Source organism: Varanus komodoensis, unplaced genomic scaffold (assembly GCF_004798865.1).
Source record: "Varanus komodoensis strain SLA01 unplaced genomic scaffold, ASM479886v1 scaffold11, whole genome shotgun sequence".
NCBI classification, from domain to species: domain Eukaryota; kingdom Metazoa; phylum Chordata; class Lepidosauria; order Squamata; family Varanidae; genus Varanus; species Varanus komodoensis.
Window position 1 is genome coordinate 4,494,800 of NW_025335317.1, and position 143,783 is coordinate 4,638,582.

At 46.7% G+C, this 143,783-nt stretch overlaps 2 protein-coding genes across 5 annotated transcripts; one reads left to right on the forward strand and one right to left on the reverse strand.

Moving 5' to 3' along the window:
- Positions 1 to 578: 578 nt before the first annotated feature.
- Positions 579 to 41,048, reverse strand: POLR3A (RNA polymerase III subunit A). The gene is made up of 31 exons (XM_044420280.1): positions 40,901 to 41,048; positions 39,055 to 39,190; positions 37,694 to 37,831; positions 36,116 to 36,287; positions 35,038 to 35,192; positions 33,427 to 33,666; positions 33,006 to 33,168; positions 32,718 to 32,854; positions 32,356 to 32,459; positions 31,137 to 31,278; positions 29,575 to 29,715; positions 29,093 to 29,162; positions 28,380 to 28,507; positions 27,694 to 27,832; positions 25,335 to 25,499; positions 24,462 to 24,634; positions 23,837 to 23,948; positions 23,170 to 23,288; positions 21,962 to 22,099; positions 20,717 to 20,887; positions 20,235 to 20,348; positions 16,515 to 16,601; positions 15,162 to 15,244; positions 10,302 to 10,472; positions 9,335 to 9,428; positions 9,125 to 9,217; positions 8,126 to 8,290; positions 5,567 to 5,731; positions 4,984 to 5,115; positions 3,698 to 3,830; positions 579 to 2,884 (listed from the first exon to the last, which is right to left on the reverse strand). The coding sequence occupies exons 1-31, from the start codon at positions 40,942 to 40,944 to the stop codon at positions 2,736 to 2,738; spliced, it is 4,173 nt and encodes a 1,390-aa protein (XP_044276215.1). The 5' UTR covers positions 40,945 to 41,048; the 3' UTR covers positions 579 to 2,735.
- A 1,390-nt stretch (positions 41,049 to 42,438) lies between these two features.
- Positions 42,439 to 48,316, forward strand: RPS24 (ribosomal protein S24). 4 transcript variants are annotated; one of them, XM_044420284.1, is made up of 7 exons: positions 42,439 to 42,478; positions 42,926 to 42,991; positions 44,443 to 44,652; positions 45,935 to 46,045; positions 46,960 to 46,977; positions 47,914 to 47,937; positions 48,233 to 48,316. In XM_044420284.1, exons 1-5 carry the CDS (start codon positions 42,476 to 42,478, stop codon positions 46,963 to 46,965), a joined length of 396 nt encoding a protein of 131 aa, XP_044276219.1. In that variant the 5' UTR covers positions 42,439 to 42,475; the 3' UTR covers positions 46,966 to 46,977; positions 47,914 to 47,937; positions 48,233 to 48,316. The 4 variants fall into 4 exon arrangements, with proteins under 4 accessions (XP_044276219.1, XP_044276220.1, XP_044276218.1 ...); XM_044420285.1 differs by lacking the exon at positions 46,960 to 46,977; XM_044420283.1 differs by lacking the exons at positions 46,960 to 46,977; positions 47,914 to 47,937.
- The last annotated feature ends 95,467 nt before the right edge of the window (positions 48,317 to 143,783 follow it).

Consider the following 143,783-nt stretch of genomic DNA (forward strand, 5'->3'; position numbering starts at 1 on the left):
GAAATTCAGTTTTCCTTTCCTGAACATTCCCTGCCCCCAACACACACACACATACTTAGACCGTGCTCTCTAAAGGCAGGAAGAAGAGCTGGGGAGCCAGCTCTCGGCTGTGATGTCTTTGAGCAGTGTATACTTTTAAGAGGTTCCACATGAGAAGATGTATCTATGTACTAAAAGCAAAAGAAAAATCTAGCTACGGAAATGCAGCAGGACCATCCACAGGATTACCAGTGCTTTGCATCAATGAGTGCCACAGTGGCACATGTTTGACTGACTTATATCCTGCCTTTTTCCTACAAAGGGCTCAAGGCAGCTTACATCATTCTCCTCCTCCATCTTATCCTCACAACAACAACCCGGTGAGGTAGGTTGGGCTGAGAGTCTGTGACTGGCCCAAAGTCACCCAGTTGGCTCCATGGCTGAGCGGGGACTCGAACCCAGGTCGTCTTAGTCCCAGTCCCATGCTCTTAACCACTGCACCTCACTGGCTCTCATATTCCAAATGGCTGTGCTGTATGGCAGGGATCTCTAGAAGTTTTAATCTGCAATTTGTGTCAGTAAAAGAACTCTAATATGCATCCTGGAAAAAACCCCTTTATTCACATATATAGTATAAAAAAGCATTTTTCCATGCAGCGCAATACCTCTTAACTTTTGGAATGGAAGTAATAAATACCCTTGTTCCTAGATTCAGGGATGACCTTGTAAAAACAGAGCCACAAAGGTGAGAGAAGCTGGTGCTGGGGCACACAAACCCACTACGCCATGAAAGAGGCCCATCCAAACAAAATCAAAAGTTTGGAAGCAGACTTCGGCAAACTGACTGGCCGTTGCCCCCCCCCCCCCCCGATAGTGTCCCAAAAACAGATCAGCGCCAACAGATGTACAAAATAGCCCATTTCTTCCCACAAATTCATGTCTTTGAGTATTCTAACTTCCAAAGTGTTCATACAGTTTGTGTGTCAACCAATTTAACCACTTTCCTTTGCAAGCTTCAGGTTTGCCTGGGAAGGCAACTGTGGTGCTTTTTGGAACTCCCACTACCTGTGGGAGATATTTGGTAGTGCTCTCTTAGCTCAGCACTGTCCTCTGGTCCAAGTTCTATTCCTGACAGTTTACTATAGCCTAGTTTGAGCTAGTTTGAGCCTTTACCTCCTATTCAAAAAGGCATCCAGAACAAGTCCTTATACTTTAGCAATGGGAGGAAAACTAAGAAACACAAAGAGAACAATTGTGAGAAAGTGAAATGATCTTCCCTACGTAAGCAGTGTGGTTTTGGAACCAACTTCTATATGCACAAACCAATATAAAGAAGAGCTAATTTAAATGAAAAGATGAGGGGAAAGCACTGTCGTTATACCCACACATTGTCTTGTGCATTGCGCTACTTGCTATAAAGGTAGCCAAGGGTTCCAAGTATGTTCATTCATATAAATACTTTCCTCAGTCAAGGATTTTAAAATTCAATTGAACAGGTGGTACATATTATGGAAACGATTTTTGTAGATTTCTTATTCACACGATACAGCTGTGTTTGGGCACAATCCAATGCAGAAGCAAAGTGTAACTGAACCAGCTGGGAGAGGCTGGGCGAGGGCCCAGTTCTATTGCTTGAACATGGTCCTGCTTGTCAGGGTGAGCTCAGGATCTGCTCACTATTAACGCAGATCAAACCTGCGTGAATTAGGCTGTACTATCTGAATGCCAGGACCCTTCCTGATGAGCTCATGTTCTGAATCCCCTTTCCAAATAAATAAAATCAGCACTGCCCAAGATCCTCTAGGGCAGAGGTGGGCTGCATGCAGTCGCTGCTGCGGATCCCGTTGCCCTTCCACTGTGGCAAAAAATTAATCAGTGGTCTCCCACTACAAAGCACTAAACAGATCAAATTCAGTGTGTTCTCCTGACCTAGTCGCTTTTCCATGGCACTTTGCCACTGAATTCCGGTGGCAAGTGACTGAATCCTTTTGCTTCTGCAGGGCAGTGGGAATGTGCAGTGGCGGTTTGACTGATGATGCAGACATAGTCCCGGCCTCCCCAGATTCCCTGCTCCTGTGCGAATGGCGGCTGCCGATGGATCCTCGCTGCGATGAACGGCAATCTTTACGTGCTTCCCAGGGCTAAGCAAAGCTCTCCTGTTAACTGACAATCGCCACGAGCCAATCAGGATTTCCAGTCCACTTAAAAATATTAATCACCGTGACAGAATCTGTATTGAACAAAATTATATGAAATACCACCACGGTTCTGCGGTCAGTGTGGTTTCGGAAAGCTGAGCAGCAAACGCGGAGACACATTTAACGCACAAACATGACGTGTGGCGTAAAGCCGCTGAAGGGCATCCTCTTCTCTGTCCTACACAGACCAGAGCAGGAATTACTGTGGATGTGCTGACAGATGTTTGTCACAGCTGCCAGAGGCAAAAGGAAAACGTTCCTATTACTGGAGCTGCAGCTTACGTCACAAATCCAAGAAACAGCAGTAAGCCCATGCCCTTTCAGAGGGACTGAAAGTCTCACAATCCGTATCACCGCTTTTCATCCTTGATTTTTGAAACAAATTCCACCAACTGAACTTCACTGTGGATTGACTGCATTCAGAGGGAAACACCTGCATCAGGGGTGGATCAGCTGCATGCATCACGCTTTCGTGTGTTCCCCACTTCTTAACCCTCTTTAGAGAGGCATAGGACAAACATACTCAATTTCTGCTAGCTGGCCAGGGTGGTGCCGCTGCTATGCAGTAAGGGGGACATGAAATTCGGGGTTGTCAAAAATTAAGGGCCTTCTTGGCGGGTTTGCTTCCTTGTCCGCTTTATGCAACAGCTTGAACAGTCCAGTTCCGATGTTCATTGGGATGCCCATGATGATGCACTCAGAAACACCTAGGGAAGATCAAGGGGAAGTTTATATTAAATGTTCATTTTGCCCACACTGTCTTGGCTGTAGACCTGTGTGTCATGGTCTTCAACATGCAGAGGCGCGGCGCCTGAAAAGACGACTTGTACGGACTGAAAAAACTGACCTAAAGCAATCATCATCTGCAAATCTACGTCATGAGCATTGGGGGAAATGGATTCTCTGTGGAGCAGCCACAATCACAGGACACTCTTCTTGCAGAGATTCCACAAAATCCAGTGGAAAAGTGCTGTCAAACGTGCTTCATGTCAGCATGAAGCCGCCTGGGTTAGGCTGCAAGTAACCCCAGTCCAGTCCATGTGTCCTCTGGAAGGCAGAGGCTCTCCAAAGCCTGTGGGGGAGGTTTTCCCCCAGCCAGGATTCCAGAAATTTTTTGGACTGGGGATACAATGGACTTAACCTAGTGGCCCACTTCCATGTAGACTACGCATTTCACCTCTCAGCTGAAGTCGTCTCCTGAGACAGGAGGCAATTAAGCGGAAGTACATTATAAAACCTTCACAATTTCATTATAAGAACACTACTATACAATTACAGAGCAGGCATAAAACCAATCAGCACCTAGCTTTCTTGCAAAAGAAAAGCCAAACTTGGACTGTACCATACCCAAGGGAATTTGGGATAGCAGTAAACAAAGACCCTGCTCCATTTTTCTTGAACTATCCTGGAATTTTAAATGATTTTGCTTATGTTATGCACGCTTGCAATTCATTTAAAGAGCTGTGTGTAGAGGCAGGCATCCCTCTCAGTTCAGCTACAAGCTAACCCAGGATACTTACCACACACCGAGTCCTTCTGCCCAAAGTATGCAGCGTCAAAGAGATGGTCCGCCGTCTTTTCGAACGAAGCAAGCATTAATACACTCTCCTTCATTTTCGCCAGGCCAAACCTCGTAATCCCCAAAACTTCACCCTGGTTTCCAAGCCGGGCAGACAATGAGGAAACAAAAGTCAGCAACGGTTCACACTGGCCAAAAGAAGGGATGGGGTGATCAGCAAGACATACGGGGCAGCATCCTGCTGTGTCCCAGTGCTAGCACCACAAATGCTGCACAGAACACATGGTCAGTTGCAGCCAAAAGGACATGCCGGAGCAGAGCACTTCCACCATCTGGAAAGGCATGTGACTAAGAGATGTGCAGGTTTGAAGCTGGCATCCCCTTCTTGTTCCCTTGGCCACAGCCAGCAAGCGGCACCCAGTTTCCTTTTCCAAGGCTAGGGACGAAATGGGCACAAGGAAGCGTGGTGGCATCTTGCTTTGGCTGGCAGGGATGAAGCCCTCCCTGTTCACCCGGGTGAGGAACAGGGGGCCCTGCAGAGCAGCAGCTGCTGCCAGAATACCAGCTCATAATCTCCTGTCTTTTGCAGGAAAGGCAGGAAGAAGCAGGGTGGGTACAATACTGGAGGGCCATTTTCCCGTCCCTGATTGTAGGTGTCAGGAAAGAGAAGAACCGAGAAGGAAAAAAGGGAGAAGGAAGCTGGCTGATGGATTGCTCCCAGGAAAGGGCTGAAACAACTGGGAGGGTCCTCTCCTAGAAAGCGCATCCTGTGTCCTTTTTCGCCCCACCTTGCCCTGGAAGTGGAACTAACATCTGCACTTACACTCTGCTGCATGAAGAGCTGTCCATACCGGGTGCTTTCATGCGCATGGGGGCTTCTGCCATGGGGGTGGGTGCTGTACGTGAACGGCACGTGCCGCTCAGCAGATTGTGGGAACCTCCAGAAGCAAACGGGGCCTCAGCTGACCATATAGGTGAGTTCTGGATACAGCCCGCCAGCAGCTAATTCTGAATTGGAGCTAATTCTGCTGTGTGGCACCCAGGGAGGGGTTCCAACCTTGCCTGCTCAACTCAAGCCTTACTGCAGGCTTCAGAGAAAGCAGAGCCACCGTCACTGGGCTCCCACTTCCAGGCTCTCTGCTACATGCCTGCCTGTGAAATGGAGGATGTTCACAGGGGCCCTGTTGAAATATTTCCACACAATTTCTTCAGCCACAGTTACTTGACAGGGAAGATGAGAGAGAGTGTGGTGACAACCAAGACAGTGAGGAAAGAGACAAAACAGACCTTGTAGGTCATCAGGTCGGACAGCAACATGACATGTCTCCGGTCAATGCTCATGCCGTGGTTCACCATTGTGTACTGAATTTCATTGATAATGGTAGTTCGAGCAGCCTCAATGCCCAAAGTCTTCTCAACCTGAAAGAGAAGGTTTTGGGGGCTTCACGAAGGGGCAAAACATTGATTTGGCTTGCACATGCCACTGTGGTTTCTTGAAGCAACTCCTTTCCCTGCGTCCCAGCCTTCATCAAACCTCTCCACTTAAAAATGGGGCTTGGCTTCTACTTGAAACGCTCTCATTCCCATTAGAAGCAAGTTTCATGTTTCTTCTTGATTCTGATGATTATCGTCCTGACCAGTGTTTGAAAAGCACTTCCTGTAAGTTCACTGATTCACTCTATCGTCTTACGTTAATCCTTAGAACAACTCTGTGAGGTAGGCATTGCAATCCACCTCCTGCAGAGGGGACAGTTCAGGCTGAAAGAGGGCAGCTTGCGTTAGGCCTCCTAGCAGGCTTGTGGATGAACCGAGGAGCTCCACACGCTCAGGCCTGTCTCTCGCTCAGCATCACACGCCACCCTCCCGATACCTCGTAAGTGTTGTTAGATGTGGTCCTTGTTCCTTTGACTCCATGTGTGGCTATGACAGCTCGCAGGTTGTCGCCCTCCACCAGCAGCTTGTACTTCTCCTTCCCGCTCTGTTCATCGATATGAATTACAGCGCGAGCCACTTCTGGGATCCCTTGCACAACCACCTTTGTGGTAGAAAGAAAAGAAAGATGTGTGCACAAAGAACAGAAACTATGGCACGCCTTACCTAAGTCAGAGCAACAGGATCATCTGTAATGTACGAAAATCCATCGTCTTTGCCCTTTTCACTTTCTCCTATAAGCTTGGGAGTCCCACACACACCACTAAGAATTTTTTCATGAGACCTCTGTGAAGGCAGTTTAGCCAGAAAGCTCAAGGAAAAGAAGCCCATAATGCTAGGATCACTCCCGGAAGGATTAAAACGCGATTCCTAACCAGGACAGGACCTGTGGCACTCCAGATCAGGTACAATGTGCCATGCTCCCCGCTGGCTTGCTCAGAGCCTCTTATAAATACGGCTGCACTTGAAGATGATTTGGAGGCTGCAATTAGCTCAGAATTCAGAGGCTAGAATTCTGACCGATGAGCTAGGTGAAGCGATAGTACATTCCCGGCTGCCTATTCACTTCCAAACTTAAAGCCCTAGATGGCTTGGGACCCAAACATCCCAGGGAGGAGCTCCTCCCATCCCATCCAGCCCACACATGGGAACTGAAGACCACCTTCAGCTATTATTAGCTGGTGCCACGTAATGCACATGTACAGAGGAGAAAATGGCTCCGCGGCTGTGCCACCGCTCTAGGAAACACTCCCTAAGAAAGTTGGACTGGCGCCAGCATGGCCACCTTTTCGGCACTGGTTCAAGATGTTATCTGCTCAGGCATTTAACATTCGTTAAGCTCAGGCTCTTGCCTTTGCTCAGCTTGGTAGCTTTATGGTTTTGTTAACTTTCAATCCCATTGTTATTCAAAGGCTGAGGCATTGTAATTATATCTTATATTAGTGGATGCCACCAGGGAATTTTAAAAATAAATACTAGATAATTCATTTTCACCCTGGTATGCAGTTTGGACAGCTGAGGTATATACAGGGGAACCAATCAGCCGCACAATCACGGACTGTGTTTAAGTCAAGATAGCAACCTGTACTTCAAATTAACACGCCACTAGTTTCATCAAACGGCCGCCACCTCCTCCTCTTTGTCCTGCTCCTCATTTTGCTACTGCCCCCCAGCCAAAGCATTCAACTTTCATCACCTGTGTGCAAACCCAGGTGAGGACCCTGGTGTTCACCCTCCAAGGCCCAACAGGCTTGGGACCTCTATAGGTCAGGGAGTGCTCCCTCCCATGCATCCTGCCTGTGCATTAGGACTTCACATGGACTTCGACTACCATTTCCCATCTCCCCCACCCCCCAGAACCCCTGCTTCCTCTGCTCACCCTTTCCATCCTGCGGCATACTCCTTCCCTCTACCCACCCCTTTGCTCAAGCTTCTCCCTGTTGCTTGGCTCCTTTGTGACATCATCACGGATCAGCCAGGTGGGCCACAGGCTTTGCTGCTGCCACAAAGCTGCTGTGGGTTGGATCCAGGTTCAATCAAGCATGAGACCCAATGAAATCAATGGTATTTTAAGTTCTGATGAATGTAGGTCCCATTCAATGGAATCCAAGAAGGTACTTATGCCATTACTGATTCTCTTGCACCCCACCAATTTCCGTCCACAAGGGACACCCAACACTTGAGAAACAGGCATTTAGGTACCCAGAAAAGAGAGTTTCTGGTAGCTACCCAGAAGAGGGCAAAACACACTCATTTCTGAAGTACGACAGGTCAGCAAAGCTTGCGCAGGGAAGGCCTGCTGACCAGTCCTCACAAAGAAGCAGGCATTTCCATTCAGTTCAAGGCTTCCTCTGGAAAGCACAGAATCTTTGCAGCACGAGGTCCCCCTTGTTTAAGATTATTAACTGGGTTCAAGATAATTAGCAGGGGCATAAATGCCCCAATAGATTCTGCCCACAGACTTCAACTGTCTACTTATGAATTTAACAAAGTCTGCAACCAGCCCATTATAATTAAGAGTGCCCCCCACCACCCCTACACACACACAAAATCTAAAACAAAACTTAAGCAAATTTGAGTGTTCCTCTTCAGGAGAAATACCCAAGAAATTAAGGGTCCCCTAAAAGGAATTTCAGCAAGGGCAGCAACTACCTAAAGCATCCACCTAACCAGCACAGCTCTAGTTCTGTGAGCTCATGTATAAAATATTTCAAGTTAGCAGCTATAGGATAATACCCTCTTCTATAAATATACATGCATTTTATTAGGTACAAAATTCCCAACTTTTTTTTAGCTACCAGGGGTTCTTCAGGTGAAGAAACAACCCAAACCAGTCAGAGAAGGAGGAAGGATAAGAAATGGCATGGCAGAATTTTAATTTAAAAGTTGTTCTTTTAGGAATATGCCTATACCTGTGAATACAACAAATGCTTTGCTTTGCTGCAAGAGCTCAAGCAGTTCCATTTGATGCCAACAGCACATATTTACAAAGCCTCACCTTTGGGAGTTCTTCTTTCAGGGACTGCAAGACATAGTACATGGAGCTCTTGCTGTTTTCTCGGGGAGTAACACAAACAACAGCTTCACCATGGACAGCAATGTCCCCCGGCTTCACTCTCAGCTTGGAGACACAAATAGAATACCGCACGGTCTCTGCGTTAACCTGTGGCCGAAAATATCACTTTGTTATTTGCATAATCCTTCTGATGCTAGGTCCAGTTCTGCAGGCAGGCAATTTCTATTCTACAAGGTACCCAAAATACTAGTTTGGCAAAATGCCTGCAGTGGATTATTTGACAGCCATCGGAGCACGTTATTCTATTCATAGGAGGGATGCTTGCGACTATCGGGGAGCCCCAGAAATAGTCCTGTCTGAAAATGTGACCACTGGGGCGACTAGGCACTTGAACCTCCTGCTCACAGAGACTAAGGGGGACTCAGATATTATTACAAGATGGTCCAAGTGACTCATGCACCGTTCTTACACATCCAGCTTACTAGCAGAAGAAATAAATAGTTCACTTCATCCCTCTGCTTACTCGTGCCTCAATTTCCCACCACCATCATCTGCAGATTAAATTCCATGTTGGAAGAAAGTAAAAATGCATGTTGCTTTGCAGCTGCTCACTTCTTCTATTGTGCAGTTTGGCTAGACTGAGAGAACGAGGTAGAGAGCCGAGCCGAGCCGAGCCGAGTCCGTCTCTGCCTCAAGACCACAGCGGCCGCAGCAGCCATGGGAGGGGTGGGGTTTCCAAGGAAATCAAACTGACCCGTCTTTGCATTTGAGAGAATCTTAGTCTTACATGGCCTAAAGAGAGACCACGGCAAACCACTCTAGCAGTTGCTTACTCACAGGAACATCAGGATTTTGTTGCGCTCATAATGTTTGCATGGCAGCTCTAAGTCAAAAATCTATGAGCTAAACTAGAGAATAATCACATGGTGAATTCAGCGTAGATGTGATCACACCCTGTCTGGAAAAAGTGGGCACACTCACCTCCAGCCTTAGCAGTCTAATCCGCTCTAAGGACAGCTTGACAAGAATAAAGCAGTCATCAGGAAGGAAAACTTCTTCAATGTACTCTGAAATCTGTAGGTCACAAAGCGCAGACAGAGAAATGAGTGCACAGGAAGGGATAATGCCTCCGCCTCGGCACAGAGCTGGACCTGCGGAGTGGATATTAAGCTGCAGGAAGGAGCAGAGTACCTCTCCGAGGAGCGTCTTCTCTATTCTTCCTTTGACCAACCGGGCGAAGTCCGAATCATCATCAACGTCAAGGTGGGCCGTGATGATTGGTGTGCTACACATAAACGGCAAAGGCACAGTTGTGAAATGTGTGCCGGGTCAGTATCTTTATGTACACCCAAAAAAAGTGCCCTTAGTACTCTCTGTGGTCCATATCGCAGCTCGGAACAAAGCATGGTAGAAGAGAACAACACATGCCGCCTACATGCTTTACATCTAAAAGAATATACGCTGCGTAACTATAATTCGGTCCCTGGGGTTAAGCTGCGGGCCACTGGAAATGGCCACTTTTCAGTAAGAAGCATCTGAAAGTTTTAAGTGTTACTCTCGGTCTATCTTGAAACCAGTAAGACATAGTGCAGCCCCTGGAGCTGCTGGGCAGCAAAACACTAGCATTGATTTTATGGCTCATTCCTTTAGTCATACAGCATAAAGCAAATTTACCTACAATGTTTTACGAGGCAATTTTATACATGCCGACTCAGAGGTCCCACTGAGTACACTAGGGGTACACTGCAGGGCAGACTTAACCTTTTGGATATTTATTTGTACTCCCATTTATGTGTTATTCATATCTCTTCCCTGCCCACCACAAAGGCTCTTCCAATCAGGTTAACAGTAAATAAAACTAAAGATTAGTCTTCCAAGTTGGAAACCTTGATCTGGTCGATCATTTTCCCTTGATTTCACCAGCCAACTTTGGGTTTATACATTTTAGCAGAATCAGCAAATCAACCCCCTTTTCTCTTCTCTTGCCACTTTAGGCACAAGCAGTAAATGGTTCTCGGTGACTCTGGCACAGTTATCTTGACACTGCTATCTGACTTTTAAAAGATAAAGCCTCCGTCTCTCAGAGAGAGTCCTGACAATCATCCCAACCCAATTTCCCCTTCTGCGACTAACTTGGCAATAAGTCTGGATAGAGGACCTGATTGACTTGGAGGCATTGATGATCTCTTTGATTCTTGGCACTCCGAGCGTGATGTTCATCGAGGCGACACCAGCAAAATGGAAGGTCTTCAGAGTCATCTGTGTGCCAGGCTCGCCGATGCTCTGCGCACAGAGCGCTCCCACTGCAGAGCCGGGCTCCATCTGTGCCCTAGGATGCAAAGCGAAGGAGGTGTTCACTGCTTCTGCATCTGCAATCCCACTTGGGTAGCTCACGGCTGAGCTGCCACAGAACACACAACTCCAAGGACCGAGACTCGCATTACTGGACAAAAAGCAAAAGGACTCAGTGCAGCACGGGGGAACTCTTAGTCTGCGGCGAAAACAGAAACTGCTCATCGAAGAGTGTAGTCAAGGCTGTGGCTATTTGGAATGAAAATCAAATGTGTGCACCAAGAGCTGCTGAATTCTGAGGACTGTGGACATTAATTGTGCACTGAAGTATATGCATAATTTTCTTCTTGTTCTGCATGATCCATTATGGTCGTTATTGGGATTTGGGTCCTGGTGAGGGCCCAAAAGCTCCACCTGCTGACTGCTGGAAATTTGTGAACTTATTCTGAGAATTCACCAAGCGTTGGCAACACACTTTCAAGGATAAGGGCCAGGAGCTTCAAGCCAAGCCAAGCTGAAAGAGACAGGAAATAAAACCCTGATTTTCCACTGGTGCTCTTGCAGAATCATCCACCCGCATGTGCATCTGCCTGAAGCAATCTCCTCATCAGCTTCAGTGGCTGGTGGCTCACAGGACAGTCCAGAGATATTTCCCAGGGAAGGGTATTCAAGCAGAGAGGCTCAGTTACAGATTTATTCTCCAGGATGACAACTTTTCAGTAAAGGTAACTGATAAGGTACATGGCTTATCGAGACTGCGACAGGGAACACTGCCAACTGACATGCCTGGGTATCCTTGTCTGAATGAAGGTATACTGAATCCATTGCTTGTGCAGACAGCTGGAGTCATTACCAGTATATCCTATCTTTTTTATTCAATACAGAGACTCCAGAAGACTAACCAATGGAGTATAAAATACAGGCGGGTCAAAAAGGACTGCTGACCCCCTGCCCTCTCCTGCAACAGAACTTGTTCCTTCTGCTCAGCTTGCAAAGGAAAGGCTGCTGAACCGGTTGTCTGCCAGAAAACACACATTGGTGAAAAGGTCTTTGATGCCCTTTCCCGCTCCCGCAAACCGCAGAAGGTGGAGCAAGCTTCGGGACACGTGGATCCCCATTCTCCCCTTCTGCTGCCCATGAACATCCATGTGTGCTGGGAGGCCAGGGCTCTGCTGAATCTACAGGAACCCCCTGCACATGGATTCTCTACTTGCAGCGCTTTAAAGCCTCCTCTGAGCTTTTCATATATCTGATCTACTGTGCGAACTGCCACGGCTAATGCAGAATACTGCACACCGGGGGTCCTCAAACTTTTTCACCGGGGGGCCAGCTGAAAGCTGCCGGTGCTGGGCGCGGCCTGGAAGGGTGGTGCCGGTGGTGCACATGGGCCGGGGCAGGGGTGGTGTGGGGCATGCGGGCATGTGCACTGAGGTGGGGCACAGGGCGAGGGGAGGCAAGGCAGGGGTGGGCACACACCGCGAGGCAGGCACACGAGACAGCGGCTTGCTCGCTTGGAGATGGTTTTCTCCGAGCGAGCAAACCGCTGCCTCCCTGTGCGTGGGGCGAGGTGAGCGGCAGCAGGTCCACATGGGCATGGCGGGCCGGATAAAGGGGCATGGCGGGCTGGATCCGGCCCCCCGGGCTGTAGTCTGAGGACCCATGCTGCACACAGTAGTAAAAAACCTCCTTTGTTATTGATGGCATCTACAATGAAAATAATTACAAAATGGGGATATAGGAAGAGATGGTCTATCAGGGTCTCCTTTGGAATTGCTCTATTCTGAAATGCTTTTGAAGGCTGCCTAGACAGAGTGGAATGATTTCAGTCCGTAAGAAAAATAAATCAGCCTTTTGATAACTACAGTACAGAGGACGTGCGTGCCAGGCGTACCCAGGATATAAACGGCGTGACACCCAAAGAGATGCCTTTCATAATAATATTAATGGGTTAATTTGGCAGAGGATGTTCAGCTGGGGTTCTTGCCAAAGGCGCCGGACCAGCCTCCGTGCAAATGCCCAAATAAGCACAGCATTCAGCAAGAGTGTCCTTTTCTTACACGAACAGCCAAGGAGGCCAGTATCAAAAAAAAAAGAAAAAAAAATCAACTTGTCCTCGCGTAGCACGTGGGGTAAAGTGGGACTCCAAGATGCGCAGAGTCATGTCAGCAATATGCTTTGCAAGAGACCTTACGCAAGAAGAAAACAGCAGAGCAGAGGACAGCTGTCACCCTGAGTTACATCCCAGCGAAATAATCCTACGGCATGCCATGGAACTTTTCTACAGACAAGCAACGCCACGCAGCAGCAGCCTCAGAACTAGCACTGTCCCCTTCCAGCACTTCTCTTAAAAACAGCCCCAGCGTTCCAAAATCCAGGGTCAGAATCAGGATAAGTGCTGTTTGGCAACCAGGGTAGCTTATTTCCCCCAACGCCAAAGTGGAACGCTTCAAATGAAAAAACCTCCCCCCCCCCCCCCCAAATCCATGATCCCCAGAAAAAGGGCCTTCCTCCTTATGTTTGGGTCTGATTTTACAGATAAGTATTTACACACCCCAAATTCAGAGTTTTTAAATGCCTCCACCAGCCTTGAGAGAGGATGCGGACGCTAAAATGAACACTGGAATGTTTCTACAGGTAGACCCTGAAAAGAAGCAAACAGTTCTCACTGGGGAGCAAACCCAAGATGAACAACTTTGACCTTTAATGTAATTGCAAATACTGGAGGTGGTTAACTAAGCCATTTTTATTATGCATATGTCCTTCTCCAAGAAGCTCAAACAGATCAATCTAAGTAGGCATTTCCCCAGAGGTCTCTCTTCAAGACATCAACCAGATCCAAGCTGCTTAGCTTCAACAAAGACGGTTGTATCATGAAGCTCAAAACATGCCCCTTTTCCACAGCTGTTTCTACACTGCTTCACTCTATGGTGTGAGTGCTGCTCTTTTTTTTTGCTGCTATTTTTACCCTGTCATGGGCTAAAAGTTGGGATAAAAATTTAAGAAAACCATAGACAAAGTCAGTTTCACCCTTTAGCAAGTGAAAGCAACATAATTACTATTAGAAAATATGAGTCCAATGCATTATACTGATATGTAATAGCAAAAATATATATGCTGCAGAAAAACATTACTTATATAAATTGCACATATAAACATAATCCCAATTCTGAGCTGAATCTGAAGTGACAAGATTTCCGAATTATCTCTTGTTTCGTTATTTCATCAGCAGCACCTAAAGAAGCCTTCTCATGGAAAGCAGCTGAAAATAGTGCCCTGGACACTTTCAAAGACTTGGTATCATTCAGAATATCTAAATCAGGTATAAAAATTTAAAATATTTATTTCATTCATATGCCACCCAAGGCTTGGTCAGCAAAAGGACATGGCGGATATGAATCCGTTGATTCCCCTGATCACTTGGCAACTTTCAGCATCACATACCATGAAATCCTTCACGGACAACTGAGCTCACACTCGGAGAGGGAGGGATCACGCGTCACTTCTGTTTGGATGGCCAACTCCGACAGATGATGCTTGGGCATCCTGCTCAGCCCTGTGAATTCTCCAGTATGGGGTGCTACAGTGGCATTTTTGTCCCCCATACAGCTTAACAACCACATGAAGTAACTAAGCGGGATAATCTGGCGTTTTGGCACACGCTGCCAACAGTATGCCGAGCCATTTTTCAGGTTTATCTGGTGAAGTTATGAATGTGCGAAATCAGTGTCTGGCAGCAACAGAAGTCTGGATTAGTGGGTGACTGGATTGTGTGCGTTCGTCCCGTTCTGGGCAGGGCCATATCTGGATCACATCCTCCTGAAGGAGCAGCTTTGTAATTTGTGGGTTTTCTTGGAGTCATCATTGTCACATGAGGCTCACATGTGTATTTGAGGTTTTATGCTAATTGTTACCATGTTGTGAAACATCGGGATAGCTCTCCTAATTGGGCAATATGGAAAATGAATGAATGAATGAGAAACAATTGGCTCGCACACTTCCTGGTCTATTATTATTATTAGTGACACTGCCATAGTTGAAGAAGCTGAGTCACAGTATAATTTGCAAATTTTAAATCTCCTTTTTTATCCATTGATTCTAACTTGGGTCATTCTGAATTTACCATGACTTGATGAAAGGCAATAAGCACTGTAAGAAGCAAAGCTAGTTACACCCGTTCTCTATAATGCGAAGTTTAATAGCTATTTTAAAATCAATTCAAGCAGTCAATGTAACTTTTAAAAAAATAAACGGTCTTAAAGTCCATTGAACAACTGTGGTGTTACCCATTACCCTGTAGTATTACAAATAAATCCTAGGGCTTGAATTTATACTTTGCTTGGGTAAAGCACCAAAATGTGAGCTTCTCATATATATAAAAATGGCATGTACAAAAAATTACTAGATTTTAAGGTTTAGGGAATAGCAAGTATATGAGGTATTGAAATTATGTACAAGAGGAGAAAAACCATTTCCTAATACATTTTGGTGAAAATGTTCACAGGTTTATTGCCATGAATGTTATAACAGTTCAGAGCCATTTTTATTCTTGTTTTTCATTCAGTAACATTATCACAGATGCTTGGGAGAAAAGATAAACTTTGGTTCCAAGTTACTTTCACTTTCACTGATAGGTTCTTAATTTCTGCCTAAGAAAGACAACGGTCATTTTGACTATTTGAAACGGCTGTATCAATTCAAAGCAGGTTCATTAAAACAAAAAACATACCTCATATATTTCTCTCTGCAGACCTCCAGAAACTTCTCCAACTGGGTTGGAGTAATCCGGTCCAACTGGTACAAAACATACGGCTAAAGTGATAAAGAATCAAAACTATTAGGCATGTGTTCAGTAGCCCAGACTAGCAGCAGTGCGTTCTCACCACACGCCGTGCAAGGTGGATGCATATTTGTGTACGTACTCTGTCTGTGCACAGCCCCAAACAAAATGGCACATGGCCCTCAAGGACAAAAGTCTGCCTACCCATTCCTTGAATTTCTGCTGTTTTAATCAGAGACAGAATTCTCTGAAAACTGGATGCTGACACAAAATTACATATTGTCAAGATACATAAATCTGCAGACATTGTAACTGGTTGTGTCCATAGGAAGATTCCTTGAGACCTGGATACTTTTACTGGTGGGGTGCAAACTACACAGAGCTGTAGCATTTCTGATTACATTGGGTCCATTCCCCCTATTTTCCAGAGCCAGCCTGTGTTTCCTGGTACCTGCGACCCCCGAAAAATCACTGTACCATTTTTGTATTTTGACAAGTTGTCAGGAATGCCTTAAAAAAAAAAACAACCCTGCCTGTGTTCATATCAAGCACTTGAATCCTTGAGCTTCCAGTTCCTTCCCTCAGGTCCTGAAAAAGCCAAAATCATTGGAGAGCTTGCATCTAATGCATATGCCAGTTCCTTGTTATGCCAGTGCTGAGCACAGACACATATATTATGCACATCTGCAGTAAAGAAGATGAGGGAGAGAACGCCGTGCTGCCTCCCCCATAACCAAGAAAGTAAACGCTGCTGACTCTAGCGCTCCGAGGGCTTTCAAAGACGATCTCCACACAAGTGGAACGTGAGCCGTAGCCCATGCGATGCAGAGCCCGCTACCCTGGCAGCCTCAGGTACAGCGCAAGGGTCCTCCGGAACAAGTCTCCCTTCCCGCAGCAATGCTCAGGCTGCACACACAGGCAGGAGTGGGGACGTGTAATCAGGCCCATTAGATCAGGGGCGGGACTACATGGCAAGGCCCCGCTTTTTGAGCATCTGGACAGGGCTGCGGTTCAAGCTGCAACTGCTCCATGGCAAGTGCAAGAGGGCTGGCTTGGAGACTGGATTTCCTCCTCCTCCCTTTCAACCAAATGAGTGTCCCATTCCCAAACCACCATTTGAGAAGCTGGTGTAGGGCAGGTTCCTACAGCAACGTGCAATGCGGGTAGGGTCAGGATGGAGAGTCCTCCGACAATGGACCCTGAGTGAGAGCAAAGGTGAGCTGCAGGTAAACAAGAACAAACCCCCCTATTTCCATACGATAAAGGGCACGCAACCTCTGTAGATGCTAAGAAGCAGATTACCTCTGTTGTGCCGTTGTCATTAATGCCGTACTTGTCCCTGGTTTTTTTAATCTTTTCAGACATGTTCTTGATGAATTTTTTAATTTCCTGCAACAAAGAATATATACTTTAGAACCGGGCCTTATGTGAGCGGTGTAACCTTACAGTTAAAGACACCATTAGCTTACACATCTGGCAGCATCCGACACTAGTTAAAAGAAGTAGAGATTGGCAAGAGTACCTCAGAAATGCATTTCATGCTACAATAGCCAGCTTCACACAGTTTCGGGGAAGAAAGTTAAATGCAAGCTTGAAATAACTACACGCCAAGCAGAAGTAAAATGACTATGGCTGTTCTTTCCACGTGCACAAAGTTCAGTGGTGGTAAAAGAAAGCTGAAGAGAAAAACCTTCCAACCAAATGCAGCTTGGGAGCCATCCAATAAGATTGCTTTGATGGTAGATTTCGGACACATACAGCACATTATCTAGGGAATTCTCTTTCACGAGAAGTTGTGATGGCCATTACCTTAGACAGTTCTGAAATGGGATTAGAGGGGGCTGTCAGTGGCACCTGGTGATGGTGGCCATGTGTGGCCTGGAGATTCTCAGGCAGCATGCACCGAAAGCGGCTGCAGGGGAGCCACAACACGAAAGTACGGCCACCTTCACATCCCCCTTGTGCGCTTCCCAGAGGCACCTGACTGGCCACTGCATGGACCATGATGCTCGACTAGATGGGCCTTTGGTCAGAGGCTTTACAGACAATCTGGATGATCAGGCATCTCCTTTTCAAGGAGGTCTGTTCTATCACAACCATCATTATGGCCATTTTTGCGTTAGTCAGGCAAAACAGACACCAAAACACTAAAAAACCCAGGAGCTTGGCATTTATAAAACCAAAGCAGCAGTAAATTCTGGTGTTAACACAGCTCTCATGAAAGCTCGTTCAACGCGATACTGCAGGGATTATATTTACTCTTACACTCTTAGAATAAATAGCTTGCAAATCCAGTGTGAGCAACATGAAGGGCCTCCATGGACAGATTAACACACCATTGAGGCTGCAGTGCAAGTGGCTCCCATTTTCAATATTTCCTGTGAGTGTGGGTTATTCAGGGCTCAAACAATCCTTACATAACCTGAGAACAGCTCATGGGTTATGTGACGGTTGCTTATCCTGTACTTGATCCACATTCCCTGGGTTTGCATGACATGATTGGCTATGGCAAGGGCTGCTTGTGGGCACTGCAGCCTGTTATTTCCTGTCCTGTCCTGCCCTGTCCTTCAAACCGGGCCAGTGTTGAAGGAATGAGCACTGCAAAGTTTATCAAAGTAAGAAGATGACTAAGGAGCATCGCATGGCTCCATTGTTCAGAAGATCAGCCTACTAGTCAGCATTTAAATTAGTCCCTCAAGGGCTACAGCTAGAAGCAAAATCACTACGCAGCTTGCAGAATAAACCGGGCTGACATCAGACACTCCAATCCCCTTCAACATGTGGGTCCAAAAATTTACAACGCACGAACAACTGCTAAGGAATTGTTTAGTGAGGTCCATATAACACAGGCAATACACACTCATGCCATGTTTATGCCATGTGAAATCTTCTGCTACTTGCATTACTAAAAGGCAGTTAGGTAGGTAAGAGCAATCCAAAAGCAACAGCTGAGAGATCATTTAAAGGGCAGGGGAGGGGAGGGAACTCAAGCAGTCAGGGTTGGAGAAAAAGACGTCATTATTTGCCTCAATTTAAGTTAACCACTGCACAAAGTGATCAACACTGGGAAACATATAAAGAACAAAGCAGAGCACCAGGGTGGCAATTGCTGTTCACCTCTGCTCTGTTTATATGCTTACTGGAGCTGTTACTCAGTGGGTGGCAAAGAGGAGAGCCTCAACTTCTGAGACTTCATTCCCTACTCCTGCTTTTATGGGTCAGGAAAGGTGAGAATCATGCAAAAGGGAAACTGCCCTCTTGAAAAGCACACATCTCCGTGTCTGGTACTGCCTTCTCCTTGGATCACCTCACCAGAGCCAACAAGCTCTCTGCCCACAAAGGCTAATGGAATCACACAGAGTGGTCTCACAATAGGATGCCCACCAACATTCCGTCCATTTAGCTGTCTCAGGAGGACCTGGCTGGAAAGCGCGCTGACCGAGAGATGTATGTGCATCCCGCCCGCTGATACTGGAAGCCAAGAGGGATTTCTGCGGTGGCTGAGCCCGAAACCTGGTCCAAGCCACTGGCTGGATTGAACCAGTGACCCACGACCTCAGGAGCTAGGTGATAAGCCTTGCGCATCACCTCTTGGGGCTCTCCTATCAGTCATCTGACACCATGAAGCATCTATGCTCGCTCCTAGGCAACTGAGCCACTGTTGTGCAGTAAGGGAGCTTTCTCCAGTGGGTCACAGAGCCATCCTCCTCTGGAGCAGCGGGTGCCCAGCACCACGTGGTCCCTGTTGTAGAATCAAGGAGCATCTGACGAGGCCACCGGGCATAAGTGAAACTGAAAGGGGGTGTCTTGTGCAGGCAGCACATGTGGCTGCAAGCAAATGTGGGGAGTCTCTGGTGGGTGGGCAACAGTGCTCAAGTCTGTGGAGGTCACTACCAATTTGGGATATGTTTCTAGAATGATTTCACCTCTTTCACAGACATGTCTTCAGCCTCTGGAGTCCAGAATGGCCCCAAATATCCCTGGCAAAGCTGAGATGGGTTTGATTTCCCTGAAATCCTCCAGGTTTGATGGCTATTCCAAGTTTTAAAAAAAATTCCCCAGATTCTACAGTCTTGCAGATGTGATTAACCTGTCTTAGGCAATTTGGTCAACTTCAGGGCATGCTCTCATGGCTAAATAATTAGAAGAACAAGTCATTAAAAGCCAAGGTCAGGATTTCAACAACTAGGAAACTGAGAGTAAGGCTAGGTTTCATGAAGCACTGATGTCCCATCATACAGGGTCAGAATAGGGCAGAACTGGCATTAAAAGCCTGGGTTGGGCAGCCCTTTCTCCTAATGAAATTAAACTATCCTTTTGACCAGAAGGAAGAGCCGTCCCATGCGCTGAGGCTGCTCTCTGGATATGGAAAGGGAACAAGATGCTGGCATGAAGCACTGAACCCGCACGGGCAATCTGTGTGGTTAAGAGGAAGTGTGCACACCCGCACTGCGTGAACCGAGCTCCACCTAAATGAACAGCTCAGCCAGGGACTACAAAGGGTTCTTGTTCAGCAGCACCACCATTTTAAAGGACTACACACAGCACAAACACAACATGCTGCAATTACCTCATTATACCTGGCATAACCTGTTTCAGTTAAGGCCTTCAGCAATGGACAGGGAAAACAAAGTAATTTTTTGCTGTTATTGAAATAAACCCAATATTCCTAAATACAAAGCACAACAGGCACAGTCTTTAAAGCAACCCTCTTCTCTTGTGCATCAACAATACGCTAGATATAAACACTAAAGTAACAGAATGTTGGCTTATCCTTAAAGGATTATACGGCCGCAAAAATGATGATCTGAGAACCTTATCAGTGCTAAATTGGCAAATATAAGCAATTCCCCAGCAGTTAGTGCACCAGTGAGGGGAGAATCTGTTTTACTTCAAAATCTGCCTGTTAAATGACTGAGATGGTGCAAATCACATAGAAGAGTTTTTGTGTTGTGAGAATGATCGTTCTTTTTATGAAGGAAGCAGGATTTTGTGAAAAGGGAATCTAAGCAATGGCATCACCTGTAGGAAGCTGTCCTGGCAGCAAAGGAATTCACTCTTCTTCATGATGGATTCAGCAGTTAGCACCAATTCGTTTTTGCTAAGCGCTGGCTCACTTCTGCTTGGATACACAGCCTTAAGCAAGGAAGAAGCGTACCAGTAAATTACACAAGCATTTTGCATTTCATTTCTTCAGACAATTCAATATGTCAGCCCATGTCTTATGACTGCTACACTTTATGGCAAAAAGGGATCCACAGGTAGCACAGTCTTAAAAACAGTCTTCACCATTAGACAAGTTCTTTACCGTAGTCTTAAAAACAGTGCAGGATCTTTAAGAGCACTGTCACAGATCCAGCTCTGTTGGATCGAGAATTCAGTGGCACATTTAATCTGCAGATGGCAAAATAATGACTGCAAGGAAAACCAAGGTCAGGATTTCCTTCAGGTCTCTTAGAACATACTGAAAGTGCTACCAGTTGGAGGCGGGACCCTATACCTACCCTGATGTTATCCAGGACCCGCTTGAACTCCAGAGGTTCATCTTTCCCTTCCATGGCTGCAGGATCTAAACCATCGCCGCCATAAATGAACTGGATGATGTCACCAGTCGAACTCCTGACAGTCAAGTCGTATTGTGAGCACAGATCTTCTAGAGACTTGACCAATCGTCTCTGTTGGGGAAATAACCTCCTTAGGATCTTTATATTTATGCAGTCTGCAAAGCCTTATGAAACGTGGACCCTGGCCAAACCACACATTCACTGCATGACCTCCGTGAGTAATTCCTACAATGGGATATCCAAGGAGGTGTGTATTCGTTTGCACAGCGGCACTGTGAGGGCCCATACATGGCTGGAAATGACGGCATGAATTTGATCTGCAGTGCATGATACAACCAATGGGAAGCATTCCAGAGCAGACCAGGAAATATAATGACAAAAGCATCCCTCAATTTGTGTCTTTCAAGTGAACATTCCAAACACTTCACCGATGCTGCAAACCTAAAGATGGCAAGAGCAATACGGATGGGCTTCTACCAGCTTGGTAAATCGGGAGACAAATCTCTATCAAGGTCCCAGTGCATGTTTGATTAGCTTCGCTGTGAAATGCACCACATGCCACATTTGCAAGCAGTGGTGGTCTCTAGAAGGGGATAACATGGAACAGAGATAGATTTTGAAGTATAATGACTTCAGAATAAGGGGGAAAAGAATTTTCTGGAGAAGTTTAGCCCTCTCAGCTCCTTTCCCAAGCGACTTTTAGGAGAAGACAGTGAGAACTCATATGAAACAGCCTCATGCAGGCCTGAAAATGGCCACTAGGCTGGTTGGCTGAAACAAAGGAAGAGACCAGGCAGAACCAGTCTGTGAAATGGTCTCTTTCCTTCAGGACACCAATAGCCCACACACGGCAAGCATTGGTGAATATCGCCTGACAGTAGAATACATTTCTACTGCTTTGCATGGCTGCCCTCTTCATGCTAGAAATATTATTAAGAAGTAAATGGAAGAGCCACCATTTCCCCCTCTACCCTAACATGAGTCTAATGGTTCTTCCATTTCGTATTTCTCCTCTCGCCACCCTCAAAACTGGAACTAGAGCAAGGTGGGGGCAATAGTGGGAAGAGAATGCTAGTTATTTTCTAAACACAAACAGCAAACTTTTAATTTAATGGAGAATCACTGTTCATGATTTCTGCTACACAATGTTTGTACTAACCCACAGGTTAAGTGCCCCCCCATTACCTGCATATATCCCGTTTCGGCTGTTTTTACAGCTGTATCAACAAGGCCTTCACGACCAGCCATGGTGTGGAAGAAAAATTCAGTGGGTGTCAAGCCAGAATAGAAGCTGTTGGCAACAAAACCTTTCGCTGCAGGAAGCTGCGAGAAAGAAAGTCTTCTGAAATATGCTGCACTTCAAGAACTGCATTCGCAACCAGTGTGCTGAATGGGTCAGAATGCGCGGTTAAGACTGGGGAGAGGCAGGTGCAAATCCCCAGTCATTAAATGGGCAGGCTGATTCTGGGCCAGGCACTGCATCTCAACTACACAACCTCACGCGCACTGCCTGTACCCTCAGGAAGAAAGGGTGAACACGAAAGCAGGAACGCAGGCATGGTCAGAACACTCGCTGCATGCAGGGTTTGTAAGCCAGCAGCCTCGCCAGAGTGGCTCTGCCTTATGGATTCTTCAGGAAGTGCCATATAAAGATAAAATGCTGGGCCACAGAGGGGAAAATGTGTGAGCACGAGCTCTACTAGTATCAGGGAGGAGAAGAGGCAACGACATGATTAACCTTTACACACAACAAATGTGGCGAAAGCAAAACAATACTGATTTCCAATACAGCTCAGCTGGGCTGATCACAGAGGCTCTTGCTGAAGCAGCAGCCTAATAAACTGCAAGTCTTCTCCTGACCCTGTAACCATAGGCCTGTTCCCAATATTTAAGGCCAGTACTTACTCATTTCTTCCTTATCCCAAGCTAACTTAATCCTCTACTTCCTGGTGGATTCTCAGGAAGCCCAAGGCCTGGTGCATGTAGCTCCTGCTGGGCATCTGGCCCCGTGCAAACAGAATGCAGGACTAGGCAAGTCTTCAGTCGATCCGCAGAGCTTCTCACATTCGGATGAGAAAGACCACAGCCCTGGCAGCCTGCTGATCATGCGCCTAGGAAGTAAGACTCCTACGTGCTACAATGTGGTCTAAAGAAACAGGCTCATCTTCTGCATTCAGATTGATCTGCTGAGCCTCAGATGTTGCAGTTCTGACAGCAACCCTATGGAGTAGGTCAGTGGTGCCATTCTCACTGCACAGATGGGGAAGTCAGACTACTCATTCTCAGCCACCGTGCCACACCAGGAGAACCATCTTTGCTCCACGTTACATTCACGCCCAGCTCTGCACATACTGCAATTCACTCCAGCTCTGCTGAAATGAAACACTCGTTACCTTGGAATGCTTCTCAAAATGAGGCAGCGACCGGTTCTCAAATCCATCGGGCACACGTGACCCACTGATAGCCTGCTGTCCCACACAAGCAATCATCTGGGAGATGTTAATGAAGGAGCCTACAAGGGAAAGAAAGTGCCGCCATCAAACACAGACAGCCAAAAGGTAAGTCTATCCTTATCTCTTCTCTCACTGCAACTTGCTGTTAGGGGTTTCTCCTATTGTAGGCTCTGCCTGCCAACTTTCAAAGGACACTGTGGAGAACTGGCATGCCATTCGTGAATGATATGGGGTTTGCATTCATGAGGAATCCGTGCAAAACCATTGGGAACCCATTGCCAATTCAAAAAGGAAATTGAGACTTTCGAAATGGAATCCTTCACAGATTAGATAGTTCATGGGGAATGACCGGTTGCAATGTACCATTGCGTGGTAAGACTTGCGAGGGGCAAAAGATGACAAAATGCCCACTCCACGTATACACAAGTGTCCACCACACTGGGGCCACTACAGAGTACTGAATGGAAAGCGAGCTGAGCAGCACAATGTAAAATGAAGACAACACGTGTGCTCTTCACAGCTTTGTTAACGTTTGGCGTTCTAGGCAAAGAAATGGACACCTTATCTGATGGCAACAGCTCATTAACCGAAGTGCCAATAACCTTACCTTTTGAACCGCAAAGCGCCATAATGAGAGGGCTGTTGCTCTTGTCTAGTTCCCTAAGGCAGGCACTGCCAGCATGGTCTCTGATCACAGACAGCTCTTTCAGAATCAGCGCCTGGGAGGAAGACTAGCAATTAATAATGGAGAGTAACAGATAGTCCCCTTGGCAGCATACTCTGCAAAGCTGCCCTTGCATCCCTAGGATTCCAACCACAAAGCCAAGGTTGTGCTGGACAGTTCTCCTGGGAAAGAAGTCCATACATGTGCTGCTTGATCAGGGAGGCAAGGCCTGTTTTCCAAACCCAAAACAGCCACTGTGCTTGTTCTGGTGGAGGGGCAGGGAAAGCAGAGGTGCCTAAACCCAACTCTGCATCTTTCTTTAGGCACAGTCTTCTGCAGGCTGGGAAGAAAATCTGTTGAACTTCTCTGGATGGGAAAGCGAGAGCTCATTTCCAGTGGCTCCATCACAGGATAACACTCTGCCAAGTGAGAACCTTAATGGCCACGTTCGCCCCTTGCAGGGCTGACACCCTTTCAAAATGCCAAGCAGCCACTGATGCACAACCTCACCTCTGGGTGCCACAGACTCATTGCTCACAATACCCTCTTCCGATGGCACTGCACACACCTCTAGTGTCTCCTCTGCGGTACAGCCTGGCTGTTGCTGCAGCTTGCCAGTCTTCAGAGCCTCGATGTACTCATCGCATTTCTTATAGCCGGCATTCAAAAGTTCATGTTTTGCCTTCAGCAGCCCCTGTCCAGGTGTTACGTCACCAATTCCAATTGAAAATCCACGATTCGCTAAACAAAAGGCAAAAACATCAACTGGATGGGTGGAAAGCCATACCTGAGATTATGTTCCGGTGATAAGAATCTAACCCTGGTTGCAAAAGTAGAAATAATTATTTTTTCTGTAATTAACAAACCTAGCTTAAATTCATTTTCAGTACATTGACTTGCTGGGCTCTGCTGCATTTAATTAATTAATTAATTAGACGTATAGCCCACCTTTTTCCTTACCAAAACCTCAAAGTGCCTTGCATCCTTTGCCTCCTGGTGCTCTCAACCTTATCCCCACAACAACCCTGTGAGGTAGGCTGGGCTGAGCGGCTGTGCCTGTCCCAAAGTCACCCACTTGGCTCCATGGCCGAGCGGGGCCTAGAACCCAGATTGACGGAGTCCCAGTCCCAGGCTCTTAACCACGACGCCACACTGGTGGTCTCTGTTTACTGCATGCCCTCTTCATTCCTTTTTGGATAATATACATATAACAGTATACCTGTTATTGGTGCCACAGAGAATGTAATTATAGATTTGTTACAGGAATGTACTGGAATTACTAGGAATGAATAACAACTATCTCATATTTCAATCCTGAGTGGCAATGAACTTTTGCGTTTTAAATTTTCTTTTAGAGTGTTGATGTCCTGGGCAGTGTATACTCCTCAGGGTACATGAAGGAGGCGATTGCGAACGGGACTGCTGTTTTTCCAGCACTTACAAAGGTAGACCGGAGCAAGCCTGGCTAGTCGGGACATGGCATCCGCCGCTTCCACTTGACCCCAGTCTCGCAGTAAAATGTAGAAGATGTTATTCTTGGATCCAGACCCCAAGGTCCCCTTGTCCATGCTGCCAGTCATCAGCTCGCTGTTGTGGATTGTGACATCTGAAAGACAGAGCTGCTCATGATGGCAAATGAGCCTCGCCAAACAACACTGGCTCTAGCTCTCTCTCCTTCCTGCAGGAAGGGATGTGCAGGATAGAAAGTTCCCCTGTAGGACCTGCCATCTCACGTATTTATTTATTTATTCATTTAATTGAGATGCCATCCCACTACCCATAGGGTCTTTCCGTGTAAGCTGTCATACATGGGACAGTTATGGTTAGGAGAACCCTGGATATGCTAGTGTCCTATGGAAGGGATTTTTCGTGGTGGCGCCACTTGCGCAACTGAATGACCTCCTTAACCTCCTAGTAGACCAATGCTCCAATACAGCCCAAAAAACAAGGCCGTGGAAAGCACAGGAACTCCAGGCATAAGATGGGGGGAAATGCAAATGCTTTTCCTTATTTTGTGACCACCTAAGTCCATCAGGTTATTATCAGCAGCATCAAGTTCTCAATCATGACCACAGACCATGGGAATGTTTAATGATCTATCCAAATTACAACAGTAAATACAGAGGATAAATCAAAGAGAAAAAATAATTGCACTTAGAAAGTGGGATCCTTGTTGGACTGCATTTAAAGTTATGGTCCTCTAGTGCAGAAAGAGCTCTCTGCTTGTTCTGTGATGTCCAGGACTGCACAACTAAATTTAGCTTTGCTAATTTAATAGACAAGGAGGACAGGGCTGTCTCTTTATTCAAGATGCATCTGCAAGACGAAAGCATCTTTCTGCCTGGGGTCTATGGCATCCTTCACAGGAGTTTCCGCCTCAGCAACAAGCAACCTTGACCTACAGGTATCCACACCATACTTGGGTCCATCTGCTTTTGGCAGTAAGGCGTATTTCAGCCAGAACTTCATAGGTATTTTGTGCAACCAAAAGTAACCAAGACTCTCTTCCAGGACCACATGCTGTAAGCAGCAAAGGTTTGTTTAACTTCTTATTTAAACTCCATTCTTGTTCATAAAATAATTTGGGCAGGCATTTGAAAGTTTGATTCAGACTGAGGAGGAAAATGGGGAACTGCTTGGGAAAAGCTATATTTTGCAGCCCTAGAGATTTTTAAGGAGGAAGTCTGGCACATTCCATGCGCACAGCAGTGCATGAAAACTAGGTACCACCTAGTTTTCCATGTCCAGAAAGAGTTTCAATGGGCCTTCCACATCCAGAAAGCTGTTTTGCTGAACACTTTCATATACTGTGAGCCACCCCGAGGCTTGGTTGTGATGGGGGCGGCATAGAAATGTTTTAAATAAATAATAAATAAATAAAATACTGCCCAGATTTCCCCAAGTTCCCTTTTTTCATCTACCATGAAGCCTGTGGCCTAGCACTGATCTTGAGAAGAAATCAAAGATGAGGCATGCCACCCCCCTCTTTTGTTTCCTTCCCTTCTCTCACAATTTAGACAGTAAACTCTTTGGGGAAAGAACCTGCCTTTTCGACTGGGATTTATTTAAAGGGACTGTAAAAAGGTGGAGCACACCTGTTGAGTCAGACAAAAGGTGCATATTGCCCAATGCTGTGTTTCCAACAGTGGGTAGCCAGTTCATCCTGGAAGGGTCAACCAAATCTAGCCATCAGAAGTATCCTGTTTCTGAGCCTGCATGTTCCAGTCGTCTCCCATGACCAATCGCTTGTCACTGACCCATCTTCCATTGATTGTGCTAGCCTCCTTTTACAGCCACCCAAGCCAAATGCCAGCACCCTGTCTTTGCAGCAGTAAATTCCATCAGTTATGTACACTAGCATACTTTCCTTTACCTCTCCTAATTCTTTTTTTTAAAGTAAGTTTTATTGCTATTTTTGACTAACTACAAAACAAGAAACTAAAATCATCTATCATCAGAAACATCAGACCTACTGGGTCAGCCCCCCGTACTTTTTTTTTATATGGTAATCCATAAACATATTTAAGTCTATGAATAGTCCCATTTCTCTAGCCAATAATAAAAAGAATTCCAAATTTGATAGAAGTCTGTATCCTCTTTCTCCTTCAGAGACAGCCTCTCCTAATTCTCAATCTGTCCAAAATAAAACTACCACTTCAAAAGGTTCTTTGAAGATGCCTGCACTTTTATAACAAGACTGCCACGTCAACAACACGCTTAATAACCCCCATGAGCAAATCAGGATGCTAAACATTACTGGTGCCAAGACTGCGACTGCCCAAAGAGCCGCCTCCACTTACAGGAATCGTTGCTGCACAGGTCTTCTCCCTTGCCACAGTACTGCTTGCCCTTGGTTCGGAGATTGGCCTTGACCGGACAACTATCACTGGGCTTTAGGATGATACTGAAGACCTGTTTCCCTGTCCATAGGGTCACAGGCTGAAAGAGAACGCAGAGAGAGGGGTGGGGGGAGAGGCCTATGAACACAAGCAGAGCAGTCACAACCAAAGCTAGGAAGTTCGAACGTACAATATTGGGCTTTACTGTCAGGAAGGGAGGAGCAACGTGGCCCTCCAGATGTTGTTGGAGAGCAACTCTCACTGGTGAGGGATGACAGGAGCTGCCAGCCTGCAAGGTCTGGAGGACCTGAGATTGTCCACTCCTGCTCTAAGAACTCCCACCCACTCTTCTAATCCCTTCCATTTATTTGGGCAGAAGGAGCAATGTATCCACAGTAGAACAACAAAGCACAGTGGTTTGTGGTTAATAAGACACTGCTTTTATCTCAGCTGGGTTCAGACAACACGATACCCCAAAATCATGGCACCATGACAAGTCACACTGGACCCGAGTGTGGGTTCCTGTGTCGCATGGTCTGAACTCAGCCGGTAAGATCTACTCTGTTCCACATCCATACAACAGGGAAAAAAAAGTTATTAGTGACTAATTTCAAGCATTCTTTCAGTCTGCCTGACACACCTCATACCTTCAGAATTGCCGGAGGTGGAAGATGAACTTTAATTTTTTCATCCTTGCCAACCAGGATAGACGCGATAATCTGACAGGCTTTCGCTCGGTCAAAGAAAGTGTCTTTCAGTGTGAGGAGATAGGCACCTAAAATGAACACGTGTAAGAGAAGAGGTACTGAAGAACACATACAGCACACCAGCTGTGAAAGCAGTACATAATGAAATATTATGTACCTTACACATCTGTTTAACAAAAATCAGTTCTTCACAGTTGCACTTTAGAAGATAAATGGAAGGAAATCAGAACAAGGAGGCAAATGGATCAACCGGTTTGGGCACGTTCCCTTGAGAGACCACAAGAATGTACCAGAAGCAATCACTTTTAAGGTCAGATCTTCATTCTATGGTTGACACAGTCCTGCAGTCCATATAGTGCTCATCCTAGGCAAACATTGATCCCATCACACCTGTAATGAACATTCAAGCAGCCACGGTCTGCCCCATCTGCTACTCAGGTGTAGAAGAACCTCATCTATGACACAACTTTTTTCTTGTTTTAGGAGGAATAGTTCCAAGGAAGTTCCAGGCCAAAGATGACCTACCATCACCATACAGAAGAAGTCCTTTGAAAAAGTCAATCTGTCTGACTCTGTCTCCGTCTCTCTCTCTCTCACACACACACGCAAATATGCACAGAGAGAGAGAGAGTAAAATGAATTCAGATACAAACCTGTAAGGAAATCCTGAATCGCAGCAATAAGGGGCTCTCCATTTCTTGGTGTCACCAAATTTGCTTTTGTCTAGATGAAGGAAAATATTTTACAGTCAATCAGTACAGTAGCTGGTTTCCTAACACGACTCTTCGCTATTATTATAGGTAGTGACCGCATTTTTGCTGTAACAAGCTGTAAGGCAAGGAGGTTTCTTCTCTCCTAATTCACATATGCCACAAAGGCAATTTTCAACTACATCGAGCATGATGACCTATTAACGCACTTCTTCCTACAATCCGCTGTGATACTCTCCCAATGCTGCCTCCTCTGCTCAGAAAGCTGAAAGGTGAACGCGTTGCAAAAGGCCACGCCAAAGCACAGACCCAGCTCGATGCCACGATGGGCAATTCTTGAAGATTACAGTCAGCAGAGGAGACTAAGCAGCAGCCCCCGATGCGCCCCTTGCATCAGTAAGTGGTGGAAAAAGTGGCTTGCTCACCCCCATTAAAACAAGGGCTTCAGCTTTTGCTTCTTCAGTTTGAGGAAGATGAAGATTCATCTCGTCACCATCAAAATCAGCATTGTACGGTGTACAGACACATTCATTGAATCTGAAAGTCCGGTGGGGTTTCACTCTCGCCTGAAGAACATTACGAATCAAGAAAAGAAATCAAACAAGACATCCCAGGATTTCAGAGTATGTCATCTCTATTTTTGGGGATGCATTCCTCTTTGTGTCAAATGGCAACCTTTTTTCAATTGTTCCAGACACCGACAGAGGCTTGAGATGACATCTTCTTATTGGTACTTCAAGATTTGTAGCACCATATGCCAAAACCTTACCCAGCTGCTAGGCAGCTGAGATGTGGTGCCATTAAGATATCTGGGCTCATATGCGCTGCACGGTGCTTGGTGCAGGAAAAGTCTAGTGAACAGTTAGTGTACGCACTATCTTGGATCTTCCTTCACATGCTGCAGACTGAGGTGTAAGAATATAGTGTACCACTTAAGAACATAAGAATATCAGAAGAGCCATGCACAGCGGGATGGGATGGATGCCACTGAACCCCCTGCACTAATTTTATACATGCAGGAGGCTGTTTTTGGAGCATGCATTTTTAAACCTGAGACACATTTAAAGAAATCGCTTCTCTCTTCTCTGCAGTCTGAAGCAGCACAAATGTACTTCATACAGCTGCAAATATTCCTCCAGTTTTAATCAGGCATATTCCCGATTCTCCAGCATGGAGTTCCTCACGGGTCTGTTCTGTCCCCAGTGCAATTCAACATCTACATGAAATCCCTAAGTGGGGTCATCTGGGGGTTTGCAGTGACAACACACAGTTCAAACATTCCTTCTCATCATCAGCAGGTGAAGCTGTGGATGTGCTAAAGCGGCGCATATTTACTGGGTTTTTGTGAGCTGTGTAGCTGTATAAAGTGAATGCATACATAATGCCATCATTGCAATTTCGTTCGTTCACGTGAACACAGGTGGGGCCTGACTTCTGCTCTTTTTACAGAAGGAGAGTTGCACAGAGGGGGCCTTCCATGAGAAGAACTCTTCTTCTCTGAACAGAGCAAGAAACTAAGCTCCAAGTCAGTGTCATTGCCAACTTGGCTACTGTCCTGTTTAGACTTGTCTGGGCCAATGGTAGGTAGTCACACAGCAGAGAACAGCAGTGCAAAATGCGGTGTCCATGGGTACCAATGTACTGTCTTTTTTGGTGCCTGCCAAAATACACACACACTTACTGGCAGCTAAGGCCACTGTGAAACAGTGTTTTGTTAGTCCTGAAAATCAGCTCCAGAGGAGTTTGTTAGGGCTCAGCCTCCAGCGCTGCCTCATACATGGTCTTTTGGGCAGGCTACCTGTGCTTTACCATGCCTCCCACTGCAGCTGTTTTGTGCTGGAGGCTATGAGAGAGTCTCTGGTTACCGAGTGTACTCACAGCCCCCAGAAGCTTCTAATCATGCTACGGAACCTGTGGAATAGCCACCCAAACTGGGCAGGAGAGTCTCGCGAATCAAGGAATGGACAAGCTCCCTGGGAAGTCTTACTATGTGAGCCATGATGCTGAGCTTGTGCAAGGAAGGCTGCCGGTTGAACAGGACTATGTCCCCATCGATGAGGTGCCTCTCAACAATGTCCCCATATTTTAGCTCCTGGGCCATCTTCTCACGGTTTCCGTATTTCAAAAACCTGCAAGGGAATGGAGAAAGAGAAAGAAAACCTAGCAAGGGAAAGGCAAAATCTCAAAGGAAATTATTGTTAGCCCTTTCTAACAAAGAGCCTATCCATTTAGAACTATACTTGTGCCTTCACAGGACTGCTCAACCTCATCACTGATTCTCTGGCAAAATAATATAATAACTGATGGCTTTTCCATTCCATTTTAGAGCATGAAAGCAGCTCATAAAGTTACAGTTCTTTGCTTCGCTCCAGGCAGAGAGGACCAGACTGTGCAAATGGACATTGTATATGCAGTTCCCTTCCACAGTCCAGCTACTGATGTCATGCACATGGGACTTTTAGAAAAACTCCCAGTAATTTACCAGGGTCAAGAAATCCCAAAACTCTTAAGGCTTTTTATATAAATAAAGCACACTTTGAAGAAAAAAAAATACTCGCCTCTGGATCAGCTGTCACCAACCTGGTGCCTTTCAGGTGTTTTGAATGCAAATGCTCACCCTGCCCAGGCAGCAGGGGCGATGGCTAGGAACAGCAGTTCTTGTCCAAGGCACCTGGAGGGCACCAGTTGGGAAGGCTAGTCGAATGCCCAGTGCTTTGACACATACCTGCCCTCCGTCCGAAGAGCCATTCTCTCCTGTTAACAAAGCGGGGATGTCTCTCTTTTAAGGAAGTGCTGCCCCACCACAAATTTTCTTACATTAAACATGATTCACTTGGGAAAAGATACCCAACCAGCCAGGGATGCCGTTTAGGTGGATTAAAACATTTCCTCAGTTCAGCCTGAGTAATTATGCTGATCAAGAGGAGGAGGGCTGGATTAGCCTTCCCCTCAACATGCACTCTTGCCAAAGAGCGGCTCAGTGCAATTCCCTCCTTTGAAGAGAAACACACGTGCACCACCCCAGCAGCTGGTTCAGAACACTAGTTTCAAAAGTTATACTGATTGCTTTCCAAAACATACATACTAAAAGTGAGTTCTCGATAAATACTCAGTACTCTCTTAAACTAGAAATTAACTCCCTGAGTCAGAGGAGGTCCAGAAAGCTGCTAGGAAGAGGCTACTTCAAATACAGTACAAGGCCGGACCTTTTCATTTGTGTGTGCCTCTGCTGAATGAAGTTGGCTCCTGGATGAATCTCCGGACCGTTCCGAACAAGCTTCCTCATGAAATCGATGTTAGCTTTGTTCACCTGCAAAAGGGGTGTTCCAGTTAAAAGCAAAGCTCTCCCAATGAAATCCTAAGCAACTCGCCAGACGGATAAATCCCCCCTGCACAAAAAGCAGGGCCTGACTAAAGGGTATCTTTGGTTCCCGCACTGGTTCTCCCTGACTTGGGCAAAGCTTGGGAGCTGCTCTTGAGGGCTTCATGCACTGACGGTCTGGGAACAAGCAAGGCAAGCGGTTGCACCACACAGGAATCAAGAGAAGACTTTGCTCGCTCTAATTACCTTCTCAGGAAATGTTAGTATTTTTGCAACATGAACAGGTACAGCCACTTCATCAATCCGTAAGTTTGGGTCAGGCGAGATAACTGTTCTGCCAGAGAAGTCCACTCGTTTTCCAGACAAGTTTCCTCTAAATCGACCTGGGGGGGGGGGGGACACCACCCAAAAATGTTAAAATCAGACATAGAAAAACCGGCTGCTTTTCCAAAGAGCTAGTATGAAGGAGACATGATGACTAAGGTGCCATCATGCTTTCAGCTGTGAGGCAATACAGATCACCCGGAAGCCTACCTTGCTTCCCCTTCAGCCTCTGCACGAAGCCTCTGGTCCACTTCTTGGGGGCCATGTTGAGAGGAATGCCAGAGAGTTCACTGTTAATGTACAGCGCGCACTGCAACTGCAGGAAGTCCCAGTCCTCCATGATCATCTGAGTCTTGGCTCCTGAGATTCTATGCTGATTGCATCAGAGAAAGCAAGAGACCAAGTTTCACAGTTTTAGAGAACATGATGGTGTTCCTGCAAGAATTTGGAATCAAACTGCTCTCAAAACATCTTAACATGCAAACTAAGCAAGAAAACTCTAGCATAGCAACCATTCTGGAGCAAGAATTATGTGAATTTGAACTCGCAGTATCTCTATTCAGGTAACATGCTTGAATCAGAAGCTGAGCCTGGCCCATTTCTAAGTAAATAAAGGGAAAGGGGAGCTCACCTTTTTGATCACATCATTGAGGAAAATTATTTCTGTCAGCTTCATTGTTAGGTCATCCTCATTGGTGCCAGATTTCAGGTCACTTACTACAGAGGGCCGAATGCACAATGGGGGAACCAAGAGTCGTGTTAGGATCAAGTCGGACGGCTTGCCCGATTCAGGATTCATCAAAAGCAGCGGAATATCTTCTGCAGGAATCCTTTTTAAGAGATTCAAAACCACCAAGGGATTCAAGTTCTCCTGGTGGGATCCCAAAGATTACAATCACATGTTAATACTGGAAGACAGGAAACCTCCTTTATGGCTACAAATCAATACTGCCTCCCGCCCATTTCCCGGTTGCTTTCAAGCAGCAAGGGGGAGTAGGATGTTAAGACAGCTTGTCCGCCACTCAAATATTTAGGATCACAGTGTAAGAAACCCTAGATACGTACCCTGGGATACATACCCTGGATCGTGCATCAGACACTACAGCATGTATTAGCTAAAAGCACATTAAAATACCAATACCAGTGTTTCTCAAATTTCATGAAATTCACTTTTTTAGTGATTGGGCACCCCAAACCCAGAACCCCCACCGGGCATCTTTGCTCAGTTCTGGCATCTGCTACAATACTTCCTTCCTCGCCCGATTCCCCACCCCCAAAGCAGTGTTCCCAGCACCCGGCCTCTGCTGCCTCCCGTGCCACTTCTTTCCAGTTCCTCGCCATCCGCACACAGCATACAATTCCTCTCCAGCTTGAAGTAATAATTCACGGCAGCCCTCCCTTTTAACAACTGCAATTCGGTCCAGCTGCTGACTCGATTATGAGTGTGTGTTTACAAAGGCGGATATACCTCTTTGAAGGGCTCGGGTGCAATAGAGCATGGGAACAGAAGAACAACGGTGGAGGATCAGACCAAGGGCCCATTAGCCCAGAATGTTGCTTGCAGACTGGCCAAACGCCCACGGGAAACCCGCAAGCAGGGCACGAGCAACGTAGCTCATGTTCCCCCAGCAGCTGGCATACCTCTGCTGATCTGGGAGATAGTATCTACCCATCGTGACTAAAGGTCATCCATAGCTTTGTCCGCCTTCAATCTGTCTGATTCTTTTTTAAAGCTGCCCAGGTTAGTGCCTATCGTTACATCTTATGGTAATGAACATTATAGCCTCACTATGTACTATGCGAGGTTGTACGTCCTTTTGGCTGTCCTGAATCTCCCACTGTACAACTTTATATCACCATCACCACCACCATCTAATTTCTATTCCACTCAACAGTTGAAGCTCTCTAGGCTGTTTACAACACCACATAAATATACAATATAAAATGCAGACAGCATCAAAAACATAAAAAGTTTACCTTCAAAAGCTTACAACTAAATTTAAAACATGTAAGAAGATACAACAGCTTAAACAACTTAAGTTGGACGACCTGTTTAAAGCAACCAAAAAGCCCAGTAAAATAATTAAATGTCCTGTGACTGAGCACACGCTTAACCCGAAAGGATATTCGGGTTGGCCCCAGACCTTAGCTGAAAACTTGTTCTGTTACTGGGGTGGGCGGGGGGTGTGACGGGGGGACTGAAAAGGCTCTTCTCTTGGTCGGCACCAGATTTCTCACTTACCTGGGCTTTTCCTAGTAAGGGTTCAATTTCCTTATTATGTTCAATAGCAGTGTCAAAAGAGTGTATGAAGTGAGACACAACGGGATCCACAATCTTCTTAGTGGTCTTGTATTTCTCATGGATTATTTTTAGTAAGCCACATTTCTTTACAGTTCCTACAAGGAGACAGATGTAGAATCAAATACACAATTTAGTAAAAAGAAAAACAGAAAAGATCATCAGGAATAGAGAGCATTACAGGAAAGATACAAGGACCATGCACCAGTGGTGGAAATATGGAGGTGTATGCTGTTGCTAAGAACATTCAATCCAAATTTGGGCTTTTTTCCTGGCATAACAAGTATCAATTATAAAATATTTAGCAAGAAATTTTAAATTTAGGGTAACTGTCACACCACAGATTCCCAAAACAAACAAAAAACTCAGGACTCTGTACACACAAATACCAATAAAAACTGCTGTCTTGGAGCCTAGAGTCTACTGAAATGTGACAGCTCTCTGATGCCTGAGGTCTTTGTTATGCCCTGCTAGCCAATTTTTAATTATTTTTTAAGGAGATATGAACACAGAACCTCCTGCCAGCAGAACCATGCTTCCCACAATTAAGCTACAGCCTCTCCCCATTGTAGCCTCTCACAACACAGTCAAAATAATGCTGTCATTTTGTTACAGTTTTAATATCTTGTTCTTAGCAGGCTAAGAATGCACTCTTACTCTAAATAAAACCAGTACATGCAGCTCTCTATTGTAACCTAGGGCAGGCAGATAGCGGTGCTTGAAGAAAGGGTGGGAGAGAATACTCGGACTGACGATCTGTAAAAGGAGACCGTGACCGTGAAAAGCAAACAGGACGACGTGATGTCTTCCCAGTGTTTTTCCAGAGGACACTGTGGGGCAATCTGCAAGGAGCATGAAGCTTGAAAGGGACACATTTTACCCACAGCTAGCCTTGCGCTGGGCTGCTGCTCGGGAGACATGCTGTACCGCATGCACACGGCTCCGTTAGCTGGCCTGCAAGGTCCCAGGCTTTAGTGCCGAGGGGGCCAAAGCAGCCACGCTTTGAGTGTCCTGCACTTACCGTTAGAAGCCCCGCAGTAAGGGCAAGTGCTTTTCTTCCTGCACTTTTCGGAGATCCTTTTCTTCAGACCTCGTTTCTGGAGATAGGTCAAGCCAGGTCTCTTCAGATAATCCAGGAACTGCTTCTGTTCTTCACAGGTCAGCAAGATACGGCAACAGGTCTTGCAAACCATCTTCAAGAGAAGCAGGACATCTTTGAAATCATGATTAACAGATGACCAATACACCTCTTAAAAAATGGAACTTTCACACTACGCAATGGACCAGCCTCCTCGGGCTACATGAGCTGGGCTTCCTGTTCGCCATTTGCAGGCCTCTGTGCCTATGAAATATAACGAATCTATGGGAACAGCAGAAGCGCCAAATCTGCATTTTCTAGCTGCAAAAATGCAGGTGACATTGCCTGATGCAGTGGCTTTGGAGCTGGCCAGACTGTATACCGCTAGCTGCTCACCGCAGTCTTCACAGACACTCATCTGAGCTGCCATGCCTTTTATTTCCATTATCCAGGGTGTATCTGGATACTTGAATACATGCTCGCATGGGGAAGAATGCTGGGGGGGGGGGGTGTAATTTGACGATGGGCTTAGCTTTTGGAGAGCACCATCAGCAGAAAACAGTAAGGAGGATTCTTGAGAGAATAACGTGTTGTCTCTATATGAAGACGTCTTTATATTAAAAGTTACTCTTCTTATGCTGCTGGAATAAAGGAGTGTTTTAGAAGGGCCTTCTTTGTTAGGAGGGCTTGGCTTGGGGTTGGGAAGATTTGGCCATGTTAGATTTAGAAATGCAGTGCACTTCAGTGGGGACCGTGGTGAATGTTCCCAGAACGGCAGGCAGGCAGGCAGGCAGGCAGGCAGAGCTGGGAAGGTCAGATGGAGGACAAGCCTTGTGTACACGCAAATGGATGGGAGGACGTGAGTGGGCGAAGAGCAAGAGGAACTGGCATGTAGGATTTGGGTGAAATGAATTTGGTGGAAAAGTACCAAGTGAAGACTGGGACAGAAGAGAGGAAATAGAAACGCTGGCAACAGGCACAGTCGGGGAGATGGCAGCTTAAGGCAGCTTTGGTTGAGAGTCATGGCGGTGGCGGGGGAAGGAAAGGGAGCAGAGACAAAGAACATGTCCTGGGAACTGTACAGACCAACTGGGAGGTTGCAGGTGGCAAAGGCAGGGAGAGCTGCACCTCAGGACCGAATTACAGGTGAGGCGGCCAATGGCACGTGTGTCAGCAGTGGGAGGCTTGAGGGGGAAGAGGGATAATGTAGAAACACTTGAGCATCTCCATGGATGGTGGTTAACTAAGCTGTGTGCAAGCATGGCCAATGCGCCAAAGTCACCCCGAAGCCGTCACAGCAGATCACAGTCTCGCTGTCTCAGAAACACAATTACTTTGGCTCGACTGTTAGTCCGATCAATCTGCTCCATTGTTTCTCACTTATGCCATGCACACATCATATTTACCCATGGGGCATAGCAGAAGCAGTAGCTAAACATTTAGTCATAACGGGATATGAATACAGAACGCTTCATGTTCTACCCCATCATCTCTAGCCTTTCACATTAAATGCAATTTTACCTGTAAAATGCCTATCACTGCTTTGAAGTAACCCACATGGAAACAGGGCAACTCCAGGTCAATGTAGCCATAATGCCCCAAACACTCTGCCAAATTCTTCCCACAAGTTTCGCACGGACGGTCTTTTTCACTTGTACCCTAGGGAGTAAAGATACATAAAACTATCAAAAAGTTGGGAAGAAGTAAAAGTTTGTCAGGGTGCTTTTCAGTATATTTTAAGTAGCACACCACTGCGTATAAAAAAGTCACAAGCATGGAAAACTTGGACCCGTGTATCTTTGTATGCCCCAGGTTCTCAACAGAATAGCGATAATCCCAGAATTCAGTGGAACCCTCATGGAAGCATTCTGCAGTTTAAAACATGGTAACAAACTTACCAAGTAAAGCAAAAGGAAGTTCCTAAAAACCAGAAAACTACTTAGCACTGCACTTGGATTGGAGAACACCACCTGGTTAATCTAGAGAGATGGCATGGAATATTCATGAACATTCATGCTTAGAAGCCAAACCTATCAGGCACTAAGAACCTCATCACTGCCAAAACACAGCTTGGCTTAGAGCAGAGGTGGCAATCATGCCCACGGGTGCCTCATGCCTCCAATGTGCTGTCAGAACATCTACAGGACACAATGCAACCCCATTTCAAGCTGGAGAGGAAGGCTAACTGGGACTCATTTCTTCACATTTGCTGGAGGGTGATCGAACCTATGGGGAAGGGGGCTGGTGACCCTTATCACTACCACTTATTAACTGCCTTCTGATAACATTTTATACATTTCAGCTCTCATACCCAACAACAAATTTCCAAGTAAATGAGGAGGTGATCGAAGTGTGATCCATTTCCGTAAAAAAAAAAAAAAAAAAGCAGCAGACTTGGGACGAAGGATGTCTTTTAGCACAACATCTTCGAGTGAATCTTTCACCAGGGCAGACAAGAGAAAGAGGTGATGTTATGAGAAATGTGGGGATGGACAAAAAGAGACTGTTCCTTTTGGTCCACGAATATACCAAGCTGCTTTATTCTGGCAAATGACTAGTCCACCTAGCTCAGGATTCTCCACTCCAACTGACAGCAGCTTCCCCAAGGTCTCAGCTCAAGTATTTTCCAATCCTGTTATCCAAGATCCTTTTAAAATGATGAACTAAAGCCCTTCCTTATGCAAAGCATGCGGTCTAAGCTCTGGACCCTTCCATAGTCAAAGATGTAATGAATATGCATTTGAGTCAGTGGATCCACAGCTGAGCACATACTGGGTTTTGATTTCAAACCGACTGGTTTGTTCTGGACTTCCCTACAGATTCATTCCTTGGATTTTATTCTGACACATGTCGGGATACAATTTTGAAAAGAAAGCTCTTACCATTCGATGGTCCAGCACACCATACAACAGAGGAGAGTGAGTGTTATCTTGAGTGTAGAGATTTTTACTGACCACCTGGATGTGCGCCTGCTGCCTCATCTCTTCAGGAGATTTCATCCCAAAGCAGATGTGGCTTCTAGAACAAACGAAGAAACACCACAGAACACAGTAAAATCGGCTTGCCTTGCTGCCTATTTTGAACTCTGAGCAACAGCACCAAGAAGTCATCACGCCAAACTTCTGCACTTTACCTTGCAGCTGTCTAGGCACGATTCGGAATGCTTGTCCTAACCTATAAGGCTTGAATGGCATGGCCCCAACAGAGCTCACCGCAGATTTTAATATTGGTCAAGAGTTCTCCCTTCATGCATGCATTTCCTGATGTGATATGCACCCCACGATTCTGGCAAGAAAAATGGCATTCAAGGAGGTACCACAGGAAGCATTATGTGGGTGTTTCTCACTTATCGTGATGTGTCTGAAAATGCACTGATGATGCACATTCTTTCCCTTGTTTTGTACATATATTCTCTCCCTGAGCAGGAACAAACCCTTTGGTACAAAACAAGAATACTCGTGCTACACTCTCCTTGAGTTTGATCTTGAACTGCTCTACTAACTGTAGGATGAGGCAAGAAAAAACTTTTCCCCTGGACTAGCAGGGACAGCCTACTTCAAGTTATCTATTTCATCTGTTGCCCTGTTGTTTTGTTGCAAACCATCCCAATATGCCAGTAGATGGATGATCTAGAAAAGCCTTACATAAAACAAACAAACAAACAAACATTACAATGTGGACAATGAAGGAAAATTCCTGGGATTAATGTTTATATTTTACAACATACAATTATGTCCCAGAATGTTCAATATCAGTGACCAGCAGGTATTGTTTAGCCACTGGACTACATTCTGATTTTTTCCAAGTGGCTACCAATACAAATACTTTCAGAACATGCACAATAGTAAGAAAACTGGCTGTGTAGCACTGACAGCTACTATTTACTCTCCAGTTTCAACAGTGAAATTCTGCGTATGTCTACTCTGACATAAACACCATTGTGTTCAGTGAGACCCGCAGGAATGTGTACACTGGAGTACACAATTTCCCCATCAAACCTCAAGAATTCATTGACAAACCACCGTGTAACTTTTAAAGAAAACATAGAGAGCTTGATTGAACCATTGACCGTCAATCTAGTTCCACACTAAGCTCATTGGCACTTATTTCCTACTTTGGTGTTCGTTGACCGTGAATATAAGTAAAAGTTTTACTGATTTGATTATTAATTATTTCTTTTCTGTAAACTCTCCTAGAGTGTTGAAAGATAGGAAGATAACTAGTCTTGGGGGATTTAATGCACAGGCTGTGTTTGTTTAAAATTTCCTTGGCAACTTTGTTCACTTTGTTTATTTTAGTTAGTTTATATCAGTTTATATCAGTTTTTTCTATTCTACATTTTCTTCTATTTATCTATATATGTTAAGAAAATAAAAAATAAAAAGTTGATTTCAAAGGAAGAAACTCTCACATGCTGATCTTCCCTGCCCCCACTACTGTTGGTTTAAGAATATCTTTATCAGTAAGGATACAAGGGATGCATGTACACATCTACGCAAAACAACAGTATTTATTCGTCTCTGGCTAGAGAGGGGCTCATGCAGCTCTTCTCATCCCCGCTGCTAACACGGGGTCTCCAGATGGCACACCCAGGGGATTCATGAGGTCTAGCACCTCTGCTTGGACTCGAGGAGCATCGTCCGCGCCTGCGCAGAACAGCGGGTCCCCCCCTGTCGATCACTCCCCGAGCCCCGCCCCCCGACGGTGCCGCCGCCGCCGCCGACTTACATCTTCTTGGCCACGTCCGTCTCGCGGAACTGCTCCTTCACCATGGCGGCGGGCAGCCCCTCGTCCGGCCGAGGCGAGCGGGGCAGCGAAAGCGGTCGGCGCCGGCGCTCCGCGGGCCCCCGTCACCCGGCGCTGCACGGCCGGCGATGACCGTCCACGGGACGCGAGCCGCGGCAGACGTCACCTTCGCTGCGCCCGTCGCTCCTCCTGCAACGCCACCGCGAGGGCTGGGGAGCCGGGGACGCCCGGGCCCTAGAGCTACGGCAGGAAAACAGATAGAGCGGTAGCATGCTTCTCCACGAGCCTCTGCGCCTGCTTTCCTAGGCACACTTCCGAAGGAAATAAGCCGCTGTGCTTCGGGGCTGGCACCGGGTGGATCCGCTGTCTGAAGCCGCTGTGACGCCGGGAACAGACCCACAGTCTGGGAGCTGTGGCCATGAAGTTACTGAAGATTCCTTGGCTACTCAGGAGTCAATCCTATTAAGTTGCACGAGATCCTGCATAGATGGCTTCATTTAGTGCACCACTCCGAACAAAAGGTAGCACTGGAGAGAGGAGCTCATGTCCTTCCTAAATACCACATGTGGATGTCTTTGGGACAACTCTTACATTTTAAAGCCCGGCCTATCAGCATACAAGTCAATGCAGAGAAAGACTCCTGCGGGCAGGGAAGCGTTGCATTTGGATTAGGAAAGGCTCCGAAGGGGCAGTTTAACATTCGCTGTCACCTCGACAGTGTTTTGCATGGCGGGTGATTGACCCCTCGTGCCCCTGTGACCCGTTGCATTTGCACTAGGCTCCGTGGCAGTTGCGTCGGAAGTGATTCCCTCTCTGCTACAGCCCCGCTCACACCTGCAGCATGGGTGGGGTGGGCCGCTTTGGCACAATATTAATTGTCCAGCAACGAGTGCTCCAAGCGCCGTCACATTCCACATAAAATAAATCTCCAATAAGAGCATTAATCCCTGTTTTTGCTTTCCATTCGTTTGGAAAGAAACTTACTCTTGCCCCATCACTAATGGGCGAAGATCTCGGATCTCAGTACAGTCTCCTATTCAAAGGGGTGGAACTGTTCTACAATTTTTATGCCTAAAAACTACGGGGATGTTGAAGTCACGGGATTCACTGGCAAGCAGCGCTTGGTCGTGAATTGTTCAACAGCCTTCCCCAACCTGGTGCCCTCCAGATATGATAGACTACAGCAAAGGAATGATGTCCTCCAGATGCGTCAAATGACAAATCACACCAGGGCCATGCTGGCTGGGGATGTTGGGAGTTGGCCCGGCACACCAGGAGGGCTCCAAGCTCCGAGGGGCTTCTATCCGGACTGCAGAAGAATTTGAACTTCGAAGCAAAGCAACCGAGCAGCGGACTCACTGCAGTACCGCCTCCGCTCACCCGGGGGCGACGAAGCGGCCTCTCTGGTCATTCCTTCCCCCTCGTTGATTTCCGGCGAGGTTGTCCCGCCTCCGCGCTGAGGCTCCGCCCCCTTTCCTCCGCGTGCCACTATATGATTGGTTGCGGGGATCCCCTTCCTCCTTTTCTCTTTCCTCGGCTGCTGGAGAGGCCGCCAAGATGGTGAGTTCGTGCGTGCACCGCTCCGGAGGCGCCTTCAATCCGTCGCGGCCCGGGACCATCCTTCGCCCCGCGGTCCCCGGGGGGCCGGGGCTTGCGTCGGCTGCTGCCCCCGGTGGACTTAGGCCAGCTATTGCGCGGACGGGGGAGAGTTTAACGACGCCGGCCCCGTCTCTCCGGCGCCCGGATCCCTCGCCCGCAGGAGAGCGGCTCTCTCGGGCCTGGCCTTCCTCGGCGCTGGAAGGGAGTCCCGCTCTGTGCTGGACCCGGGCGGATCAGGCGCGTCCCGAGGCGCAGGGCAGCCCCGCCTGTTCCCTTGAGCCTCGGCACTAGCTCGCCCCGGGAGACGGGGGCTTTGCGGGGCCCCGGGGAAGCCTGCGCGGCTCCGGGCCTTGGCGGGCTGCTCCCCGCCGTTAGTCACGGGGCTTGGCGTCTTGCATTTGCTTTCAGAACGACACGGTGACCATCCGGACGAGGAAATTCATGACGAACAGGTTGCTGCAACGCAAGCAGATGGTAAGCCTGGGCTACGGGTGCTTGAAGGCGGTCCAGTTCCTAGGATGCGGGGGGGAGGGGTGCTCATCTTCACTCCCCGTGGATTGTTTTCTGAGATGCAGCAACTCAGTCGGCAGAAGATTTTAGGATGTTTCCTGCTTAAGCTCTGTGGGTCAGCAATGGAAGCTCGCTTAGGTTTAAAGTATTCTGGGCTCACAAATCAGAATAGAACTATCCAAACTTGGGAACTATCCAAACTTCCTTAATATCTGCAGTATAACTTGATTCTGCTGCTGTTAAATGCTTAGTAGTAAAAATCCTTGCTTATTTCATGTAGGTTTATAAGAAGATTCAGAGTTCCTTCTATCATTCTCCATAATATTAAATGTATTTTACCTTTAATTTTGCTGGGTCAGTTACTTAAGAAAGGTCTGAGTTTATATTGGGAAGGGGTGCTTTGGAGATGACTAAAATGCAGCACTGGAAGTAGTGGGTGCCTTCCCCGAAAGTTAATTCCATAATTTTTGGCATAACATATTATGGTATTCTTAGGAGGTTGTGCTATGCAGTTCTAGACAGCTGAATTGCAATGTTGTGATGTTTAAGGTACTATCCATCTGTAGAAGAGAGCTATTGAAAACTTACTGCTTGATCATTCTTCACAGAGTTGATGTCAGTTTATTGATTTATGGATTAAATTTGTACAAAGGTTTGTTCTAGTGATCTTGTCATACAGACTAGTTAGAACAGGAGTGCACAACTTCCAGATATTTTGGCCTGGGAGTTGCATTAGTTTTAGCTAGTATAGGTAGTGGCAAAGGCTGATGCCACCCTCTAGCTCTTTTTGGTTACAAGTCACAAGCAGAAATGCAGGGTTTGCTGGCTTTTGGCTGCCTGTATGTTTCCACTGAGTTATGTTTCCACGGGCACTATGCTATTAGATTGTGCTTTGAGATGCTTGAACCCAGAACTGGACTTTGGAGGGAGGGAGTAACCTTGACTTGTAAAATGTTACAATGTGGATTGTTCCTCCCTGGCAAATGCAATTCTGGGTGGAACAGTTGTTTAGCTTCGCCAGGTTACCATGAGATGGCGAAAACATTTATTTATTTATTAATTAAAACATTTCTATGCTGCCCCTTGCCGAAGCCTTGGGGCGGCTCACAACATAAAACATGTATGCTCCCACCTCATTCTCTGGAACTGTCTAAGAAACTGCACGGGCCAAACCAGGTCATTAGGTTTTAATTGGTGATGGCTGCAAACTTTCTTTCTGGAAGCACCTTATGTGGCAGGAGGGGGAAATGGGAGCATTATGTTTGTGTGGGGACTTAACCTAGAGGTCACAGCATAACTTTAGTCCATGAGGCAACTTGTTTGAAACTGCCTGTGTGCTTACCATTTTCGTTTCATTTTTACAATACCAAGAGCACTTTAAAATGCTTGATAATTTGCCAACCCTGTGTTTCCAGGTGATTGATGTTCTTCATCCTGGAAAGGCCACCGTCCCCAAAACAGAAATCCGTGAAAAGCTGGCCAAAATGTACAAGACGACCCCAGATGTCATTTTCGTCTTTGGCTTCAGAACCCATTTTGGTGGAGGCAAAACCACAGGCTTCGGCATGATCTACGATTCCTTGGATTATGCAAAGAAGAATGAACCAAAGCATAGACTGGCCAGGGTAGGCTGCCTGAACTTCTTGTCAGACTAAAGCTTTCTTGCTATTGTTGCTGCTTCTCAAAGCTTCAGAGTATTGTGAAAGGATTTTGAAGGTTCTCGAAAGATTCACTCATTCCTGCCTGAATTTGACAGTGAAACTACTGATCCTTAAAGCCATTAAGCAGATTGATGCTTGAACATGTTTATATTAATCCAGCCATTCACTTAGGGGAGCTAAAGGCAGATGCATCTTTCTCTTGCATTTTTTGCAATACCCCACAGTGTAAATCAAGCTGATGCAGTTGTTGGTTGGGGATTTGAACCCAGTTCCTACTGTCCTAGTGATTCTAAAACCATTATTCCACATTAGCTCATGTGTCCCATTTTGTGTGAAATGGGATAATTCTGTGTACGCACTCTGAGTTCAAGGGGTGATGGGTTGCTTGTGCATGTCATACATTAATTAAAAGAAGTTCTGTTTTGCACAGTTACTGTTAGGTAGAGAGATCAAAGGCATTTTACAGAATTAAAATGCTTTTCCATCAGCTTCAGCTAATCCATCAGCTGCGTCCCTATCTGGAGGACCACCGCCTAGCGATAGTGACGCATGCATTGGTTCCTTCCTGATTGGACTTATGTAACTTGCTCTGTGTGGGGCTGCCCTTGAAGACAGTCTGGATACTTCAATTGGTGCAAAATAGAGCTGCCAGGCTGCTGACGGGGACTGGGCGTTGTTCTCATATAACCCCAGTCCTGTTCCAGCTTCACTGGCTTCCCATCGAAGTCCGGGCTCAATTCAAGGTGTTGGTAGTCACCTATAAAGCCCTTAATGGCTTGGGACCTGGATACCTAAAGGAACGCCTGCATCCATATTTGCCCTCCCGCCCCTTGAGATCGGCAGCAGAGGCTCTCCTTGGGGAACCTTCCGTGAGAGATATCAGAAAGCAAAGTACGCAGAGGAGGGCCTTCTCTGCAGTGGCGCCCCATCTGTGGGATGCGCTCCCCAGAGAGGTCCGCCTGGTGCTGTCGTTTTGTTTTTCAGCGCCAGGCCAAGACCTTTTTATTCAAACAATATTTTAATCATGTTTAATATTTATAGGTTTTAATTGTGCAGCCAGTGTTTCTGGGTTTTAATTGTACTGATTTGTTGTTTTGTATTTTTGTGAGCCGTCCCGAGGCTATATAGCAAGGGGATGGCATATAAAAACTTTAATCAATCAATCGATGTGGGTGTGCATTTCTGTTCTCAATTAGTTGCTAATCTTGTGCATTTTGGCATACTAACTTTGCTTCTTGTGCACTAGCATGGTTTGTACGAAAAGAAAAAGACCTCAAGGAAACAGCGCAAAGAGCGTAAGAATAGGATGAAGAAGGTCAGAGGAACTGCTAAAGCAAATGTTGGGGCTGGTAAGAAGGTAAGCAGGTTATTGATTTTATTTGACTTTGTTAGATAAACGTGACCCTTACAATTTCTGCTTACAGGGCGATGAGTATTTATTGTATAAATAAAGGAAACAAAAATAAGTCTCTTAATTTATTTATTTATTTATTTATTAAAACATTTTTATGCCGCCCCATTCGCCGAAGCCTTGGGGCGGCTCACATCAATAAATTAAAATAATTATAATATAAATTAAAATATAAATATAAAATTAAAATTAAAATACAGCAACACAGTATAAAATAAGTATAAAATTAATGCTCGGATGCAGATCACAGCTGCAACTGTATTAGATGTTTCATTGGCAAAATAACCTTTCTTTTTCTTTCAACTTCCAACTTTTCCTTCTGGATCACAGAAGGTAATTCTGAGATGCTCTGTAGTTTTTAGCTCTTCAAGTAGTTCAGTTTTGTGCACCTTGCTGCTACTGCCTAGATAATGTAACTGAAAAGAGGGAAAAGATGTGTTTTCCACACTCAGCTTCTAAAGATGACTTTAGTCTCTTTTTTTTCTCTTGCACTGCAACAGTTCTCCCCTTACCTTATCCTGCCCTGTTTATCTTTCAGATTTGTACATACTAATGATAATTAAGTTGATTTGAAAATGAATGTCCTTCAGTGAACTGTGTAACAGAAAAAGGCAGAATAGTGGAGTTAAAAATACTGAGTGGTTTCAAACTGAATGCAACCTTTCAATAACAGTACAGAATGCAGGCGTATTCTTAACATATGCATGGTTTAAAATGGGCTTTTAGGCACTTTAGTTCTTCTAGAAGTGGCATAGTGGGAACTTTGCATTCAATGTGTATGAAGTGCTTTTTCCTTTTGATTAGTAGTAACCTTTACTCTCACTTTTCCTTCCTACTTTCTGGGAATTCTTGTTGATCAGAAATGAAGTGTCTAGCAGGTACAGAGAATTAAGCATGGATGCGATTGCATGAACTGTGCATCACTTGCTTGACTTCCTAATGTGCTTGCAACTTCTGTGCTCTTGCTTTGGAAAGTATTTTTTTTTGGTGTACAATATGTTTCAAATATAAAAGGTTTTGTCATTGAATCAGACATGTTTTCCTGGGTGAGAATAATAACTAATGTTAAAAATGTATTTTCTTTATAAATGATACTTTAAAAATTAGTAAACTACATTTTGAGAACATAAGCACAGTTACAAATCTTAAACGTTTTGACATTTCTGTGTGATGTGTGACAACCTTTTTGAATATATAGGCAAGTTTTATACGGAAACCTAAACATACATCAAGGCAAATATAAACACATAACATTATTTCAAATAAGTGAAAAGTATCTGTAACAGACTGTTAGTGTTGCCTGTTGATTTGCCTGTTTAGAGTGTGCTTAATAGGTGTTGTCCTAAGGATTAATTCTTTTTCTCTTTACATTAGAAAGCCAAGGATCGTGTTTAGTTTACAAGAACAGTCCTCTTTTTTTTTTTCCTTGAGTTGCAAACAATTTGAGTGCTTAATCTTGGCAACCTGCTTCTCAAAACATGCCCTTCCCAAGCAGCTGTTACATTTTCTACCACCTGCATCTGGTTTGTTACCTTCAGAATTCCCGTTTGTCTTGACGCCTTTTCCTAACTCTTCTAAACTGTGCTGTACTACACCACAACTTAATACAGCTGCTACTGGAAGCCTTGTAACAAGATTGAAAGACTAGTTCTTGTGGATCTAAATGACGTTTCCTTTAGAAATAGGCAGTGATCAGATAGAACTAGGGAGGTGATCAGGCAGTTGGGTGGCTTAAATCAGTTTGATGTCTTTTGAAAACTACAGAGAAAATTGTCTGTGTGAAGATGTGCTGATATGCTTTTTTCTTCCTACAGTGAGCCAGCCAGTGGACTTAAAAGGTACAGGTGTCCTTAGACTCCCTTGTTCAGTAGCCTGCTTCCTGCATTCTGCTTTCTGACCAGGCAGCTGATGTGGCTTCCTCCTGTTTGTTTTCTTCACTTTTCCTTTTTTAATCTGTCTTTGGGCACATCCCAGTAACTAACAGATATCCTCAGCTCCAAGATTTCCTGCTTTGAGCTTGTTGTGAAGCTACAAACTATGTTTTAAAGTTCAAGAATTCCTCCAACCACTAATTTTAAAAGGTAAAACACATTTGTTGCATAAAGACTGAAATTATTTTCCCTTTCTTTACAGAAAAACTAAATTATCCAAGGAGAAAGTATATGAAGATAGTACTGATTATCTTGAACGTCTTCAAATAAATTTTATAAAAAACCACCATCTTTGGTTCTTTGAGTTGCCTGCTGAATTTGTAATTACTGCTTAGATTTGTACTAATTATCTGAAAAACAAAAGGCTTTATTTTTGCAATACTCTGATTGGGTGTGGGTGTGCTTTATATCCTGAGTAAGAATTTGGTGGGAGAGACGCTTTTGAATACATAATTTGGAACAGCCTTTGGGCTTTGTTTTTTTACTGCTCCACAAGGTTAGAAACATGCAACTGAAGATTTGGCATGCTAACAAAAACTAGAATACGAAAGTCATCCTCTAGGTGAACAAAGGTTTTTGATCCATCCTTAAACTGGATAGGTCACAATGCTTTAGCAGTGTATCTGGCAAAGTTGTCCTGTAGACCTATGTTTAGTTTATTCCAGACTATCTTGAACTCTTCCCCAGCACATACAGTACGGTCAGCTTGCTGTTCTTTCCAGTCCCTGCCTAATTTGTCCCATTTGCTTTGGTTGATGCTATCTTTTGACCAGCCACCCTGGCCTTCCCACCAGTAATGTGCATCCTTTGACCTACTCCGTTTATTTGAGATCCCACAATTCCACAAGATAGAAAGGAACAGTGGTTTTCCAGCTGTTTGAGGAAACCCTGGGGTCCTGTGGAAGCTTATCTAAGATTCTGTAGTGAGAGCAGCAGTGGAAGACACGGAATTATAATTTACTTTCCTGCCCTGGCCACAGCAACTGGTTTTACTGTAGAAGAGTGGGCAACACCATCTCAGCTGCATTCTTGGGTCCTGCCCGGGTGGTGGAGGACTGCTTCATGCTGCATGAACTGGCAGAGCATGCCCCAAACTAGTTGACAATGCACTGAGTTTCTGGCTGATAGGAGATGATCCGTTCAAAAGGGGGCAAAGGGTGATTCTCCAGATCATTTACGCAAGCTTCCAGAAATTTCTATCAGCACATCTTATGGTCCAGAATGCTAGGCAGTGCAGTGCAAAAGATCTCGGGATCTGCTTTCTGATCAGTCTTGCATGGTAAAGGTGAGACTTTGAAAGCCAAACATTAACAATGTGTTCTTAATTCTTGGAATAGTGATAACTTCAGCCGCACTAACAAGGCAGTCTTTTTTAGCAGCTGTTAGAAGTCTTTCTCTCAAACATCTTTTGAAATGGCTTTTCAGTTGATGGTTCTGATCTGGTAATGATGCCTTTGGGGGCTAATTAATGGGAAAATGGCAATTAGGTCTTCACACTGAAGTTTCCCAATGTGTTATCTCTGAAGTTTCTTTCACTTGTGCTAACAAATTAACTTTTGCATTGGGGTCGCTTTTTTGCTGAGGAGGAAATGGCAAAAAGGCTTAATTGCTTCTTTCTAGAAAAGACTACTTCTAGTTGACCTGTGTTCTATTTAATTTTGTTAAAGCTGACAAATCTTTCTGTGGGCATGTTCCTATAAATTGGGGGTACTGTGTACAGCTGCTGCCCCCAGTTTGGTTCCTGCTATCATGCTGATATTTGCAGTAATAGCAAAAAATGGGTAGCGCTTGTGTTTCATCTTTAAATACTTTAAAAAAAAAAACAACAGGAGAAAATATTTAAAAGCTTTATATTGTGTGTGTAACTGCAAAAGGTTGGGGGATCTAAACTGAAAGATCTGCATGGTTCTAATGAAGGCAAGTAGGCATAAAAATGTCTCTAAAATGCAAGGGCTGAAATACAGTAAAAGCAGCATTGCTATTTGAACTTTCTCTAGAGGCAGTGTGACATGGTGGTAGAAGCAAGTTTGCCAGTTGGGCTCCCTCGGGAAGGGGCAGTGACACTGGCTTCTGGAGTCCCTTCCAAAATAAATGGGGGTATTCTGACCCCTTCCCAGCTCCCTTGTTTGAATGTCGGAATGCCCTTCTGCACAACAATCAGTTTCTGGTGGCTGAGCATTTCAGGTGAAGGGGGGGGAGAGAGACGCACGCACGCAAACTAGCAAGGAGTCATTTTGTTGCCACCATTGTTGATTGGGGTTTGCAGCCCTTGCCAATCTATGGCAAAACTCACCAACCCTCTTCGTATTCTATCCAGCAATAGAAACCTTTATTCTCAAATAGAGGGGAGATGTTTTGAGAGCATTTGCAGCCACCTTCTCGAGGGCACTCGCTTGGTGGCCTTGCTTAGCCAATCAGCTGGGCGCTTGAGCTGCTTCTAGGAGAGAAGAGAGTCCTGTGGCTGTGGCACAAGGTTTGGGCAGGCGGAGAGCCCATGGCAGAGTGCTGGTGTGAAGGCATGCGGTTTTCCCCACACACACAACCCCGTGTTTGCTGTGCCTGGGTTGAGAGTGTGATTGGGCATTGGGCCTCCCTGTTACCAGTAGCCGGACCCTGAATTGCACCCTGCTGTGCCCACGTGGCTTTTCCTGTCCCTTTGTCACTGGGAGGGAGCACCGCGTTCTGAACGTCTTCCTGTGCGAGGTTTGCTCACCAAGACTGGAGCTTGTGACCCCCTTTAGCCGCTGGCTTCTGCCTTTCCAAGGAAAAAGCATGTAATCCATCCAGAACTAGATGGGCACCCTAGTCAGACCATCGGTCCCCGAGTCCTGCATTACAAATGGCAGTCTTCCATTGAAAGGGATCCTTGGAAGGCGTGTCCAGTTTAAGAATCAATCATGAAAAAAGAGCAGAATGCTTGGGCTTGCTCATCGGCAACCCCTGGACAGCATAGCCAGTGGGCAGCCTTGTCATCTGTCCAGTATCTGCTCTGCTATTTATCTTCCCAGTATGGCAATTCTTTCCAAATTGATTGCGGTCCTACATTTCTTGTTCTAGTGATGTGTTAATGACACTCTGATCTTGAATAAAGCAGTTTCTTACCCTCTCCTTTAACAAGAACCAAATAACCCAGCAACCAGCATTCCCTTAAAAATGAGTGTTAAGCAAAACGTGACCTTTTCAGGTTGGAAGTAACTTAAGCATGACACAGACTTATACAGTTACTGCACATCTCCTCTGCCTTCGGGTGGGTTCAGGAACCAAGGAGGATGGCACATTGGCATACTGCAAGCGCAACCAGAGAAATTATTCTCATAGGAACTTTGATCTAGCCATGGTGTAATGAATTGGGGGAGTATTGTTCTCCTGGCCCCAAATCTCCTCTGTTTAAAACCGGAGATCCTTTCTGCAGGTTAAAAACAATTTTGTTGACCTGACTGTAGAACTGGTGAAGTGAAGGTCAACTGGATTCTAATCTCAGCTCATCCCTTTAGAATGCTTTCAGGACTGACGCTAGCCCAAGTTGCAGGCTTAGTTCAAAGCATGTATTTTCAGCACTTTAGGGGAAAATATCTAGGAAGATCAAGTCATCAACCAACATTTATGTATCTCTATTTCCTCTTGGCTTTGAAAGCAGAGGTGTTCTTCAGCTACTGTGCGAGGGTGTGCACGTTTCAAAGCACAACCCCAATAAGTATCAGCCTTTCATAACCTGGATATTTTTTAACACGCGGTGTTTTGCAAGTTTCATGCTGTGATGATACCATGAGTAACCCCTTTTCCTGTGGGAGGTGAAGCAATTATGTGGACGGTATTGATGAATTGAAGGCTTTTAATGCGGTGCCTACCGTGTGCCAAAGACACCTTCGAGTCTCCTGCTGACCTTGCTACATCCGTCATCTGCAGAGCCTGAACAATCGCTGCTGGCTTCTTTGTTAAGCCCAGGCCTTGATAGCATCTCACATTGGATTATTTTTTTAATAGACCACTGCCAAACTTCTTTAGACTGTCCTGTTTAGATGAAGCTGAATTAGAAGCAACCACGTAACTAATATTCCCATGGCCGACTTGTAGCTGTTGCACTCCATCTCTACATCTTGGGTTTTGCTTAGAAAAGAAGGGCCGTATTTCTTCTCTTGAGGAGAAAGAGAGAAAGTTTATGTGACCCCTTTGGCTTGCTAGGTGAGGTAGGAGAAGAAGAGAGACAGGCTCATTTTGTCTATGGCATTAACCCTTTCCCACCCACTCAGGTCAGCAGACAATACCATGCAATGTTAATACAGGCAATGTTGCATGCGCCTAACACAGGAAAATACAAAATATAAGGGAATATGGTACCCGAAGGTATACCTCTGTGCAGTGTATTCGTGGCTGAGCGGATGCTTGCATCTGAGCCCACCCAGTCAAAACCCTGCTTTTTTGCCCAGCCTGGCCCAACAGGATGCCCTCCAGATGTTTTGAGTTGCAAATCCCATCAGCCTGAGCCAGCAAGGCCAGCCATCAGGAACGCTAGGCATGGTCATCCCACATTTCTGAAGGCCACACTGTCCAGGACACCACAGTACCTCTCAAAGCAGCTTAAACTGGCTGAAGCAAAATTTCTTCTTGCTATGACTCAAACACGTTTCTCCCAATTAATGTTCCTTGGCTTCTTTCTGGGGAACTGGTAACCATTAAACTGGTAAAAATTACTAGTCTTGATGCTCCCGGGAAGAGTTTTTGTATGGTTCAAAACATTTTCAAAGCATGACTCTACTGCAGGGCTTGGAGAACCTTTTTAATGGCTATCTTTCACTGGCCATAAACAGTCAGGGGTCGCACACTGCTGGTCGTTTGGGCTACACAGATCTTACTTTCAGCACACACAGATCCTTCTTCCTGACACCTCTTAGAAATCCTCAAAACAGATTCAAGTGAGTAAAGGAGGCAAGGCACTTTCACAGTCAAACATTCTGAGTGGTGTCTGCCTTTGCTTGTTCTGTTGCTGGCTTTGCATCAGGGCAAACCTCATATCCTGAGGGGGATTTGACTGTTACCCAGCTAATGTCCAGTTTCCAAGCCAAATTTGTCCTAAATATCCGCCTTGTCGCTCATATGAATGCTGTGTGTTCTGGAGTTCACTGTGAAGCCCTCTTGTGAAGAAGAGATGGACAGATTTTTTGTTTTAGGTATTTCCACTGAAGGGGAGCATCTTGGGGGTCAAAATTCTGGTCTCTGAGATTTCATGTTGCATGCTGTCAAACTATCTCCGAATTGCACCGACCCCATGGAGGAGTGCTCTCCAGAATGCCCCATCCTAGACAGCCCTGCTCAGCTCTGCTCGACTCAGGACTGTGGCCTGCTTTGTGCAATGGCTCCACCTCAGAGCTGGCTTCCTCCTCCTCTCCCGCCTTCATGGTGGTCTTCTCCAGGAGACTAGTCTTGCCTTCACATGACACGCCTCTGAAGCACGTCAGCCTCTGTTTTGTCATTTTTGCTTCCAGGGAAATTTCTGGCTTGATTTGGTCTAAAACCCCCTTGCTTATCTTTCTGGGATATTCACAGAGCTCTTTTCCAGCACCATGTTGCCATGTTCTTCTCTGCCAGCTTTCACACCCACCCATAGTGATTGGGAATACAGCCATGCAAAATAATTTTCAAGGAGTGTGAAGCACATGCTTAGCCACCAGAGGACTCCACAGCCCCGCAGTAAGGAAGTACCACTGCTAAACCACTGAATGGAGAGCATCAGAAGGAAAGCATTTAATGGGAATGCCTTGCATAAGGATAAGAGGCTCTGCCAATCCATGGAGAAATATTGCCAATTAACAGCCCTCTTCCTTCTAGGTTTCTGAAATATCTATTAGAGAGTTTAATTTGTTCCCTCACCACTGCACACACATGCCCAGGAAGATAGATGGGAATTTTGTTTACATTTTGAGAAGCATCATCAAGAGCACTTCACATATGAAGTACACGGAAGTCCTTTGGGGAAATGCTGGCGCTATTGAAATGGTGGCAGGGTCCCTAAAGGGAAACATACTTTATTGGTAATGAACGTTCTGTCTGCGGAAAGGAATGGCACAACCTCCTATTCAGTTTATGTGAAATAAAGCGAGCCATATGTCGCCGCTTTCAGAGTTTGGGGGTTTTAATTTAAACGTTGTTGAATGAATATTCAAGCCCATTTGCTCCAAAGTTGCATGTTTGTATGCGGCCTTCTCTCTCCTCCCCCTTCCCCTCCCCATCAGACTTCCTTGTCTTTACCTAGAGAATTAAGCTGTAGAGCCAGGGCATTTGAAACCGCATGGCATCTGTCTCCTAACAAAAACTGCTACAGTAGATGAGAGAGTGCATAAAGGCATTCAGCAAAATGCTCCTATGAGCTCGTCTTCTTTGCTTTTGGTTTTCTTTGCATTGTGGCTAAGACTATGAAGAGTTTTGGTCATGCACTACCTGATTTCGAGAAGAAAAATAGGAGTGATGCTATTAGAAGAGCTCTGTTTGGCAGTCTGGCAAGGACTTAACATTTTCTGATCTGATGCAGTTTGTATACTGAATTCTCAAATCTATTTTAGAGAAATTCCTGTGGGAATCTCTTTCTTGCCTGCTGAAAAGGAGACCCTCATGGGTTTGCTCTGGTGGAAAAGCAAACAGAGGCAGGGTGGGTATTCCCAAAGGAAGGGAGGGAAACACCCAAATTTAAGTAGTAGAATGTACACTGAGGGTGCAGGCCTACCTTTCCCATCCTTGAGCCAGGAGCTAATCTGCATCTATGTCTCAGGTGAGGGGTGGTGATGGAGAACTTCACCTTGGTCATCTAGACCAGTTCTGGCCATCTAGATAAAGCACCACAGAGTGGAAGGGAAGGAGCTGTGGCACTGCAGGAATGGTGCAAGGCCTCGGCCAGCATGTGTGTGCCGGCTCCTTCCGGCCAGTCCCTTTTTTATGGTGGTGTGGTGTATCGCAGCTAGGGTGGCCAGTTGCATGTGGCCTAACGAGAGCATAGACTACTGAAGCTGATCTACAAAGAACGTGCATCTGCTGACTGGTATGCATATATACAAATTTAGAGTTTTCTAGTATTTAAATTTCACTGAAAACTAATGCATTTCCCATCCAAGTCATCCCCCACCTATTTTTAAATTAATTTGCACTCTATCCATGTCAACTAAAATGGTACTTACTCAATTAATTTACCCCTAGTTTGTCCAAACCCTGGTCTAGAATAATTTTTGCTTTAATAAATTTCCTCTGTGCAGTTCACCCAGTCATATTAATTTCTCTCTAATTAAATTCAGGATCGGTAGGGCTTTGCGTTGGGACACTTCCCATGAGGGGAGGATGCGGTGCTGGCTGAACTGCCTGCCTTTCTTTTTTGAAGCTGAGTAAAGCTTGCCAAAGACAAGGCGCTGCAGCAGCTGTGGTGTGGCATGAATAGAAAGCCAAGGAGAGACGGAGAATGAAGTGCTTCCAGGGAGGAAAGGGCTGTTGCTGGAGTTGCCTTGTGCACCATTTCCTGGTAAAAGGTACAAATTAAGCAACCATGGATGCTTAATGGATGGGTCATGGTGGCAGACATGCCTTTAGGTCTGGTTCTGGGCATTCCAAGCCTTTAAAACGCCAGGCAGTCTGGCCCCCAAGAGGACTCCTGGCCCACCAAAAATTTGCTTTGCTCAGCATGACCCTGGCCTGGAACACATGCTTAAAGAAGGCCAGTCGAGCTTCCTGTTTTGGTCTCCCATGTCCCTGCAGCTGGAAGAAGGGAATCCCGCTTTTTGCTTTGCTCTCACCTTCTCAGAACATGCAGGTATCTTGAACTCCATCTAGCATTTTGCTGGTTCCCTTCAGGGATTTTTGTGTGACATGTCAGTGCAGAGTGATAGGTCTGAGATTTTAAAACTGCCCTTTGCATCGTCTGGGACAGGTGTTGGCTGTACTCATTCCACACAATCAGGTCGGTTGCATTTACTGGGGTTGGATGAAACATTGGTTTGGACTGAAGTCCTTACCCAGTCCCTGACCTTAAGTAGGCACGATCTGATAAACACTGGTGCGCCCAAATCCATGCTTTTTAGACTTTTATGGCAATTTCCAAATCCCAAAATGGATCTATGAAGGAAAAGTGTGTCCTATGTATTTAATTAGACAAGAATTGCTAGCGAGATGTGCACACATAGGAGATCAACATGCATAAATTAGAATCAATGTGCATAGACACTAATACAGATTTTCATGCAGACATTTTGGACTGAGTTTACAAACTGATGTCAGAACAAGAGAAAAGAGCTTGTGGTCAGGAACGTGAGAAACTACCTTGGCCGTAACATTATGTGTCTGCCCTTTCTTCAGTGGCGCTCATGATGGTATAGGTCAGGTTCTGATGTGGTCTTCCATTAGGGTTCTGGTCAGCTTAGCTGGCTTCTGCAAGAGCTTTGCTGCATCGCATCATTTCAGACCATCCCATGAACTGGAATGATCTTGGAATGGATCCTTATCACTGTCTGTCTTGCAGCAGGACCCTACTCCTGTCTCTCTGAAGACATGCCATCATTTCTTTCTCAATGGATTTTCGCTGCAGGAAAGATGACTGAAGAGCCAATGGATAACACAAGGAGGTGACCAGCAATGTTTGGCCCCTCTGTGAAATCCCATGCACGACTCAGGGAGCAATTCATATAAAAGCCTTCTCTGGAAGCATCCTGAAAGTCCTACTTGGGGCTCCACAACTGGGGGGAACTGGGATTCCCCCACAGTCTTAACAAAAATAAAAAGGCCGCCAGACCATTAGAACACATTGTCCATTTTGATTTCGAAGTATCAACAAGCTTACAGCTGTAGCTCAGCTTTTTGTGATGTTAACGGTGGCAATACAAATTTTTAGCCTCCCCGAACATAGATTATGAAGCTTAACTATGCAAAATCATGCTTGAAAAGAGTATTTATCTGGCTCCTCTGCTCTCTGTGAACTTTCTTCCTTGTCTCCCTTGCCTCGCATTCAACAAACACAGAAAAGCTCAGGGAAAAAGCAAATGATATGATAATTAAGCCCTTTGGAGACTTGTGACACAAGCATGAAGGCAGACTGTTTTGTGACACACTTACAGATCCCACAACTCATGTCACACTTTCAGTGCTTTCTTACTCAGTTTCTTCCAGGTTTGTCGTATTAATGCTAAAATAAGCTTTACATGCTCCTTGTGGTGAAATCTTCCAGCCCTTTCCTCACGTCTGTGCAGATGAGATGAAAGAGACTGTTGGGAGCAGTTGTACATCACAGGAGTCGCCCTCAGGATAAAGATGATGCGGGTGACAACCTGACGCTCCTGTTTACATGGGGATAAAAGAAGGAATGCAAATGAGAGCGACAGAAGAAAACAAAGCCTGCCTACCGCTTTGGGCCCAGTTGTGGGCACCCCTGCCCAGAAGCTGAGTAAAGCTCTCTCCCTTCCAGCTCACCCAGATCATTTCCATAGAAATGGCACGCCATCCCATAGTACCGACAAGAGAAATGCCTCTGTGGTGCTTTCTCCATTTTCAGATTAATTGCATGATATTATATTTATTTTTGTCGCATTATTGCTATTGTTCAGGTTCATCAACATCATGGCAGCAAAGCTTGCTTTCTTGGAGAGAGATATTTATATTGGGAAGACATCAATACCTGGAAGGTCTCACAAACAAATGTACATGGATGTTACAGTGAAGTCGCTCACTCCCATGCTATTAAGAATGATAGCTTTGCACTTCATGTAAAACTGTAGATACTGGGTAAACCCAGGTGAGCAAACCATGCCGACTGAACAACTTTGGTTTTAAATGCATGAGAAGTCTGGGGGCTTCCCAGTTCCAATTCCCCAAGAGCATGGGCTGGGCTTCCACGGGAGGCGGTTCAGGCCCCATCGGGGAGGGTGTCCAAGGATAGGCTGGACACGCACATGGTAGGCAAGTCATGAGTGGAGTCAGCTGGAGCCAGACTAGGTGGCCTGGGAGGCCCCTTCTGACTCACTTTGTTTCTATGTATGGCTACTAATTTTGGATGGGGATGCCTCCAGGCTATTGTGCTGGGCTTTGTCTTGGGAAAAGTTGGGAAGCTCAAAAGTGCAGGATCTTACTGGGTTGCCTGTAGGCCCCTGAGCTCCAGAAGTCATTCAACACAGAACAGGAGGAGTAGCAGAAGGAACCTTTATCTCCCTGCTCTAGATTTTGGCATCTGTTGGAGCAACTTGGAGTGAGAGAGAAGGAGTCTGGGGAATTGCCAAGATGCTTCCAACCTTGGTCACCTTTTCCCTTCTCTTCTCCCTTTCCCCCTCTCCAGTTCTAGCCATTCCCATCTCCCCTTCCCTCTTCCTTTCCCAATTTCGCATGGCAGCTAGTGTGCAAGATGTCAGAGGGGAATCGGAGCTCCAGCTATGAAGCTGGAGCACAGCCTCTGAGGTCAGGCTTGGGGATCTGAACAGTCCTCGGATGCTATCTCAGGGCTATGGGATTCTTCTCCACATCAGCGTAGGCATATTTGGCTTCCCGAATGCCTGAGCTGCACAGAATCCCAAGCCCCTTTTCAGTGACACTTCGCATAATCCTCCTTGCAGTTATAAAATTACTGGAAATGTGGAAGTCACAGGGGAAAACATTTCTCCTGAAATAGATCCCCAGAAATGTGGGGCGAAGCATGTATATATAATATTTATTTATCCAATGCAAGCTACTTGACTGCCTTAACATAAAATACAGAACCTGTCAATTGGCATATGTATAAAATAAGAAGAGCAGTATTAATTAAATATTCTTTCTAGGCTGCTCTTCTTCAAAACAATTCTGGTGGGATGGTGTCAGGGGAAGGAAACCTGCCTTTTTCCATGTCACACAGCCCTTCACATCGCTACCATTTGCCATGATATTTCTGGCTGTAGCTTTGCTGCCTTAAAATAACCCACAAATGCCCCCCAGCTTTGTTCTTTTTAAAACATCACTATTTTTAAAGTTACAGCCCTGAGTTCAGTGAGAAGTTAACGCAACCGGTGGTAGTAATTTGGTGCTAGTCTTCACCTCTGCTTACTGCAAATATGGAGACCTGATTTTCCCCAGGAGCCCAGGAAGGAAAGTGGGCATATGAAGCACGAACGGAGTTGCTCGTTCAGCTGGCTTCCCTGCTCCGCAGCTGTGGCATTTGTCTTTACCCAAATGGAAGAGGTGAGCAGGTTGGACACTCCTCAGTACAAAAAGTGAATCTGATGCTTCCAGCACTCTTGATCACAGCATCCCGTGTCACTGCCTAGCAGGGAAGGATGCTGAAAAGAAGCCTTAGCCGATGCACCAAGAGCAATTGGCAGTCTTTCCTGATTTATTACTTCATTCATTAATCCATATATAAAACGCAATTTAGGATAAGGCTCAGAAATCCTTGCTGTGACATGTTCTCACATATTTGATGAATGATTCCTCCGGCAGAGGCTTGAAGGGCACCTGCAGTAAATTGTGCTGAGATCTATTTTTCAAAATGCTCTTGCACTTTCCTATTGAATTAGAGGATATCCCTTAGATAAGAGTAAGTGATGAGATTTCTGTCGCTCGGCTTGGTGTCCCATAAGTCACAAAAATGGAGGAAAGTCAGCCACCCTCCCAATAAAAATGTTAGCTTTCTTTTCCCATCAGGGATGAACCGGGGGGTTGTCAACCTCTGGCCAAGCAGGAAAGAGCAGTGATGCGGTTGTCGTGTTGCCGGGTGCCTCCACCCCACCCACCCCTTTGCACACTCCGCTTGTGGAAAGGAAGCTCCGGGCATTGGCGGACAGCTCAGCTGAGATGCTCTGGGAGGGCCACGGCCTGACAGATCCGGTTCCTCCTCCCCAGGATCACTGGCCCTGCCCAGTCTGCTGAGCTTCCTCATGAGGAGAAGCCCGGGCCTGTGGAATACACTGCTGCTTCTTCCTTGCTCACAGAGAGAGGACAGGTGTTGGGTGGCAGATTCTCTTTCCGGCCTTGTTCAGTGAGGGCAGGAGAGCAGGCAGCCTCACCAAGGAAAAGAAGCGATGGGAATGGAAGGCTTCAGGGGTGGGCTAGGGGGCCTGTTCCCACGAGATGGGTCTCAGCTGGTGCCTCTTGCTGCCTTCCCTACAAATTAGGCAATTCTCTTCCTCGCTCGGAAAATGTTGACTTGTTCAGGCTGATTTACAGGCCTGAACAGCTGAGACATGCATTAAAATGCAACGCCTGCAGCCTCATGCAGCTGTACTGTGTCCTGCCTAAGCAAAAGGGGAAAGTGCACGGGGTGAAGGGGACAGGGAGGCACGTCTGGCCTGCCTGTCTTCTGGGACCCCGGCCACTGGCCTGGCTGGCTGCTGCTCTAACAGCTTGCCCCATGACTGCATCTGGGCAGACCATGGAAGTGGGCAGGAGACAACAGGATGGCCTTCCGTGTGGAGAAGTGCAAGTTCCTGCACTTGGGGCATAGGAATGGGGGTCATAAGCACAGGTTAGGGGGCAAGTGGCTGGAGAGCAGCACTTGTGAAAGGGACCTTGGGTGCTGGTCGACTGCAGGCTAAACATGAGTCAGCCGTGTGATGTGGTGGTCAAGAGGGCGAACGCCACCCTTGGTTGCATAGCCAGAAGTGTGGCTTCCAGATGGAGAGAGGTATTACTACCACTCTACACAACTCTAGTGCGCCCGCAGCTGGAGTATTGTGCTCAGTTCTGGGCCCCTAGTTACAGGAAGGATATAGCCATGTTGGAGTCAGTGCAGCGTAGGGCCACAAGTCTGGTGGCCGGTTAGCAGGGGATGCCGTATGAGGCAAGACTGAGGGAACTAGGTCTCTTCAGCCTGGAAAAGAGGAGACTCAGAGGGGATATGTTGGTGACATACAGGTATGTGAGGGGGTGTCACACGGAGGTGGGGAGAGACCTGTTCTCCCCTGCAGAGGAAGGCAGGACGCGCTCCAACGGAGCAAAGCTCAGGGAGCCAAGGTTCCATCTGGATGCCAGGAAGCACTTCCTGACAGTTAGGATCCCAAATGTATGGAATGGGCTTCCACAGGAGGTGGTCGAGGCCCCATCGGTGAGGGTGTTCAAAGATAGGCTGGACGTGCACATGGTGGGCATGTCGTGAGTGGAGCCGGCTGGAGTCGGGGGTCAGGCTAGATGGCCTGGGAGGCCCCTTCTGACTTGCTCTGTTTCTATGTTTTAGCCAGCCATCTCCTCACTCTTCCCTGACAAAGACCCAACATGGACCCAGCATTGTCTGGTGGGAGTACCCCCAACACACGAAGGTGAGCTACTTTAGCACGGGCTGCCCAATACCAAGCAACGCTTCCCATTGCTTTCTTTAACCCTGCATGTTTTTTGGGGGGTGGGGGGCACGGGAAAAACAGTGTACACACTTGTAAGTTTCTAGCACATCCATTTGCACTGACAGGTTGTTTAGCTGGGTTAACATTTGTAGTTTTCAGCTGAAAATCACTTTTCCTCTTCAGTACTGTAAGTGGCTGTGATGAAAACATCAAAGAAATCTTGAGGCTTTCCAGATCCTTCTCCTTCTCCTTCTCCTCCTCCTCCTCCTTCTCCTCCTTCTCCTTCAATCTTGGGACAGCAGCCAGAAAATGTATTGCAGAGTACCAGTAATTGATGGGTTGCACTTTAAGGATAACTGCTAGAGACCATTCGGCCTGTGAGGAAACAAATGGAAGCACACTCTGGAAAAGATAACAATACTGTTTGTAAGTGAACCAGCCAGTATAAGTAAAAAAAAGGGAGTCAATTGCTGAAGTCTGAGTTGTCTTCAGTCCACATCCATCCTAGGCAACAAACCATGGTTTGTTAGCCAGCCACAACCCAGAAACAGAAGCCATGGTTTGCTGTTGGGTTATGCACCTTGGCAAAACATTTGTTGCTGTTATTGCCTAACTCAGAATTGTGCGTTGTCTTTGGCTCGCTGCTCCAGCTTCTTCTTCCACCCCCCATGGAAAAGAGGTAGCTGACCAAAGCAATCTCAAAACAAAGCTTTTGTTCTGCCTTTGTAAGTCTCACAGGCCCTTTTCCCAAACCATTCCTCCCGCCAGTGCCTGCCTGGCTCACCAGGCAGCCTCCTGTCATCCCTTCCTCCTCTCGGCAGAGAGCTGAGTCTCCCTGCAGTCTGCAGCCCACAAGGGCTTGCTTTTAAGCATGAAGGCTCAGCTATCTTCCCCCGAATCTGGTCATCTGTTTTCCTACCCAGGTGCAGACAATGGACCTCTGTATGAGTGACCTTAGTGTGGTGACTCTTCTGTTCCCGATGCCTGACGAGTGATCTTTCTGGGAACCTGCACAAAAGGACTACTTGCCAATCATCTAATCCCTTGTCCAAGAAATGACCCAGGAGAGAGAGAGCTTTCTCTTGCAATGTGCTCTTCTCTTAAACCAGGGGCAGTCAAAGTGTGGCCTTCCCGCTGTTTTGGTGTCCTCTGCATGTGCCTTTGAAGGAGGACCTAGAGCTTCAGAGCCAAGCATCATCAGGGAGAGTCTCATGCCAGAACAAGAGACACCTTTTGATAGCCTTCTGCTACAGCAGAACAATGCAGTTGAATACAAATGAGTAGGAAATAGTATTTCTTTCACTCACATGCATAATACTCGATTTCCCTGCTCTCGAGAAATAAAAATGAACATAAAAAGATCAAATCCTGAAAGTGCTCTTCTAAAACAGAAGCAAAACTGGAGGGGCACTCCCATGATGTTGCCTCGACAACAGATGGGCATGTTACGGGTCTGTAGCATGATCAGTTAAAGTGCAGGATTCCCAAGGTGCCGCGGAGAAAGTTAAAGTCTTGTTTTGTCCTTATTGCATCCAGTGGCGGTGGTGAAGGGGGGTGGTTAACATCAGAGAAATCACAGTACAGGATGTAAACAGCAATTTTAACCAGCCACAACAGCTAACCCAAGTGAAATCACAAATCTGCTAAGCTGCTTGCAGCGAAGCCACTTCATCCTCTCTGAAGCTACTTCTGTACTTCAGAGAGGATGGTCTCAAGGTGGCCCTGGAAAGATGATGGCAGAGTTGGTAGGGCCGGGTGGCCCTCAAGGGGAGTCTTTAACCATAATGTGGGGGGCACTGCTGAGAAGGAATTCTTTCTAGGTCCCAGCTCTGCTTCCCTTGGAGGTGGCAGCTGGAGGCAGGTACCTGTTCCTGGGTAATCCTGGCTTCTGCTAAGTCAGCGGCCCATGTTGCTTTCTCTGCTGCAAGTAACAAATAGCACCAGCAGCAGAAACATGAGTCTGAGAGAGTACAGGGTCACTCCGCAGAGGTATATTTCAAAATTCCTTGCTATAATGCATCTTCTGCCACATCTGAAGGACCCCCAGTAGTGCACCTTCAGTAGATGATTGTAGCTTCAAATCGGAGAGTTGTTTTCCATTACCAGAAGAGACTTATGGGGGAACTTCAAGGCAATGGAGCCCCCTTGGTTTAAGAAGTAGCAGTAACCAACTCCATTGGCTGGTCTTGCTTCATGGAGTTAATTGTAGAGTGCCTTGCGTAGTTACAATTGAATTAAAACATCCTGAGCCTGGCTGGTTTCAGGAAATATTAATTATATCTCAGTAAGAGGAAATGAAAACCCCATCAATTTGGAGTTCAGCTCTTTAGTCCCAGACAAATAACATTAAGTTGACATTAAGGGTTCAGGCTATATATCTCTGACTAAGGAGTAAAAAGCCGGGCTGAAATGTCCTGCCTTGCTTTGGAAACAATAAATGCAAGGTTTGCAAAATAATAAGAGGTGAACATTTGGAGTCGCCAAACTGAGGTGTGCTGATTTGTCTGCTGTTCAGGAGTACTGGAATTGACTGAGGAAAATTATGGTAGGAGTGAAAGGCAGAGCTCTCCTCTCCTGGCATTCTTAAAAGAGAAGGGCATGTGAGCTCCATGATTCACAATGGTCTGTTCTGTATGGCTGGTCCCTGAAGGTTGGCACTTCTCTTGCAGCGAAGGAGCCCCTTTAACACGCCTTGCAGAGAGACGGGGAGGTGAATGATGGTATTTGGGCTGTTAACAATGGAGAGGAAGGGACTGGGGACGCCTGCATGCACATTGAATCTGTGGGAGCATAAGCATGCAGGGAACCTGTATGGCACTGGGGGTATGTCAGCGGTAGATCCTGGCCTCCAACCCTGTCTTCACGGAATCATGGAACAGCCGAGTTGGAAGGGGCCAGAGGGCGGCTGGGTCCAACCCCTCGCTCGGTGCAGGACTCCCAGTTAAACCTTCCCTCTCAGAGGGCTGTCCAGCTGCATCTTGAATGCCTCCCGTGTGGGAGAGCCCCCACCTCCCTGGTCCTGGGCTCCACTGTCCTACTGCTCTAACAGTCCTGAAGTTCTTCTTGATGTCCAGCCAGAACCTGGCTTGCTGTAACTTGAGCCCATTGTTCCATGTCCTGCAATCTGGGAAGATCGAGAAGAGATCCTGGCCTTCCTCCTTGTGACAACCTTTCAAGTACTTGAAAAATGCTATCGCATCACCCCTCAGTCTTCTTTCCATGAGGCTAAGCATGCCCAGCTCTTTCAAACATTCCCTGTAGGGCTTTGTTTCCAGTCCCCAGATCATCCTTGTTGTCCTCCTCTGAACTCCTTCCAGCTTGCCTGCATCTTTCTTCAACTGTGGTGCCCAGAACGGGACACAGGACACCAGATGAGGCCTCACCAGTGCTGAGTAAAGGGGAAAAGGTGCTTCATGGGCTTTGGAAGTGACGCTTCTATTAGTGCAGCCCCAGACAGTGTTTGCCCTTTTTGCAGCCACATCACATTGTGAACTAACATGCAGCTTGTGATCTGCAACCAGTCTTGGCCCTCCTTAAGTCAAGTGAATGGCAGCGCTCTGTGTTGAGGAAGGTGTTCAGGAGCACTTATGGAAGGGTTGTAGCTCGCAGTGTCACAGAACACATTCCCTGCCTGCAGAATGTCCTGGGATGAAGTTGCTGGCATGTCCATCGAGGGCTGGCAAAAGGGACCTTTGAGTCCCAGGAAGGTTCTGGCAGTCTGTGCAGACACGCTTGGAATAAACATCAGAAGTGACAGCAAGAGCTGCACCACTGGAAGGTGTGCAGGCTCCTTCCCATGAAAGTGCCCGTCACCGGTCTTGCATTCATATTCAGGTGCAAAGCATATTTCCGTGGCTGTGCAGCTCCAAAACTTGGACAGAACCTCCTTTCAAGCTAGTCTCCAGATTCTTGGCTAAAGGCCAGATAAGGGCACAGTTCTGTCAGGATTGTCCTGAACCTGCAGAACCTTCAAGAGGCTGTCTTGCTGGGGCTGGGTTTCCAACATGGCTCCCATTGTTCCCTGGTCCTTGGCACTGAATAAACAGATATTAAAACTATTTTTTTTTAATGTGATGCTACTGTGCTGTGCAACATTGCTTTCCACTGCAGCTTTCTCTTGATTGCCAAGGACGCCTCCTGGCCCAACATGAGGAATTCTTAGGAAACAGAAATGGTGGGCACTGGAGCACTTCAGTTTGAAGAGGAGGCTGGAGGTGATATGGGGCATAGCGGGTCCGGAAGGACTAGAGGGGAGGAGGGCATTTTGCCTGTGTGCAACTCTCTCTCCCCCCGTGAGGGTACATGGGTTAGTTGGTGTGTTTGTGCAGGACTTGCTGTGCCCCGTTTCCTCCCCACCCCGCGACCCCCGGTGCATGAGAGTGAGTCAGTGAGAGCAGGAGTTCCACCAGCTTCTGTGAAGGGCATCTCATGGTGCTTTGTGGGGTCAGAGCTGTGCTTTTGGGCTTTGGAGTCTTGTGCTCAGTTCTTCAGTGAAGTCCTGTAGGACTCACCAGCTCACTCTCTATGGAATGGGTTTGGCAGCAGAAAAATGCCATGTTCAAATTTGGGGGCTTGGCGCTCAGACACATCTGCACCCGATAGCTCGGCTACTGGGCACATAACATATCTTTTAGTCTCCCCAGCTTGGAAAGGGACATGTGGCTGGTTGTGTCCATCATGGCAGCCGTCTTATGAAAGGCAAGCCTCCCTCCTTGAGAGTTATTTTGTGAAAGTGCCCACAGCCGCCTTCCAAAATTCTGAATGTGCCCCTGTTGTTGGGTGTCCTGTTGAAGCGCACTCTGGGTGATCTGTACCTGTTGCAAGCCCCATTAGGTGGCACTGGCCGATCTTTGAGAAGAGCGACTTGCACCAGAAAGGCGAGAGTGAAGCCGTAGAGGCATTTTCTGCAATTAAATAAAAGGTCTCCAGCCGTTTGCTTGATAGCCTATCTTAAGCTCACCAGAACCAATGAGCCATTCTAAGCTAGCTAATTAAAACTCTTGGCTTTTAAAGTTAAAAATGAACTGAATCATCTTGGTTTTCTGCACAACTCCAGTAAGCACTAGCCTCATTGCTCTCATATTCCTTCTCTTATTGCAGTGTTCAGACCCAAGCAATGTTCCCCCACCCCCTCCCTCAGCCGCCGCCTCCTCTTAAAACCACCCTGGCTGAGCTGCTCTTTCAGCTATCCTTCCTAACAAATGGATGAATAGCAATGGAAATGGTTCTCCTGATTCCATGAATTATCTTGCTATGCCCCCCTCCATCCACCAAAATTGATGCTGGTGAATTCAGCATCCTTCCTGTCTTTCTGATCACAGACAAACCTTGCAGTTCACCAAGAGGGATGCACCATCCACTTCTATGGCAGGGTGTGTGCCATCCTAATTGACTGGAGGACTGTCGCTCCTTGAGACATGGCTGGTAGCAGCTTGTGCTTTGCCATCCTGTCTGTGCCAGGATGGAATCCTGCAAGTCTTCAGCTGGTGAACGCTCTTCCATGACTCTGGGACCCATCTGGCCCCATCTGATGTCATGGCTGCTCTGAAGTTCCCTGAAGTGGCTGCACAAGGCACCCTCTGCCACGACTCCCTCCCCCAGTGCTGTGCCAGGCAAATGGGTCTTCTGGACGGAGGCCCTCACTGCTTCTCCAGCTGCCAGCCCATGTCCCCTTGGGGTGCAGCAAACCTATGATGTTGATGGCTACCAACAACCCCACCTGTCTTCTGCCTTGAACTTAGGAGAGAAACAAAGTCTGGAGCTGAGCCCTGCCGTTGGGGAAGAGCTACTGTGGGGCACTTTCCATTGCGTGATGCCACTCGCACTGCAGCTGCCAATGGAGGGGAAGGTGTGGCGCTTGTGGAACCAACATGTTCCCCCTTCCAGGCTCACTCTTGCGAGCTGGCCTCTTCCCGCCTTCCCTGGGTCAGTCAAAAGATCCAGCCAGCAAGCGACTTGCTTCCAAAGCAAGCCAGTCAGATAGTTTCCAGAAGTGTGCAAGCAGGGTGAGAAAACCCTGTTTCTACTTCATCCAGACAGAGGGGGAGGCAGTTGTTGAATCCACTGAAGATCTGCTCTTGGAGGGTTAATGCCTTCCTTGGACAGATGCTTGGGGGAGGAGGCTCTCCGTGGCTACTGGCCTTGCTGGCCATGGGTTCCCTCCTTCACCAGGGGCAGCCTGCCTGCCTGCATGCCCCAGTGGCTGAGGGGCTTGGGCAGGAGGAGGTCCTGCACCCGTCCTGCTGGAGGGACCCTGCGGACAGCTGACCTGCCACCGTGTAAATGACATGCTAGCTGGATGGGCTATTGGTCTCGTCCAGCATGTCTTTCCTTATTGATTTATTGTCGGTGCCAGGCAACTGGTATTTAGACATGTAGTGTAGACATTTCATACCTTTCATCCATAATTGTAAACAACAGTTCAGAAACATTTATAAGAGATGAATAAAGGCAATGTAAGATCAGGCCGTTGGGATGTAACTTTAGCGGGTGTGGGATGGAATAGTCCTGGTAATGAGATCCTGGGATTTAGTCCCTCCAGATGTGGATTTGCAGATTCTGTGTTTGTGTGTATGTTAAGTCAGAGAACGTGGAGGGCAGTAGAAGTGGCTCTGTTGGCTACAAGAAGGTTCTGTTTCCAAGTGGGGTTCTCAAAAAGAAAGCAAGTAGCTGTTTATTTCCTTCCTGGATCTGCTGAGATGTTTGGAGCATGTGAGATTACTGGAAGACTCCACCCTGGAATTCATAGACAAGGAGGAAAGTCAGTGAAAAAATTGCCCGAAGTTCCAGATATAGTCAGTCAAAAGATGGTTCAGCAGCTAAAACATCTAATATATCTGGGAAGACAAAAAGGCCTTCACCTATTGCCGAAAAAGACATAAGACACATTTAAAGCCCTGCTTTATCATCTTTTAAGTGGGCCTTGAAAGTCTAGTCTGGCTTCTGTTGATGGGGTTTGTGTGCCACTGTTAATGGCTGCTATTTTTATCTCACCTGAAGGAGTTTTTATACATTTTATTTTGTGTTTCTGAGCTTGCTGCAAGTCATTTTGAAGGGCTTTCACCCTGAAAGAAGAGGGATTCATCAAATAAGCAAGCAAAACATGCTGATCCTGAGTAATCCTTGCTCATGAGAGCATTCTGGAGTCTCATCTAAAGTGCAAAGGTCCCATTTATCCTGGCCCATGGTCCACCTCACTTCTGCAGGTGGAGAAAACCTTAGGAAGGACCCCTGAAGGTGGTCTTGGTGCCTAAGGTTTATGTGGGAGAAGGGGGTTCTTGAACTCCCAAGCCACTTAGCTTTTTAAAGGTTACCACTGGCATTTTAAATTATGCCTCAATCTCTGAGGTTGTTTCAAGGCTTGTGAGACAAGGATGGCGTGTCTGGCTCTGGTTGCGATCCAGCCAATGCATTTTACACTGAAGCTCTGAAAGAATATCAAGAGGCAGCAGTAATTCAACCAAGGTGGCACCTGAACATGGAGAAAGCTGACCAGGTAAGTAGGGGATGCAGCTGGCAGTGAGTAAAGGTGCTCATTGCTACAGATGTCTCTTGAGTCCCCAGTGCTAAAGCTGAGCTTAGTAGCCCCCAAGGTTGTGGAGGTTGCAACCAGCCTGAACTTCACCAGGATACATCCCAACTATGAGGACTGAGAAAACAGATCATTTTCCTCTTCTAATAAGAGCACCAAATCCAAGGAGTGACCTTCTAATGACCTTGGAACAACTCTGGTTTGTCGGGGTAGCTATGAAGTTCTGAGCTGCCCCCCAAGAAGACATTTATTTCCATGGGTTTTGAGATCCTCCAGAGCTAGCACTCTGGAAGATTTTTGCAGCCACCTAGTCTAGAAACCATCTATCATCTCAGGCAGAGGAATTGCTTGGAAGGGGATGAGTATGCTAACAGATACCCCAATCTGTCCAGCTTCCCCAATATGGGCTACAAAGAACTGGCACTCAGCCTGTAAAGGGAGAATGCAATTACTGTGGGCAGGTGTCCTCTTTTGCAGAGAACAGTCCTCTATTTAAAGGTCCATTCAGTCCAAGTCTAGCTGAATGCGAAAGACCTACCACCAAGAAGAACGGAGACTTGAAGTTCCCCATCATCAGCACCTGGTCAGCAGATGGGGCAAGTCACCTGGCCACCAACTTTCACACTGTGGTGAGAGGCATTGTATTCCTACTTAAACTGTAACAACTGTTTATAAATGTGAGGCAACGGCACGTATGCAAATCTGTAACCTCTTTTGTGGGCAACACATTTCCTCTCTTTTGTGGTTCATAAATAGCCAAACTGATTCAATGCTGACATCACCACCAGTGCCATCCAGTGCCTCTTCTGGTGCTTTGCCAACAGCCCAGGCTGGACAGGCGAGAGTGGCCCACAACTTCCTGCTCATCCTCACATCGCCTTTGAAAATGGGCACTTCATTTGGAGATCATGACAAGAATTTGTTGAGAAATGTATCCTCTATTTATTCACTTATTTTTAAAAGTTGTTTAAGTAATCTTGAAGCAACTGAGACCTGCCTGAGAAGCTTTCTAGACATGTACACAGACATCACGGTTCCTTCCAGAGCTAGAACAACGCAACTGCAGCCCCTTCCTTCCTTCCTTCCTTCCTTCCTTCCTTCCTTCCTTCCTTCCCCACAGTGATTCTGTTCACCATAATTCTGCATGTAATATGTCAGGGTTGTGACTGCTACTAGTTTTGAATCCCCACCTTACGGACATTTAATATATGTTTGTAAATTTGTCTCAGCATTGCCTGGTATCTTATCCTGGAGGTCCTGGTGTTGATAGAGTAATTTCTGATCTCTTCCACTGCATCAATAGGCATTCACATAAATTCATGTGGCAGTTTAGAGCCAATTAAAATTTATAAGCCACAAGGAGTGAGTGAAATTCTGAGGATTAATTTACTCACTGGAGTATTAATCTGTGTAATGTAGTTGGTTATCCCCCAGTAATCTTGGCTATACAGAGATGGGGAGATACATTTCCTTGCATGTCTTACTGTAAATGCAGTAATTAGTCCCACTGGGCCAGGAAGCTCGAACGGTTACAGCAGGTCCTACCGGCACAGCCTCAGCATGAACCCTTGGAAGAAGAAGGAGGTGGGGAAACAGAAAGAATCAAATCAGCAACTGGAATCCAAGTCATACTTGTCTGGAAGAAGCCAGTTAGCTCTCTGTTCCCCGCTGTGAGTGCGAGATTAGGCGAGGGGGAAGGCTTCAAAAAAGTGATGATTACAAGGTGCAGCTCCCCTTCTCTAGCATCTGCCCCGGTGTTCTTTCCCACCACCTCCGGGCAGAGAGGAATGTCAAATACCCCTAGCAGATACGTCTCGGTGTCAGGGGCTCATTACTGCTCAGGAGGTCCTAATCAACACCATGTAGGAATGCAGCGCCAAACTAATCAACAAGAAAACAGGTTGGCACACTTCTCACAGAGTGACGGGGTAGCTGTGCCAGCCACCAGCTCTCCGCTCCTCACCCTCCGCTCCACCACTCTGCTCTGCCTGATGCTTTCCTGCTCCTTCGGCACTGCTGTCTGCTGTAAGGTCCAGGGCAGGGGTAGCCAGGAAGCTGGGGCCAGGGCCAGGCACGGGCGCAGGCGGTCCTGCAAGGCGGTTCAGAGGGCCAGATGCAAGAGGCAAGTCTGTGTAATGATCCGGAGTCAAAGCCAGGGCAGTGGGAGATCCAAGCAACACAGTCCAGGATGACACAATGCAAAAGCGCAGTCTGGAAGCACAGCCCAAAGGTCAGGGTCTAGAGCAGGCGCATTTTAGAGCAAGGTGAGGGCAGGGAGGATGGGTGCAGGTACTCAGGTGTCAGGGGCAGGCTGGAGCTGGGCAGGACCCTGGTTTCAAGTGAGGCGATGCAGGAAGTCAGAGTGTGAGGGAGTCACCTGGGCAGCTGGCATGGCTGCACAGCCTTTGGGCTGCCTGTCCCCTGGCCCTCCAGCAGCATGGCATCGCGGCCCCTCAGCTTCTGCTTGCAAATGCCTACAGAGGGGTACCTGGTTCTGCAGGCAGCTGCGGGGTTGCTCTGGCCCCGATCCTGACACTGGCTCCCTGTGTCTGGATGCCTTCCCCAAAACACCTGTGTGATGCCATTGCTTTCTTTAAGTATCACTTCAAAGTTGCCTCTTTGGTGTAGCACCCTGCTCTCTTGGTCCTCACCCACATTGTTTATTTTATAATTGATTTATTAATTAAATTTCCATCCTACCCATTAGGATCTATCCTCTGAGCAGGTTATAAAATATATGGTATAATAATAGCAACAACATACAGAATAAAAACAATGCTATTAAATGGGTATATATACTATAACAATAAATTTCTGCATATATACTACAACAGTAAAGCATACATACTACAACAATAAAACAACAGGCTACAACAATAAAAACAGAAAAACTACAGAAAACCCCCACAGTAACCTCAGTTCTTTTAAACCAAAGGCAAAGAGGCACTAAAATACAACAAATACCATAAAATCTCTTAAAATTACTTGAACTATTAAAGCATTGGGTTTATAAAAAGGTCTTTGCCTGGCACTGGAAGGACTGAAGGGAAGGTGCCAGGCGAACCTCTCTAGGGAGCTGCTTCCAAAGTTGGGGTGCCACAACCGAAAAGACCCTTCTTGTAGCCACCCTCTTAGATTCATTCAAAGGGGGCTCTTTGAGAAGGACCTTGGATGACAATCTGAAGGTCTAGGTAGGCACATCTGGGAAGGGGTGCTCCTTTAGGTAACCTGGCCCCAAGCCATTCAGGGCTTTAAATATTATTGTTATCACTTTGAATTGGGCCTGGATGTCAACTGGCAGCCAACGAAGTTGAGACAGAACAGGTGGGATGTGTGTGTACTGGGAAGTCCTCCTCAGCAACCTCGATGCTCTTTTCTGGACTGTCTTCCAGGGCAGCCTCACGAAGAAAGCAGCACAAGAAAAAGGAGGGGGCACGCCGTTCCTTTTGGGGTCCAATCCCCTGTTCCACTGCACTCTCCATTTGCTTACAGGTACTAATTGTTACTTCAGGTTTTCCTCCCTCTCTGCTTATGAACATTAAATTGAAACTTTATTGTGAGTAGGGAACTATCTTCCACTGAAAAGAGAGAGAGAGAAAGGGGAAAAAATTGATACATCACCTGATTTATATACACTTCCTTATCAAGGACACCAGTAGTGAAAATGGGAAGAAGAGATGAGCTTTTTAAAATTTAGGTTTTGCAAAATTTTGGCAAAAGAGAAAGCAGAAGGAATGTGGTGCCATAGATGTCACTGTATCAGTTTCAATGCATATACAAGAAGCATGTGCATCTGTGCATAATTCAGAAATGTTGCAGATTCCAAGATACAGACCCAGTTCATGTGGCATGAACCTCGTGTGAGCTTGGTGTGGTTTCTGCGAGGTGGCGAATTCCTGGCTTCTTGTAGCACTGGTCGCATGCTATCTTGTTATGTCATCTGAAGCTGGCAGGGGAAGTTCATCCTGGGTTGTTGCAATGGCTGGAGACCTCCTGGCAAACATGGAGAACAATTCTGGCTCTCCTCACAATCTCACAAGAGCTGCCTGGCCTTTCTCCCATCTCAGTGCCCTTCACACTGTGCTCCTAAAAGTAGAGAGGGAAGGACCCCGGAGTGCTTCTGCAACTTTTGGAGAGGATGCTCCTGCGTCTGCTGCTGGGAAATGTGCATGGATTTCCCCTCTGCTTTGCCTCTCTGCCCTGACATTTGTGCATTTCCAGCTCCCATTTTCTGCTCTGCCACAACATCTGCGCAATTTCCCATTGGTTTTACTGTTCCCCCTCTGTCATTTATGCAGTTTCTCTCACATCTTACTGCTGGATGGAAACAAGCTGCAGAGCCACACATTTCTGTTGGGTTCATGAGTGAACAACAAACCCAGAGTGGCTTACTATGATGTGCAAACACACCCAATAGTTCAGATCATTTTAAGGAACAGAAAGTAGTAAATACATCACGAAAAGGCAATCTAACAAAGAGGATCCAAACCAATATTCCTTGGTGCTGCTGCATTGAATTTGCTGCTTCCGAAAGGGGAAAGTGTCAAACAGTTGTTGCGAGTGCCCCCATACCTTTTGGGAAAGTTATCTGGAAGTGTGAAAACTAAAGCATAAGTTGGTCTTTCTCATCCTGTTGCCTGGCACATATTTGGCACTAAAACTCCTGACCTTTGTACACTCCTGACCCCCCAGCACACCTGACCTTTGCACTTTCTGGGTTTTGCATCTGCTCTTAGTTTGCCCATCATATCCAAATGTTGAATCCAGAAATGGAGTGTGCTGCCCCACACATTTGTAGCTTCCACTTTGAGCCAGCTTGCCAAACCCTCCCCCTGGAATTCCCCGTTCCTGCATTATTATGGCGATACCCAAGCCCAGTACTCTGGATTGTTTCGGGGTTAAATCATCTAACGTCAACCCAACAATTGCCCCTGGTTTATTGTTGGTTAAACTCTCAGCTGTTTAACAGCTAAACAACTCAGAATTTTATTTTCTAGCCATCACAATAACATGCCTGGAATTTTGCAGCATGGCTGTCCCTGGCAACCATCACTTGAACGTCCTGGATTTTCTGGGTCTCACTTCTGAACTTGTGGAACTGGTTTACATGAGAACATGAGGGAGAAATGACCATAAAGGGAGTGAAACAAGTCAAAAGGACAGACAAGCATCCCGGCCACAACAAACTCTCGTGCTTTTCCATTGACCTGATTTTGACTGGAAAAGCGCCTTATGGTTCTTGTGACGAAGGAGGGTGTTAATCCAGCCTTGTCTCCCCTGGCTTCCCTCCGTCGGTGGCCGCAGGTTGGCAACTGTGTTCTGAGGATGTTATCTCGCTTTATTGCCATTATCTATCAAGCTCCCTGTGATGGTGATGCAGTCCACAAGGGCAGAGCCTGCCAAGCTGCCTTCATTATCGCGATGACATAAGCATTAGCCCTGCCATCACCCTGTTTTATAATGAGTGTCCTTTATCTGGTGCCGCATCTCCTTTCCAGGCCTCTCCTTAGCCAGAGAGCATGGAGGGGCCCGGAGAAAAGCCGGAACAAATGAAAACAGAGAATAGTCTCTGTCCTTAATACTAAACTGGAGATGTTAGATGAATATTAGATGCCGTAGGAAATGGAGAAGATATATTGACGATTCAGTGGAATGGAACTGGGCTCTAATCAAAAGGCATTGTGCAGCTATTCTGTATTTCCCTCCTTAATGGATATTTTGAGATATGAAAAAGGATGGATGAAGCAATAGGAAAACATGGGAGGCTTGCGGATGACTGTAAAATTCTGTGAATAAGGCAGGGCAATTGTGCAGTAAAAGCTTTTTCTGAAAGTACCCCAGTGCCGAAAACAGGCACAAAGAAATCCAATAAAATATGGAGGAAGATACATTCTGCGGACAGGGAAGGGCCAGGTTGTTCATTCAGGGAGAAGAGGAGAACAAGGCTAAAAGGCAGCTTTTAGTTCCACGCACCTTTCCAGTCCTTTCGATTCTAGACTTTCAGTGCTGATGCAAATCTTATAATAATGTTTGCATTTCCCCCCCTGAATTCCTTCCCAGCTTATGCCCTCAAGAGAAGTTCTCCTCCAAAGAGCAAGTCACCATTTTCTCTGAAACTAAATTAACATGCATGTTTTGTGGTAAGACGCCCTGTTTAGCAACTCAAATCTTGACGGCTGTAGGAATTATTTCCTGCTCAACTGTTCTGTGCCCCCACCCTTGCAAGCTGCTGAGTTAAAAAATACAAAAAACTGTCTCAGGGGCTTACAGATAAGGGGACAGGCTCAGGGAGCCAGACTGTGGACTGTGCACGATAAGCTTCAGTAGAGTGAGTAAAATCTCAGCAGCTTTGTTTTCCAAAGCAGCAGGCTGGTTTGCCCGGTGAGGATATCCATGGCTTGGCCCAGTGTCTCACCACCAGGCTCCACACCTTGATCGGCCTGGCACTATTCTTCTGCTTTGAGGGTTTGCCCCTAAGGGTCAAGATCTATGCCTCAAGAGTCTGGGCAGCCCTGCCTAGCCTTCCTTAACCCAGTGGTGCATTCCAAATCTCTTGGTTTGCAATCCCCTTCGTGTCTTACCACTAACTATGCTGGCTGGGGATGGTAGGAGGTGTGCACAGAACATCCAGGGGTACCACGCTGGGGAAGTCTGCCTTCAATGATCTGGGACCAGGATAACTGAAGACTCACCTGCTCCCATATGATCTTGTTTGGCCACCCCCCAGAAAGCCTTGCCCCAGCATGTTGGCAGGAACACCTCAGAGGTCATTCCCTGCCTTTCAGGTATTCCTTGTCTCGGGAGTTCAGCTTGGCTAATTCTCTAGTCACATTTCACTTCCTCCTGAAAAGTGTTTTGTTTAGGCAGACTTTTGGCTTGCATGTTGGATAATTTTGCTGGCCTCCTTCTCCTTCTCCTTCTCCTTCTTCAGGAAATCTATAAAACCTGTTATCTGCTGGTCATTTGTTAGAAGTTTGATTTCTTTTTGGGATCACGGTTTTGCGTTTTTGCTTATGGGAATTGCCTCCTGTGGGTTATGAAATAGAATCTAAATGTTCGTCGCAAGAAACAAGTACCAAAGAATTGGAATGGGGAGTGGTTTCTGCCTGCGGGGTTGTGCTGTGTGCTTTTCCCATCCAGTGCACTTCCCAACGCAGAGGGCAAAATCTGATAGAAGCCTGATTAGTGGCCGTGAGGTCCACAAAAAGCAGCAAGTTTTTATTTTTAGAAAGCATGAGTGTGATCAGTTTTTACTGGAGAAGCAGGGAAGGTGCTTCCCCCATCCCTGTCCACCCCTCTGCAAACCCCTTTAATGGCTACTTCAGGGGGATCCTTATCTGTGCTGCATGGGGGTCCTAATGAATCCAATACCTCTCTGAGCAGGTAGAGTAGTGGTGAGCTGGAGAACCATTGGGGTTCTCCTTCTACTTCTCAGCTCCAAATTCTTCTCTGAATCTTTCTTCCCCTGAGAGCAGATGTCTTTGGGATTTAAATGCATGTTTCTGCATAACATGTAGCATGATCTTTGGCCTTCAGGTAAGTATTTATTGCATACAACCATGCTTGGCATTTCTGCTCCTTTCCTTGGCAATGGGCACAAGGATCAAAATGGAAATAGAGGCGTGATGAAGTCCGGTTGTGATCTTTCAATCTTCTGGGGTGATATTAAAACCAGTTAGAGGCAAAGGTTGGGAGGAGACTCAAGGGGAAGAAGACCTTTAAGACTAATCTTTTATATTCGGCACTTTGCTTCCCTCCTCAAAAACAGCTGTGGGTTCTGTGCTGCTATTTAAACTTGAAATGTAGAACTAGGTCCTGATCACTGGTGCCAAATGCATGCATGCATGTATGAGATTTCTAGCCTGCCCCGTTAGCCATAAGGACCCCTTTTCCATCAGTATCCAAAGGAGACACGCTGCACAGAAGCAAAGCACAACGAGTGGGCCAGACCATCCAGTCGCTTCATTTAGCCAATTATATGCAGTGCGGAATGGGTGTCCCCTTTGCTGATCGGCTGCCCTCTTTGCCAGGGGAGCAACTGCACCAGAAGCAAATCAGCAGGTCTCCGTCGGTGGGTTCCATCAAAGACATTGAGGCAACAGGGTTGGAACGCAGCATACAAGTGAGTCAGGAAAATTAAGGGCAATCCTGCAAATGTGCCCACACTCGTTTCTTGCTACTCATTGTCATTCAACTCCCCATAGTGTTCTAAACCTAGATGATCAGATAATAAGAGGTTGAGTGGGATGCATAACATCAAACTGATTAAATTTGTTTACTGATAATTCTTTCAAGGTTCCAGGAATATCATGTAATTTCCAAGGTTTATTTCCAACCGATTTTGTGTAATGTATTATTGACAACATCCTGGTGGACCATTTCGACAATGTCATTCAGGATAATTATTTCACAACAGATTTTTGAAAGCTCCTGATTCCTGCTGGGATTTACTTTTGCATAAATTATGGCACAGAATATTTAATCAGAGGCCTGTTAGCACCCCATGGTGGGGTGTGTGCACTGATGGTATAGTTTTTAGGAATGGAAAATGGAAGCAGGACAAAGGGATGGTTTTGTAGGATTTCAGCACAAATATATTTTCTTCCTAAGCTCTGTTTTCTAAAGTGCAGTGGGAAAAATGCTCCTTTCTAGGATCTTTACTTAATAAAGCTGAAAGAAAGAAAGGCAGGCAGGCAGGCATCAAACTATATTTATTTTATTTATACATGTATTTATAGGCCTATAACTGCAGAGGCCTTCCTAGGCGGCTTACAATACTTAAAACATATTAACAAAATAAAACACATCAAAACCAATTAAAACACAATGAATTAAAGCATCTATGAAAGCAATATAAGAAGGGCCACAGCATTCAGCATATTGATATATTGATATTAAATATTACTGTAGTAATTATATAGTATATGTCATATATTATATATTATGTGTATAATATTAATGTTATATATTAATATTAAAGCAAATATTAATGTAAACAGATCTCAAAGTGCAAGGTGCTTATAAAAAGCATGTTTTCTTTGACTGTTCCAATCAATATTAGTTCCCATCTGCTAATAATGCCTGGATAACACTGGTATGAATTAAGAACTCTCTTAATGCAAAGCAGCCCTACCAAGCTAAAAGCCACTTGCTACACATCATCTGTGGGCTGCCCTGGGCTAAACTAACCTCTCGGTTTTGCCAAAACAGAAATACTGAGAAACATCCAGAGGTCAGCGTATATGCCATTGTGGGATGCGATCAGCACAGGAAGCCATGGGCTGGCCAGCTGGTTAGGGACCAGATTGGCTCTGTGCTGAACACATCCCATGGACCACCCCTGACTTCAGCATAGATATATAAACAAATGTCACTGTGCCTCACCTTTTCCAATAATCCTTTATTACAATTGCCTTCTGGACACTCTGTTTACAAAAGATAATTAAGCATGCCGATCAATACAGCACTGGGATTTGGCGGTATTAATGGATCAGCAGTAAACCCAAATGGATTAATTTTCCTAGTCGGCAGTGGGATGCTTTGGCTCTCGAGTGATGAACAGTAACTTGTACAGGGTAATGTGACTGATTGATTGGAATTTAAATTTCTTTTGATAAGGCAGAACAAACCACATATAAGGGGGCTCCGAGGCACAGAAGCTGCGCCCTCCCAGCTGCATCCTTGGCAGGTGTGAGAAAAGTAGTTTCCTTTGCTTACCACTGCATGGACACAACTGTTCACCACAAAGGTGCATGTGTGGGGATTGTGGCCCAATCAAGAGAGCTCCTGGTGTTTGGGGAAGGTCATCCGAACCCTCCCAGTGAAACCCACACACAATCCTTTCAGGGAAATGATCACACCCAGCCTTCCTGGCCCATGAGCCATGAACTTTCACCCATTTGCTTCTGCCTGCCAAATCCCATGCTCCACTTTGAGAGGTGTGGTGGGTGGATGAAGGAAGCACTGTGTGCTGTTGGCTAGAGCGCTAGTCCTCACAGCACAGTCCAGCAGACAGAAACCGTTCCCCATGCCATCCAGTGTTCAGAAAGGGAAAGTCATAGCATGCAGGGAAAATCCAGCTCATCCGTGATAATCTCATGAAAGCGCTACTGGAACACGCACTACAGGAATTACAATGTGTGGCAAAGGCACACAATGCTCCTCGTAGACCCAGTTCCCGTCCCAATCTGATAAACCATGATGAAACCATAAACCAGGAACAAGCCATGTGCCCACACACTTCCTCTTTGTTTCTCCCCTTCTCTCCTCTCTTAAGACACCCATCTTCAGCAATGTTTTCCTTAAACCACAGTTTCCTATGGCATCTGAGCTGAGAAACTGTAGCCTAACAGGTTCCTCCAGACCAGGATATCAAACCAAGCTCTGATCTCATGCACATGGAAAGTAACACAAAGGGGAGCAAGAAGGGCTGCAGTGATCAAAGGTTCCCAGCCACCAGGTCCTGATGCACAGCGATGTTACCATCACAAATGTGAAGTCCAGCTATCCAGATATGTAGGAAATTTGATTTGATTACTTTGGGTTATTCGTGAATTAGACCTGGGGAGGGAATCTGCTCATCACTTGATAAAGGCAGTGGATGGTTGGCAGACCTCAAAAACCAGCAGTGGGCCCAAGTTGTATTTTTGGGATATTAAGTACTGTATGTATCATGTGGTCAATGCGGAGTACATAAAGAGACTCTAAACAGTGCATTTAGGGATTTAAGTACTTTAGGAAGGACACTTTATGCTAATATTTGCAAGTCAGCGTTTGTAATTGCAACTTAATCACCTTAGAGTTGCATCAATCTTGTGGTTGGCATTTTCCCATCTGCTTTACCTTCTTTCTTCCCTATTTCCCTGATTCTAATAGTGGCAAATAATGCATTATACTCCCCCTTTGAACGACATTCTATCCAGCCCTTGTCAAGATCAGCTAGCATCTCCCCCGGAATAAAATGGCATTTAAATCTTGCTAGAGGTCTGAACAAATGTGTTTACATGGCATCAATAAGTTTCAGACACTCTTGGATGGGACTGATTATCTGGATCCATTTCAGTTGGGATTCAGGCCAGGTTTTGATATAGAGACATCTTTAGTTGCCCCGTTTGATGTCCTATATCAGGAGAGAGTCTTCTTGGTCTCTTGTTGGTGTCTGATATCATTGACCATGATGTCCTTCTGGGATGGTTGTCTGAGCTGGGAGTGGGCAGTACTCATAGAATCACAGAATTGTAGAGTTGAAAGGGGCCAAGAAGGTTATTGGGTCCAACCTGGAGAGCCAGTGTGGCGCAGTGGTTAAGAGCATGGGACTGGGACTCAGACGATCTGGGTTCAAGTCCCCGCTCAGCCATGGAGCCAACTGGGTGACTCTGGGCCAGTCACAGACTCTCAGCCCAACCTACCTCACAGGGGTGTTGTTGTGGGGAGAAGATGGAGGAGGAGATTGATGTAAGCTGCCTTGAGCCCTTTGTAGGAGAAAGGCAGGATGTAAATCAAAATAAATAAATAAACAAATAAATAAAAATAAACCTCTTGTTTGTGTGGGACTCCCAGTTAAACCACTCCCCTCTGACGGCTGTCCAGCTGCACCTTGAATGCCTCCAGTGTGGGAGAGCCCACCAGTCAACTCTGACCATCACAGTGGTTTCGCTCTTGCAGTGGTGCTGGGGGATCAGTCTCATCCTTGTGGATTCTCCCATGTGGGGTTCCATGGGGGTTATTTTCATCCCCCATGCTGCACAACATCTTCATGATGTGGTTGCATGCAGTCATCCAGAGTTCTGGAGTACGTTGTCACCAGTATGCTGCTGACATGCAGCTGTATGTTTCCGTCTTGTCTTCATCATGATATGCTAGATAATTGCCTGACTGCAACAATGGACTGATTGAAAAGAATTAATAATAATAATCTCAATCCAGACAGCTGTTAAATAGATGGTTCTTCTGACTGAAATGAGAGTGCTCAGCTGGATTTGGATGGGGCTACACTCCCCATGGGAGAGTAAGTTTGAAGCTGGAAACGCTCCCTGAGTCAATGTTATCCCTTGAGGCTCTGGTGTCCTTGGTGGTATGGAATTCCTTCTACCTGCCTCACCTGGCAGCTCACCGAGGCCTCTATCTGGACAGCGATAATCCGGTCTGTTATGTTTGCTCGGAGAACATCCAGCTTATGCTGCTATTACGTGCTGTCACGTTTTCTTTGGCTGATGGTGATCCTATCAATGACTGCCTTCCAAAATGTCCCATTGACGGCCCCGCTCAGTTCCTGTACCCTCTAGGATGTGGCTTCCTTGGTGGAATTTGATCCATCCAGTTTAGATGACTGAAATCCACATGATGTGGAGCTGCCTTTGAAGATGGTTCAGAATCTGCCGGTCATTCAAAATGTAGCAACCAGACTGATCACGGGGACAAGAACTTCCAAGCATATATAATTTTGACCTGCTTACACTGGCTTGCACTGATTTTGACCTATAAATCCTTATACTGCTTGGAACTGCAGGACATACTGGAGAACATCTCAGCATATACTATTTTCATCATCTAAAGCCTTCCTCCAGGTGCAGCTTCTGAGGAAGAAGGCCTTCCAGTGGTAGTCACTGCACCTTCTCCCCATCTTGAACCTGGGCCTCCTCAGTCCCAGTGAACTGTGTCCTAAACCTCCCAATGACAAGCTTCATAGAGGACCCGGGCTCCTTCTATTAGGAGGAGGGAAAGTAACATCTCCCACTCTCTTTCTACTTTTTCCTCACATCTCTACCATGTCCTCCTGCAATCGCCTTTTCTCTAAACTAAGTAATCCCGAGTCTTGTAATTTTTCACAGGGAGTCACTCCAACCCCTTGTTCATGTCAGTTGCTCTTTCCTGCTCCTTTCCTTTGCAAGGAATCCTGGGGAGTCCACTGATTCTTCAGGTATGCCTTTTCCCAGTGGACTTATGGAACTGATGGGATCTTTGTCAGAGGAATTCTTGCTTCCCTTTATGTGAGCCTGCCAAAGGGAACCTGTTTGCAGGATTGTGTGTGCTAGCCAGGAATCCAACACCCTCTCTGCAGGGATTCTTTGCATGTGTCTGGTGTTGGGCAAGAGCTGGTCAGGTTGTTGCATTGTCTTAATGCCTACTGGATTGTGTTTCATATGCACAGCTGGGAGGGTGACTTTGTGGTGTGGTGCCATCATCATCCATCAACAGGGCCATTCCATTCATGGGCTCATCCGGGGGTGTTTTGGCACATGCTGCTATGATTGATGGGGATTGGTGCAGCTGCCATGGATGCGATGAGGGCGGCTGTTTGTGTTGTTAGCACCATCCGTAGTTGGCAATGGTGTCATTTTGCAGCCAGCTTTGCTGGTGGGACGGCACAGAATCTCAACACTTTGCTTCCATGTTAGAGTGCTGTTAGCAGCTACTAACAAAGTGAGATCCTTGGACTGCCCTTTCTAACATTGTGCTTAACTTTCCCATTGGAATGAACAGGATTTTGGGCTTCCTACATTTGGGATGCTAAACTTTGATTGTTTTTTCCCACTGGTAAAATTTGAATACTGCCACTCAGTTTCCCCAAACTGACGCGTTTCTGTAGGCTTGATTGTTCCATGGACAGGGCTACAGGGAGGATGCAGCATGCAAATTTAGTCTTGCGGCTTTGTATCTCTTATTATTACATCCAGGCCATTGTCAAAAGGGTATTTCATGCTTGGTGTCAGTTATGTTTGTATGTTGCACTGACTGTCATTGAAATAATACAATTAAAAAAGAGGATGCAATCTATGAACTGGTAGGACCGACCACCACACTGCTTCCTGGCTGAATTTCATGCAAGCGCAATTGGCGACAAATGTGTTTCCAAACATCGTTGGGACACTGCGTGGTCTAATCGGCTTAGAAACACTTCCTCCCTGGTCACTGGGGTCACCAGGCCACTCAGCATTGTGGATATTAGCCTGCATTATGACTCCAACCTTGCGCTTTTAAGGAAGGCAAAGAGATCGTGAGGACCGGGCATCCTCTGTGCTGTAATTAAAAAAGGAAGTTAAAATGTTGTGCTCAGGCTATCAAAATTCCAAGCCAAGAAATTTGGAAATCAGCAACCTATATAAATGATACACATGCCTTACTTTGCATAATGGATGCTGCAGTTTTTGCTGCTTTGTATCATTTCTTTGGGTTTGCTAGCCAAGGGAAGCGCAAGCACAATGAACTTCCGTGTCCATTCCCTGGGAACGTGAATGATGCAGCCCTCTAATTTCTGAGATTTCAGCAAGCATTGCTGAAACAGCTTCAGGCACATTTCTTCGGCCAGAAAGATGAGCAAGTTGCTTTCTTAAATATGGAAGGTGAGATGCTCACAAAGCTGAACTCTGTCCACAGAATTGCAGTTCATGCACACCTCCTACCAGGCAAACATGGCTAAGACGAAATGCTTCTTTTTCTTTGGAAAGGTTAGGAACCTGCTTCCATTCCCCCATCCCGGTGCAGCGCGGCCTGGACATGAATCCAGACTGGAACATCACAATGCCTTTCTTCTGACACCCTCGAGGGGTTTTCAACGTATCTGCTCCTCGCTTTATTCCACATCACAGTCACTCCAACCAGGCTTGCCTTCTTCAACAGCCTGCCTATTTTTCTTCATTATTTTGTATCCTGCAGCAGCAAGAGCAGAGGAAGCGTTGAGCTCTAAATGTAAGAACTGATTGACTTGGCCTGCGCCGAGGGATAACAAGCAAAAATTACAGCCGGGAAGTGATGGCCGATTTGAATACATGTGAGAGCATTAAAGTCTGCCCAGTTCTTCACAGGGGCTAAATCATCTGGTCTGGCACTAATTGCATTAGCATGTCTCTGCAGTGTTTGAGCCACAGATCTCTTTGGTCCGAGGCGCAAACATGTGTGCTGGGCTGGGCGGGCAGTCTTGAACACAATTCTGGGCTGCTATTACAGACACTGATGTCTCCTTTTGACTGGGAGTCAGAGCTCCTAACCTCCCTACCCAGCCAAAGTCTGCTTTCCCAAAATAGGAGGTTAGGTTGACCAGAGCTGCTGTTACCCCAGGGGGTAGAAAGCGAACACTTCATTGTCCCTGCCTCTTCTCCACCCTGGGGATCTCCTGTCCCCTCAGCTAGCGGGAAATGGTAATGTGGATCATTGGCACTTCTGTGGCAGATGTTTCTAAGAGCATCAGTGGGAAGCCGCTGCCCCATTTCCATCAGTACCTCTGGCTGTGGCTTCTGAACATGGACTCATTGATCAGTCAGGATCAAGGTCTGACCACAGGCTTTTCATGGTGCTTGCCAAGCTGCCATGGTGCTGCGCCATTCCTCTGAAACGTCTCGGCTACCCATGAGGACCTGGGGTCAGATGGTGCCTGATGAGAACTGACGCAGAATGCTAGCTGTGTGACACTCCAGTTGTCTGAGATCATGTCTCCTTTTGTGAGGTGCAAAAGTTGCCTCAACCCACCTGAAGTATGTAGAGCCAGTTCCAACTCTGCAGAGACTAAGCTGCCTAGGAAATCAGGAAAATGGTGGCTGTTCCCCTGGCTGTGACCAGTTAATGTCCAGCATGGAAAAAACTAAAGCCCTCACAGAGATGGTAAAATATAATAAACATTACGATACAACTTGCTGCCCCTTCAGGAAGGCAAAAGCCCTACTGATCACTTAATTGGAAAGAGGCTCCAATCAAGCTAAGCTCAGCTTTTTCTGAAAGATGTGTGACCCAGGCAGCTATGCATCCATCTTTTGAGGGTAGCACAAGGTGAAAGAACCGCCTCTGTCTCCACGCCATTGCCTTTGTCTTGCTCTCCCTTCCTCCTAGGCCCTGAGAACATGAGGACCTCTCTCCATGGCTTGCACCAGTTTTATTCTTTCTGGTCTTTAACAAATATGAATGCTGATCTTGCTTTTCTTCCAAAATTAGTCTCAGGCCATTTACTTCCAACATAATTACTCCTGAGTTGCATTATCTGTAACTGGGGGAAAAGCTATAAATGTTACATGTCTAAGTATAATTTTGTTTGTAGAGCTTTCTGCAAGTCCCATCCCCCAAGGAACTGCAGGGTGTTTTTGTGTAGCTCAACCCATGACCCTCCCTTCTCTTTCCCTCCTAGTGAACAGTTGTGAGGCCTTGGACTGTTGCAGAAAACCATTACGGGAGTGTAAAGCTGACTGTGGCTGAGATATCACTTAAAGGGGGCTTTGGTTAATATCAGCCCATAATTGCAATGGTATCAATTTAACAAAGAGCAGAGGAACAGGAATGGCTGCAGTGGTGACAGAGTCATAGAAGATGGAGTTGGAGGGAACCAAGAGCCCATTGGTCCCACCCCATGCTGTTGTAGGACACCAATTTACACCATCCCATTCAGATGATGGTCCAGTTTCACCTTGAATGCCTCTAGTGTGGGAGAGCCCCCCACCTCTCCGGGCAGCTGGTTCCACTGTCATATTGCGCTGACAGTGAGGAAGCTTTTCCTGGTATCTAGCCTGAATCTGGGTAGTTGCAGTTGATTGTTCTGTGTCCTACACTCTGGCATTAGCAAGAAGAGATCCTGGACTTCCTCTTTGTGACAGCCTTTGAGGGACTTATAGAGGGTTATTATGTCCCCCTCAGTCTTTCTCCTCAAGGCTGAACATGCCCAGTTCTCTCAGACTCTCCTCACAGTGGAGTGTTTCCAAACCCTGGATCATTTTGGTTGCCCTCTGAGGAGAGACTGCAAAAACGAGGTATGTTCAGTTGTTGCCTTTTTCAAGAAAGCACATGTCCAACAGCACTGGAGACTGAAAATGTGGCTGATGGCCATTAAGGCAGCCCAGTTCATTGTCCCCATCCACTCTGGATTAGATCTATTTTAGATTGCTTTTCTTCTCATTCACATTCCTGGCTTTGCTGTGACCTGGCAGGTGAGCTAGCTGTTGTCTTTCAGGCTGTTAGGAAGTTGGTGGTGACTGTTATGGAGCCGGACACCCTGTCTGACCCCTGCCGTTCTTGACCAAATGGTTGCCACTCTGTAAGCCTGGCCCTTACCTAAGATGATCTTGGCCCTTCAAGGCTGATGACTTCAGACAGTTTCTGAGACAGAAATGCTGGGCAGCCACTTAGCCCTGGTAAGCATCGTTAGTTTGAGAGCCAGGCTAATAAGTTCCTTCAAGAAGTCATGCTTGGCTACCACACACACACACAAGAGGGTCAAAACGCAGAGGAAGCAGGTTACAGAGACTGACGCTTAGAATCAGATGTTGTTTCCAGCAGTGCTCAAGTTACAAACCATGAGAACCCCACCAGGGCTCAGGTGCATCATATCACAGCCCTTGATCCCGAGGTGTCCCTTGTGCAGAGGACTTGTGCCGTCAGCCAGAGATGACCTGATGCAGCATCAAGGACAGCAACTGGAAGCACTGGTCATCCTATCCGGCTAGCATGGCCAAGTGGGGAACTGTAGGCCAAGACATTTGACAGACACCATGCTGAGACAGGCTGCGCACACTTCGTATCCCAGACAACCATTTCAGATTCCAGAATGGGCGTTCCCAATGAAAAGCTTTCTTTCTCAAAAAGAAGCTGTGTGTCCTTGGTCTAGGGGCAGAGACTGACCGTGTGTTTTCTATCTTCCTTGGCCCATACTAGGTGCCACCTCCTTCATTCAGCCTCTCTCTAGGCACCTCAATCTCCCACAATTGCCTTCAAAAGTCATGGTGGGTGAACTGGTATAAATCAAGATACTTGCATTTGTAATATAGATTGGCTGTGCTAAACTGTGTCTGAAACACGTCCTCTGCATTCTTTTGAGTGTAGTAGTCATAGTAATTTGATAAATTGCATCAATTCCAAACAAAGAGTTGTTATGTGATTAGGTATCTGGATTTAGCTGAACCTCCTGGAAATTTGCTAGCATTTGATATAGTAATTTATGTTACTTTATTTTAGAAAACTTGTATCCTACCTGTCTTTAGTATGAGAACAGCACAGCAGTGCTAAGAATGGTGCATGCCATGGAAAAACAAAAGTATGTAATTAAAAATACAGCCATTGAACAACAATAAAATGGAGATAAAGCCAATTAAATATAAAGATAAAGGTAATGTGAACTGTGTTTTTCTCTGTCCTTTTATTAAAGAAATTGTCCTAACCATAACTTCACATTTTCCCAAGAGTGGACATTTATCCATTTATGTGTTTGTCCTTCTTTCCCTTTTCTTTGCTCAGGTGGATATTTTCAGGAGAAGACTAGGACCAGCAGGCATGGGACAAGGTAAGCAACCAATTCTCCTAGCTACTGATCATTCCTTATGAACATCACCCTCTACGTCTATAGGGTGATGTATAGACCTATGCATCTATATAGCCAGTATGGATTTGGGAAAAGCAAATGCCCACCTGAAATTGAGCGTCTACTGAACAATTTTAGCCCTTCCTTAAAATGAAAATTGGGGGTGGGTGGGTGGGTGGAGAGAGATCATTTCCCTTTGGGAGATTTCAGAGGAACTTTAGAGAAATTAATGCCGAAATCTGAGATGGCAAACTCACTGCGTGGTGTTATTGACAATTAGGTTTTGAACTGGCAAGACTGTATGAAAACAAACCCAGTTCTGGGACGGTGGTGTTTCAGCGCCATCTGCCAACTGTTTTCTCCTTATGCCTCAACATGTGTATCTTTGGAAGGGGAAAATGATTTAATAGCACAACTGAAGAGGTGAAACACACCAAATTGTACTTCAGTTTTCACAACAAAGGCTTTCGTTTATGATATTTGATGTGATGCAAACAAATGTAAATGCATGTTGATGCCAGTTTTTCTGAGTGGTAGCCCTTTATGGCATTGGTTTCCTTGTGCAGAAGGAGTATCGGAGACTTGTAATAGTTTGGAACAGCATTCAGCTGTGAAGTAGCCATGTCTTGGAGCTGCTAAAGATGGCTGCTTGCCAGCCAGCTGGTAAACAAAATTCTGCCTCCTCTGCTGAATAATCCTTGTTCCTTAGATCCTTGTCTGTCCTGACTTATGACATCTACTAGAGCTGGGCTGAGATCTGGACTGTGAAGTGGTCCATGCCTTGTTGAGGGCTGGGGAGGCCATGGCAGCCTTGAAAGAAGCCATGGTGAGGCTGTTGTTGAGGAAAGCTAATCTAGTTGCTGTGTCTTCAGACAACTGCTGCCCAGTGCCCAATTGACAGTCTTGGGCCAAGAAATTGTAGCAGCTGGTAGCTTTGCAACTCCAAGCTGTGTGGATGATACCAAGTATGTAGAGCTATTCCAGTTGGATCATGGGACAAAGACACCTTTGCTTTGTCCTCGTTGATGACTTACACCAAGGAATGGATGTGGGGAGTGAAACCCTGTTGGCTTTTGTGGATATCTCGATAGCTTTCAATGCCATCAAATAGGGATGTGTGAAAAATCTCCTGCATTCCTTTGGCTTGAGTCCCCAGACTCTGGGCCATGTTCTTGTGGCCTGAGTCCAACTGGATACTCAAGAAATCAAGAGAATTCATTGGGTTTTCACTTTACGGTTGGATTCCTCACACATCCCTAGTTGGAAGGTCCTCATGATGCAGCATTCCAGAGCTTCAGGCTTGCTTCTGGCAATTCAGGATGGATAATCATTCAGCTCTTGTTCTGAAACCATGCGCGTCATTTCACAACTCTGAATACAATGGCAAGCCAGGAGGCAATTTTTACCGTTTCCTGAACTTGTACACAAGTTTGAAAATGCACTCTTCTGAAAATGGACATTTGCACACATTCCCCACAATCCATCTTTTCATGTTTTAGCCTAGGGTTGGAAAATGCTGTGAACTTTTAGAAATGTGCATTTTTTCTATTAGAAAAATGGACATTTTCCTGATTTAAAAACAATTGAGAAATTACACTCATGTTTGGGAATACAAAAGAGGCAAAACATGCTTCCAGGAACATGTTTTGGAGACCCTTAAGCAATTTGAATGTTGCATGTTCTCCCGTCCTTACAGGCATGTATTCAAGCGGTACGTTCTGCAGCAAATGTGGATTTTTGACCCAAGGTGATCCTGGTCCAAAGATCCCATGCATGTGAACAGCCAGTCAGCATATCTGAAGCTGCTCTGTCAGTTTTGTGTCTGGTGCCTGGCCAGTTGGAGATTCTAGCATGTAGTTCTTGCAAGGTATGAATGGTTGGGAAAAATCAGATAAATCCTGGCTGGAACGGGTTGCTTACATGTGCCTTTGTGTTATAAAAATACTTGCACCCCTTTCTCAGAAAGCACCAGAATTCACACCAGGTTACGGCTTAGCATCTGCTGTTACCTGAAGAAGTGGGAACTGATAGTTTGCTATAAGAAGCTGCCAGGGCTATTCTTTTCGTGGATGAGGAGGAGCTGGTAAGGCTGCCAGGTTCTCAGCATTGCAACCACCCCCATTTGCATGCCAAGACCCACAATAATCCCTGTGCCTCAGTGAACGTTATGTTAATCTCCTGTAATTAGTGCCATTGTACTGAGCCCTCCCTCTGCAAACCTCTCACCTTCTCCTGACTGTGTTCCCCTTATTTCGTCATCAACTGCCCAGCTGCTGGGCCCATGTGACTCAGAATCTATAAAACACTCTGTGTATGTTCTAAAAACTTGTAGTTGGTGGGGAGAACCACTACCTGGTAGCATGCTGTCATAAGTAACTGCAGCGGTCCTGAGTGATTTTTCAATAAGCTGCTGACGTCCAAGGCAAAAAGAGTCTTTCCTGAACGAACTGGCTATCCTGCCTTGCAGCTGCTATCAAGGGGCCCCAACAGAACCTTCCTTGATAGATCAAACATCCATCATCTGCCTTTTAGAAATACCACTGGGAGCTCCCATCAAGGTGCTGGGCTTGCCATATTTTTCCTTAACATCTCACAGACTTGTGTTAGTTGTCTATTAAGTTTGTATTCCTCCAAGGAGCTCAAGTTGGCCAACACGTTCCTCATCATCCCTGCTTATATCCTGTGAGATGGGAGCTCAGGTTGTGCCGGCAGCTGGCCCAAGAACACCCAGTGAGTTCCGTAGGGAAGCGAGGATTCCCACCTCTTTTCCCGGTTCTAATTTGACACTCCCGCCATTCTGCCACATACCGATCATTTAGATATAAGGACTAACGACTCTTAACAGACCCTCCACCATGAATTTGCCCATCCTTGTTAATGTTTGCTACAGGAGTGCTATTACTTCCTAAGTGCCTGCTGTAGCCTATGGTCCTCCTTTTTGACTGCACATATTTACCATATAAACACATATTTTGGAGTGTGTGGGGGGTGGGAGTGGCAGAGTTGTAGACAGAAAACAAAGAGGGATAGTGGGAGGGGGGAGAGAGAGAGACCTCTGAGTGGATCCTGACAGATGGTTCTAGAAAATGAACCTCTTTTTGGCACTGCGAAAGCTCCCCCAGGGGTTCTTCAGAGTCTCTCTCCTTCCATATCCCTGTTTTCATTTTCCTTTTTTACTTGCTCCTTGCCACTTCCTTTCATTTGCCATAATTTAAATGAGAGCGTGGAAAAGACACTTTTTAAAATATGTAAATAGGTTGCTAACTCCTTGGATTTGAAAATGCCATTTACCAAGCTGGATGAGCTAAAAGGAGGAGGAGGAGGAGGAGGCGCCAGTCTCTCCCCCCACCCCATTCTGTGGCAGTCAACGGCGTTGCTTGGCTGCCATCAGAGATTCAGGGGGGTGAGGTGTGCACCGAGGAGGGGGGACAGGAGGCAGGCAGGGAGAAGTTGCCATTTTGCAGACAAAAATAACAGATGGTTGTGCGTGTTTGTCTCACTCCAGGGGCCTGATAACACTGTGGAAGGTCCAACAGAATCTGAATCACTTTTTTTTAAAGTGCACGCATGCATCATTTATAGTTTAAGAGATTAAACTCTCCCCCACCCCTGCCTTTTAATTTTTTAAAAAACCTAGCTAATGAATTTGATGATGCCCATAGATTTCCTGAGACACTTGGAGGACATGTTTGTTTTCCAAAGCAAGTTTTAATTAATTTTTCTGCCACTCATCCACAAATTTAGCACTCTTCTGTTGCAAAACAAGCAGTTTGCCACAGGTGGTGGGGCACTAATGTGACTTTAAAAACATCTCTCCCCACTGCCAGCTTAAATAAACATGCTTCTTTTATTTATGAAGGCATTAACCAGCGTGCCGTTCTCATTCTCCCTCTGCAAAACCAGAGCATGGAAAGCCGAAGCAACGTGTGCGCTGGTGAAAGAGGTCAGCAAGGCCAAACCCACTGTGGTTCTATTGCATGATTTTAAATAATGTGCAAGGGGTGGGCAAGAAAGTCACGTTAATGCTGAAAATCACGGCTTCATTCTGTGCGCAGCATGGATAGGTTCAGCCCAAACGGAACGCGGTCTGAACTGACAACTGTATTGTCAATAGCAGAACCATTCTGATATTTCAGGCCTTGGACACGGCAAGGGTTTCTCTCCCTGTGTGTTTAATGTGCACACCTGTCGGAATGACATCTTCTCTGTTTTTTTTTTTTAACAAAAAGTGCATGTATGTAAGGGGAGCAGAAACCATCCCCACGAACCTTGCTGCTTTCCATCAGGAGAAGCATTCTATCTATCTATCTATCTATCTATCTATCTATCTATCTATCTATCTATTTATTTGGAGTTTTTGTATGCCATCCCATTCGCATAAGCCTCGGGACGGCTTCCAATACAATAAATAAACAAGCATATAAATAGTACATATAAAATCCAGATTCACCCTGGCTGTAGAATTAAAACCAATAAATAATATTAACAGTTATTAAAATATTGTTTAAATAAAAAGGTCTTAGCCTGGTGCTGAAAAACAAATAACGACGGCACCAGATGGACCTCTCTGGGGAGCGCATTCCACAGGTGGGGCGCCACCACAGAGAAAGCCCTCCTCCGGGTACTCAATCTCCTAATGTCTTTCACAGAGGACTCCCGGAGGAGGGCCTCTGCCACCGATCTCAAGGGGTGGGAGGGCAAATATGGAAGCAGGCATTCCTTTAGGTATCCAGTTCCCAAGCCGTTAAGGGCTTTGTAGGTGATAACCAGCACCTTGAATTGAGCCTGGACTTCGATGGGGAGCCAGTGAAGCTGGTAAAGGACTGGGGTTATGTGAGAATAACGCCCAGTCCCAGTCAGCAACCTGGCTGCTCTATTTTGCACCATCTGAAGTATCCAGACTGTCTTCAAGGGCAGCCCCACATAGAGCAAGTTACAGAAGTCCAATCAGGAAGTAACCAATGCATGTGTCACTGTCACTAAGCAATCGTCCTCCAGGTAGGGATGGAGCTGATGGATCAACCGAAGCTGAAGGAAAGCGCTCCTCGCCACCGCAGTCACTTGAGCTTCCAAAGACAGCTCTGGGTCAAGGAGCACTCCCAAGCTGCGGAACCTGTCCTGTAGAGGGAGTGCAACTCTATTCAGGACAAGGTCCAAGTCACCTACCCCGGAGCGCAAACCACCTACCAACAGGACCTCTGTCTTGTCTGGACTGAGCTTCAGTTTAGGGTTTTACTCAGAAGCCTACGTTATTTTTGGCTTCAGGGTGGGAGAAAGCAGCTGCTGCATGGGAACATTTAGCATGCTCAAGTGCCATGCGCATGAGGACTGATCTCCTGTCACTGCCATGCTTCAGATCTAAACAAGGGAGAAATGTGGAGAATGAATGTGACTGCCCTCGTCATGTGAAGCTGCATCCGTAAGAGACCGGTCTCATACTCCAATCACCGCAGATGGGGACTGCAGCCAAGGAATTAAATGATGCTTGCTCCTTGGGAGGAAAGCTATGGCAAATCTAGACAGCATACTAAAAAGCAGAGACATCACCCTGCCAACAAAAATTTGTATAGTCAAATCTATCATTTTCCTGGTTGCAATGTACGGCTGTGTGAGTTGGACCATAAGGAAGAATGAGCACCCCAAAATTGATGCTTTTGAATTGTGGTGTTGGAGGAGGCTCCTGCAAGTCCCTTGGACTGCAAAGAGATCAAATCAGTAAATACTAAAGGAAATCAACCCTGACTGCTCTTTAGAAGGCCAGATCCTGAAGATGAAACTCAAATACTTTGGCCTCCTAATGGGAAGGGAGGACTCACTGGAGAAGACCCTGATGCTGGGAATGACTGATGGCAAAGGGAAAAGGGGATGGCAGAGGATGAGGTGGCTGGATGGAGTCCCTGGGGCAGTGGGTGTGGGCTTGGGTGGCCTCTGGGGATGATGGAGGACAGGAGAGCATGGAGGAATGTTGTCCATGGGGTCGTGAAGAGTCGGGTGTGACTTTGTGACTGAACAGCAACAATCATACTCCGAAACCTTCCCACTCTCCATTTCACAGGTGTAAAGTGCACTCCTCTCATTCAGGAAAGGTGAATAAATGCAGAATAGCTTGATCAGCAGAGGGTGCTTAAAGAATGGCTCTCAGATTCTCTGGTGGCACAGACCACCCAGGATCGGAACCCCCTTCTGTACCGTAAATAAAGAAGGAATTTATGAAGCAGGTCAGCTAATGTTCAGAAGCACATCAGTTAAACTCTATCCTGTCCTTTCCCTAGATATGCGCATACAATTCTGCAGTCTGAAGAGGATTCTGACTCTGCTAGCTGGCACTGGATCCCACCCAGTGGTAAAAACTCGCAGCCTATTTGAAACTGTGTCTGGGAGCAAAATATTCCAAGGAACTGCTGCAGGCAAGGGGTCATATCCAATGTTAGTCCTACTGAGAGAAGACCTACGGAAAGGAATGGAACTTAAGCTAGCATTGGATGCAACCCAGGGTTGCTTCTCTCGTGTGTTGGAGCGAAGACATTCAATTAAGTGGGGAAAAGTAATGTGCAGCTGAAAAGTCTGTTGCAGTGGGGGACAGATAGTTTCCCTCCACCCCACACCCTGAGGACCAGTTTTGCAGTATGTGGAATGAGCTTTTGTGCTCCTGACTCAGGGGAATTCCAGATTGCAGGCCCCTTTTCTCATGGAATGAATGCTGTGAGAGACAGAAAAGATGGAAAGGGGATGCGTTGCTTTCCCCAACCCACTTCCTCATGAACCTGAATTGAGTGCAGCGGGCAAATGTGCTTTTTTGGTGTTCCTGGCCCTTTCCTCCCCTACCTAGGAAGAAGACTCCACTCATTCCTATGAGAAAAAGGATGGTGATCAATGCACCATCCGAGATGAGGCTGGAGGAATGTCCCCCCCTCCTATTCCACGGTCCAGAACACTCTACAAGTGCTTTCAAGTAATGGATTCCCGTGGAGTTTCATAAGACAAAATCACCAGACCATTTTGCTAGATCACAAACATTAAAAAGACAAGGAAATTATTAAAAAGATGTTATGAAAGGAGGAATAATGTGCAGATAGGACGCTAACCCCTCCCATTCCAAATTGATCTCATTTCCATGGTCACTGGAGGCAGTAGTGGAAGATAACCAGATGTTCAAGTATCTTTGTCTTTTCAAAAACGGAATTCGAAGGACCTGCATCTTAGCAACAACAGGCAATGTTGAGAAAACCCTTTGTTAACCTAAATAAAGACAGAACATTTATATGCACACAAATCCAAAGCCTCCATACAAAGTTCCCCTGCTTTAAGGCAACACTGAAGCAAAGCATACAAAGTGCACCTCCATCCACAGTCCCTGTTTGCTGGAAACAAGCTGTTAGCAGAACCATATTTTTTAAAAAAACAAAAACGAAAAAACGAAAAACAGAACCCTTAGCCATTGTAGGAAGGCATCTGAATAATGTAAATAAAAATTGGAGCCAAATGAGAAAAGTGCTTCTTTAAATGAAAGGCGAGAATATTCCCTCACCCTCTTCCCTCTTTCAGATTAATACGAATGCCAAACCCCAAGCCCTGTCATATCTCCGTCCTCTGTGGAAGTTCTCTGTGCAGAATAGAATCCCCTGCGAGGAAGCAAGGGCCAAATTTCTCTAGGAGAGACTTGGCTTAATGAAAAGGTAGAAACTGTTGCCCTTTTGGTGGAGCGGGAGAAGTTCTTGATGATGCTAGAGGACTGATTGGTATGATGACTTCTTGTGCCTGTCCAATGTGTGCACAGGGATACAGACCGAGTCTCTCCCTCAGCAAAGCTTCACAGGAGCTGAAGGGGGAAAAGGCTGCACGCTAGCAAGCTGGCAAGGACCTTGAGCTTGGCAGGTTGTTCATACGGTGACCAACACAACATTTGAAGCCCTTCCATGCACGTTGGGAGTCCATCCCAGGGGAAGCCTTATTCTCCGGGCAGTCTGCTTTGGACCCCGTTGTTTGAATGTTCCCCTGGTGATGGACTCTCAAAGGTCAGGTTTGCCCAAGCCAAAGATGGGGTGGCAAAACCTTCCCTGGATTGTAGTATATCAGACGTTGTAGTATATCAGCAGTTTGGAAATGGTATGGATGAATGCTTCCCTCAAAATTCTTTTACATATACAGCCAGCATAGCCTGGGAAAGGTGAAGGGTAGAGTTTCACTTCCAGATATCCTGGGTTTATCAAATGCTGGGAGCAGAGGAATTATATAGGGTTAGGAGGGAAAATTCGGATACCGACTGGGAGCAATTTTGCTCCCTTATCTGAGGCTGAAGGTTTTGGGCACAGACCTACTGCAGATGCCTGTGAGCTCCCAAATGCAGATGCTCACGGGTTCCCAGTGAGGAATGGAGGAGTGGAGAGGCTTTTCATGTTCTGCTTCCACCCTTGTGGAATGCCTTATGGTGATGCACGTCTGGCTTGCTTTCTATTGTTCAATGTCCTTCAATACCTGGATGCCTAACCCACATTGTTGTAACAGTTATTGATACTTTATTGATATGCATTTCGTGCACTGAGAAGATAGGTTTAGAAAAGATATTGATTTTGCTATTGATGCGCATGCGTGCTTTTTACTTTGAAACCTCTTTGAGAAGGTTTTGCTTTGAACGGTGGTATCAGGTTCTTGTATTGTCCTTCTGTGCTTGCTTTGTTTAAGGGAGGGATGGGTTCCCGGTGTGTGTGATGGAGATGGGGCCCAGCATGGTGTGGAAGGGCTTGGAATCACCTCCCTGCCACTCCTGGAGAAGAGAGCTTGGCTTGCTGAGAGTCAATAATAGGGCGAAGTTGAGTTCTTCCGGAACTTCTGTCCCTGTGGATGTGACACTGGTGTGATATTTAATGCCATGAGCATTAGCCAGACATGTAGCGGAGGATCAAACAGTATCAGCAGGTCTCTGATGTCATGCTTCATGGAGCAGCTAACAATGCATCGGCGCCCGAGCTTTTCACTACATTTGCTTTGTGATTTTGTGCCGGTAGCAGCAAGTCAGTTCACCTCTTTGAAATGTCAAAGTCTTGCAAAGGTTCTGGGGTGAACATTAGTACAGTTTTCAATGACTTCAGTCACAGGGAACACGAGGGGATATTAAATATATGATAGACTATGAGCTTGATCTGGAATTCATCATCTGCTCTCCAATGGGCTTTTTTACTTTCCCCTTCCAAAAAGATGAGCAGAGTCATTGAAGCGGCATGTGATCTCTCTGCGCACCATCTGGAAGCACATAACAAAGAGCCAGGGGAAGATGGGATTGCGTTGTGCTCACTCTTCTTGCCCCTGACTGTCCACCGGTCCGTCGTGTGCATAAATAACATGCACCTGGGCAGCCCTTCCACCGAGGTGCGTGCATTCTGCAGTGGTCCAGATGTTGCATAGAGGGTCTGCACCAGCTTTCCCCAAACTGCTGCCTTCCAGATGTGATGGATGATCCAATCCATAATCCCCCGGCTCTCTATGCTGGAAGGGACTGGCATGGGGGAGGCCGCTCTGCACTATCATCTCAACAAGTACTAAACCATGGGTCCTCAAACTATGGCCCGCCCACGAGCTGGATCCGGTGTGCCATGCCCATTTATCTGGCCCGCATCAAAGGTTTTGGACTTGCTGCGCCCGCACCTGCCACTGCCTCCTGTCTCACTCGTGCGGAGATCCTCTTGGACATGCTCGGAGAAAACGATCTCTGCACAAGCAAGCCACTGCCTTGCCACCCCCACCGTACCTCGCTTCTCCTCGCCACGTGAGCGCTGCCCCCGCCCCCACCCCCTCACTGGCTCGTGCCCACCGCCGGCACCGCCTTGCCGGCCCGTGCCCACTGCCAGCACCTTTCAACTGCCCCCCTGTTGAAAAAGTTTGAGGACCCCTGTGCTAAACCAAACACTTTAAAAATAGAAATGTTGTGAGGCAAGTCCTATTTCTCCTGTCCAGTGAAGGAGCAAAGGTGCAACTGTTTTGTTACATATAGGGGTGCAAAAATCCAGCTCTCTTGCACTTGCCTGACTTCTTTCCCACACTCAGCCCTGGCCAGGAAGGGGCCTGAGCCAAGATCAAACATCAAAACATGGAAGCACAGAAACAGAGCGAGTCAGAAATGTCCTGCCGGCCCATCTAGCCTGACCCCCGGCTCCAGCCGGCTCCACTCACGACATGCCCACCATGTGCATGTCCAGCCTATCCTTGAACACCCTCACTGATGGGGCCTCAACCGCCTCCCGTGGAAGCCCATTCCACACCCTCGGGGTCCTCACTGTCAGGAAGTGCTTCCTGGCATCCAACCTGAACCTTGGTTCCCTGAGCTTTACTCCGTTGGAGTGCGTCCTGCCCTTCTTTGCAGGGGAAAGCAACTTCGACCATCACTGTGTGGCAACTGCTCATGTACCTAGACCAAGGCCAGGAATGCTTGGGGATCCCTTCTTTGTGCAAAGTATGCAATTCTTTTGTAAAGTGTGCAAAGTAGGCAGAGACCATGGATCACGTATGCAGAAACTGAACTCCACCTGTACGGTAGGTATGTGGGTGGTGGGTGGGGAATGCACAAGCTGGTCTTATGGACTCTCTTGAACCTGCTTCCTACTGGACACCCCTGCAAATGCTCATTTCAAGAGGGACTTAAGGTGGAAAGAAAACAGACCAGTTTTGGGGAGCTGAGCAAAGGAAATCTGATAGATTTGTACCTCCAAACTGAATTCCTTCCATATCACTAATTGCAAGTGTCACTTTTCCCCTTCTGAAGAATCAGGTAATTTTGACATGTGTGCCTTTTATAGAGTGCCATGTAAATATACAAATATGGATGTTTTCTGTGAGATGCGATTATGCAATACACAAATGGATTCCCAAGTACAACTGTGGGTAGCTCGCATTGAGCCAAAGAGGTTAAAAGGTGGGTTTAAAATTCATGCATGACTGTTTTCAGCACATAAGGAGGTTTCCTGAGCTGAGCTGTCCTACCACATACACCTTGGCCATTGCCTATTCTTTGTGGTGTCTAGCTTCCTTATCATTCTGCCTGTTTTTGTTTTCCTGATGGATTGCTGGGTCAACATTAGATCTCCAAGTTCCAAGGTTGCATAGCCTGTCAGATATTGCTATAAGACTACATCCTCTAGCCAGTTCAGAGTGAGGGCAAAGCTTTCACCCCTCGCTCAGAACTGCCACTTTCAGCCTCCTTATAGCATTCATGAAAAATCACCCGAAGGGAAAGATGCTTTTCACAGGCTGCAGGCTTAATTTTGTGAAAAATGAAATGTTCCCTCCTATTCTTGCTTTAACCCTAGTGCTGAAGAATCATCTGACAGAATTAAGAGGTAGTGACCCATAAATAAGTTCTGGTGGTGATCAGTAGAAGGGAGCATGGGTGGAGTTGCTTAGAAGAAGAGCAGAAGGCTTTAGTGCCAAAGGTGATGAGACCTGAAGGTCATGGACAGTTCCATATATCCAGAAGCACTTCCATGGGGTAAACTTGTAAACCTCCTCACAAGACCTCAGCAATTATAGGTGGCCTATAAGTATGTGTACAAACAAACAACAAACAAACAAACTTTCTAATGCATGGTGACCCATGTAGTCAAACTATCTAAACTTATCAGCATCTGTTGATAAAATCTCTTTGAGAGCAAGCAGAGGAACAATATACTCTCTGTTTCTGGGTGGCTGGTATTTAACTGGCAGTTCAAAGATTTTTCACTCCCTGGCAACAGTGTGGGGCAATCGCATCACTTCTAAAGAAAGGAGCACCATCATGGCATTGAAAAGACTCAAGCCACTCGATGATGAAATTCCCTCCCGCTGTCACTGGTCGGTCGTCTCTCCCTTTTGTGGCATTCCTTTATACATTACACAGGCTTGTTCTTCAGCCAGAGGCTGCAAACCCAGGGAGAGACACGGCAGAGCTTCAGGAGGGTCAGGCCACTAGATTGCTCTGGCACCTGTATCGTACAAGCAGGCTCTTATATCTCCTGGCTTTCATTCCGTGCTATTTGCATCAAGTTTCCAGTGTGAATCATTTTGCTGTGGCAGCCAAGCTGGTCAATGTGATTTGCATTCTTAACAGGTACAATGCATGATTCCTGGATGGATGGAGGGGGGAATGTGACTCGCATATCAAAATGGTCTGCCATGGTGGCAGCTGTGTGCAGCAACTTGGTAATCGGACGAGAACCCATTGGCTCTGCAGAGAAGTCGGGTGCTCCTTCAGATTGCAGTATCCCTGGTCCCTTGAAGAGAATTTCAGCCTGCCCTGGACAAGCGCCACCAGTAGGACTGGGGAAAGGCCTACAACACCCAGTGGATAACAGAGTCAAAGGGAACAGCTTGGGTCTGTCATATTGTGCACATTCAAATGCTTTTGTCTGCTCCATAATTGGGTTTTGTGAATAGAATACTGCACTGTTTTTATTCTGCTGTTTTCAAAAATCCAGGGTGCTTCAGCCCAACATACTTTGGTCTCCTTAGAAGAAAAATCCCACACTTTGAGGGCAACTCTACATTATAAAGTACACAGAGTTGCAGCTGAAAATGACCGTCTTGTGGCACTTCCCTGCTGCTCTGAAAACAGTAGCCCTCTGCAATCTTCCCTTATCCTCTCTGACTTGCTAAATTTGCCTTGAGTTCTGACATTATTATGATGCGGAGATGCCCCATGTTGGTGGCAAATGAAGATATACAGCAGGTGCATCAGAGGTAAATTGTTTTGGATGTTACAGAAGAGTGAAAACCTTGGAATGGGGCCGCTGTTTTCAGTGGCACCTTGTGCTCTTTGCAACATATTATTCTATGCAAAGGGTAGGATTTTCCTAGAAGAAGCTAAAAATATATTGTGCTGACTGTGAGGTGCAGCAAGGGAGGAGGAAGTCAAGACGTAGCTCCCGTTTTTAGACTCCTTGTCTTTTCTTGTCTTTGGAGCCATTTGATGCCACTTGCGACAGGCAATACATGAGTGGTTTTGCTCACTAACTTATATGCAGCTACAAAAGGCCTTCTTTGCTTCAGGCCACTGGGCATTAAGCATACCCATGAAGGTGAGGGAAAGTGGGGTCACTGGGTGCACCTTCTCAGAACCTTATGCAGCATCTAATGCCAACTCTAATCTTTTCTCAAGCCAGTCACAAGCATCGTAGCCAAAAGCAGTACCTTTGCGGCCATAAGGCAACCCGAGGTAAAGAGACAAGGGGCTCCTGCCCCATTAACAGCTGACTGGAAGAGAGGGCTTTTGGGAGGGATACACACGCCAGAATTCCTCTTCTGCACAACCGCTAAAGTGGAGGCCGCCAAACTGTGGGTACGTGGCCGTGTGTGGAGCTCATGTGTTTGCTGCAGTCCCCCAACAGGTGTTCTCACCCTGGGAATTGCCCCTTCGGACTAGTTTCCCAGCTGTCTGTCCTCTGCTCCCCTCCCCAGGTTGACTTCTCCCTGTTGTTGCCAGAAGCGAGGAAGCAGTGCTCCATGTCAGAATGGCTGGTGTGACTGTCCTGCACACGCGGATGGCGCCGGAGCCCGTGCACATCTGGCACTGGGGGCCTGGAGGGGTTGTTTACGCCTGCGATAGCAGTATGGAAGTCCTCCAGCCTTTGCAGCAGGTTGCCCTTCCAGGGTACCCCCTCCCAGAAGGCAACCGGAGAAAAGCTAAGCTCCGCAGGGTGTGCTTGTCAGGCCTCCTTTGCGGAGGGAGCTGGGAATAGAGGCAACACTGGCCAGGCAGTGGCAGGCACAAGCACAACCTAGCCTGGCTCATGTGCGATGACACCATTCCAGCAAAGAAATAGGAGCTTTCAGCCAGGGAGAGGTATTGCACGAGGACAAAAATTAACAGTGGAGTTGCTGTGACCATTTACTTCCTTGGCATAATTCCACCAACCTTCCCGAACTTTCACGATCTGCTTCTGATTTCCACTTGAATCATTGAGTCATACAATCAGAAGGGACCTAGAAGGCCACCAGGTCCAACTCCCTGCTTGGTGCAAGACTCGGGTCTCCCATCCAGATCCTAACCGGGCCTGACCCAGCTTAGCTTCCATGATTAGGCAGGACCAGGCACTTCAGTCTATACAGAAGATGAACTGAAATCTTTGGCTCTGAGGAACTGCTGCCGCCCACCCTCTGCTCTTCCTGTCCGCTGCCCAAATCCGCTGGAAGCTTCCCATGGCAGATGCCGGAGTGGAGAAATCAGTGTGGAGAAACCCCCTCAAGGCAGAACGTCTGCAGACAGGCTGGCCTCTTGGGGTTTTGATGAGCATTGACTCCTTTCAGCATCCGCTTTTTTGTCAGGGACAGCGGCATGTTGATTGTGGTGTCCTGAGGTGCTGAAGGGGCTGGGAAATGCTCGCAGCAACCTCAGTAAGGTTGGAATCAGTGGAGCGGAGGGCCACTGGGATGGTGGCTGGTTTGCAGGGGAAGCCATACGAAGACAGACTGAGGGAGCTGGGTCTTTTCAGCCTGGAGAAGAGGAGACTCAGAGGGGACCTGTTAGCGACATACAGGTATGTGAGGGGGTGCCATGCAGAGGTGGGTCATGACCTGCTTTCCCCTGCAGTGGAGGGCAGGATGTGTTCCAACGGAGCAAAGCTCAGGGAACCAAGAGTTAGGATGGATGCCAGGAAGTAGTTAGGACCCCTAGGGCATGGAATGGGCTTCCTCAGGAGGTGGTTGAGGTCCCATCGGGGAGGGTGTTCAAGGATAGGCCGGACATGCAAATGGTAGGCATGTCATGAGTGGAGCTGGCTGGAGCTGGGGGTCAGACTAGATTGCCCAAGAGGTCCCTTCTGACTCGCTATGTTTCTATGCTCAAGGGTGTTCAGGCAATGCACTGGAAATGCACTTTAGCCTCCCCCGCTTCCATCAGTGTTTTTGGTGATGTGCAGCTCTGCTATTCTGACTGGTTGCATGGGGGGGGGGGGGGTGCAATTTTGATTTTGGAGAGTCATCAGTACTTGAAAGAGCAACTGGGGTTGGCAGGATACATCCCGAAAATGAATGACTCTGAACATGCATGCAGAGATAGCTGCTTTCTGAACATGCAAGCCAAGCGTGCGCTGGCAGCTAAATGGCTGTTCTGCTCAGAAAAGCTGCAACTCTGCCCCCAGAAAGCCAGCTTGGAGAAAAGAGCATTTGCTCCCCCAGCAAGCTGCCAATCAGCTGTTTCAATAGGAAACGTGATAGTCTCTGAATGTGGACAGAAAGACTGTTCTGAAAGGCTGATGCTTTTAAAGACCACTTGAAGAGCTCTCTGAGCCATAGACCTATCCTTGACAAGCCGTGCCTGCACTCACCGTGAGAGGAGAGACGAGGAAAGAGGCTAAAGAAGTGGTCTCTGCAGCCATGGGAACATTTCTGGGGCTCAGGTAGATTGGGTTGCGGGGACAATGGTGCTTACCATTCCGGTTTTCACTTTCATAGTCAAGGTGGCGAAAATCAAGTCTCCCTCCTACTGGTGGAATGAGCCACCATTCATGATTTGTCTTGCCAGAAACCCTGCACCATTGATGCCCAGGGCTGCCAAATGGCGAGAGGAGCAAGATGAGTCAGCCATGGTTTCTCTTACTCGTGTGTCAGGGTTGGGGTGAGCACAGTGGGTGAATGGAGGGAGAATGAGTGGGGATGTGAGGTGGATCTGAAACTTGTGATTAGTGGGATGGCCTTTGAGACCAGAAAGTGTGACTTCCAGATACTCTTGAGCTGGAGTGTTCCCCCTGAGAATTTATCCATGGGTTGGGCCTAGTCCTTTACAAAGGCCCACAAACAGTGATGCTGAGCTGAGTGAAGGCCATGATTGAATCGATATTTTGAGAAAACCCAGAATGGTAACTTTCTTGGGCTCCCATTGAATCAGCCATCCATGTGTTGACCCATCTGTTGCCACACCTGCTTGGGCCGTGTGACTCCCAACAAGTCTCACAGGCTACTTTTCCATAGCTGTGGAATAACCTTTCTTCAGAACATGGAGAGTTTGTCTCAGGTGTGCACTGGGGGAAGCAGTTCCCAAGGTGAGCCTGGCTTTATTTCACCAGAAGACAGACTCTGCATGGCTTTCAGTATCTGAGGAAACCAGGGAACAAAGAGGGACCTGGTGCAGGAATTGAGGCAGAGCCAAAAAAGGGAGAAGGATGAAGAGTTGCTACTGGTTCTCCTTTTTTCATTCTTTTGGAGACTGGAGGAGAGTGATGATTCAGGAGTTCAAGGTGTGCACCAGCCAGGACTTAAGGAGACAAAATGGAGTGCAGGAGGGAGTGAAGAGCTCAGGGGAGAGGGGAACTGCTCCATGAATGGGACTCCTGGTAATGCACCCTCTGAGACCAATGGAGCTGCTTGGACCTCAGATATCCCGCAGCTCTCATGGCAGTTCTGGCACATGGCCTGACTGAATTGGAGCAGCAGCAGCTGAAAAGAGCGCATGACAGGCCAAGGTTCATTCTGCCAAAGCTTATCCACAGCACCGCAGACCATTGGTGGTGGCTGTAGTGAAGAGAGCTTAGTTTGCCGCTGGCCTGGCATCTTCCAAATGAGGCTTTACTGGGTTTCTTTCAAGCCATGAATCACCTAGTAAATCTCCCCCTGGAGCCAAGTTTGGAGGTTTCAGTGGGTGCTTTTTACTCATGCTCAAGCGTGACGGCTTGCCGTTTGGGTGCCAGAAGGAGACTCACGCACACAGATGCACACACAAAGGCCAAGCCAGTAGGAAGCTCTGAGGTTGAGCATAGACATACCTAGTTTTACATCTGTTTATGATCCAGTTCATGCATTCATTGGAAAGTGATCTAGTTTGCATAGTAAAGGAGTGTTGTATTGACTAAATTCCTAAGTCAATTTATAGAGAACAGAATGTGTTTGTTAAAGAGAAACTGCACTGAAAATTTACATGTCCAAGTTTCTTTCTACATGCTAGAGTTCACATGAACAAGCAAATTCATGAAGGTGTTTTGTATATAACAGATCAATGGAACCCTCCTATTCAGAAGCTCATACCTCTAAATATGAGACCAAGGCCAAGTTCATCCACACTATTGTATTTCTGATCACTATGTTTGGGTGTGAAAGCTGGAAAGTGAAGAAAGCTGACAAGAAGAAAAGGGATGCATTCAAAACATGGAGCCAGAGGAGAGCTTTGCGAATTTCTTGGACCAACAGAAAGGAAAACAAGAGCAAATCAAGCCAGAACTTTCCCCAGAAGCAAAAGTGGCAAAACTAAGAAAGTTGTACCCGGGGATATCATGAGAATGCAAGACTGCCTGCAGAAGACAATCCTACCAAGGAGAGCTAAAGGCTGCAGGAGGAGAGGAAGGCCAAATAGGAGATGGATCCATTCCATAGAGGGAGACTTGCCTTTGCAAGAGCTGAGTAGGGCTGTGACGGACAGGGCATTTTGAAGGGTGTCCATCCATAGTGTTGCCATAAGCCTGAGACAACTTGACATAACCACAACACTAATGTACCTCTAAAGACCCATGCCAGAGGTGAACCAGAGACACTCTCCTGCTTGTGAGATTGTAGAACCTTCGTCTGCTTGGTGTTGGAAACGAAATGGTGGACGAGATAAAGCTTTGGTCTGCTCCATTGATGCAATGCTTAAATGCTTTGAAAGCTAGCTAATGCTAAATAACAACACCCACTCGTCCCTTCCCTTACACCTATCCCACAATAGCTCGCTTGGGATTAGACGTGGTGGCTTGGACACCCACCGATTCACCGTGGAATGGCCTTGGCGGTTTCTATAGAAGCTAGCTTTTGGTAGTGCACTGCGTATCTGCTGGTCTGCTGCATTATTTATAGCACTGCTTTAGCTCCCCCACAGCCTCCGGTGCTCTTGAAATTCCAGCATTCTGACTTCCCCATTCTTAGTGTGGTGCACGGGATGAAAAATGTGATGGCTTCATACTGAAATGCTAATTTACAGTACAGCAGGGGGGAGAAGACATGAATATCTATCAGGATTATGTGGGAGAAAATCACATTCAGATAGAGGGAAGGTAGTTTTAATTTCTACAGCAACCACAGGATTCCAGCCGTACCTATTAAAATCATTCCATTGGCAACATCAAGGGCCAGGGAGGAGCATTTCCAATCCAGTGGAGTGCTTCAAGTTGGCATGGAGAAGAGCAGCTTGCAAAGTCTGTGGAGGCCTTTTTGCTCATTCCATGGCTGCTTCTTAGGAGTTTGAATGGGCCATCGTAATGGTGAAGTAGATATGCAGAGAGCCATGTGAGGGAGGCAGGTTTCCACGTTGGCCTGGCAGATGCGCTTCATTTCCACTGGCTCCAGAACCCGTTGGCCTGGAAGGGACTGCATTTTGGAGAGAGCCGTCCAGCAGCACTAAGATCAGTGACTGGATCTGCAGGAATCACTAACAGAACTATCAACTCTTAAGCAAGCCTTCAATGGTTGTGGGCTCTCCCACATCAGAGGCATTCAAAAAGAAACTGGGCAGCCACCTGAGTGGGATGGTGTGACTTGGTGTCCTGAAACAGCAGGGGGTGGACCTGATGGCCTTCTTGGCCCCTTCCAATGCTGCAGCTCTACAACTCTACGATCCCATGATTACCAAGTAACTGCAGGGGTCCTGGGTGATCTTTCAGTGAACTGCGGAGGTTCAAGGCGAAAGGGGCCTTCCATGGCTGAACCTGGTTTTCCTTGTTGCGGCCGCCACCAAGGCTTCCCGACATCAGCCCCACCACTGCCTGCAGACGTCCCAGTGCCTGCTGGGGTTGGCTTCTCCTTCCACAGATGCGCCTCTGGCACTTCCAGTGGCCCTGCAGCCCAGCTGGGCTCTCTGCCTTCCGTGATGCAATGACCTGCTCCTCCGACTTCCTTGCCTTCAGGGCACAGTGGCTGATATATCCACATGCCGTGCCTCCAGAGGGGAAAGGGGGCTTGTCTTGCTTCTTAGGATGAAGAGATGGAGGGCGTTATTCATCTCCTTGCTTTAACCAAGGAAAAACCCCTGAAGCTGGAGAGTGGCAGTATCCCTGTTCATAACATGCTACGTGTGGATCAGTGACTGACAAGCATGTGTGTCCCTAGAATTGGGCCCATGGCCATTTGGGAGGAGGAAATTGAACCCCCCCCCCCCAGTTTTCCTGTCAAAATCCTTCGCAGGGGAAGAGAAATGTGCTTTTCAATGTTTCGACTCCCCGTCCCAGCAAGGGGGTGGATTTTTGGCATGGAAGCAGGAGGAGAAAAACTTAACATCTCCTAAAGGATCACCATGGTCCCAAATCTGGGGGGTCCTTAGGCAGGGGTAAAGCAACCAACCATGCAGTGCAGCTGTGCTAACTCGGCTTGGAAAGGGGTAAAAGCGGTTGGTGCCCAGGGGGAGTGAAAGGCCCTGTGAAGGGAGGGTGCATTTCTCCATCCATCTCACATGATGGCTCCGCCCAAACACACACAAGCCACGCTGCGGGGTTTGGATGCCACCACAAGCCACCCTGAGCAACCCAGGCAGCCCGGTGTGGCTTGTGCACGGCTAATACGCCACGCCATGGAAGTCCCTCTGGCTCAGAGGTTGGTCATGACCTGCATCCTGAGGAAGAGAAGGGTGCTGCCCCAGTGTGGATTGTGCTGAAGCACAAGCCAGGACTTCGCCTGGGCTCCCTCTCCTTTTGACTTGAGTGCCAAAGCTCATGCATACCAAGGAAAGGCCACGGGAATCAAGAACAGAAAAGCCCAAAACCTTTTCTAGTCCAACTTATTCTTCCCCTTGTGGAAGCCAACAAGCAGGACATTGTCAGACATGAGCACAGCAGTTTCTTTTCACTTGTTCTGCCTGCAACTTACACAGAAGCAGACGGATCTTGACCTTGGAAAAACATATATACCCCACACTTGACAAGTAGCATTGATAGCTGTGGCTCTCAGTGGGTTTGCCTAATCCCCCTTTAAAGCTGTCCAAGTTGGTGGCCATCTCTGTATTTTGTAGAGCAAATTCCATAGCTTAACTATACACTATGGAATTCCATTATTCCATTATTGACTGCCTGTCTTGGTGAACAGACATCTCATAATTATATGAAGTGGGCTTCAGATAACAGTCTAGACAGAGCGATAATACAGTGCAGTGTGCTACTTACATTTTTCTTACTGTGTCTTTCATTGAAACTAATTCAAAAGCCTTTGTAGAATTAGATAATGCCATTGCTGCTAAGTAATAATAGTAAAAGGAGAGCAAAATTAAGAGGTCTAAGCAATGGGGATGAGCTGAGTTTCCCGATGAGATCTGTGAAGAGATGGAAAATTGGTGAGGCAGAGAGACTGAGAAAAGCAGAAGAGGTGGAGAAGTCTTTGGACAGAATTGTCAATACTGAGAGAAAATGCTTTGTAGAAACTAGAACCAATTTGGCAGCTAACTGGCATCTGATTTTGGTGTCATAACCTGGCTCTTCGCAAAATAAATTCAAAGTCTTTGATGTTTTCCACCCTGTCTGTTTGCTGCCTCCTCCCCGACTAATGTCCCCCGTGGCTCTACTTTGTCACTGTGAGTGTAATTTTCATTACTGCTACTTCAGGTTTAGCGTCCAAGTAAGTGGGACACAAAAAAGAAATGGGTGAGGGGGAGGAAGGAGGGTGGTGGGTGAAGCCAAAGGGTTTGGAGGTGAATACACTTTTCTCTGAGAGGCATTGAATAGAACTGTGCTGAAGGTACACATGCCAATATGGGGAGGGGTCAAATGTGGTGCTTTGGGGTGCCTAACCCAAAGGTAGTGCCTAGCCCTGAAGACCCCCAGGTGTCGTGGGCTAGGCGTCCCCTCCCAAACGAGACAGGCACTTCAGCAATTATTGGAAGAGCCTTTATTCCATACAGAAACAACGTATTCAGAAGCCTCGAAACACGCACTCCAGGTGGGAAGTTGACCGCTCGCTCTGCCCCCTTCACCAAAGCTCTGCTTAGGAACCCTTGAGGGCCAGTTTCTGGAGGGGGGCATGCTATGGAAGTGGGCATGCCTACGTTCTCCCATTGAACCTCTAATTGGTCCAGCCAGTGGGTGCATCGACGGGCCCTTGCGTCCTCGTCCCCTGGCTGTCAAGTTCTCCTCCCGAGAACCCCTCCCCAGCACCCCTCCCCAGCCTGTTCCCCGCCGGCTTCTTTCCCACAGTCAGGAGCGGGAGGGGGCTCACTGGCTGTCCTGGGAGTGCTTGGATCCAGAGCTGGCTCAGGCTGGCTCACCAGGAGGGTTTGGGCAGCCGGGGCCTCGCTAGTCTCAACAGCTCCAATATCAGAGTGAGACCTCAGCTATCCACTTCCCCTCCTCTGAGTCTGAGCCGCCATTCCCACCAAAGCCCTCCATCTCTCCTGCGCACCTGGGAATCTCATCTGAGTTCACACACACGACACCACGTGTACTGGTTTTTGTTTGTTGAGGGTCTTTGTCTGTGCCCCTGTTCCATGTGCCACATTTGTCTCTATGTGCAAGCCCTTGAAAAATCATCAAAAGGGGTGGAAGGGGAAGTGTTGTGATCACTTGGACTGAAAAGTGGCACACAAATAAGCCTTAATAACAGACTTGCCTCATTCTAGCTTTCTGTAGGATATGGTTCAAAGAAAGCTTCTCTTCCAAAGCACCAACCCCCTTCTCTGTTTTCTAATGGAATAACAATAGGGTGGAAATAGTTTTAACCCTTCCCTCTCATTCCCATCTCTCTGAAATCTCTCCCAGTCCACAGAGAGAGAGGATGGGCAGATTTTGGTAACAGCTGGCACACGTCTATTTTGCAGTGGGCTGCCCTGAAGTATCATTTCAAAGCTGTTGCAATCACATCAAAATCGGTTGTTTCAGGTGAGTAATTTTTGGCTGAAAAGCCAAAATAAATGTTGTCTGTCCATCTATTTTATCAAAAGAAAATCCAAGGATTTAACCGAGGTCCCAAACCATTTTTTTTCTTTTGAGATTCAGAGAAGTATCACGGGACAGTGCAATCCTATGCAACTCTAGCCAGAAGTAAGCTCTACAGAGTTAGGTGGGCCTTATGCCTTAGTAAATGTTCTGATGAAACAGCGAGATGGAACCAGTGAAACAAGCTTGGGGGGTTGCAGAACCATTTGTCCCCCGGTCTTGGGTCAGTTGAACAAAGGTGCATGGAACCACTGCGTCTTCCCAAGTGTACGCCAAACCCTCCACGCTAGAGCTGTCCCTGAGTCCCGCCTGCCCGCAGGTGGGCGAAAGAGGGGACATCAAAGGGCTGCCTGTCCTGCTTTCTCACAGCCCACCTCTGTCTTTGTAGTCAGCCCACACAGAGATATACACGTATCAGCTGTCCCCAACATCTCAGTGTGGCAGCAAAGCTATGGGGATATGGCAGGCAGACTATTTTTATCCTATTCTATTTCATTACAGTTGCAAGTGGAGGATTTTTCTGGTTTGCTATTTCCTTCCCAATTTCTCAGCTTTTAAGTGATCAAATGTTTTTCCTGCAGAGGGCTTTTTTCCCCTTCTCAATTTGAACCAAACATCTCCTTTCAATCATTGGTGCTAATTAGATTAAACCCTACAGTGTGACCCTAGATTTGAAGTCTTTGTATTTACTTATCTTTTCCTCCTATAAGGAGAAAGAAAGAAAGAGCGAGCACTGTTCCCTGCAGAACACTTTCCCCCTTTGTTAAAATAGTTCAGCTTTCAAGCTTTTCAAAGGCACCAATGTGAATAAGATATCCATTTCCCCCCAAAGGGCAGCAGAGCACCCAACTGCCCTGTTTATGCCTTCAGAAAAGCCCTCCTCTTTCATGTTTACTTTAGGAAACATTTGTGCTATTGCTGTTAGTTCATAAAACCGTGACAGAATGGTCTCCCACATGGTTAACCACTAATGGACACAAAGGTATGTGAGCTGCGTGGAGCAACTTTGAACTTAAAAACAAACACAAGCCATGGAAGGAAGGAAGGAAGGAAGGAAGGAAGGAAGGAAGGAAGGAAGAGCATCCAAGGTGCCTGGATATACCAACAGGTAACCCTTGCATTTTTGGCTGAATGTTTGTGTAGAGCGCACATTGACAGAAATGTGCAAAGATTCTGCTTTGGGCAGAAAACTTGTTGCATTCCATGGCAGCCCAGAGTCCAAGTTCCTGGTGAGCATGTCCAGGGTTCACCAGGCTTTGACCAAGAATGAAGTCCTACATATTATGCAAGCAATACCAGTTTTTCAAGCTTGCTGCTACCCTGGGGGAAGAGGCTTGGCCACTGGGAATGGTGGCTGGGGAAGGTTGTGCACTGGGGGCTCTGCAAATGCTCGTGAACTTCTTCCTGGCTTGGCTTGCTTCCTGAGAGAGAGACGAGCACTGGAAGAAGTCCAAGTGGAAGGTGCAAACCAGATTCCAGAGAGTCTGGGCACCTCTGACCAGGTAAGTCTTTCTCCACTCCTATTCAGGCGTTTGTCTAAACATGTGTGAGCTTAACATGGAGATCGATGGCCCTATTCCCTGTGTGTGGAATTGGCAGTGTCTGTAAAGGGGTTCTACTCATGCCAATAGCACATGGAACATGGCTTCTAATGCAGAAGTACATATTGGTCACAGAGCCTACACAGACACTCAGCTGGCTGTGCGACAGCAAAAGAGGTACAGAGAGCTTGGGGCTATCCGATATGCTGCCCCACCGGTGTGCGGAGGGCACCCTCCGTGATGCCCTGGGACATTAATGTAGGGCTGGGAACCAGAATGGGATGAAGGATCCAATGGGTGAAGGATCCTCCGGCAGGCACGTGATGCTAGGACAAGACTATGCTCCCTGCTGCCATTTGATCCCGGACTGCTAAGTCTTCCTTTGGCTCTCCGTTTGGTCCTAGGCCAGGAACTGGCTTCCCTGTGTGCCGGTCTGCCCATTGTGGTCTCTGCTGCCCTTCACAGCCATCCTCAGGCCACCTTTCACTAACTTACCAGGTCCTGGCATGAAGAACTCCTCCTCCTCCTCCTCCTCCTCCCCCCTCTCCCTGCATGGGTGCAAAGGGGCAAAAGCACAGCTGCCACAGCAGGTCTCTGTGGATGTCCTGGGGAAACCTGGTACGCAGTGTGCGAAATAAAACATCTCTCAAGCAGCTTCTGCTACTCTTAAGATGATCTTCTGCCTCCAGCCAGAATCAGCTCAGAAAGTCCTTTGGAATGAACAACACCAGCCCTGCAAGACAGAATTGCTCTCCTGGAACAGGTTATTAAACACCGCAGAGACCTTTGTCTGTGGCAGCTTCCCCAGTCTGGCACCCTCCCAAGTGACATACAACTTCTGCCATCCCATTCCCGAGTGTTGGAGGGACCAGGCTGGTGAAGGCCAGAGTAAAGCAGTGATGTCTCTGTTAACCTCATTTCTGAACTTTGGAGAAACGAATGCCTGCCTGTAGCTGATGAGAAAAGGAGGGAGGCTGCAGGTAGCCAATTCAGAACATAATGCAAAGGAAGACAGGCCTGAAAAATTAAAATGCAAAGTTTTGATCTTGGGTCTGACAACCAACCAGTCCAAGAGACTTCTTAAGTGATTCCACAGGGGAAGGTCTGTGCTGAAAATGAAGGTGCTTAATGCAGCATGTTGCTCCTAATAAACAGATGCAGTATTGTCAGGGTAACACAGCAAATGTTGTACCCATTATATCAGTCATCAGCCCCCCAATAAATTAAATTAATGATTGTGGGCTGACAGAAGCCTTGCAGTCATAAAACGTGGAATCTGTCCTTAATAGGCAGATGAGGGACCGGCAAACAGCGTGCGACTCATCTCCATTTTTGACCTCTTCCCTAAATAGGGCCCTTCCTGAGGAGTATGAAGGATGCAGAACACGCTGGGACTCTAACTCATCTTAATGCTGCAATAGGATTGAGGCCGTATCTGTAGGCAGTGAGGTATGTACACCGTAAGGTCACGGGATAATGACATACTATAAATTCATTTTTACTTTAATTTTAAAAGCTCGCACAGAGAGAGAGCAGGAAGAAGAGATTCGGATATGGTTTGGATATCTGATGTTTATCATCATGGTATAGTATAACAATATCTGCTAGCAAGATTGTAAGCTGGATTTCAGTATATGGATCAAGATAAGAGTGTGCTCTCCAGGAAATCAGAGCCTGAATTTTGCCAGTGAGCATCCCAGTTTGAGGCGCTCAGATGTAAGTCCCAAACAATTCAATGGGAATTCACTCGCAGGTATTTACTCTCAAGTGGGCATGGTTGGCATAGTGGCCAGAGTGCTGGGCTGGACCACAGGAGATTCGCGTTCTAGTGCTTGGTCAGCTGTGAAGCTCTCTGGGTGACTCTGGGCCAGTCATGGACTCTCAGCATAGCCTACCTCACAGGGTTGTTGTTGTGAGGATAAAGTGGCGAGGAAGGGGAGGATTATGTAAGCCTCTCTGGATTCTTTGTAGGAGAAAAGGTGGGATATTAACATAAACAGTACGTAACTCGAGGGTGCATCTTTCCTTTATATGGACTCCCAGGCTTGTGAGTTCACACCATGCTCAACAATGCTGATTGCAGTTCATCCGTGAGAAGATTCTGACTAAATCTCTTGATTTTTATTAGATAACAGCAATGGCAAAGTTGAGCAAATTGCGGAGCACTTCATATACGGGGCTGTTGCGATATGCAACTTTTCAGTTTGGTATTTAGTATTTATTTAGTATTTGAATAGGTATCCAATCAAGATAGCTGAGATGGTGCTGTGTTGCTTTCACTGTACGTACCAGGAGTAGGCAGCCTGGTACCGTCCACATGGACTACAATGCCCATACTCCCCAGACAGCATGGCCAATGGGACAAGATTATTCCCTATGCTGGCTTACCTGCCCTCAGTAATACATCCACCAAAACTAAAATCCGAGTTAGCACCCTCAGTTTTCCCCTGGATGAGTCCCAAGTCTACATTGATCCAGGTATTAATAGTTACGTTCATTTGGAAAATATTCAAAAAGTGCTGGTGATTAGCTTGATCACATGCATCCATAAGTATATGTGCTATTCTGGTCACAGTTGCACACTGAAACTCTTCTGTTTAGTGCTTAGTGTTTGGACTAATCTGCAAATGGTTCTGAGGTGAGCGACAAAGATGAGGAGTGATTAAAAGAACTGGGCATGTTCAACCTTTAGAAGAGAGGACTGAAGGGGGACATGATAGCACTCTTCGGGTCCTTGAAAGGTTGCCACAAAGAGGAAGGCCAGGACCTCTTCCCAGGCATTCCAGAATGCAGGACACAGAATAATGGGCTCAAGTTCCAGGAAGCCAGGTTCCAGCTGGACTTCAGGAAGAACTTCCTGATGCTTTGAACAGCACAGCAACAGATGCAGGCACCAGGGAGGTGGTGGGCTCTCCCAGCAGACGTGGTACCCAGCCAGTGCCTCACCCTGCCCTTCTTGTGCTCCGGGGCTGAAATCAGCAGCCTCTGGCTTTTGCAGGACTGGAGGAGGATGCAGGGGGAGGTTGGGACACCACAGCTTGGAGGCCACCTTGAGGGGCACTGCCCAAACATTTGGTGTTTGTTTTATTTCTGTGTCGCAGGTTGCTCTGTTTTTCCTACACCACAAGGGATCACTTCTGTCCTTCCTTCTGTCTGAAGAATATTCACATATTAGCCAGGCAATATGAGAGTTCCATTCACTGCAACAAAAAACAAAGCACCATTATTGGGTAGCCTCATGTTTGATGAGGGTTGAGCCAAATGTTTGTGGTGGTTGATCAAAAATGGTCTCATGGGCAGAATGCCCTCTGTTTGGTATTACTAATTGCTTCCTTCCTTTCTTCGTGCGTGTGCGTGTGTGTGTGGGGGGGCATTTCTCTGTTTTGAAAGCCATCCTGAGTACATCAAACTCAACAGAAGAGACAGATAGGAATATTTCTAATGAAATAAATCCATTCCTTAAAGGGATTCTTGGCTGCAGACATTCTCCAGTTTCGTCTGCTTACGTACGTGTTGGATGCTTCTTTGTGGCGGTTTGTGCCAAAGCCAATTGGAAACTTTGGAAAAGAAGACTTGTGGGAGTGCTCAGAAGTGGCATCATTGAGCATTGAATGAACAGCATCACTCCACTGGGGTGCACCAGTGCATAAAAACATAGAAACAGAGCGACTCAGAAAAGGTCTCCTGGGCCATCTAGTCTGACCCCCGGCTCCAGCCAGTTCCACTCATGACATGCCCACCATGTGCATGTCCAGCCTATCCTTAAACACCCTCACTGATGGGGCTTCAACCACCTCCCATGGAAGCCCATTCCATACCCAAGGGGTCCTAACCATCAGGAAGTACTTCCTGGCATCCACCCTAAATCTTGGTTCCCTGAGCTTCCTAACCATCAGGAACACATCCTGCCCTCCACTGCGGGGAAAATAGGTCATAACCCACCTCTGTGTGGCACCCCCTTACGTACCTGTGTGTCACTAACAGGTCCCCTCTGAGTCTGCTCCTCTCCAGGCTGAAAAGACCCAGCTCCCTCAGTCTCTCCTCATATGGCTTCCCCTGCAAACTGGCCACCAGCCTTGTGGCCAATAAACCATGTCAGCCGAGAGAGACTCACACGGGTACTGCCATCTGCGTTACCTATTCACTGTACTGTTATCCCATACTTCCAGCCAAGAACTCAGGGTGTCTGCATACTCTTGCACCTCTGTTCATATAACACCTGGTAATGCAGGTGAGGCTACAAGAGACTGAGTCTCTCCAAGGTGCCAGGTGGGGCTTGCAGCTGACCAAGATGCTGCCCTGGGACTCCCTGCTCCAAGTCCAGCACTCTCATTGGCCTTCTCCCAATCTGGTACCCTTCAGTTGTGTAGGAGCACAATTTCCATACTCCCAGGCAGCATAATGTTATGATCACTCTTTCCTTTCCGTCGGAAGGGAAAAATATTCCAGGCATGCAGAGAGTTCTTTTTAAAACTTTATTGCAATGAAGGAAACAGAAAGGAATGGTTTCCTTCCCATTGTTCTGTTCACCTGGCACATGTTCACACACCCCTTTTGAACCCTGCTCCCGGCTGCTTGTTCCCTCCTCCTTTCCCCTAATTGGCTAATAGGGTACTGAGAGTTACATTCTTTCCGCCCACCTGCTCTGCGCTGCCCCAACACCAGCCCTTCTTCCCAATCCAGCCCTGCCCCCGGTGGGCTACAATAGGCTCATTTTGTTCTGCCCAGCTGGTCAATAAACAATCAGGAAGTATTTGGCCCTCCTGCCTACCTGCCTGTTTCCTCATACCTTGTGCTATCTGATTTTGGCCCCTCCCCTCCTTTGGGCTACGTAATTTTCTTTGTTACCTTTTCAGATCTCTTTACTCCCTTGTTTCAAATCATCCTTTCACACCTACCAATAAGCACTGGCCATGTTGGCTGGGGGCAGTGGGAGAAGCAGTCCAGTACTGAAGGGCTCCAGGCCATGAAGGCCGTTCTAGGCACTAAACTGCACCGGGGTCTCCATTGCCTGTATTGTGCATTCATTTCAACAACTGAACCTGGTCCCATATTTGGACAAGCCTCCTGGACGTGTGCTGGGAAATGGGCTTTGGCTTTTGGCGACAGCCAAATCCAAATCCGCACGGATGAGCACTCTTGGCTTGGCTCTGCTTTTGATGCAGAGGTACATCCTCACTTGGATATGATCAGCACAGTAGCCCTGAGAAATAATTCAGGAGCAGCCCTCACTTGCTGAACATGTGTTTGCCTTTCATTCATCATGGAATAATTAAGCTTCTAGAAACTGACATCTTGTTTGCAGATTATTCAGGAACAAACAAACAAAAAGGGCAAAATTAATCAGATAAATTGTTTGCCCTGTGAATCATTTTCTCCGCTCTGTTAGATAACAAGGTGATGTTTATGTGTCTAATGCACAAGGTCGTAAATCTGGCTGCAGCATTCACTGAGTTTCCATAACCTCCCTTTGCTCTAGCATTGGGATCGAGTTGTCAGGCTGCATCCTGAGCCAAGAGGATGCCTCTTCTCATTCTTCCTCTGCAGCAGTGGGCAGGCAGTGGAGAAGAAGCGAGACCTTGCAAGAGGAACCTTTGGCTGCATGAGGAGCCTAGCATTGCACCTTGCATGGTGGGAGGTCATCAGGTCCTGGACCAGCCACCTGTCCGCACCCTCCCTTGCAAATCGAGCCAGGTCAGGGACCAGAAAAGGGATGCTAGGAGCACTACGGTGCCTCACCAGTGCTGCAGGCTGTAGGGTTTCCAATGCTCTGCCCTTCAAGCCACCCCAATGGCTCCCCTCACTCTGGAAAGAAACTGCAACAACCTCCACCATGGGCATCGTAAGGTCCAGAGTTGGTCGACGAGAAACTACCTTCAAAGCAAAATCTTCTTGGCACTCGCAGCTTGATATGCGTATCTGTTTGCACTCAGCATCCAGATCAGAACCATCATACACGAAGGTGCAAAGCTATATGAGTTGTGCCCTCAAGATGCTGACCAACAAAAAAGCAACTGCTCCCCATTCCAACTCAGACCCACAGAACACCTTGCCTTGGAAGAGGGAGCAGTGTTTTCTTGGGACACCAAGGCCTCTGCTGGTCTGAAAAAGATTCATCTGTCTGTTGACTCAGTTTGATGCCGTGAAGCCTTCCTGTGAAGTTCAGCAGATGTCAGGATTGGACACCCGGTGGCTGCCTTGACTGAGGGAAACCAAACACGCTGGTTATCCTAGGCCTGTCCCCTTTCATGAGGCACCCCTACGGCTCCTGGGGGATGGCGTTTCCCACCCCATCCCCCCCAATGGGGTGGTCACCCCACAGCGGGGTGTAAATGGCAGCTGAATAATCTGCCTCTGCCAATTCTCCCTGGTTGATGAGGAAGGTCCACCACCTAGTGACTGAGGACGACACTGCAGGCTTCAAACCAGAGACACATTTCTATCGAGTAAAACTAAGTAATGTTTCCTAAGAGCCAAATAACTCAAAAGACACACTCTTAGGTTCCCCTTACGAAGCGCTCCACATTTCAGGAGTCTAGCTTTCACAGTTTTGGTACTGTGGCATTCATTGACACAAATCTCTTCTATTCTTACAGATTTGATATTGGTATGTATGTACATTGCTTAACCTCCTCCCCCCAACTGAAAAAGATGGCTATATGCCACCTTTAGGGGAAAAACCCTCCCAAGGGGACTTACACAGGTTGCTATGACAAGTCACAATGGTACATTCACAAGCCCACAAACAAAACCAGCCACAGATTAAAAAAACAGCCATGAAACCATTGCACGTCCTCTGTTGTGGCTTGTGTAAGCTGTGCAAAGTCACCCCTGAGATATGGATCCAGGCCAAGTTCTGAGAGCCAAGCAAGCCCTCGTGTGGCTTATCAGTGGAGACTGTGTATACCAGCTTCTTGGGGACTACAATTCCCCCACTCCCCTTGCTAGCATAGCCAAAGATGATGAGAGTTGGGGAAGGCTAGTATATGTAATCTATTTATTTCTCCTCTTTGGAGATTCCGCAAAGGAAAATAGCATAATAGTGAGGTGGCCCAAAGATAACATATTCTTTGAGACAGTCCTTTTAAAAACACATGAAATCCTTGAGCAAAGGATATACTGAGTCCTTATTTATATATTGCCATCTCTCTTTCCCTGCGAGTGTGCTTTCCCCTTTCAATTCAACGTGCTTTAAACTCTGTGCTAGAAAACCTGATAAATTGTTGTATATTCTAAAATAGCCTAGTTTTCTTTAATTTAAGTGGAGACTTTGTTGTGAATACACTGAGGTTGTTCTGGGAAGTTAATACACCTAAAATTAATTACACACACAGTGGGAATGAAGATCTCAGATAAAAGGTTCCCTGCTAACAAGAGTACAGAAGCGATGGAGGAGAGGAGAGGGGCCCTGGCTTTGTCTCTTTGGAAAGGACTCCTCTATTAAGAAGGATGTACAGAGAATCAGCAAGCAGGTTTGCCTGGTTTCCTCTTTCCCTTTCCTCTTCTCTGAATAGCCAGAGAACATCCACACCTCCTCCATTCTGCTGGCTGCATACAGCTCAGCAGGGATGTATCAAGCCTGCCTGACCTCTGCCAGTCTCTTAAACTCATGTGAAAGCTGCAAATCCTCCATTATGAACAATCTTACAGAAGGTTTCCCCCCGCCCTATTTAAAGCACCACTCTATTCTACATGTCTCAGAATGGTGAGTTCAGTTCTTAATTCTGGAGAGAGGATCCAGTGATGGAGAAGAAGTGAACCCTCTACTTAACACAGAGCAACTTTCTGGAACAGTCTCCATATTGTAAAGCAAGTGCCTCATTCCTGGATTTGTCATTTCATAAATTCATCTACATGTGTAATCCCTTCCTATTACTGAGACAAATTCCCCAGCTCCACCGCCTTGCAGCCACTGAACTGGAGGCAAATGGATTTCCTTTAGAGAAGATGGCAAAATTGTAATATTTATCCAACTAGTGGGTGCTTTGGTAGAATGGTCCATCTATCATTTGCCACTGCGCATTCTTTTTTCACTCTGCAACTTAATGGAGAATCTTTGTAACGTGATTCCTTGGTAATGAGCATTTGCAGCAGGGCTAATTTAAGCAGGAGAGGGATTTTACAAAGAGGCTGTCCCAGGAAAAACTGGAGAAAGCATGTCTCCTTTTGTGCTAAGCTGGAGAGGCATGTGAGATGGGAATGCCGCTGCTGTGGTTTAGCACCAAGTGGTGAGCTTGTGTGTACTCATAGGTCCATTTACCAATTAATGTATTTAATTGATTGGTATGTGATTTCCCCCACAAAATGTAGTCAGTTGCGAGCAATCACAAAATGACCACCAGCAGAATCTATTTCCAAAAAAGGCAAGCAGCAAGGCAAATATTAAAATCACACAACCCAGTCAGAAATCTTCCAGGGACCACAGAGACACAGTGCCTTGCTCTCTCCTGTGTGTACACAAACAATAGAAAACTGCTGACAAAAACAAGCTCCAGAAGATTGTCCAAAACAAAAAGCTTCAGAACAATGGCAGTGCCAAACCTTAGTCTGTAAATGCAGCCTGATAGGCAGAAACGATAAACAGAGGCAAACTGCAAGCGTCTCAGTGGAGAAGGGAAACGAGTTTGGAGTACGTGTCAGACCTCCCAAGAACGAGGGCCTGACCAGTGTTGGGGGTGGGGAGGCTGCTGACTGTTCAACCAGCTGCTCCAGCCGTGCCTTTACCAGCAAATAAATAAGCTCCAAGGCCCCCTTGACACATGGTGCACGTGAAGAGGTTCCAAAGCTACCTCTGTCAGGTGTTATGCAGCTCGGCTATCCCCACCTGTGCTAGCCAGGTGTCTCAAGGTGAGCATCCAGGCAGAGCTTCCTCAGGCATCTTCACCTAACACACAGGCAACAGGGCTATGGATTAGCTTGCTTATGCACCAGCAGGAGTGAGAAAGGGCAGGGCCTCGCCGTCACTGGGACCGGAAAGGGGCTTTTGAGGGAGGCCATGCTTGCTCCAGGCCGCAGAAGAATAGAAGCTTCCCAATGTGGTCGGGTGAAGGCAGCCTATGTGAGGTTAAGCCACGCTTGCAGGACCCTAAACAACCCATGGGTTATGAGAGGGTTGTTTAGGCCTCACAGAGGCCACACTTTGGTACAACATGCTACACCATGGTGACCTCCCACAGTGGCTAGACTATTCAAGAAAGCAGCCAACACATGCCATGACCCACCATGACCAGATGGTCCGCCGTTGGCTCCAGTGATTGTGCAAACCCATCAATTGTTAGAGTGGCCTTGAGCTGCAGGATTTCCAGCCAGCTGCTCCAGCTTTGCCTTCACCAGCAAATCAATGTGGAAGCATTATATTTCCACACCCTTCAGCTGCTGAATTCTGCATATCAAGCTGCCTTTAAAGACTGAAAATCCATCCAGGCCATTTTTCCTCTGGTAGCAGGCAGTCCTGGGGGAAATTTCCCCCTTCTCAAAATGCTTTTTTCTCCCTTAAAGTTGCATAGGCAATTTGGATGGGTTTCCTTGCTTTGGAAGAACAAATAAATGAATGGATGACTTAAGTTTGGTCATAGACCAGTACAATACAAGAATATTAAAACAAATCGGATTTGGGAGAACTGCTAAACTTCATTCTGAGCCATTACACAATCTTTCCACTAGACACAGTCCAGTTTGAACACCTCGTGAGTGACTGGGATGGCGACCAAAGGGACAAGCTAAGAATGGGGCTTTGCGCATTGACTGCTGATGTCACAAAGGTTTTCCTCTAAGTAATGAGGTCACAGGGATGGAACTGCAAGAAAGGAAGGATCCAGAGGTGCAGATGAAGCCATGGAGAGAGGTGAGGGTAAAGGATGTACAGAGGAAAGAAGCAGGGACTTGGAAACAAAGGTGGGGGCAGAAATGATCTCACTTTCAGACATATGTCCACTATTTGGCAGACATTTCACGATCATTAACTATTATGATTATTACAGACCCTAATTCTACCCTAGAATTTCACTTTGATGGCAAGGCAGGTTAAACACATTTTAATTTAGAAAGATTTTTCTTTAAAACATAACTCAAGGGGTGTGTGGTTCATAACCCTTGAGGAGAAATATCAATGCTCTGCAGGCTTTTGAATGGTTCTGGACTGCACATTCTGTGTTTCAGCCATCTCTCCAGTGGGTTCACAAACTTGCCAAGATTTGCTTTTTAAAAAATATCTGGTAGCTGATCTTGTAAATCACCGTGAACTTGCTTGGAGCTGCCTGGCTATTGGGCAGAATAGAAAATAAAGTAAAACGTGTTCAAGGCAGGAATGGGGTGGACTGTAGCAGGAGCAAACCCCCATCAATAGATCTGTGCTTTGTTCTTGTGCCAGTTGATGGTGCTGCAGATGGGGAAGGATTTGCATGGGGGTGCGGAGGGGAAAGCAATGGGGTGGGTGTGTATAAAAGTTATGGGGCAGCCAAGCTATTGTCTGGGTACCATGGCTGGGCTTGCTACACCATGCAGCAGATGAACAGGCCTGAGAGCTCATCTTCACTTGCGAGGCTGGCCGTACAGATGTGTGACAATGGTCCTTCTCAGATCTCTCCTCTCCTCTCCTCTCCTCTCCTCTCCTCTCCTCTCCTCTCCTCTCCTCCTTTCTTAGCCCAGCACATTGAACAGAAGTTGGTCCTGCTGCCCTCTAAATTCCCCTGGCGTATTTCCCGGCCACAGTGCTGACTGCACCCTTTTCCTCTGGTCCTCCCCTCCATGGCTGGACCACACGTCTTGGCCCGTCCCGCTGCCACACCAACTACAGTGCATATATGTGTGTGCATTCGTATTTCGTTCCCCGATTTGTGGGCCAGCTTTCCCCAGTGGCTGATGTGCTGGCACACAGAACATGACGAGGCGGGCAGCAGACGCGCTTTACCCCCAGGCCTGGGGTGGCATTGCGCTGCCACCTGCAATGCCAAGAAGCGCCCACCTGTCGCATGGCTTGGGGTCAGTGGCAGGCTCTCTGTGCCAGGCCCGGGGGCAGCAGAGAGGAAGAACTGTGCCGTGGCAGCCGGAGGCAAGGGGACTTGAGGTCAGAGTGGCCCGGGCCCTGGGGGCATCTCGGCACATGGCTGAGTTATCGTGTGGCGGCATTGCTACAACCCTTCGGCACTCCGCAGAAGAATTTGCAGCTAGGGAAAACATGGTGAGGATTCGGGCTGCACTAAAAAAATGTCAGCCTCATTCAAATAGTTCTGATGACCAACTCAAAATTCTGGCAACCTTCTCAGATGCTAAAAACTGGCCTGACCAGCCTTAGGTTAGCTGACAGTCCTCCGTCTAACTCGTAGGCTGGAGGGATGCATCAAAAGCAAAATCACAGTCATTGTGTGCATTCCTAATTTTCTTCTTAAGAAAAAGCAAACAAAAAAGGTATAGGGCAAATAATCTTATCCGTGTGATTTTTCCTGGTGTTCCTTCCCCAGCATTTGAAAGCACTCGGATATTAATAAGCACGGGAATGACTAGGAGCGTGTTAAGCTTACAGCACACAGTTCTGCTTGCCAAAAAATACTGTAGCTTTCGCCAGGCTCTTGTGCCTCAAACTGACAGTAATTAGGATTATCGTAATAAAGGGGACCCTAAAGAATATTAAAGTGAAGTCAGTGCTGAAATATGCCTAAACATTTATGATCAGGCTTATGCATTTCAAATACTCATTTAGGAAAAACCAATATGCAAAGGATTTTAAAATATATATACTAGGAAGGGAGATCTATTTGGACATGTTAAGTGCTGTTTCCGTGCCTATTCTAGAAATGCCACCTGTGAAAATGGACACGTGTCTGATGTAGGGGTTTCTTGGTGGCCTCATCACAGTACGAAATGCCTTCTGCAGAAATTCCTTCCTGCATTTTGAAGGGCAGAGAGTTTAGAGGGCACTCCTTAGATGGATGGCTCCAACCTGGGAGTCCTCCATCTATCCCAAGCTTTTCCAGCGGATGGGAGAAGTGGTGGAAGTGCTCACAGCTTCTCCATCTCCTCTGCTATCTTTTGAACTAGAAAGGCCGCCGAGCTTGCCATCTCACCTACGTGGCTGGGTGTACAAAAGAACATTCATCCGTGGTTCCAACCTGAGGAGCTGATTTTGTGTCAAGGGACCGATTTAGATATGGCTGTTTCCAGTCTGGTCCAGGTAGAGCAGATCATAATTTTCAGGCACTGCACAAGGGATCTGAAATGATAGTCCACGCTTATAGCCCACTGCATCCTGCTTGCAGTCCAGGTGTGCTGCTGGATCTTCTGTTGTGGTTGGTCCCTACGTTGCAGCTATTGCTAAGAAAATCTTGCAGATTGCACCTGCTTCAGAAGCTGTGATCACAAGTGCTTTACAGTTTACCATTTTAAGGGCTGCGATGTTTTGTGGTGCTGTACACCAGTCATTAATCCTATGCAAGACTGGAGAGGAGTGAAATCAGAAGAACCTGTGCTTCACAGATATGCATGTTTCAGTTATCAACAAGCAAGGTTTATTTCATTAGCATGGCTCTGCTCCAAAGATGCACAGAAGGAAGACAGCTCTCTGTCCCATGAAGCTTGCAATCCATAGTTTGCCCTAAGCAAAGAATAAAATGGGAGATATTCAGAGCACCATCTGGTCCAGTTGTTCTGGGTGAAGTCTGGGGATATAGGCAACGAATGTGGATGAGTTCAACCAGGTTCTGGCATCCTACGATTTGGCTTGCTACATCTAATAAGGAGGAGATGGTTGGATTTGTTCAGGAGGTAATAGATTCCTCTTTGAGAGAAGGAGCAGTACAAGTCTTCCTGAAAGAGGCAGAACTCGGGCTATTCATGAAAAAACCTAATCTGTACCAAGAAATGGAGCACAACTGCAGAGTAACTTTCTTGAGTGAGATGCCTTACTAAATAGTTGTCAATCAAGCCCTGTCACTCCTGAAATAAGCCGTTTCTCTAGATCCTTTCAATCCAGCCTTAGTTTTGGGACAGAATTTGAATCTGGAGGAAGGAACAGAGGTCACGCCAAGTTTGAACGGCATCTCTCTTGCACTACATGACCAAGCTCCTTCTGAAGTCCCTCACACTTACATTTCAAAGTAACTTCTGATGTGTTGGGAAGCAGGAGGCAGCTGGGACTACAACAGATGTTCTAAAGATGTTCTGGGCAGCACATGTGCATGTTCATGGCCAAGCCATAAAGCACATGCAATCTTGCTGGACTGGGACCAGTGCTTTTGGAATTCGGATGTCAGTGAGTTCAGGAGGAACAGCTTTCACCTTTGCTCCTAGAAATGACAGGTGGACATTTGCTCTTTTAAAAAAAAGTGCCTGTGATTCTTTCCATGATTCTGTGCTAGTGGCAACCCAGTTTGGTGGTGTGATAACAGTTCTGCAGAACGTTCATATGCTTTAAGAGAAGAAACCGATTTCAGTAGCAAGTATATGGCTGGAGATGCAATGCAGTTGACCAGCTATATAACCTTGGCTTGGAGACAGTTATATGGATTTAATGAGGGGGGACTTCATTTGTTTCGGTTATTTTAAAATTTACTTTCCCTATACCCTATGTTTCTAGCAAAAAGGCACTCAAGGTAGCTTACAGATGGAAATTGATTAACAAATAAAGCAAAATGCAGCAATAAAATAATAAATTCCACTGCAATAAAAACATAGAAATCTCCAAAGAAAATGAATAAAACAGCACCCAGCCCAACTTGCTCATAGGTTAAAGACCTCCTTGAATGCATTTCTCGCCAACGAAGGGAGCAGGTTTAATGATTCAGACCAACACGGATCCACATGGGCTAATGACAAATGTTCTCATTCTGAAACAAAACAATGCCACAGTTTACAATAATGAGATTATAGTATGATATGAATTTTACAGCGATCGTGGAGGAGTTTAAAATAAGTATTTTAATACAATATTTAATGCAGGGCACAATATGTTATTTTTAAATTGGTTTCTCTCGAGTGCCATTTGATTCTTAAAAATGAGCAGCTCTAACAAGTACACTTACAGAGCAAATCACACACCTGATTTACAGCTTAAACTGTTAATTTGCTATGTTTGATTGTGCACGCCGGATGCCAATTACTGGACTGTAAATTCACTGGATTCTTTTGTATTTGTTTCTCGGGGGTTTTTTAATGGTGCATTGGCCCTGGGAAAGAGGAAATCAAGCCGCCAACAAATCATAAGGACAAACCACGCAAGCTGCAAAATGGCTTCCTAGGATCAGAACTGCCCTATATGGAGCAGCAGCTCTGAGCGATGTCAGGGAATGTGGCCTTGTTGACATAAAGCTCGGCCAGCAGTGGAGGTGAGGGAATCAAGCAGCATCGCATTGCAGGACTGCATCCTCCTCCTCCAGTCTTCCTAAAAGCGCAGGCAACTGGCCATCTGTTCCAAGGAAATGCACATGATCTGCGCAATCTGGTCCATGGCTTACATCCTCCGTACAGAAGGAATATTGTTGCAAAGTGCAACAAAGCAATTTTGGGTCATGCCCTTCTCTCAACCACATACGATCACCCCGTTCTAGCGGTCTTCATAATTTAGCAGCCTTTACACAGTTCATGCCGCTGGTAAAGCGACCAGTGGTGAGAAGGTGGGGTGTGCCATGACCCTGCGGTCTGGATGCAGCTCGTGCATCAGCCGCTTCGTGTCTGCCCGGTCCTTGACAATGCTCTCCCTTGCAGTTCCAAAAAGAGCGGATGGCAAGGTACATACTGAGCATGACACCACTCCTTAGCACATGCCCCTCACAGCAGGTGTCAACCTGGCATGTCGGCATCGGCCTTTCCCAGATGTCTTTGCACATCTGTGCAAGTGAGGACCAGGCCACAGAAATGCAATATGCAGGCTGGACACTTCAGATCTGACCAGTCCTTCGCTGTTGGCTTGCACTTTTTACAGGTTGTGTGTTGTGTGACAGTTGTATGCATGGATTCAGCACTGCTTTTCTATGTTCTTATGTAAAGCGAGAATTATACCAGGCACATCTGTTCACATAGAAACATGGAAATAGAGTGAGTCAGAAGGGTCTCCTGGGCCATCTAGTCTGACCCCCAGCTCCAGTCAGCCCTGCTGAGGACATGCCCACCATGTGCATGTCCAGCTTGTCCTTGAACACCCTCCCCAATGGGACTTCAACCACCTCTGATGGAAGCCCATTCCATACGCTGGGGGTCCAAACTATCAGGAAGTGCTTCCTGTCATCCACCCTAAATCTTGGTTCCCTGAGCTTTGCTCCATTGGAATGTGTCCTGTCCTCCACTGCAGGGGAAAAAAGGTCATGACCCACATCTGCGTGGCTCCCCCTCACATACCTGTATGTCACTAACAGGTCCCCTCTGAGTCTCCTCTCAAGGCTGAAAGGACCCAACTCCCTCGGTCTCTCCCGATATGACTTATCCTCCAAACCAGCCACCATCCTAGCGGCCCTTCGCTGCACTGATTTCTACCCTGCTATATCCCTCCTGTAATGAGGGGCCCAAAACTGAACACAGTACCTCTGGTGAGGAAAGCCGTCCCAGAGCAGCTTGCCTGCACTCCCAGCTCATGTGCACTGGCTGGCTGCCTTGAGCACAACGGTGGCCCTTAACAGAGGCGGAAAAGTATTTTAAAGAGCACCGAACATTTTGCGGCTGCTGTGAGCCCAGTTCTAGCATCTTGGTTCCTAGAGAGGGATGAATCGTGCATGCGTGCGTGATGCTAATGAGATCTTGAACCCAGCAAGGTTAAAATCGAGCGTGGAAACCGAGTTCGTGGAACAGTTGCAAGTGGCCACCAGCAAGTGGCGCTGTTTGGTGAGTTTTGCCCTATTGTCTTTATTCCCTAAACGCACGTGCCTGCTTCGATGAATTATTTTTTCTCTATTGCCCTCTTCCAGGAAATATTGTATAAACTATGTTTTTGCAAAGAGGCAGTCGTCAGAGTTACATCTATGTATTAGAGCTGATATCCACAGGTGTTTTTCTTTCGCCTTGTAAAGAGAAAGCAACCCTTGCTTTGTTTGCCAGTGATGAGCTGACAAGGATTGCGATGTTCTGGAAGTACAAAATGTGCTTACCTCTTCCAGAAAAGGGAGTGAAGCCAAGGCTTGTTGAAAGGGCAGGCAGTAATGTTGTGGGTTCTTCCAGGGTGAGTGGTGCTATTTTTTTACGTATGCCATATTTATTTTCATCTAAGTCTGCCTGCCTGTTTACATTACTTTCTTTTGCAATCTTTTATCATTCTTCTTCCCAGCGTCCACTTCTGGCAGAAGTACATTGAATATGAGAAGTAAATACTGGGAATGGGTAACTTTAAATTCAGAATCTGAAATATTAAAAACTCATCTAGAGTATGAAGTTGTATTGGCTTCATTTTGAATACCTCGGACTGACTGAAAGACGAGCCAGTGGGTCCCAGATCAAATCAAACCACTGAACTTTCCCCGGAAGTAGAACGACAAAACGGAGGTGCCTCATGTGAAGGCAAGACTTCCTGGAGAAGACAATCATGTTAGGGAAGCCTGAAGGCAGAGGAAGAGGAGGCGGCCCAGCTGTGAGGTGGATCTGTTCCATGAAGGAGCCATAGTCCTGAGTTGGCAAAAGCGGAGCAGGACTGCCAAGGACAGGACTTTTGGAGGTGCTCATTCATGGGACTGATGAAAGTTCGAGGACTTTGCAGCAGGTGACAACAAACAGGTTTCACAGTGCATTGCTGCCCTCACTTCCCTGAAAGGAGACGGGGAAGATCTCTGGCTCCCACTCCTGGGTCACGTGGGGAGGACACCTGGCTTTTAAAGCAGGACTTGCAACAACATGTTCCGGTGTGGAGTGTTCCCATTCGGGTGTCAGCCAGCCATGCCCTCTTGCAAAATACTCCGCTCCCGTCTCCCCGACCCCTGATTTTTCACTCCCTCCCCTCGGACAGGCAGCACGTGTGGCCACTGAGCATGCAGGGTCCTTGTTGGGCCATCTAATGTGTGGGGTGCGAGGCCTTAGGGTTTCTCTGCCCTCACGGCTGGGTTTGTGGTGCTCCTCTGGGGGCACTAATTGCTTCCTATTGTGCATGGATGGTACTGTTTTGTCTACAGAAGGATCAGCCCTTGGGGAACTCGAGTTCACAGTTGGTTTATGTTGGTGCACTACATGCTGTGGGAAAGATGCCCAAGAGACCCTTGGACCACAAGGTGATCAAACCGGTCAGTCCTAGAGGAGATCAACCCTGACTGCTCTTTAGAAGGCCAGATCCTGAAGATGAAACTAAAATACTTTGGCCACCTAATGAGAAGGAAGGACTCCCTGGAGGAAAGCCTAATGCTGGGAACAGTTGAGGGCAAAAGAAGAAGGGGATGGCAGAGGATGAGGTGGCTAGATGGAGTCACTGAAGCAGTCGGCGTGAGCTTAGGTGAACTCCAGGGGATGGTGGAGGACAGGGAGGCCTGGAGGAATGTTGTCCATGGGATCGCAATGGGTCAGGCACGACTTTGTGACTAAACAACAAAAAAACTACATGCTGTAAGAGTATTTCATCTGGGAAAACAAATTCCTTGGAAGTCACTGGGCATACTTCCAAAACAGCTGGGGTGTTGTGTGTTATTTCAAAATACAAGACTGCAGCCAAGCCTAACCTGCACCTAAGCAGGGCACACCCACCTTGACCATCCTCCTTAAGGGCCCTGTGAGATGTCCAGGGTGCATCCTCTCCTGCTTTAAATGGGTGCTACGCCCCTGCAGATGAAGATGTGGGGCGGCACCTGCAGCATCCCTTGTAGAGAGAACTTTCATTCTCTACTTTCAATTTGCCTGGATTTCACTTTATAAGATCTGTCTCAGCTGTCTCAAGTGCCCTTGTTTTGGTTAAAAGGGCAGGGTGAAAATGAACAAATAAGGACCTCTGTCTCAGAGGCCTGGCTCTCAGTTCCATGCTGGCACATTCAGTGAGTTGAACCAAGAAGACGGCTTTTCTGTCCCGGGACCTCCACTCTGGGATGCTCTCCCAGTTCAAATTCCCCCTCTCCTGACAGGATCATCTTCTTGCCTGCTTGTTTTTGAATCCATTTGATGCTGTTGGCAACATTATGGTGATTTCTGACCATATTTGACCCAATTTGCAGCAGGCTTCCCCCCTCTGGCACCATTGCCATGTGACTTTTCCATTGTGGGAAAGGGATGCTCTCGACCCAGATGTCTTAACCTGCAGAACTGGGCTAGTGCACATCTGTCCCAAAAGGGCAACCTTCTTCAACCCAGCGTCCCCTCTCATGTGCCAAATCACAGTTCCCATAATTTCAGCCAGCATGGCCACTGGTTGAGCTTTGTCAGACCAGCCCCTGTGACAGTGAAGGCACCTGCCATCTGACCTGCCGTGTTGTGCTGCATGAAGAACCACCGAGGAGAGCCCGTGGTGGATATAGTGTGAGATGGATGCACATGGAGTATATGAAGGACACATCAATGGCACACCCAGCAAGAGAGCCCAGGTTTGGCCGCACAAGGAACCTGTCCTTCACCCCTCTTCTGCTGCCAGAGGGAAGACCTGCTTCCTTGATGGGTTTTTACAAGAACCACCCAATTCTCTGGCTGTCCTGCTGGTGTCAGGTGAAGACCTTATTCACGCCTGCCTTCTCACTTTTTAATCTCTTAATCTGCTTTGAGACCACTGAGCTGCTCTTAGACTCATCATTGCTGCTTTTATTAAAATTACTGGCTTGAAATCCAGTGTGTTTTTATTGTTTTCAGCTGGCCTCGGAGTTGTTGCTGCTACAGATTTGAAGTGGGGATGAAAATAGCAAGCTAGCAAGCATACTTTGCTGCTCACTCTGCCTCCTTCGCAGGTTGCCACCCTCTGGGGCTTCTGAATGGTCCTTTTGCTCTCCTGCCCCTTTGTTCTGCTGAGCTTCCAGATCCTGGGTTGTGGTGTTGGCACTGTGGCCCCCCAGCTGCTGTGGCCGGAGTCCTTGTGGGAGCAGAAAATGAGACATCGCGATGCCTGAGAAAGAATTCTCTGCAGTGTGGAGGGAGCCAGTCTGGTGTAATTGTGCCCTCTGCCTTGTATGTCCAGCGAAGCCACTGCACTGCCTCACTGCCTTGCAGGGGCCTGGAAATAAAACGTTGTTCTTTCGTGCCAACGCAGGGCTAGCTGGCAAGGGCCAGGCTGCAGCTCATGCTCCTTGTGCAACACACAAGTTATTTTTAGCAGCCAAATGTGCAAAACAGGTTTAAGAGAAATAGGGTGGAAAATGGGACGTGCCTGGCTCATCTTTGTGGGTAGATGCAGGGGGGTGGGGTGTGTGTGTGTGTTTTATTTTGTTGTCCTCCCCATCCCACAAATTTGCTCTCATTTGCCTCCTTTCACAGAATGCAAGCCGCCTTTGCATTAAAATGTGTTGCTCTGTTTAAGCCGCTTTCTGAGCTCATCGAAGGAGGCCTGGGAAGCATCTCTTTGCATGATATCACATCAAAGGTAGTGAAGTTGCTGTAATTGTCCGGGAAGAAGTGCTGCTCTGCACTCTGGCTCGGTGTTTGCAGTTCATGTTTTTCATCCTAAAACTAACAAGGAGGAGGGTGGAAAGTTGAGTGAGATTATTTAAGCAGGGATTTTACACTGCAGCGGAGTAAAAAATAAATGAGCCCAAATGCTCTGAGCCAGAGATGCCCTGCTGCTCAAAGGAAGGCTGTGGGAGTGCCTCTCCCCAGCCTTCTGAAGGGTTTTTGCTCTTCCCAAGCTCCGGAATGGATTAAGGCATTCGGAGCGGAATCTGCAGCTCACACATGACATGAATGCTCAGCACATCCTTCTCAGCTGCTAAGGGGATGGGGCATGACTTTTATACTTGCATACCCATCTTCACAGCTAGAATGAGAGGCAGTGTACAGCCTGGATATTCCTTGCTCAGATTGTGTGGCACTGATGAAACCGCTAACGAGATGGTTTGAGCCTGGCTGCTACAGCTGTGAGAAGAGTCCATCCCATTGAATTTTTCTAATGGGATTCCCCAAACCCACTACCTGGAAATGGAGGTTTGCCCAGATGCCCTTTGTGTTCAGAAATCCATACAATTTCCAGTCTTACAATGCATTCTGTAGAACAGGGAAATAAGTGTAACACAATACTCATACTTAAAAATATACAAAGAAAAAAGTATACATTTCAAAACTACATGCAAACAGTTCAGTCAAAGGGTGGATGAAAAATGCATACAATTAGAAAAAATGTGCTGGAACATAAACACATTTTAACATATGAAAAAATCATGCATGCATTTTCTGTTAAAACATCCATATACATCCACACAGAACTGGGATGGAACAGACTGGAGCGAGTGAAAAAGAGGAACTCTGTGGACTTAGACTTCCTTACTGGGCAATCATTGTCCACAGTAGAGGCCTAGTCATTAGGAAATGGGTAAATCCTCTCCATTTGGACTAGGACTGGTTGTATGTCAAGTGAATTCTCAAAAAAGCTTACACACAGCACGTCACAAAACCCAGAACTTCCTGGGTGAAAATTCATCCAGCATGTCTTCCATTCTCCAAGGAGGCTTCATCAGAATGGAATATTAAAGGAGATGCTTTTGGGTCCTTTGGATGTACCGTCAGTGCTCACTGGGCCAGGAATACGAACCCTGCTTTGTAGGAGTACGTGCAAAAGGTTTGTAAAAGTCTCCTGCTGCTCTGAACTCCGTGACCTGGTGATGCAGCCAAGTGGTCTTTTGTCTGGTATCTTTGCCATTCTCCCCAGCTACCCCAGCTGAGCTTTTTCTGTGATTGTGGTCCCGACCTTGTTTCCAGAATTGTGAATTTCGGGAGAGACAAGCAACATTATCTCCTCCTATCCCTCCAGTGTGGATAGTTAAAATTGAAGTGAATTAAAATTCACAAGGCCATACAGAACTACAGAGGAAAATAGCAAACAGTGTCAGTCTATTTATCCATTTTGCCCAGGAGGGTCCGCTCTGACCACAGGCTGGTCTCCAGAATGACCGGCGGAGAGTCTTCGCAGTTTCCTGCTCCCAGACTGGAGATGCCAACGGCTGAAGGCCAAAGAACTTGTGCATGTCGAACACGTTCATTTGGAGCCTTTCTCTAAATTCCCAGCAGGTACAACAAAGTGCACCCTCAGCACTGTGAATTGGGAGACAGCTCTCAGAAAAAGGGGCTATTAATGAGAAAGTTCTTAATTACTGAGCCCATTCAGAACTGACCCAAAGGGAACGCAGCATGTTTAAGAGCCAAGAAGAGGGACACCTGTTCCTCTCCTGTCCATGATGGACTTGGAAGACTTTCCAGCCTGGTTCCTTTGTGGGACACCCATTTTCTTCCCTTCCCCCCCCCCAAATTGTCTTCTAGGAGAAATGAAATGAAATCAACACTGACTGCTCTTTAGAAGATGAAACTCACATAATTTGGCCACCTAATGAGAAGGAAGGACTCACTGGAGGAGACCCTGATGCTGGGAACGATTGACGGCAAAAGGAAAAGGGGGCTGGATAGGGTCACTGGGGCGGTGGGTGTGGGCTTGGGTGGACTCGGGGATGGTGGTGGGTGGGAGAGCCTGGAGGAATGTTGTCCGTGCGGTCATGATGGGTCGGGCACGACTTCGCAACTAAGCACAAAGAAGTGAAATGGGAGGGTAAATCCCCAGGCCTTTGTGAGGCCATGAACGAGATTTTTGAGTGCAGAGCTGCCCAAGTCCTATACTTTTGCCACAGCTTCCGGGTTCTTACCAAAGGTTGCTCAAAACAAAGCACACTTATTCTGGAGCCAAGACCGAAGGAAGAGCAGCTGAGTCTGCGCAGTGACTGCCCAGTGCGAGTGACAAGCCGCAGGTGGTTGCCACGTCATGCAGACCTGGAGTGCTTCCCACAGAGCATCTTGTTCATCGGCCACGAGTCACCCTGACAAACTGTGGCTTGTCCTGGAGGTTGCTGGATGTGTGGCAGGTTGTCACATCATCCAAACACAGGGAAGTGACCACACGGTACTTCCAGAGATCCGGCTAGAAAACTGCTTGGTAAAAGCGGCAAAACTCCCTCGCTTCTTTTTCTAAGCTCACCCAGGCCACTGTGTTCCCAGTTGCCTTACTGGTGCCCAACTGGCACAGGGGCACAACGGTTCCTGCACAATCACGAGCCCCTTTTGTCTGTCACAGCAGCACATTGGAGGGCTTGTCCCCGGCTTTTTTCTTGGAGTGCTGGTATTAGCTTTGTGGACACTCAGTGTTCCCATTCCCCAGGTACGTTTTCATCACTCAAGTCTTAAGAAGGGTCTACCTTGCTCTTGCAAAGGTTGCCTGGGTGCAAAGACCATTCTTTTGCTGGGGACATTCATCTTCTTGAATCCAGCCTGTCATCCTCACGTGCTGCCTGGGTGCTCCTGTCAGAACCCCAGCACTCCAGCAAGATCCATTGCCAGGTTTGACCTGCCATTTTGATTTGCTGCAATGCAACAGTATGTGGAAGCCATGATGGAAAAGTTAAATAGCTACACTTAGTTGCCACAATTAAGTAACTGGAGAAGGCCCACCTGGACACATTCTGAAGACACCCTCGACTCTGGAAGCTGACCTGATTTTAATATTGTCCAAAGAATGTGTGACATTTGAAGAATAACACTTGGATCACACAAGGAAGCCATGCTCAGTTGACCCCCCCACCATGCACGCATGCACACCAGCCTCCAGAAGATGAAAGGCACTTCAGAGGTCTGCCCTGTTTGTGGGAGTGGGAGCAGGTTCGGTCCTTCCCCTTCTGCTTCCTCCACTTCTTCAGCTCAACATTTCCCCAGCCCCCTTTTGCCCAGTGAGGAGAAACACGTGCTTGTTGTGGTTACGTGCCATCAGGTCATCTCTGACATATGGTGGCCCTTTGAATGAGCGCCCTCCAAAGCGACTGCCCGGCTCAACTCCTGTAAATTCAAGGCTGTGGCTTCCTCATGGAGCCCGTCTGTCTCCTGCTTGGGCTTCCTTTTGTCATTCCCCCTGGACTGAAAAAGCAGAGCTGGGAGGAGATCGCAGTATATTCAGGTGAGCTGTGTTTGGTTTGCCGCACATTAGATGCTGCACAGATATCTTTGGTCAGTGTCACCCCACAGGTCCAAAAGCAGAGGCCAGGCAAAACTTTACCAAAGTCAGTGCCAGACTGTTGCTTTAGGAAAGGACTTCTCCTTAACTTAGAAATCACACATAGGCACTCTGGGACTTTGGGCACTGAAGTTCAGGCACTGCTGTTCCTTGAAAGCCCTTGGCATCATCTCAAAGCCAGGCAGCCCAGAAGGCTCTCCCTCCCTCCCTCCCTCCTTCTCTCTCGCTCTGCACACGCACACACATGTACGGAGTGTATCAGTCTGTGAGTTGCCCTGACCACTTTTGCCTCAAACTTTGCTCCCTGTAGGAATGAGGCTGCTGGAAGCTGTTCCACAGGGATATGCGATCCTCAGGATTGGAAAAGATCCCCTCCTGCTACTTAGATTTTACTCTAACCCTATACACACTACACAATGGCTCTGTTTTCTCAGGACATAGAACTGCCTGGTCAGTTTTGTGCACTTGTTTACTCTACTGACATCCTGACCCTCCCCAGATATTTAAAACCATTATAGTCAGTTTGCTCCAAGATTGTAAAATATTCCAAGCTGAAATCAAAGCATATTAAGGTGTGGTTACTTTGGAGACTGTTGTGAGAAGGCTTTCAGTAGTTATCATAGAATTGGGAACATTCTCAAAGATAGTATTTGATGCATTTATTTACTTGCCTGAAAGCATATATTGCTGCATCTTCAGACAAAGTATCAATTAGGTGATTGAGTGCACTGAAAATGTTCAGGCAATTTGAGGGAACATGCTAGAAATTTAGACTTTTAGAGCTTGGACAAGCCGCTTCCCCCACTGCTCATGAAGCCGGATGATGCTTTTGATCATGAGATTGTTCTGCCTTCGTTGTCGTCGTCGTCGTTGTCATCAACTTGCATTTATATCTCACCTTTTTTTTTTCTCTTGCAAGGCACCATTTTATCCCTGCATCAAGAAGAGGTAGGTTGGACTGAGAGGAAGGCACTGGCCCAAAGTTACCCAGTGACCTCCATGGCCAAGTGGGGACTTGAACCCTGATCAACCCAGGCTCTGTCCAAAACTCTTAGCATCGCTCTACTCCACCCCACCCTGCCTTAGAAAGGCCATTCCTCCCCCTCTGTTTTAAAGCTAAAGAATCATGAGGATGGAAGGCTGAGATGGCCCATGTGGCGCAGCAGTGCTCAAAGCAGTCGCGAAGGCATTTCCTTCTGTTTGTACCCCTCCCGTGTCTTCCCACTGCCTCTTCCATTCTTTTGTGCCCACAAACAAGAGCCATTCCAGAGGAAATGGTGGAAGAGCCGCACAATGTCTTCGGACTGGAGCACGAGGAGCCGCACAATGTCTTCGGACTGGAGCACGAGGAGCCGCACAATGTCTTCGGACTGGAGCACGAGGAGCTGCCTGCCAGGAAGCAGCCACCACTTCAGTCCCAGATTTAGCTGCATCGCAGAGTCCAATACGGCTGAACATCTACAGTGAGAGCGAGCTTTGGAGGCAAAAGGAACACATGGCTCATTATCTCTGTAGCAGCCGTTCGTAAAAGACTGCTTGGAAGGTTTGCTCTGTGCACTTTACCAGAGATATCGGTATGATTCCTCTCGACTCTTGCAGGTGCTGGTGTCTACAGACAAATATACCCTCCAATTCCCAGCACAGTGATCTGTCTAAACACAATTTGACATGCGTTACTATTAGCGTAGCACCTTATCAAATAATGTGCCCTGATAGAGATAAAAGGTTTTACAACCTTACTGCCTTTGTTTCTGTATGCGTTCACCCACAGAGACGGCTCTGCAGCAGCTAATAATTAGCACAAAAGACAAAGACAAATCTATATGTCTCAGAGTTGGAAGCTCCAATGTGCATGTTAAGCAGCCCAGGATGTTGAAATCTTGCAGCAGGGGGGACTGAAATGGTATCTTCAAATGAGCTTTAAAAAGGAAAGGGAGACAGTCTTTGTTCAACATGGGTTTTGCTTAACAGGACAGGTAACCTGGACAGTTAGCACACCTGTCAGGTAAGATCACACTTTTGTAAGTGAGTATGTTGCGAATACATGCCTGTGGCAACTGCTGCTCATAAACTGCATGGATAAGGAGCTGCTTGGAATGAGTGGGATGCCAGGCCTCCGGACCCCTGACGCATGGCCAGAGTCCTCCAACATGCGAAGGAGGTCACTGCAGGCGCCTACCTTGGCTCAGAGGACTTCAAACAATGGTCCAGGGACAGGCCTTCCCGATTTCAGGATCCCAGACTTCTTTGCGATAGCACACGCTTTCCATTTCTATTACAATTATGGATGCTATTTTCAACTTTGCACCTGTACCTATCAATGAAGCCGTGCAAATTCTTATGCAAGTCTGCATCCCCCTTTGTCCTTTTTTGGAGATGTTCAAGTCACCACCCAATTCACGTGGCCTTTGCCACCAACTGAGATGAGGATAATGGACGTCGGCGATCAGCCCCATCTCTAAGGTTGCCATACCTGCAGTCAGACTGCAAATATAAGGACGAGCATCCCAGGAAAGTGGTTCTCATGCAGCTGCAGCTCTATGGAATGTCAGCCGGATAACTGACTTGCTAACTTGCGGTGTGTCCATGACGGTAAATTTCCACTTGGAAAACACTTGCCAGCATCTGCTTTTGGGCATGGGATCGAATGGAGGAAATGCAATGGGCTGGGGAGGCCATGCCTTCTACTTTTCAAAGTATTACCTATCTGAAGCTGTCTTAAGTGAAGGGCTGCCCAGTCCACCAGGTCTTTTCTGCTATATGTTATCAAGCTGTCTCTGACTTCTGGTGCCCCTATGAATGAGAGCCCTCCAAAAAACTCCATCCGTGGCTATCGCTGCTCAGCTCTGATAAATTCCGAGCTGTGACTTCCCTGACGGAGCCAGTCAAGATACTGGACAATGGTGCTTCAGTCTTTAAGACCACCCAGGTGCCACCCAAATGCTCTTTGGACCACCATAGGCAGGATAGGAGGGTACTGTTCCTGACTTCTTCTCCCTGTTTTCCGCCTTCATTATATAAGTGGGGAAAGGCAGACAGGGGGCTGGGTGGAAAGGGAGAAGATAAAAGAAAAAAGCATGAAATCTGGGCAGCTTTCCGCATTTGTTTCTTGCAGGAACAGCAACCACAACAAAACCCCCTATTTTAAAATCCTCGTAAAAGAATCAATCTTACTGCTGCACCATGGATGCTTTTGCGCAAAAGTAAGTTCCACTGAGTTCATATGAGCTTATCCCAAAGTAAGCGACTATTGGACTGCAGCCTAAAATCTCAGATTCCTTGAATTCTGCCCTACCAGCTAAGTTAGAAGCTTTATTCCTTACTCCATGACACATTCAAAGCTCCGCAGATTACTTTATCCCCTGTTCTGAAATAACATATAGAAATTACTCAAGATATGGGGCCCAGGAAGGTAGCATTTGTTAGCAACCTTCAGGAAAAGGACACACACACAAAATAAATTAAAAAAGACCCTTTGGGAGGAGAATGCTATCTTTTCACCGCAAAAGCACGGTCAGTGCAGAGATAAATCAAACTGCAATGTGTAATCTGCCTTCTCTCTGTGAGTGGTAAATCAGGAAAAAAGGTGAGGCGGCTCTTAGATTGGTCATGGCGCAAATTGAAAACTGCCCGTTTTGACCAATAGAAAGAAAATATGAAAATAGAGCACACAGCATTTTTTAGATGAGCTTGAAGTTTATTAATGAATGCGGTGCTTAGAGGAAGTGTTGGCTTCTAAACTCTCCAATTTAGAAAAGTGAAGAGAAACAGGAAATAAATGAAGATTTCAGGTTCATCTCTACTTACTTATGGCAGCTTGGTAGTTCTTTGGGTGGTTGCCTTAAGTTGGCTTAATATATCTGGCTAGCCAGAACCGACAGTTAAGTTGCTATCCAATCCTTCAGAACAACCCATTCATCCCTATTGTAAAACAGCATCTGGACAGGCCTGACAGTGTGCGAACGCAGGTGCAGGGGGGCTGGTCTGTGTACTGGCCAAACAGAGGAAATGCATCGGAAAAAACAGGTCATGGATTTGCATAAAATGTGCATGTGCACACTGAGCAATAATTACTGGAGTTTAAATAAAAATTCAGTACATCTCCCTCTGGTAGGGAAGGCCCTTGCTGCTAATCTGCTGTCTGAATGCAATTGTTGAAGCACTGTGTCCAGGTACCTGTTTGCCTTCCCTCCGGTTCTTTACCCTTAGTCTTGGTGGCGGTCCTACATTCTGCACATCGTGAGGAGGCAAAACTCCCAGAGGAAGACCATCATGATAGGGAAAGTTGAAGGCAGAAGAAGATAGCAATGAAGTGGCAAAAGCAACTGGAGAGGAAGCAGGGATGTACAAAAGAGGTTCCTGGACGTGGTGCTAGAGTGGCGTGCCGTTCCGGAAGTGGGCTGAGAGGCCCGCTTGTGCCACATGCTTGTCCTTTCTGCCCCGTGTATTGGCTTGGCTCGCCCACGCTTTATTCAGGGAGTTCTGGTTTCGTTCACGACACACAAGATTGCATGTAAGAGATCGATCAAGCATGTGAGGGCATTTTATTTATTTTATTTATTAAAACATTTTTATGCCGCCCCATTCGCCGAAGCATGGCAAGTTTCTAGTGGAGCCAAAGAAATGATTCTTGTGGCCCAGTCTGAAGCAGTGTCCTTTGAACATATGAGCAAATCTCAAACTCATTTGTTAAATGTGGGGTCTGTTACTCAGCTCCTCTGTTAACAGGCCAGGGAAGAAGTCTCCTGAGCAGAAGGAGGGGGAATGGAACAGAGTTCAATCGAAGAAAACTTTGACGGGTTCATGCTTGCTTATAAACAGCAATGTTATTTGCTGTTGCAAGAGAGGACAGATACTCTCTCAGCCTGGACCTCTGGGCTCTGGAAAGAGAGAGAGAGAGCAGATAAACAGTTGCTGTGGTGATCAGGCCTTGGCTAAATTATGATTCAGCCAGCTAGCATGGAGAAGCTACTCAGTTGGATGCTTCCAGTGGCTCTCAGCCCAGAGTCCACCTTGTTAAGATCATGGCAGTTGCCCCAACATGTGTTTCTGAGAAGAAGAAAAGGCATGGCATTAACTTTAATCCCTCACTGGACCAAGGCTCAACGAGTTATGAGGCAAGGGATGGAATGGAATCAGGAAGAAAGCAGGAAAGGCTTCTGTGGTGTTTGGGAACAAAACCAAATCACTGCTTGACTTTGTTCCCCAAAAACCACAGAGCTACTTCAGTTTTTTACTGGATTCCACCTTAGCTGCAGCTCTTGCTTATTCACAGACAACTGTGAGTGCACACATGGTTCCCATAAAAACACAAGGAGAGCCATGCTGGACGAGACCAATAGCCCATCCAGCTAGCATGTCATTCACATGGTGGCAGGTCAGCTGCCTGCAGGGTCCCTCCCGCAGGACGGGTGCAGGACCTCCTCCTGCCCAAGCCCCTCAGCCACTGGGGCATGCAGGCAGGCCACCCCTGGTGAAGGAGGGAGCCCATGGCCAGCAAGGCCAGTAGCCACAGAGAGCCTCCTCCCCCATGAATCTGTCCGGTCCCTTTTCAAAGCCACCCATGTTGGCAGCCATCCCGTACAGCAGTCATTTTATTGTGGCAGCTGGGTTGGGAGAGAGCTGTGATTAATTACTTTCCCCTCCATGGCTAGGTGGCGGACATTCACTAATGCTGGGTTAAGGCTTCTGATTGGTGTGGGGGGGCAGCTTGAATGAATAGCACTATTATCCACCCCCCTCCCCCGTGTCATTTCCAAAATCAAATGTGTACTCTGTGCCCATGTTGCCTTTAAAATAAAATGAGAAGTAAAGGTGTGGGGAGAGGGATTGCACAGCTGAAAATGGGAATTGCAGGCTGGGAGCCCGTGACCGTGCAAAGAAACTGCATCTTGCTGCTTTAAAAAAATTCTACAGACTTACTTTGCACATGCACAATGAAGCCACACATGTTAAAAATGCATTTAAATCTAAATATTAAAATATCACCTAGCAGCAATATGCAACAATGCATGCACCCTTGCGTGTGTGACTCATTAAGGGCTTGGAGACAGCTTCATAGCACATTGGCTTTTCGCATTGAAAATAAGAAGAGAAAACATTCATGACCAAGACCTTAAAGGCAAGAATGAATTCAGGAATAAATACCACTGAGTTGCAAGCCAATATTCTTGGGACTGCTTATATTTTTCTGCAGCCTAAACTATCCATATCCATATTCTTTGGCAGCCTGGAAACCCTTGCCTCTTCTGCCAGACAAAAGCATTTTCAGTGATTGGAGATTGTGCATTGTAAACAGTGAACTCAAGTTCAAGAATTACTTGTGTTTATCAGTCACAAATATTCGCTATGGTCTAAATGCAGTCTTTTGTTCAATGTTACTGAGTATATATTCATTTTTATTCTGCCCTTCCTTCAAAGAAATCAGGGGGTTGTATGCATTCCTGCTTTTATCCTCACGATAATGCTCTTGAAGCAGGTCAGTCTAAGCGATGACGGCTGGCTGAATTGCTCTTGGCACGCTTTCAGGCAAAGTGAAGGGCTGAATCCATGTCCTCCAACTCCTGGTATGACATTCTCACTTTGAGGCCATACAAATGGTAACGGTGATGGGTTCATCTTGACTAAAGCATCCAGTATTTTGCCACCTTTGTTCATAAGTTACTGTGTATCTCCATCTAAATGTAATCCATCTTGGAAAATAGCAGCTAAAGAATTCATGTGCCAGAAAGATCATGTTTGCCCAAATTAAATATGTTCCTACATGGATCTGAATTGTTTAAAAAGTTGGCACTCTCTTTTTTAAAAACTGTGGTCTCTGGATGCCCTTGAACTATGGCAAAGCTGTAGGGGAACACCATTCTCACGTCTTTGCATGGCTTATTTTGTTATATTTCTATACTTTGTGTGTCCTTCATGATGTTGTTAGCCTCTGTTGTGTGTTCTTGGAGTTTGTTACAGCTTGGCCACAAAGCATTGTGGTTGCCTTGGTACAGAGGCTTGGGAAGGGAGGGTTCAGGCTGACTTTGAAATGTCTAGGGGAGAAGATACCTTTGCTGGCTTGGTCAAATGGGTTGGCAGGGTGACTGGCCGTTAGGAGATCCATGAGGAACGTGGTTAGAGTTCTGGAAAAAGGTCCATTTGAGACAGTTGGTGACAAGGCAGTTGGAGTGAATGGGTTTTGGCTGCCGGAAGGGGTGCACAGAGCTGGAAAATGAGGGAGCTAGTCCAAAAGGATGTTTCTTACCTGGACGCTGTGGAGACAGAAGGCCACTTTCGGAGGTTCTAGTGAACCTTCAGGCTGGTACTGAGGCCAGCCAAAAAAGGGCTCAGTCCGATGGGTGAGCTGAGCATCCTGGAAGCTGAGTGGAGAGGAAGGTTATGGAGAAATATCAGCAGGGACATCTTTTAGGAACGCTAACCAAGTATACTTAACTGCACGTAGGCATTTTCGTACTATTGTTTGAAAAACAGCACTCTGCTCTCATGTTTATATACATTCCTTAATAAGCATCTGTTTCGGCCATCTGTCTGACACCACTATCAATCCCATGCCTTTGTCTTAGTCACCAGACCACGAAGGTAGGCAAGATGTACAAAGATTATTTGGATGGCAGCTGCTTTTAAAGTTTTCAAAAGTTGAGATGGCCTTGCGGCATGGAATTCCATAGACTCAAGTCTCAGCGCATTGCAGTTGAGAGCAAGGGTGGAAAGCCTGCAGAGCTTCCGTCTTAGGGACAGGTGGTTCCTCCACTTGTGGTGTTAGCAGCACGATCACCTGGAGGGCTTCCCTGACCGAACCCTGAAAGGGTTTGCTTATTCTGAGCCATCGTCTAGTTCTAGGAATTTTGGGGAGCAGTTTGGGGAGCAGAACCAGGGTCTTGCATTCATTATGCATTTAGCTGCTGCTGTGATATTTGTGCCACGTGATTCACTCAAGACCAGCCAACAGTGATATTAACACATAGTGCAAGATTTGCACTACAGCACCATAATGTACAGTATGTGGGTCTACCTTAAAAAATTGTTCCAAAACCTCAGCTAGCCCCGAATGCTGTGACCCTACTATTGCCCAGGGCCAGTGACAGAGCATTCAACCCCCTTGTTCCAGTGCCCTTCCTGGCTCCAGGTCTGTTTCCAGGCAGAATGCGGTGCTCTGGTTATGATCTATAATGCCCTTTGTCTTGAGACCAGGCATGAGATCTTTGAGGAACACAAAGATCTTTTGAAGAGGGAGGCCCTTTGTTCAAGACCACTGACATCAGAGGCATTTTTGGTGGGGGTGTGAGGCAGGGTCTTTTTGGTGGTTGCTCCCAGGCTGTAGAACTCCCTTCCAAAGGCAGCTGCAGTGGTCCCTCCCTGCTGCCCTTCCACTGGTAAGTCAATACTACTTTATACAAGAAGGCCTTTGGCCTATGAGTGGGTTGCTTTGCTTGGATGTATTTATCCTGAAATCTATTTTAAAGTTGTTTTTGTAGGTTGCCTTGAATGCTGTTCTTTGGTAGGCTATAAATCAAATGCAGAAAACATAAATTAAGGGCTTTTCCTATGGAGCTTTACGTACTTGGCCATCCCAGCAGACTGGATCCCAGGAAGTGGACTCTGGGGGTGCTTTTATGGTCCTGCAATAGGAAAGTGTATTCTTCGCAATTTCAGAATGTGTAAGGCTCCAGGCATCTGGAAGGCCCATCAGAACAACTCATGACTTGGACTGAACTCTGCTCGTTGTGGTAACTTAGCCAAAGAAGCCGATCAATAACTTTGTGGAAGAGTCCCCTAGAGATGGTTTTGTTTTCTCCCTTTTGGAAGATCTCACGGAGGAATCCTGAGCTACCCAGAAACTTCAGGATTCATGAATGCCTTCTGAACACCACCACTGTATAACGAAAATGCACTCTGTGCCAAAATATTATAGATTCTTTCACATTTCAGCATAAGTTAATTCATTCCTCCAAAGAGTTTTCCTTTTAGACTTATAGCTTTGTGTCCATTTACATAGTTATCTCAATGGACCACTCTTTGTCATCTATCATATATATTTTTCTGCCTCAGGAATTCCTTCATAATCTTTTGAAGTCCATCCCAGGATTTCTGGGTGAGAGGTATTGCTTGATTAACTTCAAAAAGGCTCACCATGGACTGTCACATCAGGTTGTCTATTGGCCTGCAGCAGATGCTCTGACTAAGATGGAAAGCATTCTTCCTACACACATTGTAATTTGCTTCTTTGGGTTCTGCAGTGGTGACGATAATTCAATAGCCATTTCGAAACGCTCATTGTGCGAGCTTAGCACCATGTCTATTTTGCCTTGAAATGAAAGCTCCAAGAAACCCAGGGATTGGTTCAGAAGTGGGGAGACCTCCAGTCAAAGTTGCGCACTTTCAGTGCTACTGAGTTCAGTGGGTCAGAGATTTCAGCATAGCCTCCGCTCTTAGCAGTATGTCTAAAACTAATCTCTTGAATGCAGTTGGAAATTAGGGGAGGGCGAGGCAAGTTCTCAAGCTTAGAGTTTCTGCGTTTGCTCCTACGCCGGCACGGAAGCACATGCTCTTTCTCAATACCGGAGACCAGAACGAAATTTTCCAGGAGCCTCAAGGCATCTTTTCAAAGCAGCGGCTCTTCATTTCCCATTTCTCCCTCTCCCCACTTCCTCCCTCACTTCTGAGAAGAAAAGGCATCCAACAGGTCATCTCACTCAGCACATTTGTTAAGCAGGTACGCAAGATGTTTTGAGATAAAACACATAAAAATGTAAAGTGTGCATGTGACTCGGCATATATATATTATTGGGATTCATTTGCTAGGGAACTACAATTGAGTGTCATTCTCCCCTGGATGTAGCCGGGGTGGCAATTTATCCATGTTTAATGTTCAATGTGGCCCTAGCATGCAGCGAGATCTTGGCAGTGGGAGGTTTCTTTCAGAAGCGGTCCAACTGAGCCATCGTTTTGTGTGGTGTCCACGTTCCTCCTACTCTTGCTTTCTGCGGGAAGGTAGTGGGTGTCTGGTGTGCATGAGAGGCTGGCCATTTTGGTGGGACTGACAGCTCACACTCTGATCATGAGACGCTTGTGGAAATGGGCCCAGTTTCAGCTGCAGTCCAAAGCCCTGGGTACCCTCTTGTGTCTGTTATGGAGGAGATTAGTTCAAGGGCAGCCAATGGGCCCAGTCAATCCACCCATGGGAATGGGGAAGAGCTGTAACATCTTGAGGGAGGAGATTTAGAGAT

Coding starts and splice junctions, on each gene's coding strand:
- RPS24 (XM_044420282.1), top strand. Junction 44,653..45,934: donor CAAAGCATAGACTGGCCAGG/GTAGGCTGCCTG, acceptor CTTGTGCACTAG/CATGGTTTGTACGAAAAGAA. Junction 46,046..46,429: donor ATGTTGGGGCTGGTAAGAAG/GTAAGCAGGTTA, acceptor TCTGGATCACAG/AAGGTAATTCTGAGATGCTC.
- POLR3A (XM_044420280.1), bottom strand. CDS start 40,944: ATGGTGAAGGAGCAGTTCCGCGAGACGGACGTGGCCAAGAAGAT. Junction 23,289..23,836: donor GGCGCTTTGCGGTTCAAAAG/GTAAGGTTATTG, acceptor TTTCCCTTGTAG/GCTCCTTCATTAACATCTCC. Junction 10,473..15,161: donor TGCAGAGAGAAATATATGAG/GTATGTTTTTTG, acceptor TTTGCATCCTAG/GGCACAGATGGAGCCCGGCT.